The 113,143-nt window shown below is 41.3% G+C and overlaps 2 protein-coding genes and 1 long non-coding RNA gene across 4 annotated transcripts; 2 read left to right on the forward strand and 1 right to left on the reverse strand.

Annotated features, from left to right (window-relative positions):
- Positions 1-10,539: 10,539 nt before the first annotated feature.
- ZC3HC1 (zinc finger C3HC-type containing 1) lies at positions 10,540-28,666 on the reverse strand. The gene is made up of 10 exons (XM_026511077.4): positions 28,397-28,666; positions 26,397-26,508; positions 23,663-23,813; positions 23,033-23,116; positions 16,872-16,999; positions 15,496-15,650; positions 14,351-14,594; positions 13,784-13,996; positions 13,151-13,357; positions 10,540-10,981 (listed from the first exon to the last, which is right to left on the reverse strand). The coding sequence occupies exons 1-10, from the start codon at positions 28,540-28,542 to the stop codon at positions 10,913-10,915; spliced, it is 1,509 nt and encodes a 502-aa protein (XP_026366862.2). The 5' UTR covers positions 28,543-28,666; the 3' UTR covers positions 10,540-10,912.
- LOC113264160 (uncharacterized) lies at positions 28,604-42,366 on the forward strand. Its single transcript, XR_003319569.4, has 5 exons — positions 28,604-28,705; positions 31,986-32,258; positions 38,761-38,820; positions 41,350-41,427; positions 42,146-42,366. It is a non-coding gene; the product is annotated as an uncharacterized LOC113264160 (long non-coding RNA).
- Positions 42,367-43,607: 1,241 nt separating this feature from the next.
- KLHDC10 (kelch domain containing 10) lies at positions 43,608-103,608 on the forward strand. Of its 2 annotated transcripts, none has more exons than XM_026511091.4 (10): positions 43,608-43,898; positions 73,043-73,129; positions 87,915-88,136; positions 89,501-89,655; positions 92,148-92,296; positions 94,214-94,298; positions 95,165-95,231; positions 95,777-95,824; positions 97,616-97,755; positions 98,422-103,608. In XM_026511091.4, exons 1-10 carry the CDS (start codon positions 43,727-43,729, stop codon positions 98,629-98,631), a joined length of 1,335 nt encoding a protein of 444 aa, XP_026366876.1. In that variant the 5' UTR covers positions 43,608-43,726; the 3' UTR covers positions 98,632-103,608. The 2 variants fall into 2 exon arrangements, with proteins under 2 accessions (XP_026366876.1, XP_057160188.1); XM_057304205.1 differs by having other exon boundaries at positions 43,608-43,802.
- The last annotated feature ends 9,535 nt before the right edge of the window (positions 103,609-113,143 follow it).

Raw genomic sequence — 113,143 nt, forward strand, 5'->3', positions numbered from 1 at the left:
GCCTGACTTCTCAGGCTGTTTTCCTTGGTCCTTGGCTTTCCACTGTCATCTCTCACTTCTGCTCTTTCCCTGTTCTTGACTTAAGACACCAGCTGCTGCCTGCACCCCACCCCTGCCCTTGTGGTCGCACCTCTCTCCCCAAATCAAGTCTTTCTATAACTCTTCCCAGCTCATGTTGGGGGGTGAGGTGAGAGAGAGACAGACAGACAGACAGACACTTCCAAATTTTCCCAGAGGCTTCTTGTCATCTGCAGTAAGTTCTGAACCAGTTAGATACTTATTACTACGCTGCTGGACAGACAGACTGAAAGAGAGACTGACTTGCCCAAGGTCTCCGGGGTGACCCAGTGCTGGGGCCAGTGGGACGGCCAGGCTCCCCACCGCAGCCCTGTCGGCCCGGCACCACAGTGCTTCCTGCCTGCAGAGCGCTGGGCGTGCACAGACCGTGTGTCTCGGGTCTCCTAGGGCAGTTCTAAACTGCCGAATTTTCATCAACTCCATCCTCCTTGTTAGATCACACATCCCAAATTTTCCCTCAATATATATGGTGATGACGGAGAGTTTTCTGGAGTCCCAGGGTCCAGGCCCCGTCCTGAGGGAGTCTAGCCTGGAGGCTTTGTCCAGTGGACGAGGCACGCTGGGAGCTGGGGCCGGCCTGGCTGAGTTCCGTGAGGCGAAGCCCACGATGGCTCCCTGCCTACCAGGAGCCGCAATGTCCTTCGTGAGGTCAGGGCTGGGAGTCACTCTCGGTGGGCAGGTTAACCAGAAAGCCGGTGGTGATGACACTGAGGTCATGTTCTAGTGAGCAAGGCCAGAACTAGGTCTTCCTCCACCCTCCTGACTTGCCTCTCCCTTCCCTCTGGGGATCATCTGTCATCAGCCTCCCTTCCTGCCAAACTAGAAAGCTCGAGGGGCGATGGGTGGCACCAGGAATGCTGAGGCTTTAATGGGGAATAGATTGCACCGCAGGAGCTGCTCCTGCCAAGCCCCCAATTACTTGGGGAGCTGCAGGGAGAGAGGGAGACAGGCAATAGCCACAGCTGTGGGGAGGCAGGGCCTGAGGCAACCCCACCACTCAGGTCCACCCCCACCCCCCCACCCCCCTGCCGGGAGAAGCTGGCCTCTTGGCCTGTGCTTCGTTTTACGGGGCTCTTTTGCTCTTTTTCTTGGAGGAGAGAGCCACATGCCAAGGCCTCTGGGATTGCTGCCTTCAAACCCTGCTTCCTGTGTCTCTGGTCCCACCCACAGGTGTCCCCCTTTGGCCTTCTCGGGTTCCCTTCACTAGCTGCGCCACAGATGGTCCTTACCTTGGAAATCACCTCAAGGCTGTAAACTTCTTCCTTGGGTCCCAGGGAAGCCGTCCGCACCTCTTCTCTGTCCCATCCTTCTTGTTTCCCTTACTCTGTGAGTCAGAGAGGGAGTAGGGGGACTTTCTTATTTTTTGATACTTTTTGAAAAAGTATTTCCTAATTCTAGCTTTAAAATGTTTCTGTGAAAGAGAGCACCTATCTTCTTCCTCATTTTACTTTGAAACAAAGCCCAGGTTGAGCCGATGGGAGTTGAGCCTAGATGGCCGCTGGCCTGCAGGGCTGGCCTGGGGAGTGCCCGGGGGGACCCCCTGAGTGGGGCACAGGGAGCCCCTCAACAGTGAGGTGGCGAGGAAGCTGCTGCGCTGGCAGGTCTCCAACTCCTGGTTTCTTCTCTGATCCATGGAGGTGATTTTCCAAAGGCTGTGAGGCCTCCACTCTCGTTCTGCTCGCCCCAGAATGAGCCCTGGGCCGGGCTCCTCACGCAGTGTGGAGCTGTGTCTCCAGAGCCCAGTGGCCTCAACTTGCTTTCTGAGGGGAGAACAAGGAGGAGGTGCGGGCACTCGCCAGGTTCAGCGGGCTCAAGGTGGTTCCAGACTCCAGGCAGCCTGCTGGTCCAAGTCCAGGCCCAGGTGGCTCTAGGCTACAGGATGGATGACTCAGGTAAGCCGTGCTGGACAAACAAGCCAGTATTCTCAACCCGGCAGGGTGATGACAGTAATTAGCTTTCCTGTCGTCATTATACCCCCACCTTCTGAGGGTGGGCTTGCCAGGCCCGGAGCCAGGGCCCTGAGGAGATTGGCAGGAATGTGGTTATCTTGCTTGGTATCTTGTTGCCCAAGATTCTTCTTGATGCTTCCAGAGCTGGGCTTGGAGCCAGCAGCACCTGCATTGTCCGATGATGTCATGGAGGCTGCTGGGTGAAAAGAGCCTCCCCAGAGCAAGAATCATGTGAAGAAATTCTGGGGTGTCTCTTTCTCCCGAGCCCAACACCTGTTCTTTCAGTGCTCCCTTCCCTCAGCAGACCCAGAAGACCAGGCAAACCAGAGAAACGGCCAGAAGGATGATTGGGCTGAAAGCAGTAGGGTAGCTGAGAGGCCAGGTGTGCAGCTAAGGATTATGATACCTGCCTTATTTAAATAATATTAAAAAAATTGTTACTATTTACTGAGCACTTTACGTATCTACTTGGCTTCTCAAAACATCCCTACGCTAGCCTCATTTTATAGATGGAGAAACGGGCACGGCGTGGCTGGCTTGGAAGCACACAGCTGGTAACCAGTGAACCCAGAATTTGAACCCAGGCTACCGAGCTGAAGCCCATGCTTGTAACTCGCACAGTTCTGCCTCCCTTCTGCTGGCTTTGGGGCTGTACAAGGGGGCTGCACGCAGAACCTTGGTTCTAGGCCTGGCCCACTCACAACACCCATGGTGTGATCTTGGCTGTCACTCTGGCCTTCAGATTCCTCACTGTAGAAGCAGAGGGGGTGGAGGGGTGTTGGGCCAAGTTTCTAGTTTCTAGTTCTATGGCTCTAGCCCACATGGAAACAGCACGAGCAAAGGGCCCATGCTCCTCCTCTGGACAGCCCACTGGAAGTGTTTGCTTCTGATCGTCAAGGGCAGCTTCAAGGGCATTGGAGCCCGGCAGTGATAAACGCGTGGCCTAGTGCCACTGAGGGAGCAAAGCTGCTTCCCCACTCCACACTCAGTTTCCCCACCGGATTCAGTGGAGACAATGACCTCTTTGTGCTCAGTGTTACAATGAGTCAGGGTTAATTAGTATTAGTCACAGGCTTTGGAATCCTCACAAGAAAAGGGTCATCTGCTGGGTCCGGGCTGCACTGCGGCCGTGATGACACACCACTCTGGCCCGTGCCCCTATGAACATGTCCTCGAAGCTTCATTAGTGGCTCTGTGGGTTGACCCTGAGGTGACCCAGCTCCAAGTGCTGGTGCTCAGACTGGCGAGAGGATGACACCTCAGGAGGGCCGCACGTGTGCTGAGGTAGCCGCCAAGGGCTTCTCGCCCCCGGGTTTCCTCTTGCAGCTGAATTCCCACCCACATCTGCTTCTCATCCCTGCTGCTCTTGCCTCTAATCCTGGACACAAGGTCCTAAACCTACCTTACGCTTTTTCCTTCTCTGGCTCCTCAGTGAGCATCCATTCTTTCCATTTCTCTCTCTGTCCCTCCGACTATCGTGTGCTCTCAGTCCATTTCTTCTCCCCTCTCTGTACAAGCCCACGGGAGGGGCAAGGCAGCTTCAGCCTTTAGGGAACATCAGTTTGGTTAAGAGACAAGACCTGTTGCCAAATAAGGGCGATGGAAGAAGGATGCTGAAAATGAGAATAAGCCACGTGAAAAGGGCGAGCTGTAATGTCCACCACAGCCGATCTGTTAGTGATTAATAGAAAGCGGGGAGGCCGGGTTTGTCTCGTCTCTCTCGGCAATTCCTGCAAGAATTCAGAAAGCCCGCAAGGAAGTCAGGTGTGGAGCCGGGGGGCCATCTAGTGGCTTTGGGAGGTACTGCGGCACTGCCGCTCAGCACTAAGGCCCCACGCCTGACCTTGACCCTCAAAGGAGGCTACAGGGACTTCAGCTCTTCCAGCCAAGGCATGGTGGTTAAGGAAGGGAGATTTTCTAGTCACCTAATATCTGAGAAGTCGCCTTTCGCTCGACAGATAATTTCCTTCTATCTACAGAAGAAAGGTTTCACATCTATTTTCTTCCGCTATTAGAGAAGGAGTCTTCACGGAAGACCAAGACCATGGCCCAGCTGGAGGGTCTCAGAGCAAAGACGTACCCAGACATGTCACGGGAAGGAAAAGGGATGATGGACGATGCTGCCCACACCTAGATGGGAAGGATTAGAAGGACAGAATTCAAGTGGCGGTTTCGTTTTGCAGAAGTGACCATGTCTTTTCTTCTTAATGTGGTAAGAACACATCTACAACATAACCATCTTATCCATTTTTGAGAGTACAGTGTACCGTTAACTACAGCATGTTGTTGTGCATAGATCTCTAGAACTTTTCTGTCTTGCACAACTGAAACTCTATACCCACTGAACTCCCCATTTCCCCCTCCTCCCAGCACCTGGTAACCACGTTCTACTTTCTGTTTCCATGAGCCTGACTCCTTTCGAGAGAAGCGCAATCGTACAGTTTTCGTCTTTTTGTGAAGGGCTTGTTTCACTCGACAAAATGCCCTCAAGGTTCATCCATGTTCTAATGTCTGACAGGATTTCCTTTTTTTTTTTTTTTCTTAAATGGCTGAATAGTATTCCACTGTATGCAGGCCCCACATTTTCTTTATTCGTTCATCTGTCCATGGACATTTAGTTTGCTTCCACCTGTTGGCTACCGTGAATAATGCTGCAGTGAACATGGCTGTGCAGCCATTCCTTTTCTAACAGCCACGAAGAGACTCAGCTCAGAAAAGGATGAACTGGATTCCACAGTGGAATGAAGGTGGATTGAAGGTGAATGGAAGGAGGGGAGGGAAGGAGGGCAGAGTACTCTCTAGATCCCTTCCCGTAAGATTTAGAACGGGTAACCTTCCTGTCCAGTCTATAAACTCTGAAGAAGGACATGCGAGATGAGCTAGTAAGCTACCAAGATTGTTTTTCTGTGTATTTGTCTGCATATCAAATATGTACCAGAACTAGGTAATAACTTACTTGACAACTTTCAAGATCAAGCTTTATTATTATTCCATCCGAACACGGTCATTTATTATTCCTTCCACTGTTCTTACCCCCTTGATATCAAAGGCATACAAAACAGGAGAAATAATAAAGTATGAAAACTTAGATACCTGGAGGGGGGAGTGGAGAGAACACAAAGCTACCAGAAATCTTTGCTAGGCCACTGACAACTGGTTATAGAATTATAAAGATGAAGGAGACCATTTTTTTCATTCCTTGCACAAGCAGTAGTGTGATGATTTAAAAAAAAACCGCAAAGGACATCATGTGTGCCATTTGAATACGTGAACTTTCCATTCTCTCAAGGTCTCTTCTAGTCACGGCTATCTAAACCACAGCAGAGAGAGGTACGTGGCCTGGCACCGTTCCCCACGTATGTCACGAACGACTTTCCCCACTGCAACAGGGTTATTACAGCGATCGTTTTAATAGTTTGTTTTTTTTTTTAAGATTTTATTTATTTATTCGACAGAGATAGAGACAGCCAGCGAGAGAGGGAACGCAAGCAGGGGGAGTGGGAGAGGAAGAAGCAGGCTCATAGCAGAAGAGCCTGATGTGGGGCTCGATCCCATAACGCCGGGATCACGCCCTGAGCCGAAGGCAGACGCTTAACCGCTGTGCCACCCAGGCGCCCCCGTTTTAATAGTTTGAATCACACTCCACTGCTCTGGATTCTGTGGAGCTCATCACTCTTCAACAGTTAGACGTTTAGGTCACGTTCAGCTGCTTCTTGTAGGTACCCACGTTGTGAACGTCTTCCTGGAGAGCACTTTTCCTCTTTTGAACTATATCCTTGGTTAGGAGGCAGATAGAGTGTTAGGAGAGCAATGAACTTAGGCTTTAATTTCCTCGTTTCTAACACGGAGATAGTAATTGTATCTCCCCCACTTGCTATGAGGCTTGAGGTTAAAATCTGCAGTGTTCAGGATAGTACGTGCCCGTAGGGCTAACTTGGAACGAGAGCGATTTGTAGCGGTAGTAATTTCAACTTTCAGGGCTTCTGTTCAAGACTGTTCCCGTCCCCTGGTGCAGGTCGCACTAAACAGGCAGGCTCCGGCTGCAGGCTTTGTTTCACTGTCACCTCAGAATGGCTCGAAACCCACCCTGCCACGGAGTCACCCGCATGTGCGTTTCCTTCTTCTACTTTGATTCCAGGCTGGACAAGCCTCGCCAGGAAATGGACGTGGAAGGTAAAAATGATTGACTTGTCTCTGGGGACCTTGGTTTCCTCACGAGAACTGTAGGGTCCTGGAGGTGGACCTGGAATTCCTTCCTGGTCAGACGTTTTCTGTTCCTCCTTGCATTCTCTTGAGGGCTGTTTCTGACCTACTGTGGGAAACAGCCCACTTCGTTCCATATCTACCTTCTGCGACAGGGACAGGCAGCTGACAGAAGTGAGGACGGAAAGCTGAAGTGTATTCTTCAAATGGCCGGAATTGTTGGATAATCTGAATAAACCACCAAGTCTCCGTGGCCTACCCCTCCCCCCCAGAGACCTTCACGCAGACTTGGTTCCCTCCTTCCCCTCTCTTCCTAGTTGGCTTCTGCTACACGACAGTCCCCTGGCACAGAGCGGCACCGTAGAAAGAAAAACAGTCACCACCAGCAACACTTTGGCCAAGAAGCAATGACGGAAAAGAAAGCATGGGACAAAGATGGAATGAGTGGCCTGTAATGAAAGCTGCGGGACTCACTTCGGAGGGCGTGGGTCAGCTGACCCAGATAACAGCTACATTAAAGCCAAAGAAAACCCAGAGTAGGACTAAAACTATAAATAGCAAGGAAAACTGAGGAGGAAGTGTTTGTTCTTTTGCTGTTGGTCAAGCTGTACGTGCAGCTGTTTTTGTTGCTAAGACAGAACAGGGTGGAAGGGATTTAAAAGCTGGCTCTGAGGCAGCCACAACTGGTCTGAGCGTTTGAGGAGTAAAAGAGGAAAGCCCCCAAAGAGCATGTTGCACCTGCTGAGTCTGTTAAAGTTGGCTACAGTTTGAAAAGAGCCAGGTGAAGGACTCACTTCTGGATACCGGGATCCCATGAGCAGTTGCAAGACAGTCCTTTCAGCTGTGAGACGCGGATCTCAGCTTTGTGCCCGGAAAAGGAAGATCACAGAACCACAGATATTCCCGGCTGTATCATAATGGAAAGATCAGAAGGCTGGGAAGCAGGGGTCTGCAGCTCTGCCACATTCTAGCTGTATGATGGCGCTTGTTTTTAGAGGCCTTTGAACTTCAGTCTTTCCCTCTGTAAAAACAAAATCTCCTTGGATAGGAAGCGCAACCTTTGCTAAAACCATACGTAGGATCCTAGAGAACTTAGCGGAGAAAGACAGTAAAAGGAGAGTCCGAAGGCAGGGAGGACTGGCCAGACTCGGGAGGCTCCAGGATACTGCCGCTCACCCGGAAGCTGGGGCCAAGACTGCAAAGGAAGGTTCTCACCTGCGAAGTGGACAGGAAGGCGTTGGAAGTTTCATTTCCAGCAGATGATTAACACAGAGATTACACAGCATCCTCGTCAGCGACCTACTGGGGCTCATGAAAACAGGAAAATTCCTTACCATGATGATTTGTAGTGCCCACTCTGAGGACGGGAAAGTAGCAAAAAGTGAAATTTTAGGCAATTATCTTCTTTCGAGGGATCTGCCAAAAGAAAAACTGTATTTTCAAATAAAGAATCAAATCAGGAAAAGTGGGTTCCTAGAAAGGCCACAGCAAAACCTTTGACGGGAACAACTCACAGGAAGAACGAGTAGCCCGGGGTTGAAGTGATGTCCTAGCGTGTGGACGAAAACAGCAGCTTTGGGAAGTTCATGAGCTCAGTTCCATCTGTATCAGTCAGGGTTCTCCAGGGAAACAGAACCGGTGTGATACGTATAGATACAAACAAAGAGATTTTCTATAGGAATTGGCCCACACAATGATAGAGGCCAAGGAGCCCCGTAATCTGTCCCCTGCAAGCTGGAGGCCAAGGAAAGCCGATGGTGCTGTTCCGATCCAAGCCTGAAGGCCTGAGAACAGGAGCTCCGAGGTCCAAGAACAGGAGACAGATGTCACAGCTCAAGCAAAGAACACACTCACCCTTCCCGTCTTGTTCATTCAGGCCCTCACGGGGTTGGATGGTCCCCGCTGGCTTTGGTGAAGGTGATCTACTTTACTTCTTCACCGATTCGAAAGCTCATGTCTTCCTGAAACATCCTCACGGATATGTCCAGAAATCAGATTTTACCAGCTATCTGGGCATCCCTCAGCCCAGTGAAGCCCGACACATAAAATTGAGCATCACCCCATCTGAGAACACCCGCTACGGTCTGCAAGTGTACTCAGTCCGGCCTAGTGGTGTGTTCACCAGAAATTCGGACAGGCAGCCCCGAGCCTCGGGCACGTGGTTACACAGGCTGATGATAAGGCGGATGGCTTGACTTCTGTGCGAGCATTTGAAACGAACACCCTCGACCTCAACGCACTGGATCCTCCTCTCCTGACCCCTAGAACCTCATTCGTAGACAGATACTGAACTCGAAATGTTAAAAAAATACCACCATTGTGTTCCCTCCCCACCTGGGTTCGCGACCTAGAACGACTGGCCACAGACCTCGAGGTTGCCCTTGATTCCTCCCTCTTCCTCATGCCCAGACTGTTCGTGTTGAAGTTGTCACTGACACTTCTGTCAAGTCACCCATTGTCCCTGCCATCACAAATCCCTTAGAGCCTTCCTGTCTCCCCTCATGCGCTATCCATACACGCCACGATCATCTTCCTGAGTGCCCGTGTCATTTCCCTGCTCAAAAACTCTTCCAGTTTTTTTCCCAAAGAATCAAGACCACACTCCTCAGCAGAATACATGAGACTCCAATCTGGCCTGACTTCTGTCCTCTAACCCTCCCCCTTCTACTCCTCAGTGCACGGGCCTAGCCACAGAACACCTGCTCTTTCAGGGCTTGCTCACTGCTTCCCACGTGGAAGAGACTTTCTTGAATTACACCAAGTCTGTCGCAATCTGCTTCCATCTATGCTTTACACACACACACAAAACAAGCTTGTGGGGCTTTGCCTATTTTAAAGAAACGTAAATACTTTCCTTGGAGGGAGGCAGAGATTAAACACTGCAGTGGACTTTAAAAAATTTACCCACATTATTATAACCTGGAATTAGGGGTGTAGTCCTTTTGAATATGTTGTGTTAATGATTCTACGCCACTCCTAAAGCGGTGACCTAGAGGATATGAGCTTCTAGAGGGCAGACTCCAAACTCACTTCGTCACCAGTGCGCAAAAGGCTTCCACCCTGGAAGTCTCATTTCTGTGAACGTCAGAGAGCTGCCCACCAGTCAACCTCTAAGGGGTCCACGGAGACTGACAACGAACACTCAGGCCAAAGGCAAAAGAGCACCTCTACAAAAATAACCCGGAAACAGCTCTACTGGCCTCCTCTGCGGACAGAGGGTTGATTTAGGAGCGATACCGACACGATTTACCCTTTGAAAATTAGAACTGAAAAATGACAAATTTAAAAATCTGACATGCGTGAAGAAGAGGGACTGTCCCTCAGACTAAAGGGATTTAGGCAACCCATGATCTTGAATTGGACCTGGTTTGGACGAACCAAATGTGAAGAACATCTTGGAATACTTAGGGATTTTGCATATGGACCGGGTACTAGATGATGTTACGGGATCATTCATTTTTGTTGGGTGAAGAATACAGAAAAAATGTATTTTGTTAAGAGATGGAAACTGAAGTTTGGCATGGGTAGAATATTATGATGTCTATTATTTTCTTTAAAATATTTCAGTATAAAAGAAGTGAACCAGAAATCCAACTAAACACGGTTACTAAAAGAAAGTATGACATTTCAGACAACAAATTACTTTCTAGTCTTGCTGGCCCCGTTATCACTGGGCAGTCTTATTTGGATGGGGCAGGTCAGGGCCCATCTTCTCCACCACAGACACTGATGCTCCCCACCAGCAGTGAAGGAGCCTTGGGGAGCCCCACTCAGGGAGCTGTGTGCAGAAGGCACATGGAGAGGGCGTCTCTCCTCAAGGACCTTCCTCCCTTATTATAGCCTCTCATTCTGTTATTGCCAAAGCGAAGAGAACATTATCAGCCTGTCGTTCACTACAACACATCGGGAGATCTCCTGGTGACATAATGAACACCCTCTGGTTCACAAATACCTCTTTGCGGGGGCGCCTGGGTGGCTCAGTCAGTTAAGTGTTCGACTCTTGATTTCGGCTCAGGTCATGATCTCAGGGTTGTGAGATCGAGCCCTTGCATAGGGCTCCATGCTCAGCACTCAGCGTGTTGTCTGCTTGAGATTCTCTGTCTCCCCTTCCCCTCCCCCGCCTCCAAAAAAAGAAAAAAAAAGAAATACCTCTTTGACTAGAATCACAAGTAAATTAATAAATTTCAGGCTTTGCAGCCAATCTGCAAACTAACATTTAGATTTTGTTTAGTGCTCCACTGAAGTTTTCTCAGTGTCTGCCTTGTTTGTATCAGCCCAGGAGGCAAGAAGGAATGCAGTTCTCCAGCAGTAAGAATCTTAACAAATATTTTATTAATACATACTGTCATATTCCCGGGATGTAGGAGTCCTCAAAACACTGCCCCGTACTGAAAGAGAGTAAAAGTGCTCAAGTCCTTGGTCTTCCGTCTGGTTGAGTAACCCCAGACTCCTTTAACAGGAGCAGGCTTGCTGCACGTCACCTGCCCACACCCCCCCACGGAGACAGGCTTCCCCTCGGTCAGACGCAGACAGTGACACTCATTGCCTTTTGCAAGGACAGGGGCTCCTTATGATTAAACCAGAACGGAGAAAAACTTAGCATCAGCTGACCAAAAAGGAATTCAGACTTTACTTCTCCAAGTCACTCATTCCGCTTCTCTCCAGGAAGGGCCAGAGTATCTTCAGGATGAGCATAAAGATTCCCACTGCCGGAATATTCGGAATACCTTCCTGGATTTCTCAGACAGACTCTACAGGTAGAAAAGCTCATTATTAGAGATTAAATTCTTTTATAGAGACGAAGGATGGGGGTAACAGCTTTAAGGCTTGGCCTGTAAATTTCTTCCACAGTGATCTAGATAGGTCTAGGATTGAGAAAAACAAGTTAATTTTATATTATTTTATACTGTATGCAAACTATACACCTAAAACCAGACTAAAAATCAAGACGCCTGCATTCTGCAGTTAGACTACTGCCAACACGCGGAGCCTGTCAAACACGGCTCATGTCCTCCCTCCAGGTACCTGCATCTGTCCTGATCTTTGTGTGTGAGGCGGACACTTGGGACCCACCATTAGTGCGCCACACGTGCTGCACTGGCTTCCATCTGTCACGCTGAACTGGCCCTCGTGCATTATTTCTTGTGAACAAGGGTTCGCATTCGTGTGATGCCTCACTGGGGTTAGCAGTGTAATCCGAGACCGAGGGGTAAAACAAAGTTTAATGACTCTTTCAGGTTTAAACTATGACCCTGGCCTTCTCAGCTTCATTTATAGCCAGCAGAGCTAATAATAGGAAGACTCTCACTGCCACTTGATCATGCCTATGAAGTGATCTGAGATTCTGAGAAATGGTGTTACAGGGAGGCAAAGCAATTCACTAAAAGATAAAAGTTCTCAGAGAATCAGAACACTTGGTTCTCTCTGCCTGTGAGAGTCACGGTGAAGAGCCCAGAGTCTCAGTGAGAATGTAAATAATCACCCGGCAAGATAATCCATAAAATCACCCCCAGTTTCAGACACCAGAAGACATTTTCACTGTCTTCTTATCTTCTTTGTGGATGAGTGTTTCAATAAAATAAAAGTCAGGGCGCGCGGGTGGGGAGAATCTGAGCTCTTACTAACGATGGAGGGGAATTTAGTGAACAGAGTGAAAAAGTTAAAAGAAACTTTAGTTGAATAAACAACATAAACTTTTTTCTAACGTCAAGATCCTTTACCCAGCCTCATTCAGCTCTGAACTTCCCAGTCATAGCAGCTGTGGGAAGGTTAGAGACGAACCACCACCAAGGATCTCCAAAGCCCTGGAACCCAGGGCCAATTATGAGGCCAACTTCTCCCACTCTAAGAACAAAACAAAACAGAACAAAAAAACCACCACCACAAAAAACCCCACAAAAACCCTGTGGGATTTCTTCTTAGCAAGACAGTGACAGAGGGCAGTCAATAAGACTCTATTTCGGGAAGATCTGGGCAGAGAATACACAAGCCGACATTTGTCCTCAGATAGCTTTACCTATTTGCAAAAGTTTTTAAATGGGGAAAATGAGGGCTTGTTTTTTCCTGCGGAAAAACTTGGAAAGCCTTCATTTGTGTTGTTTGCCAAGGGTACGAATGTACGTTCGTGGGCTTTTAGCAGGGCTACGGTTCTCTCCAGCAGAATCCCACAAACCTGGGAGTGTTTCCTGTAAACATCTACGGCGAGTATTATTTTACTTTGTCCTTGGAGGGCTTGGGGGTCAGAAATTATTCTCTTCATACCACACTATAAGGCAAATTTGGGGAGGAGCCAGCAAAGGAGAGAGAACTGTTTTCCATGATTCCTTAATGCCCACCCTGCTATCACTTGCACCCTTTACACGGAGTGAACACTTGTTTTCTCAGCTGTCACGGTGGTTTTGCGTCTACCCACATTTTGCCAGCAGCAGCGATCATGACCGCAGCAGCTAGCCGAGGCTCGGGGCACAAGCCTGGGGCTGTGGAACAGAGCAAAGAAACGTGCCCACCGCGCGGAATGAAACCGTCATCTGGGGGTCAGAGTACAAGGCTCCAGACAGCTAAGTTAACTGGCCAGGCTCCAAAGGCAAGTGTCAGCCACAGACAGAAAGAGCAGCTGTTCGGCAACATGAGGCCAGAGCAGCTGCCTCCCCATCTATTTCTGTTTCGGTCCTCCTTCTCTATTTTGAGTCATTTTAGTTGAGAAGACAAAGCATTTACCAGAATTTGAGGGAATGCCAAATGCTAATCAACTGCAGGAAGACTGAGTCAGTTCCATGCCGATTCTCTAGGACGAAACCTGTCAAGTCTAACTTGACTTCCGAACGCTGAGGGCAGGCAGGGTGCTAATTATAGGACCGGCCTCTGTTCCTCGTCCCACAAACAGCAAGCGGCACACACGCACAGGCAGCGGCTTAGCTCACCATGGAGTCTGTTTCGGCCGGCTGGCTGGACTGCTTGTGGGCCAAGAGGATGTTCAGCACGGCCTTCCAGCCTGGCTCTGCAGGGGTACTGGCATCTACCTCCGTTCCACCATGCCCCCTGGTCTCCTTGCCAAGTGCGACATTTACCCAAGGGCACCAGTCTCTGTGCTGAGAGGCGGGGTCAAAGAAACTTCGGGAAGACATGTCCTGAGAGGGGGAAGAGAAAGAGTGCTGATGAAGGGCGGATGCCACATCATCTCAGGGAGGCACCGCCAGGAGTTGTCCAGTCTAGACTCTCACAAGTGCCCACATTTCGACGTTCTCCTTTAAACACTGCTTACACCATGCCCAGTCTCTATAAATACTTTCATTCCCTCTGTGTTAAACCGACAGTCCCTGATCAGGTCTGTCTCCCTGATCTCACTGCCATCCCCATGGGCCTGAAATACTTACCACCTCTCCAGAATCCACTCCAAAGATAGGGCACCCAACTGTCCCATCTTGAAACCTATTCCCGTTACCTACTAAGAGTCACAGGACCTGGGAAGGGCTCATGACTGCTTCCCTGTGCTACACGGTGAGGGCCTGGCGTGCCGCCTGTGCTCAGGGACTTCTGCACACAGGTGGACTCACCGAGCTGCTGGAAGAGCAGAGGCGAGCTCGTTTGGCTCTCCGGAGAGGACTAGACGGCACCTCCAGGCCAGTGCTGTCTCCTGTTCCCATACTGCGGGTGATGGGGCGGGTTCTGGTGGTGGGGCTAGCAGCCTCTGGCTCAGGACGGTCAACGGGACTGGAAGAGTCCCAGCTCCGAGTTCGGGAGACAATGGGACCTGGGCTCCTCTCAGCCTGAAGGAAAGAAGTAACAGAAGTACACCAATGACATGAAGGACAATGGTCAGAAGAAATATTTCTAGAAGCAGGTAAAAGCTGATGCTTTGCAGTTTTAAACTCTAAAGAATTTACTTTCTGAACTGTTGACATAACTAAACTCTTCAAAAAAAAAAATAACAGATTTTCATACAACATCACGAATTTAGCTTCTGTGTTGCAACTGGCAAATAAAAACATGCGGTACTCTGACCAACGTGGTCAGAAGGGAAGCTTACCCGCCTACGGTAATCTCCAACTTTTCCACCACAATGCTTTTGGCAAGACTGCTGCTTTTAAAAAGGCCACCCCAAGCAAGCCTTAAGTTCATACCTGCTCTGAGCCAGGGGAACACGTGGCATCCTGGCTGCGAGTCATCATCCTCCGAGGAGACTCAGGCACAAGAGGGAAGCGCTCTGGCTTTCCCTCAGGGCCTGCGACGGGGGAGCTGGTCAGGCCAAAGGACGCATCCAGGTCGCTCATGGATGACTCAATCTGCTGGAAGCCCCAGAGCCCCACCTTCCTCATACACTGCGAACAGGTTATCAGGGAGAGCTGCATGGGTTCCAAGGAAGAACTAGGCAGGAACAGAAAAGAGAGTTTTCTCAAAGGGCAACATTTCCAAGGGCTTAAGTGTAGTCATTCGTGAGAACGCTTTATCTCATCAAACAAATCTCTGGAACAGTCCAGTGGACTGGGAATCATGTCATCTCAGGCCCCCAACTCCATCGTCACTCACAAAGTTGTTCCTATAGAAAGATCTAAGGATCTTGGTGTAACCTCTAAGATAAGACTATCTTAAAGGTTATGTTTTATAAATTTCTCCTATTCCTTTTGAAACCTTTTCTTTTTAAATGAAAAATATTTCTTAATCTATCAAAGAAAGTATATTTAAAGTAAATCTAGATTGGTTCTAACAGTTTTCTTTCTTTTTTTTTTTTTTAAAGATTTTATTTTTAAGTAATCTCTACATCCAACGGGGGCTTGAACTCACAACCCTGAGATCAGAGTCAGTGCTCCACTGACTGAGCCAGCCGGGTGCCCCCATTCCAACAGTTTTCTAACTCAGAGGGAGTCTATGCCAAACTGAGCAGCTAGAATGGAAACACCAACATGGGGGCCTGAGGACTCCAGCTGGCATTTCCTTTGGTAGTTTTTATGAATTCAACTGATTTTTCTTCTTTCTATAAATAGAAAGGAGCTTCACTGTTTCCAGAAGCACAGATTCTCAGCTGGGAAGTGATAGTAAAAAAAAAACCAAAAAAACAAGAAACAACAAAGTTCAGGTGTGTCCAAGAATTCCTGAGTTCAAATTCTGGTTGTGTTAATGATTCTTATGGTCCCCTTGCCACTCCCTCAGGTTTTGTCTGTTTTTCTGACAGGAAACACCACGGGGTCTCCAATACTATTAGTGACTGACGTATACCAGTGTATGATGTTGTCAGAGTTCACGTCCCCCTAAAAATTCACTGACTCACCTACACGCCCAACCACACAGAGAGAGAACACAGGCAGTGACGTGGACTTGGATGTCTGAGCCTAATTTGCTTGCAGTTTTTCTCTCATCAGTTCGGTGATCAAGTTCATCTTCAAGCAGGTGCAGAAGAAGACTGACCTTGTCTTCTGTCAAACACTACAAAGGAACCAAGGTAACAAGCTGAAATTCCCAATCACAAAAATCACATATGAGGACGCATTTAGAGGGTTCAAGGCAAAAATTATGAAAGAAATCCCAAACATGAAGACAATTCTCTTCATTATGGAAGGCTCACTTATAGGAAAGGGCTAAGGTTTTAGACAGAAGCTTCCTGAATTGCCCTGCACCTGCTGATTGAGAAAGGTAGCAGTTTTCCTAGAACTACCAAATCTTTTCTTAGTTCTAATTTGTTTTCAATTTACCAATTGCAGATTTTCTCTGAAACCTGTAAACTTCAAAACCCAAATAATGAAAACAGATTACCATTTATCCTAACATGACACTGACTTTACTTCTTGACAGAACAAGAGAGCTTGCCAAGGTCTTTATTTTTGTTCTAAGAATAATAAAGAACTGACAAGGTGAACAAAAAAGCTGTCTTGGCTAGGGACAAGGGACATTTAAAATAGGCACGGAGTTGGGGTGCCTGGACGGCTTAGTTGGTTGAGTGTCCGACTCTTGGTTTTGGCTTGGGGTGTGATCTCAGGGTCTCGAGGTCGAGCCTGGTGTTGAACTCTGTGCTCAGCACGGAGTCTGCCTGGGACTCTCTCTCCTTCTTCCTCTGCCCCTCCCCACGTGCTCTCTCTCTAAAATAAATAAATAAATCTTAAATAAGTAAATAAAAAATAATATAGGCACAGAAATTAAACTTTGGTTAAAATCCAATCAGCCTCTCAACTTGAAGAAGCAAAATAATAGCTTCTATTTCCTATCATAAAGCTTGTCTTTGGCATGTCTACAGGGTGATGAAATGGGACACTAGATACTCAGTTTCAAAGTACAGATGGGCCAGAACATTTCTAATTTCTGCTCACAGGGGAGAAGGGAGTTTCTAACTTCTATAGTATTTTCTTTGGGAAATGATATGTGATAAACCATATGAAGTCACATTCCAGGATCTTCTGTTAAATAGTTTAAGTAACAAATCAAGATAAAACTGAATGTACGCCATTTAAAGAATCCTATCTAGACGTTTCAATGAAACCCGTTTACTTAAACTCCAAGTTGCCCTTCTGGTGGAGACTGGAAAAGGTCAGCTGAGGGACAAACAACGAGTTCTCTTCACAGCAATCTGAATCCTCTGTCACGTAAAGAAATGCTTCATGTACAAATGGTAGTGAACTGAAGGCCACTGTAGGCTAGCCAAGAAAAACTCACCATAGTTTTCAAGTCCTCTGGCCTCAGGGAAGGAAGCTGGAGGTCCAAGTGACAAAGGCTTTGAAAACGATCCAGGAACTCACTAACAAGGACGCCAGGTTCATCCAATGGCAACATCCCAAACCGATCTGCAGACAAAGTACACCGGAGGATCATTTGGTGCAAATTGTAAAAAAATAAAAGATGTGTATAAAACAAGAGGGGATAGGTACTGATAAAATTGATAAAATACCTGAAGGTATTAAGAATTACTGACTTTTTTTGATGGGGCTGTGATGATATTTTTGTGAGAATATTCAAAAAAGAAGATTCTCGAAAAGGGTTCCTCAGAAGCAGTCCGTCTAAGCTGAATTTGAAGACCAACAACAGTGTGTAAAAGCAAAGGCCCAAAGGAATGGCACAGCTGGGGAATTCTAAATGGTTTCACAGGACTGCAACACAGTGTGCCTATGGGGAAAGGAGTAGGAGATGAGGTTAAAGTGTAGAGAGTAGGGGCGCCTGGGTGGCTCAGTTGTTAAGCATCTGCCTTCGGCTCAGGGCCTGATCCCAAGGTCCTGGGATCGAGCCCCGCATCGGGCTCCCTGCTCCAATGGGAGCCTACTTTTTCCTCTCCCACTCCCCCTGCTTGTGTTCCCTTTCTTGTTGGCTGTCTCTCTCTCTCTGTCAAATAAATAAATAAAAAATCTTAAAAAAAAAAAAAAAGTGTAGAGAGTAACTAGATCAAGACTTTACTAACGTGTATGATGAGAAATTACTAAAAGATTTTTTTTTAATTTCACGTAATTTTTTTGGTTATGATTTTATTTATTTGTCGGAGAGAGAGAAAGGGAGGGCGAGCACAAGCAGGGGGAGCGGCAGGCAGAGGGAGAAGCAGGCTTCCCACTGAGCAAGGAGCCCGATGTGGGACTTGATCCCAGGACGCTGGAATCATGACCACTGAAAGAGTGATATTATAGATAATATGCATTAATTTAGAGTAGAGATTGTAAGGGGTCAGTTGGGATGCAAAAAAATAAGCTTAGCAGACATTAAAGTGATTTAAGGTAATAATCCCTGTGAGATACCAGTGGCCGAAGGATGGAGAGAAGGAACATCAATGTCATAAAACTCTTAATGACCAGGGGGTGGGGGTGGGGTGGAGTAACTGGGTGATGGGCATTAAGGGGGGCATATGATGTTATGAGCACTGGGTGTTACATGCAACCAATGAATCACTGAACTCTACATCTGAAACTAATAATGCACTATATGTTAATTAATTGAATTTAAATTAAAAAAAAAGTACCCAGTACGATAGATACTATTACTACATAAATTCTACAAATGAGGAATCTGAGGAATATAAAAGTAATATACCCAGGTTTCATGATCCGTGGATGACAAAAAGCTCCTGCTTTTACAGAGCTGCTATTACAGCACTGGCCAGTTCTTCGTACTCCTCAACAGTACTAGGGAATTCCTAGTTTCTTACAGCTCCTTTACTTCTGTTTTCTTGTTACCCTTTGTTTTGTTCTTACTCTTCTGTTACTAAATATCCCATGTATGTAGATTTTCCTTTCCCAATAACATCTGAGCTCCTAAGACAGGGATCAAGCTGTCTGGCCCTTTATGTCCAGCAAAAACCTAACATCGTCTTTTAGGCAATAGTTTTAAAACTACAGCTTTGACCCCTACTTAGGTTCTGAAATCAGTTTATCACTTACCTAATTGACGACCCAGTTATTTTAATGAAATAGAATGCAGTAATATCAAACCGTGGCATATCCACACAATGTAATATTATCCAGCAATGTAAAAAATAAACTCTAGAAGACAGTGAGGAACCTTAAACGTATAGTGCTATGTGAGAGAAGCCAGTCTGAAAAGCTGCATGCTGTGGAATGCCAACTCTGGGACATTCTGGAACCAGTGAAATGATCCGTGGCTGCCAGGCACTCGGGGAGGGAAGGAGTGAGTGACGAACAGGGACAGCACAGGGGATTTTCAGGGCAGTGAGGCGCTTCTATATGATAATGTCCTAGTGGATCCGGGTAATTACATATTTGTCGAAATCCACAGAATGTACAACGCAGAGTGAACCCTAATGTATACTATGTATTAAAGTTAATAAAGATATTTGTTCATTAATCAAAAAAAAGTTAAAATTTGCTTAAAAAAACCTCTTAATGATCAATGAAACCTCATGCTGTAAGAAAAACAGGGCACAGTAATACACCGTGTTAAATTGGGAAAATGAATATAAACTCATGATGTTAAATAGAAATCTAGCAGTGACAGTTTCATGAGCACACAAGTATGTCAGAACTTACCAAACTGTACACCTCAATGTGTGGCTTATGTCAATTATCCCTCAATCGTAAGGATGCTTAAAAAAAAAAAAAAGAAAGAAAAAATCTCTTTCCTAGTTTTGTTATTAAGAGGTAAAAAAGCAGTAAAAATAGCACTTTTGTTCACCATTTATTGTATCATTAGCAACCAGATTTTGGTCTCTAATGTTATTAAATATTCTCAAACTATTAAAAGTTGTTGCAAGTAACCAAGTATGTCAAGACACATGCCATCAACTTAAAAAGATGTCTCATTTTACTAGAAAAGTCCAATTATAAAAAACTAAAATCAACAAAAAAGGTATGGATTTTAAAAAATCAAGTGAAGGGGCACCAGGTTAGCTTAGTGGGTTGAATGTCCAGCTCTTGGTTTCGGCTCAGGTCATGATCTCAGGGTCATGAGATCAAGCCCCACATTGGGCTCAGCGCTCAGTGGGGAGTCTGCTTGGGATTCTTTCCCCTTTCTCCCTCCCCTTCTTATCCTCCCCTTGCTCTCTGTCCTCCTCTCTCTTTAAAAATAAATAAAATCTTGGGGCGCCTGGGTGGCTCAGTCGTTAAGCGTCTGCCTTGGGCTCAGGTCATGATCCCAGTGTTCTAGGATTGAGCCTCACATCGGGCTCCCTGCTCAGTGGGAAGCCTGCTTCTCCCTCTCCCACTCCCCCTGCTTGTGTTCCCTCTCTCACTGCCTCTCTGTCAAATAAATAAATAAAATCTTTAAAAATAAATAAATAATAAAATCTTTTAAAAAATAAATAAGAACTAAAAAAAATCAAGTGAGGATTAACAATAAAAAGGAAACTTTTTGTTTTTTTAAGATTTTATTTATTTATTTGACAGAGAGAGACACAGCGAGGGAGGGAACACAAGCAGGGGGAGTGGGAGGGGGAGAAGCAGGCTTCCCGCTGAGCAGGGAGGCTGATGTGGGGCCTGATCCCAGGACCCTGAGAACATGACCTGAGCCGAAGGCAGACGCTTAATGACTGAGCCACCCAGGCGCCCCAGGAAACATATTCTGATGACCAGTGGCTCAGGTTTGAAACTTAGGAGAAAAAAAACAGTTCCCAACACCTTTCTGGTCACCTTCCAATTTAGGGTTTGGTCTGATTCCTACAATCCTAAGAAAATACTAGTAAAAATTGATGAAGGCCAAAGAGCAAACAGAAGAAATTAAACTCACCATGAAAATGTTTTAACATAAGTTAAAATTTATGTTTTATAATTAACATATGTGGTAATTTGTCTACTGCAGTATTTGATATGTTCAAAATACTCGGTCTAGTAAATCAGTAATTATAAATTAAAATGTTTAAAGGGATTTAATTTAGTTGGTAAATGTTAGAAAAAATAACCTTCAAAATTGTATTTATTAGATATGCTTAATAAATGTAAGCATTAAAGCATAAATAGTTGTAGGTCTTCCTCTCTTCACACTAAAATCTCTGGAATGTGAAAGAAACAAGGGTGGCATACTTGAAAGGTCACATTTGAGATCTATTTAGGAGGTAGAATATTCAGGACCGGGTGGTAATGACAGGGAAGGACATCGGAGGTGACTTCCAGGTTTCTGGCTAGGACAAACGGCGGGGGGGAGGTCAGTACCACTTAAGATGGAGAAAATATAACAGAACTAAGGTTTAAGTATAAAAAAAATGAAGACTTCAGTTTTGCATATATTGAATTCCAGGTACCTACAATAAAACATTCCATGAAAATGTTTAGAAGGTAGCTGAAAATGAGTCAAGCTTAAAAGAAAAGTCGGGACAGCAGTTAGAGATCTGAAAGTAAGTGGACCAAGAAAGCAGAGTGTATAGTAATATGAGTCGGGAACCACCCACAGTGTCCTGGGCAGATCCTGAAAACCTGGACTGGGTACACTGGGAGGATTCACATCCTCGTGGGACTGAGTTCAGTTGTACTACACAGTGAAATAGCTAGGCCAACAGCAGAAACTCCTTATTACACATCATCTTCACTTTAAAAATGTTATTCCTTAATAGTCCCTTTCTAATCCCCTTCATTATCAGTAAATGGCACTCTATGGACACTTTTCATCTCTCTTTCTCTTTTTTGAGGATTTTATTTATTTGAGAGGGAATGAGTGAAAGAGCACAAGAGGGGGCAGAGGAAGAGGGAGAAGGAGACTCCCTGCTGAGCAGGGAGCCCAACGTGGGGCTTGATCCCAGGCCCCTGAGATCATGACCTAAGCTAAAGGCAGATGCCCAACCAACTGAGCCACCCAGGTACCCCCACTTTCAATCTCTTTTTTTCTGTTAGTGGTCACTCATGGAATATTCCCAGGCATCAGTGACCCTGGAATTGGCCTGAGCTGTCCTACTGAAATAAAAAGTAGACCTACATGGCACTAATGTCTGGCCAGGCATGAAGTTTTGCACCTGGTGTTGGTGAACCCTCTGGAGGGCCCTGCTGTGGAGGCTGGTTACTCAGCAGGAACATGCCTACACAACCAATAAAATATATATATTTATTTAAAGATTTATTTATTTATTTGAGAGAGAAGGAGAGAGATAGCAGGGTGGGGAGGGGCAGAGGGAGAGAGAATCTCAAGCAGACTGTGCTGAGTGCTGAGCCTGACGTGGGGCTCAATCTCACAACCCTGAGATCACAACCTAAGCCAAAACCAAGAGTCTGACGTTCAACCGACTGTGCCACCCAGGTGCCCCAACCAATAAAATATTTAAAAATCCCACTTGATGGGGTGCCTGGGTGGCTCAGTCAGTTAAGTGTTTGACTCTTGATTTCGGCTCAGGTCACGATCTCAGGGTACTGGGATCAAGCCCCACATCAGCCTCCGTACTCAGCAGGAGTCTTCTTGAAGATTCTCTCCCTCTGCCCCTCTCCCGACTCACACATACAAACACTTAAAGGCCAAGAGCCTTTAAGGGTACAGATATGATTAAAAATAACTAAAATAACTTTAAAAGATATAAAATATTAGCAACTGCATCATCTTAATATTTTTCATAGAACAAGTTCTAAATCAAGATCCTAAGACCAATAACAAAGGAGCTGTTATGTATCCTGTAAGGCAGGGCCTTCTAGACTGTGAGAATTCATAAAAGTCCTGTGTCTCTTAGCCTAAGTATAAATTTTGGAACCATAAAGAAAATATACCCTGCCGTTAGTTTCCTAGAATACATAGTTAGGTTCACTCTAAAGCAGCTTAGTTCAAAAAAAAAAAAAAAAAAAAAGGTAACGACTGAAGTTAATAATTAGCGTGAAGATAATCACAAATTCACCTGATCCAAGAGCGTGCGCCCTGCCAAGGCCCTTATACAGGCAGTCTTTGGCTTCAGTGCTGTTGTTATATTGTGTCATTTCACCGTGATAGACTATACGTTGGTAATCACTCTTATCTGGCTTCCTGTGAATCTGCTTTAGCAACCGAACCCCATTTAACTGCTGTTAAGTGCACCAAAGGAAGCCCGGGGACAACATGGCACTGCTTGCTCTGGTGGGAAAAGCAGAGAGTCTGAAATCAACACAAAACCATAGTTTTGCCTCCCCACCAGCTGGTTTTAAGATCTCTGCTTCTGTTTCCTCACCCCTAAAACTGGGTTGAGAATCTAGCTCCCAGGGCCCCTGTGAGAATTAATCGGGAAAATGTACACACGGCTAAGCTGTTGGCATGCTGAATGCCCATAATAAAGTTAAGTAATAACCTAACAAGTGGACGAATGTAAGTTCTTCTTGAAAAGCACGTGTAGAAAGGAAGAAAAGAAACTTCAAAGACTAGATTTTCACAAAGAAATAGACAATACTAGAAATGCAATAACCAAGAAGAGATGGTAAATGGGAGATCTTGGAAATGAGTACCTGGGGAGGGGCTGTCTGGCCAGAAACAGAACTTCTCGTGGGCGGTGCACAAAGCTTTCTTCAGCTCAGCACATCGGTCCTTATCTGAAACCCACATAGGGAGCATTGCCTTAGAAAACACTGTAGATTCAAAATCAAATGGCCAAGAATCTTTAAGAGTATAGACAATTAAAAATAAAAATGACTACGATAATTTTAAAAGATATGAAAATATTAGCAACTATATCATCTTAATATTTTTCACAAAACAAGTTCCAAATCCAGATCCTAAGAGCAATAACAAAAGAGATAGTATGTATCTTCTAAGGCAGGGCATTCCGAAGCACCAGGCTTCATCAAAGTGCCTTGTCTCTTTGTCTAAGCATACGTTTTGGAACCATCAAGTAAACATACCCTGCTGTTAGTTTCCCAGAATGCATAAAGTCAGGTTCACTCTAAAGTAGCTTAGTTTTTTTTTTAAAAAAAGTAGAAACTGAAGCTAATAATTAAATGAAGATGATCACAAATTCACCTTGCTCTATGTAATGGCACACATTCTTTGATCAAACACAGGTGGCTGGTCTTTTTGGGAAAACTGGTCTAATATATCTGTGAATACGGAGGAAAATGTAATTTGTACTTTATACTCACATCGGTCAAAATCGAAAGCTGGTTGTAAACTGGCACAGAGGAAAGCCTGGCAGCTGGAGCACTTGAGCATATCACATTCAACTGTGACCCAGCCATATTTTGCACAGACAAGTGGAGACAGCTCGGAGGGCTTACCTGCCCATTTCAGAGAGTATTCATGTCAAGAAAAACAATGCCGCAAGTATATTAAAATGAGTAAGTCAGAAATTAAAACTTTAACTCATTCTTTTATATATACAGGAATAAACAGATTAAGAGAAAAAGCAATACGAAAAGTTTGAAAAACTATTTTTAAAGCACACATACTTCACAGAATAATGGAAGTCATTTGAATAATAACCGGTGGGGGGGAAATTATGAACTTTCTCTCTACAAAGCCCTGTGTTTTTTATATGACTGAAATATGGGAATTTGGAAACATTCCAGTATCAGCAAGAGAGGGCCTAAAGGCTAGAAAACAGAATTTAGATATAAACGTTAAAAGGGCTCCAAGCTGGGCAGGGAGTCTACCTAAAAAAATAGTAAGTAAATAAATAAATACAATAAAAATAATAGAATCACTTAAATCGCTGTGTTAAATAAATGATTGTCATATCCAAAGTGGTGATCAATTCATATCCAATGAAAACAAAAAAGAACCAAAGAAAACGGTTCTAAATGCTGCAGCAAAATCAGGCATTAGTCCAAGGAGCAGCAGTAGAAAGATGGTTAAAATACCTTCCTCTTCCCGAGCAATTTATTCCTAAAGCCATCAGGTGGTGAGCAAGGAGGACAGCCAGGAGGGCGAGGGGAGGCAGCTCAGCGCCAGGTGTCAGACCCCAAGGTGGCTAGAAAGGGGCTGCTCACCTTGAGGCGCTGAAGCCAATTAGGGTGTAAAGAACATCTCCACGCGGCCCCCGCTCACCAAATCAGGGATAACTGGAGTATGAAAATATATCATGGTAGTAACGGATTATAACCCACTGAATAAAAAAAGCAGCCCAGGCTGCTATGAATAAATTACTACTTAATAACGTCTGTTGAGGAATGGGATATTGGCGTAGTTTCAAAGCGCCTCTGCACAGAACGCTGTTTTCATTACAAGGAAAGAAGAGAGTTACTTTACAATGGAAAAGATGGACAGACACTCCCTGAATCAAGTGATCAAAGGAATCATTGCCAGGCAAGGGACAGATCAAAATCGTTGTGCCACCTGGCAGGATGCGGTGAGGACACAGCGCCATCCCGGGAGGCTCCTACGCTCCCTGCTCATCTAACTATAAGGAAACACCAGACAGATGTGAATTGAGGTACACTCTGCAGGACAACTGGCCTCTCATCTTCAAAAGTATCGTGATCATGAAATTCAAGGAAAAACAGGAATCTCAACCTTTTGCCATAAAGAATATTATTAGGCCAACTGTTGAGATGATTAGGGTCTGAGGGTTCGATGGTAGTAATTTATTAGGTGAAATTTTCTAATTTTGATGGCTACACTGCAGTTATGTAGGAAAAGGCCCTTGTTTGTAGGAAATATTTGGGGGGTGGTGAGGTATCACTTTGGCAACTTACTTACAAGTAGCTCAGAAAGGAAGTTTTTTGTAACCTGTGCAACAAAGTCTGCAAGTCTACAGTTGTTTTGTATTTTTAAAAAATCACTCTAGTGCATAGAAAAGGGCAAAAGTGATGGGATGTCACGCCTGAGATTAGATCACAAACAGAGTCTAGCTTCTTTCTTGCTTTCTTTCACTTGCTCACTCTGATGGAAGCCAGCTGCCACGCTGTGAACTGTCCGTGTGGAGGGGCCCATGTTGCAAGGAACATACGGAGGTCTCTAGCCAATAGCCACTACAGATCTGAAGCCCTCAATCCAACAGCCACGTGAGCGACCTTGGAAGTGCATCTTTTCCTAGTGGAGCCTGGAGATGACTGCAGGTCAGCTGCCACCTCGATTGTAGCTTGTGAGAGACCCTAAGCTAGAGGACCCAACCAAGCTGTGCCCACATTCCTGACCCACAAAAATTGTGACATAAGTCGCTGGTTGTTTTAAGCCACTAAACTGTAGTGTAATTCGTTATGTAATAACAGATGATATACAGATAATATACAGAAGAAAATCTAGAAAGAGACAGGAAGTGCGGCAGGCAGTCTCAGAAAAACATTAGGTTTGGGTACCAAGAGCCTTATGCTGTAATCCTGACTCTGTCATTTGCTAGCAGGTTGACCAGAGGCAAGTCACATAACCTACCTGAAACTGTTCCCTCTTCTGTAAATGAGTAAAATAATAATACCTATTTTCATAGGTTTAGGGTGAAGATCAAATGTGATAATGTATGTGAAAACACGCTACCTACAGGTGTTAGTTATTATTTCTTCTCTTCTCAAGCTCTTAGTGTTTTCTTCTGTGAAAAGAAAAGGTCAGGTCATCTCAACACTTGATCTTAGCTAAAAGGCTAAGAAGTGATGTCAGGTCATCTCAAATATCCCTTTGAGGAATAACATTTTATGGTGCTAATTTTCCTATAAAATTTCTTACCAAATCTTCTTTTTTAAATAATTATAACTAGGCTCCATGCCCAACATGGGACTTGAACTCACAACCCTGAGATCAAGAGTCGCACGCTCTACCAACTGGGCCAGCCAGTGCCCCTTACCAAATCTCATTCTTAAATTTAAAACATCAGAGTAAGTGGAAGAGTAACAGTTCCAGGAGCAAGGAGAAGGTGCAGGTCACATGACCTAATAAAAAGGATATAGAAAATGTTTCCACTCTGCTAAAGAAGGCTTCTTTGCTTGTAGATTCCAATGGTGGCTGTTCTTGTTGGGGCGACCCATTAACTGACTGGAATGTGCCAGATGCGTCCTTCCTAAAATAAAGTGGCAGAACTCTTGGTAATTCTTTCACAGCATCACTTTGCCCAAACATTTTGCATTTTAATTCTCGGCACATCATAGCATCAATCACGCCACTCTGGATTTTAACCTTTCTAAAAATCATCTCACTTATGTCATTCCTCTACTTAAAATTATCAATGGTTTCATAATACTAAATAGAATCCAAATTCTTCAGTCTGGCATTCAAATCTCTTTACAGTTTGGCCATACCTGAATTTCCAGCAATTTCTACCTCCAGAGTGCTCCTCTAATCCTCTACTGGCAAACTGTTCTAGCTCACTCACTGCTCTGCAATAGTATTTCACACAACTTCAGTAAACACAAAATTAGACTCAAGGCTTCTATGCATTATACAATTTGAACCACATTAGAAATTTAACTCTTTTAACACAGGGAAAATAATTTTGATATTTCTACCTGGGTCCACTCTTGATACCCACTCTACCAAAAAAGAACTAATTTGAAAATTCAAATCAAAGTAAAGATCTTCAGGGGCACCTTGGGCAGCTCAGTTGATTAAGCGTCTGCCTTGGGCTAAGGTCATCATCCCAGGGTCATGGGATCCAGCCCCGGATAGGGCTCTTTGCTCCAAGGGGAGCCTGCTTCCCCCTCTCACTGCCACACCCCCTGCTTGTGCTCCCTCACATAAGTAAATAAAACCTTAAAAAAAAAAAAAAGTAAAGATCTTCAGGCAATTTCACGAAAAAAATTCAGGGAGGAAAAAACCAACAAAACAATTATCTTATTTTCAGTGAAAGGCATTTCAACAGCGTGTGGGAGGGCTAGAGGAAGGAACTGCTGAGGACAAAAGTCATTTTAATAAAAATAGGGTGACACCAACTATTGTTAACTTGAAACAAACTCAAAGACTTTCTCAGAGAGTCAGAGAGCCTCAGGGAGATGTGGTTCTTGAAAGAAATTGAGAGGATCCATAAACTTAGATGAGAAAAAAGTGACATTTATTTTACTAACCTCTACCTGAAATGTAGCATTTCCTTCAATTATGAATGAAGGTAATAACAAAACCCCACAAAATTATAGTCGCATCAGCAGTACCTGTGAATTTGTCACCAATGGAAATCAGATATTTTGTCACCACATTGTGGTTCTTGCAAGTTTTGAAATATCATTTATGTTTATGATTATTTCAAAATTATGGTAAACAGTAGACACTACTAGATGTAACATTTTTAAAATTTTACTATTTTTTTTTTAAGATTTTATTTTATTTATTTGACAGAGACAGCCAGCGAGAGAGGGAACACAAGCAGGGGGAGTGGGAGAGGAAGAAGCAGGCTCCCAGCGGAGGAGCCTGATGTGGGGTTCTATCCCAGAACGCTGGGATCACGCCCTGAGCTGAACGCAGAGGCTTAAGGACTGCGCCACCCAGGCCCCCCTAAAATTTTACTATTTTGATAACTGCATTCCAACATAATTGGTTTTTTTTAATCCTACGTAATTTACTTCACGCACTTAAAAATATTCTGAGAAGGGGTTCATAAGCTTTACCAGGCTGCCAAAGGTAGCCTAAAAAAAAATTTAGCTTAAAGCTAAAGCTTAAAAAAAAATTTAAGAAACCCAATTAAGAGATGTCAGGTGCATATCGAGTTAGCAGTCCCCTTTTTTCCCCCTTCCCTCCAAAACCTGTTTTGTGGCAAAATTCCGCCCGTGGTACAGAATGCAGTACATCCCGGGAAGATTAAAGCCGAGTAAACGTAGTAAACCCATTCTCTTTCCCAACCTGGGACGTAGGCAACCCCACCAACCGAGTTGCCGACCCTGGGGATCCCCCCAGGCCTGCGTTCCCCAAACCCTCTCCAATCTGCCGGCGCCGGACCCAGGGTGGACTCGCGAACTTACGCTTCCGCGCCTCCCTCCTCCGGGGCAATCCCCTCATCTATCAGCTGCCGGACTTTCTGGGGAGTCCCTTCTGGGGAGCGAACAACCGCACCCCAATTCTTTTCAACCCCCGCGGCAAACGCTTGCCCCTCACTGGGCGCCGCCATCTTGGTCCGTTGCCGAGTTGCTTCCCCGCGGGTTTGAAGGCTCAGGAACTTCCGTTCTGCGCGGCTCAGATCCTCCTCTGGAGGCGCGATCCCACGCGTTTGCCCACGCGGCTCGGAGAATCTGACCGCGGGGCCCACCCCTTCCTGGCCATCTTAGAACGAGGTAAACCCTCATTTTTAGAACGAGGTAAACCACCACGGGAGGCCCTCGTATTTAAACCTAGATTAATCGTTTTCTGTATGCACGAGCGTATTTGGACTGATAAGAGCGCTGTTTCTCCAAATTTGACAGGGATGAGGGGCCAAATTTAGTCTTAAAGTAATTAGCTAATTAGCTGATATTGCTCTCCCAAGTTATATCCTTTTACGAGTGAAGAAATGGCGACCGTCACTTGAGAGTAAATAATTTAGAAGCTTTCTTAGAAACCGTGTTGCAGGTGGGTTTAGAAGTCTGTGGCATTTGGCATTATTGAACACCCTCCCTCCTTTGTCCAACAAGTTATTTATGGAGTGTGCCCTACTGACTCTGTCCTAGGCGTTGGCAGTGACAGCATTGAACAAAGGAGATAGGTCTTAATGGAGTTAGACCTCAAACAAATACGTGTTCCTATAGTTTTGAGATTATGATTAGAAGTGCTCCGAAGAAGTAGCAAGTGTACACAAGGAGGACCTAATTTAGTCTGCAACTTCTCCCGAGACTATCAGGTGCTGGGACTAACATGGATGAGATTGTGGGAAAATCAGATTAGAAGGAGTTTGTCTCATCTAATCAACTGGAAAAGAAGACTGTTGTGACTGAGCCATAGACCCAGATGAAGGTGGGACCACCCTCGACCCCTCCAGCTCACTCCCTGTGGGCTTGTAACTCCAATAATGTGTCCACCCGCCAGGACCTTGCCTCCCTTATTCCGTCTCTGCCTAGCCAGCTTAAGTTCATTGCCAATCATAATCATCATTTCTTTGCAGAATTTGAATATGGACTGAGAATTAGTTGAGATTGAAGCATTATTGTTAATTTGTCATATGTGATAAAGGCATTGTGATTATGGTTGTTAAAAGTCCTTACTTTAAAAAAAAAAAAAGGACTTATGAGAGCTACATCTCGAAGTATTTATGGGTGAACTGGTATGATGTCTGGGATTTGCTTTAAAATTCTTGAAGAGAAGGGTGCCTGGCTGGCTCAGTGGTGGAGCATATGACTCTGGATCTCGAAGTTGTGAGTTTGAGACCCATGTTGGGTGTAGAAATTACTTAAAAATAAAATCTTTAAAAAAAAATCCTTGAAGAGAAAGTGTGTGGAGAAATAAAGAAGATTGCAAAATGTTTTTAATTGTTGGATTTGGGTGATGGACTCATGGCGGTTCATTATATTATTCTTTCTACTATTGAATATAGTTGACAGTGTCATAATAAAAAGCAAAATAAATAAGCTAAAAATAATACGTTTTCATGAATATCCTCTCAGTTTCCTTGAACCCCTCTTGCCTTATAGTACTCATCTGGCAAAACGTCAATCCCAGTTGAGTTCAACCTTCCACCACTCTGCTCCTGCACCCAGTCAGCTGAATGTGGTTAAAGAAAAATGGAGGACATGCTGATTTGTCTCTGTATTCTTGACCTCATGTGCTGTTAATTCTGTGGCAGACATTTTTTTCTGTAATTTCCCAATGCCTGGTACGTAATAGATGTTGAGAAGATGTCAGGGTTGTTTTGTTTTGTTTTTTTAAGATTCTATTATAAGTAATCTCTACACCCAATGTGGGGCTTGAACTACAACCCTGAGATCAAGAGCCGCCCACCTCACCCACTGAGCCAGCCAGGTACCTCAAGAAGATGTCGATTTTTTAAAAAGATTTTCTTTATTTGACACGCACACAGAGATAGCACAAGCAGGGGGAGCAGCAGGCAGAGGGAAAGGGAGAAGCAGGCTCCCCAAGGAGCAGGGAATCTGATGTGAGGCTCCATCCTAGAACCCTGGAATCGTAACCTGAGCCGAAGGCAGATGTTTAACTGACTGAGCCACCCAGGCGCCCCGAAGATGTCAATTTTAAGACATGGGTCAGTAATTATTTCTGAAATATCCAATTGTCAGAGTCCCTTGGCAGATGAGATATGGAGGAAAGAGATTTGGAGTCAGGTATGGCTCCTCCTTCCACTGACTTCATTAGGTATGTGGCCTTGAGATTGAGTAACCTCTGGTTACCAGATTAAATGGGATCATATCAATGAAAGTGGTTGGTACGTAGTTCTTGGTAAGTGCTAGTTTTCTTCCTAAGCATTTCAGCATAGGTTGTGGAGGCAGTGATGCACCATCCAGGGCCCTCTTTAGGAATGAACTAAATCCTATGGTCATTGGCAGTACCACCAGGAAGAAGCCCTCAGCTGGCAATTCCTTTGGGAGTTACTCAAATGAAAACAGCTATTTGCCTTCCCCAGGGCATCCTGCATCCAAGGACTAATCAAGATGGAGATATAAAAAGCCCAGCCTCCTTGCCCCAACTCAGGACGATGCTGAAGGGCCATCCAGCTTTAGAGTTTCCTGTGGAGTACCCTGGGGCCAACCTTGAGACTTCATCACAGTCCACCTTCTCCCCCTGCCCTATCCTGCTTCCTTCCCCTCCTTTCCGTGGTGTTGATCCCAAGTGCCCTTTCCCAAACCCTCTGGCATTCTAATCTCACTTTCAGGATCAGTTTATCCATTTTGTTTATCCCAGGGAAGCTGACAGCTCTGCTGATACCTCCAGCTATCAGACTGTATTTATGGTCTGTGTGGGTTTTTTAAAATTTGTTTTTTCTAGTGATCTCTACACCCAATGTAGGGCTCCAACTCACAACTCCTGAGATCAAGAGTTCCATGCTCTTCCGACTGAACCGGTCAGGTGCTCCACGTGTGTGTGGTTTTTTTAATGTCAGAATATATAAAAATTTCTGTAGATAAGCTTTTTATGCTATGTAGGACCTCTTAAGAATGAGTCAAACATACTATGTTTGCTAGTATAATTCTTTCATGAAGTACAAAAATGTGTCAAACAGCTAAATTACATTTTTAGTGAAAATTCAATTTCCATAAAACATGACATTTAATAGGTTTTTAAGTGGGTGCACATTTATCAAACATTTTGATATCTTATGGGCTTTTTATTGATATGTAACTTATGCAACATAAAAATCACCCTTTAATAAAGTGGTTTTTAGTATACTCAAAGGGTTAGGCAGCCATCACCACCCTCTAATTCCAGAACATTTCATCACTCCAAAAAGAAACCCCATACTTATTAGCAGTTATTCCCTATTCCTTCCTTCTCCCAGTCCCTGGTAACCACGAATCTATTTTTGGTCATGATGGATTTGCCTGTTCTGGACATTTCATATTAATGGAGTCATACAGTTTGTGGCTTTTTTTTTAAAGATTTTTAATTTATTTTTATTTTTATTTTTTTTAGATTTTATCTGTTTATTTGACAGAGACAGCCAGAGAGAGAGGGAACACAAGCAGGGGGAGTGGGAGAGGAAGAAGCAGGCTCCCAGCGGAGGAGCCTGATGTGGGGCTCGATCCCAGAACACCGGGATCACGCCCTAAGCCGAAGGCAGACGCTTAATGACTGCGCCATCCAGGCGCCCCTAAGATTTTATTTTTAAGTAATCTCTACACCCGACATGGGGCTTCAACCTACAACTGTGAGATCAAGAGTCACATGCTTCACTGACTGAACCAGGTAGGTGCCTCTAATATGTGGCTTTTTGTGTCTGGCTTCTTGCACTTTGCATAATGCTTTCAAGGTCCATTCATGATGTAGGATGTATTAGTACTTCATTTTTTAATGGCTGAATAATATTCCATTGTACTGATGGATATACCTTATTTTGGTTTTCCATTCACCCATTGATGGACATTTGTGTTGCTTGCATTTTTTGGCTATTTTGAATAGTGCTATTATGGATATTTGTGTACCAGTTTTTTTGTATGGACATACGTTTTCAGTTCTCTTAGGTATATATCAAGGAGTAAAATTTGAGTCATCTGGTAACTCTGTGTTTAACACTTTGAGAAACTCTCAAACTTTTCCAAGGTGGCTGTACCATTCTACAATCCTACTAGCAGCGTCCGAGGGTTCTAATCTCTCTACATTCTTGTCAACACTTATTATTGTCTACCTTTTTTAAAAGAGATTTTATTTATTTATTTATTTGAGAGAGAGGAGATCACGAGCCAGGGGTGGGGAGGGGCAGACGGAGAGGGAGAAGCAGACTTTAAATAGGTTTTTAAGTGGGTACACATTTATCAAGACTCGGGGCTTGATCCCAGGACCCTGAGATCATGACCTGAGCTGAAGGCAGATGCTTAACTGACTGAGCCACCCGTCTATATTTTTTTTCAAAAAAAAGATGTATTTATTTATTTGAGAGAGAGAGAGACTGCACAGGGGAGGGTGGAGGGGCAGAGGGAGAGGGAGAGAGAATCTCAAGCAGGCTCCCCACTGAGCACGGAGCTGATGTGGGGCTGGATCTCAGGACCCTGATGTCATGACCTGAACTTAACTGAATGAGCCACCCAGGTGCCCCTCTTGTCTAATTTTTTTATTTTAGCTATCCTAGGGAATGTGAAGTGGTACCTTATGTGGTTTTGATTTGCATTTCCCTAATCATAGTGTTGTCAAGCATCTTTTCATGTGTTTATTGTCTTTCTTCTTTAGAGAAGTGTCTGTTCAGATCCTTTGCCCATTTTTCAATTGGGTTGTATTTTTGTTGAGTTTAGGAGTTCTTTACATATTCATGATATTAAACCCTCCTCAGATACATGCTTTGCAAATATTTTCTCGTGTATGTTGTCTTTTTACTTTCTTTTTTTTTTAAAGAGTTTATTTATTTGAGAGAGAGAGAGAGCGCGCACAAGTCGGGGGAGGAGCAGAGGGAGAGGAAGAAGCAGACTCCCCACTGAGCAGGGAGCCCGATGCAGGGCTTGATCCCAGGACTCTGGGATCATGACCTGAGCTGAACGCAGCTGCCTAACCAACTGAGCCACCCAGGTTCCCCTTCTTTTTACTTTCTTGATAACATTCCTGGATGCATACATTTTAAATTTTGATGAGATCCAATTTATCTGTTGTTACTTATGCTTTTGATGTCACATCTAAGAATCTCTTGCCAAAGTCAAGATCATGAAGATTCATCTCTATGTTCTCTTGTAATAGTTTTATGGTTTTAGAACTTATATTTAGGCCAGTGATCCATTTTGGGTTTATTTTTATATATAGGTCTGAGGTTGAAGTCCAACTTGTGGAAATCCTGTTGTTGTCCAAGCACCATTTGTTAAGACTATTTCTGCATTGAATGTACTCGACACCCTTGTCAAAAATTCATTGGCCACAAATAAAGGGCTCCCTACCTCTTTTTAATGAGGTATCTTTACTAGTGTTTATAAATTTCATTGTTATATGGCATTTGTAGTTTGTATTTAACCAAGGGTCCCTTAAGTCTATAAGACACATGTTCTTTTTACACTAAAAGAATTAAACATGACGGTATGTTTTTCCTTGAGAGAGACTTTTCAGGTTAATCTGTAACTTAACAGATATATAAACCAGGAGCCTGACCCCTTTTACCTGCCCAAGTCCCTTTGCCTTTACACCGATAAAATTATCCAAGGCCAAATTCAAAGGCAATTTTATTACCTAAGAAGTTGTCAATGCTTAACATCAATAATATATCATTTCTTTATTTTTTATTCTAAAAGCAATAAAATCATATTCTAGAACATCCTGAAAATAGAGATAAGAAGAAAAAATCCATAATTTCACAAAAAACCATTAGCATTTTTCATCAGTTCTCTCTTTTATACTTAATACAGATTCCACTTAAACCAGGGAGTCTGGGGCGCCTGGGTGGCTCAGGTGGGCAAGCATCTGTCTTTGGCTCAGGTCATGATCCTAGGGTCCTGGGATGACTCCCACATCTGGCTCCCTGCTCAGTGGGGAGCCAGCTTCTCCCTCTCCCTCTGCCTGCCACTCCCCCTGCTTTTGCTCTCTCTCCGTCAAATAAATAAATAAAAATCTTTTTTAAAAAAGAAATAAACCAGGGAGTCTGTGAACTTAGATAGTATACTGGGTTGGATAGTGTCCCCCCCCCCAAATTTATGTCTACCTAGAACCTGTGAATTTGGAAATGAGGTCTTTGCAGATGTAATTAAGTTAAGGTGAGGTCATACTGGATCTGAGCGGGCCCTAAATCCAATATGACTGGGGTCCGTATAGATAGAGGGAAATTTGGGCACAGAGATGCTCAGGGAAAGCATCATGTGATGATAGTGGAGTGATGCAGCTGGATTGGCTGGGTTGGCAGCAACCACCAGAAACTAGGAAAGGGACATGGAACAGATTCTCACCCAGAACCTCCAGAAGGAACCAGTCCTGCTGACATCTTGATCTCAGACTTCTAGCCTCCAGAACTGTAAGAAAATAAATTTCTATTGTTTACGCTACCCAGTATGTGGTCTTTTGGCAACCCCAGCAAACGAATACACCAAGGAAACTAATATAAATAGGGAAAAAAAAATACCATTATTTTCACAATCCCCTAACTGAAATTTAGCCTCTCCATCAATATTTTTGTTTGTTTGTTGCCGTGTTTGTAAACTTACATCCTAAAAGACAAAGTGCTGCTTTGGGACTAAGAGATCTTCACTCTTACTGTTGCCACCAAAGGACAGAAAAATGGCTGCAAGTTAAAAAAAAAAAAAAAAAAAAAGAACAACAAAATCTCGTTTAAAAATAGTAACAGTGGGGCACCTGGGTGGCGGTTGGTTAAGCGTCTACCATCAGCTCAGGTCATGATCTCGGGGTCCTGAGATGGAGCCCCACATCAGGCTCCCTGTTCAGTAGGGAGCCTGCTTCTTCCTCTCCCTCCGCCCCACTCCCCTGCTTGTACACACACACACACACACACACACACTCTCTCTCTGTCTCTCACTCTCTTTCTCAAATGAGTAAATAAAATTTTAAGAAAATAGAATAGTGACAATGTGTCCAAGATATATTGTATAGAACAAAAGCTACTGGCAGAATACACTATATAATACCATCTATGTAACAAGCTAAAATAGAATACCCGCATGCACCTGTAAATACGTAGAAAAAGATCTGGAAGAATAGACGTCAAGCCATTAACAGTCTTTTGGGCTGGGGAGTAGGGTTGGGAGGTGAGTGAAGGGGAGAGTTTTGCTTTTTCTATATGTTCTTTTATTTACAGAAGATTATACAATAAGGATGTATTCATCGTTTTAAAAATTAGGATTTGATTTAGAGACTCAAAATCATTACTCATATGGCTATTGGGCCAATCTTGGGACTATTACAACATTATGTATTATTATCTTATTTTTGCGTCTCCGAGCTAATTAGAAAGCACTTCTTAAGCATCTACTCTGTGTAGGCAATATCTCACGTTTGCATTGAGACCATAACTGTATGGTTTGCATCTGTTTCTTACAACTCTAGAGGTAGAATACTGATTAGGATTTTACTGGCTTTGGGTGACAAACCCAATTTAATCTATTTTAAGCAAGAAGGAGCATTTGGTAGAACAGTATTTCTTAAAATGATTAATGTTCGTTCCACCTTTTGGTTTTGTTCATCCTGTTTTACACAGAAAAAAGCTTCCTCCTCAATGTTGACATGTTATTTTTTTCTTAAGATTTTATTTATTTACTCGACAGAGATAGAGACAGCCAGCGAGAGAGGGAACACAAGCAGGGGGAGTGGGAGAGGAAGAAGCAGGCTCATAGTGGAGGAGCCTGATGTGGGGCTCGATCCCATAACGCCGGGATCACGCCCTGAGCCGAAGGCAGACGCTTTAACCGCTGTGCCACCCAGGTGCCCCGACATGTTATTTTTATCAAAAGTTACTTCAATGCATAAATTATTTATAACCTTCTTATGCTTATGGTGCTTATAAGACAAAATCAGAATAAACTTGTGAATTAAATAACTATAAACTCAAAACAGTTCACATTAATGAATGATGTTTGCTGAGCTACAATCACCAATGTTGGAGAAAAGTAGAAAAGTATGGCCCAGTTTAGGTTCTTTAGTTAATCTCCTTGTGTAATTTATTTTCAATAGTATTAACACATGCAAAGAGTGCCTGTTCACAGAAGTTTACCACACCAAAAATACAAAATGTATTAATAGTTTCAAGGTTTGTTTACTTGTTTGGGATAATCAGACTTAATACTTCACAAATCTTTGCCAGAGAGTGTTCTCCTAAAGTCAATTTAATGAGATGTCACTTAATAATTTCATACTAATATTAATATATAATTAATATTTTCATAAAACTGTCATGTTCACTTACAGTTAACTTAGTGTCACTTTAATCTGAATCAAATGTATATATATGACAATTATTGCTAGAACTGGTAACAGGAAATCATATCTGGACTTTAAGTTCAATATCGCAGATGTTGGAAAAAAATGTCTAGTTTTAGCCCAGAACTTTCTATTAGATTATTAAAGGAAGTAAGTAAACGTTCAAATGACTCATTCACATGACTTTAAAAATGAATGGCCATAAAAAAGGTTGGGTGTGGCTCAATTGGTTAAGCGTCTGACTCTTGATTTCAGTTCAGGTCATGCATGATCTTAGGTCCTGAGATCGAGCCCTTGTGGAGCCTGCTTAAGAGTCTCTCTCTCCCTCTCCCTCTGCCCCTTCCCCTGCCAAAATAAATAAAATTTGACCATTATTCGGTTTTCTTTAGAAACTTCCATTTTTTTTATTGGACTTGGAACATCAGGACCACTGTGAAACTTGCTTTTGACTTGCCTGCTGTGATGTCACACAGCCTTCATTTGACACAAATGCATATTCACATGTCAGGGCAGCCCTTGAACTCTTCTCATAATGTAATATATCACTGCATCTCATTATGTCATTTTCCTGATGTCAAGTGTAAAACCAAGCTTATTAAATAACAATAAATTTTAATTCTGTTTCAGTCTTTCAGTTATAAAACACTGCTATAAGAGCATTGTCTTTTTTTTAAGGTTTATTTATTTATTTGTACTTTTTAATGTAAGCGCTATACCCAACGGGGGGCTTGAACTCACAACCCCAAGATCCAGAGTTGACTGAGCTAGCCAGGCGCCCCAAGAACACTGTCTTTATAATTGATGATCCTAAGACTACATGGTTTAGTGCTAGAACAATATTACATTTAAATCAGAGCCGAAACAAGAATTCCAATCTTTTGTGATACTGCTCTCAAATATGCATAATGTGACATGGTAGCTCTTTAGTGTGGCCCGTAGAAGATAGCTGGGAGCAGAGGTCTTTTATCTGAGGCTGCTGCGTATAGGCAGGTTCACCCACGGCAATGGATAGCCTCCCCTAGAAATCCTCAACCCGGGGCGCCTGGGGGACTCAGTCAGTTAAGCATCTGCCTTCAGCTCAGGTCATGATCCCAGGGTCCTGGGATCAGGCTTTCTGCTCATCGGGGAGTCAGCTTCTCCCTCTGCCTCTTCCTACCGCGTGTGTGTGTGTGTGTGCTCTCTCTCTCTCTCAAATAAATAAATGTAATCTTAAAAAAAGAAATCCTCAACCCAATTCACTGGAGTGATCTTTGAAAACATTAACCTGATCATGTCACTCTTTTCTTGAAGACTTCAATGGCTCCTCACTCCATTAGGATTCAGTCTAAGTTCCTTAATGAGGTTTGCCTTTCCAGTGTCATCTCAAGCAGAATTGTTTAACTCCTTCCCTATTCCAGAATGAAATCTTGGTTTTACATTTGTAAAGTCCAGGGTCTTTTTTCCAAATATCAAAGGCAAATTCAGACTTTTATATTTAGATCTACAAAGAAACATGGAAGCTTTGAAATTAGTGGTGTGTGTGTGTGTGTGTGTGTGTGTGTGTGTGTGTGTGTTTAAATGCGGGTGGGGTAGGGCAAAGAGTCGCCTTCAGAATTTCCATATTAGTTTCTTAGGGCTACAGTTACTGGGCTTCTCAGAACCTAAAACTTTGGTAAACACTTTGGTCACCTACCCGTATGTTGATCAAATGCCTGCCTAAACATTGTGAGAGGGGAGCTTAAGGTTTGTATAACCCTTCAGAGCAGACCCTTCCAACTTGAATACCTAGAGACAAGGTATTTCAAGACCTTCCTGGATCTTTTTGTCCCCTGACCCCTTTTTCTCTTGCACTCTGATACTTTTATTCTTCTTTCAGGAAATACTGGTCATGTCCCATTGAGCTGATTTCATGACTGAATGTTTCAAAAATACTATGGTAGGTTAATCTGCCTATTAATAAAGATGATATACATTAAAGTGCCTAGTTCACAAAAGATGATCAGTAAATGTGACCCTTCTTCCTTCTTTTCCTTGGGCAGCCAAACGTAACCTTAGCTACAATTTATGCTTTGTGTTTCTATGACAGCTATATGTGTAATGCTTATGTGTGTAATGCTTATATGTATAGATGCTTGTAATTTTTGTAATTAAACTAAAGACTCATTAGTTTGGGCTTTTCGATATCAATGCTGATTTGATCTGGGCTAATGACAAGCCGTTAGTCACCTTTGACTATTCACCAAGGAATTTATATGATTCTGGGTCATATTTAATCTGCAACAAACTAACGAACAGTCCAAGAGGTAAACATTTTTAAAGGATTATTATACATTGATTGCTACACATTGATACATCAATTGATTGCTAATGTGAGAATATGACTTTACATAAAACATTATACTTTTCCTTGTACTTTCTTTCTTTTTCTTTTTTTTAAGTAGGCCCCACACCCAACATTAGGCTCGAACTCAGGACCCCGAGATCAAGAGTCACGTGCTCCACTGACTGAGCCAGCCAGGCACCCTTCCATGTACTTTCACATATACTGTTTTATTGGTTTCTCACAGTAACTCACATGCTGTTAAAAAGGAAGATATTACTGTCATTTTGCATGTGATAAAACTGGGTGGTATACAGAGGACTACACTTGTTTTCTCCACCTTGGCTGTAAATTAGAATAACTCAGGGAACTTTAAAAATATGGCCAGTGCCTGTGCTCCAGAGATTCTGATCCAAATGGTCTATACGGAAACTGAACATCAGTGTTTCCCATAACGGCCTCAGGCGGGTCCAGTGTGCAGTTAGGGTTCAGAGGCACTGGGTTACACAGTGCTGAGTTTAAGATGTCAATATGATAAATACAACTAGATTTCCTAATGTAGTGTGTACTTGTTACCCCTCCCCAATCCTCTGGTCCCTAACTACATCAAATGTTGTAATTATAGAAGCTCTGCTGGAAAACAATCCTGGAAATGTGTTTGAATCATTGTTTATGTTCAACATTTATAAAACAGTTTCCTGGAAAATATTGTCAATGCAGACTTCTTGCTAAATCCAACTGACTTGTTTTCCAAGTTAGTGTGAACTGGAAGCTCTAACTGCTTTGAGGCTATTTTCACGAGTAAGCTTCAAGGAAGGTAGAGATGGTCCTGCCATCTCGAGGTGTTATGGAAGTCCATCCTTAAATATTTAATTATGCATAATTTAAAAAATAAAGAGATTTTAAAAATAACTTTGATATCATTATTGTCCCTAACAAATATAATGTTATTTTCCCACTATCCTCTAGTAACCTTTCCAAATTTCAGAATTTTCCCAATTATTCCCAAATTGTCTTTTAAGGTTGATTTGTTCAGGAGGCTCCCATACATTTTGCTATACATTCCCTTTAATTTGGCACTGTTCTTTTGGGAACCATTTTGAAAAACCTTGTTATGACGGAAAAATTAAAATTTACATAAAAGAAGAGAGAATAGTGCTGTGAACTCCAATTATCCATCATCCAGCTACATGAAGTATTAACTCCAGGCCATCCTTGCTCCATGTACATTCCCATCCTGTCTCCCATCCCTTCTGCCTGGATGATTTTGAAGCAAATCCTAGACATCATAGCCTTTTACCTGTAAACATTTCAGTATCTTTTCTCTAAAAGATGGCTTTAAAAATATATATATACATGTCCATGATACCTTAAAAATTTAATAATGATTCCCAAATATAATCCAATATCCAATCAAATTTTCCTATTAAAAAATAGTTGGCTTATTCTAACCAAATGCAAACAAGGCCCACACCCTGCTTTTGACTGATATATTTCTTAAAACTCTATTAATCTGGGGGTTCCTTTTCCCTCTTCTTGAAATATCAAGTTGAAGAAAATAGGCTGTTTGTTCTGTACAGTTACCCACATTCTATATTTTGCAGATTACATCCCCAAGATATTATTTAACATATTCTCTGTCCCTTTTATTTCCTGTAAACTGATAGTGCTACAGGTTTGACTTTATTCAGATTCATTTTTTTTTTTTTTTGGCAAGAATCCTTCCCTGAAGATTGTACTTGTCAGCACACGCTACTGTCTGCTTCTTCTTTTTTGTTCTACGAGCAGCCCTTAATTATCATAGCCTGCCTCTATTATTTCATTAGGGGTCAGCACCTGCCCGTTGTGTTTTTATGTTACTTCATTTTGTTTTTCATGACATTGACTTATTGACGAAACCAGGCTAGGTACGGCAAAGATTGTCTCCCTGGATTTGTTTGATTATTTTACATGTCATTTAACTGTTCCTTTGTGCCCTGAAAGTTCCTGTAAACTGGCTGTTGGAGCTTAAATCTCGATTAGATTCCAGTGAATGTTTTTGGTATGATGACTTGATAGGTGGTATCAGGTACTTAATATTATGTTATGTCAGCAGGTTCATATTGTCTGCACGCACTTATTTTGTTAATTTTTTTTTTTTTTAAGTAACCTCTACATCCAATATGGGGCTCCAGCTCACGGCCTCAAGATCAAGAGTCACATGCTGTATGACTGAGCAGCCAGGTGTGCCTGCACGCATTTATTTATTTATTTATTTATTTATTTATTTATTTATTTTAAAAGATTTATTTATTTGAGAGAAGGGGGGGGTTGTGTGGGAGGGGTAGAGAGACATGGAGAGATAGAATCTCAAGCGACTCCACACTCAGTGTGGAGCACAATGCAGGGCTGGATCTCATGACCTTGAGATCATGACCTGAGCTGAAATCAAGACCCAGAGGCTCAACCCATTGAGCCACCTCGGTGCCCCGGCATGCACTTATTTTGAAGATCCCTCTGCAAATCATGTGAATACCCATCAAAGTGTACTTAGAGTCCACATTAAAAAGTTTTGGCAGCAACCTATTTAGAAGGTGGTTGTTTTTTTTTTTAAAGATTTAAAAAAATTTATTCATTTGATGCAGAGAGACACAGAGAGAGAGCATGAGCAGGGGGAGAGGCAGAGGTAGAGGGAGAAGCAGACTCTCTGCTGAGCCAGATACAAGGCGCTCAGTCCCAGGACCCTGGGATCATGAACTGAGCTGAAGGCAGACGCTTAACCGACTAAGCCACCCAGGTGTCCCTTTGTCATTCTTTATTACTTGGAATACTCCTATAAAAAGAAAATTTCCTTCATCTACTTTTTGGTTTACTCAGTGGTACAGTTTCTTTAGAAAAATTAGCACTTATTGATTTTGACTTTCATATTTTAAAGCCATCAACTTTTTTTTTTTTCCCCCAGGTCTCAAACATTTTCATAAGCGGTGTGTTAACAGTGCTTACCGGGTAAAACCCCTGCCCGGATGGACTGAAAGTAGGAAAATAAGGAGGCGGGGCCAGTGGTGACACGAATTTGGCCAAAAGCATATGCATCCTCAGCTACAGCAGATTTTCTCTTTTTAACTTGATCACATAAGGTTCGCCTATATAAAGGTTTACATTAAAAAAAAAAGCCATCATATCTGAGAACCTTGACGTTTTGTTTTCCTTGAAGGGTACATACGCTTTTCCCTTATCATTGATAAACGTCAATAAACTATCTGTATTTTCCTGCTTAGCACTGCGCCCAGTAAATTCAAAGCCAAGTTTTCTTTCTTTCTTTCTTTTTTTTTTTTTAAAGACAGAGAGAGACAGCCAGCGAGAGAGGGAACACAAGCAGGGGGGAGCGGGAGAGGAAGAAGCAGGCTCACAGTAGAGGAGCCGATGTGGGGCTCGATCCCAGAATGCCGGGATCACGCCCTGAGCCGAAGGCAGACACTTAACGACTGTGCCACCCAGGCGCCCCCAAAGTCAAGTTTTCTGTTTAATTTTGGGACAATAGGAATTTCTGATCTGTACATCTGCATTTTTCCTCAGTCTCGCTCTTCCATACCTATTTCTGTGGTTCTATCTTTAAGGTGATTCAAATTTTCTACGAGCAAAAAAGGGTTTGATTGAACAAAAACATTTTCACATAGCCATCAGTCCTTTTTGAAAGTACCTTTTTCTTGGCACTCTTCTCACTGCTAGGAGTTATTTTAAAAATCTTTACTAACGTAATAAGCCAGAAATGGTTTCTCGTTGGGGTCTTCATTTGTCTATGATTACTGGTGAGCTTGAACATTTTTTCATGTTTATTAACCAGGTTTAAAATTGTTTGATTAGGAGGTGGCTTGTATTTAATCAGGGAAGAGCTCAGCCAGTCAACTCAAAGACAAGGTAAATGAAACCCAGGAATACCTCACTCTTAACATTTAAGCTTCGACTCCGCCTCTGGTTTTTTCCTCCTCCAACAGACCCTTTGTGTATGTCAACGGTCAGGGAAAGGGATCTCGGTCTGCAAAGACGGCGGAACACTGTATTGCCCCCAAATATGTGTATGATGTGCATATCCTATTTCTGATTTCGGTGTTTATGGAAAGAGTTCCTGAACCCTAACCGTGCCTGGAGGACCGGCTGTCGCCGGGACTCTGCAGGAGTGGCCTCTCTCACTCGGCCTTCGATTGGCCCTCCTGATCCCGCAGGAGTCGCCGCGACGCGGGCTTGCTTAGCGCGGTTGATGCGTGTGTTGAGTGGCTGCTTCTGCCTTTCTCTCCCCCCATTTTTTTTTTTTTAGCCATAGCTATGGTTACCACGTCTCTCCCCGCCTCCCTCCACCTGCCAAGAAGGCGACTGGCCATTGGCTGCCTGTCACCAAGTAAGCCAGTCATTGGTCACTAGTGAGAACAGGGCGCTCCCCCTTCCCCTGTCTCCCGGGTCTCTTGAGGAGCCCAGGAAGGAGGCTCCGCTAGTGCCGCCGGGCCAGGGGCTGCCGGGACCCGGCTGCGGCAATCGTTAGCGGGTCATGTCGGCCGCCCAGGGCTGGGACAGGAACCGCCGGCGGGGAGGAGGCGCCGCAGGCAGTGGTGGCGGTGGCGGAGGTAGCGGGGCCGGCGGGGGCAGTGGGGGCAGCGGGGGTCGGGGGACTGGCCAGCTGAACCGCTTCGTGCAACTCTCCGGGCGGCCGCACCTGCCAGGTGAGTCGTGGGACAGGGTCCTGACAGGTTGCGGGCGCGCTGGGAAGGCGACTGCTACCTTTTCTTTTCTCCCTGGTTTTCTTTTCCTTGGGAGGAGGAAAGGCAGGCCCCACGCATAGCTGAGGGACTGGGGCATGGAGAAAAGGAAAGGTGTCTTTGAGGTCAGGGAGGGAGCAGGAACACAGCGAAAAGAAGTATTTTTGCTTTGTTGAAAGCTCTGTGCTGGGAGTTGTGTTTTCTTTTCAAAGGAGAGGCCGCTGTTTCATTGACATTCCCAAATGTTTCGCCTATTCTGTTCCCAGTCTCGTCCTCTTCCGCAGTTCGATCTTGTAAAAGAAAGACATTGGCGCCTAGCTGTGAGAAATTATTTTTAAAAGGGTGCTAGATTGAGGAGAGAGGAGGGAAGAGCGTTCCAAAGAGTGATTTTGTAAAAACCACCGCGAGTGTGTAAGAGTTAGGCATTCTGAGACAAGAAAGGAGGAGGAAAGGCGCGGGGTGGGGTAGGGGGGACGCGAGGGGTTGTTGGGATGTGCTTGGGAAACAGAACCAAGAGAATTAGGAAAAACTAGTTAAATTATTAATATTTTGGAATGTCCAGAGCAGAATGGCGAGCGTGATCTGGATTTTAAGGGGAGAAAATGAAGATCAAGAATATACTTAGTGACAAAATTATGCTGCCTCTACTATATAAAAACAGACGATTGAGAATTGAGAAAATGGACCCAATGTGATTATTTACATTTTGGCCTACAGTTTCCTATCCTTGAGTTCAGATGCCTTAAAAAAGAAAGACAAATCAAATCGATGTGTGTGTGCAGACGATTTTAAAAAGATACATTTGTAAGTGAAGTGTAGTGGGGGGAAGATAGGGAAGTAAATACTGCACAGAATGTCAAATATTATATTGGGCAAGCTTTTTTCTACCTTGAAGAGAACTATCAGGAATGATGTGTTAATCATTCACCATATTGTTTGTGAATAATGTTGAAGTTGATTTTATCAGTGATGTATTTGTTTAACCGATGAGTTTTGAGAACATGATGGTTTTTGAATTCCTTTTACTACCATGCCTGTACTTCCAAGTAGTCAAAAATTATTTGGTTAATTTGAAGATAACAAAGGAACTTTGCACGTTGAATGAGACAGTCACTTGTTCGTAATGAGGTTATTGATGCATGTTAAAAATGCACATTAACAATTTCTTTGTGCTATTAAATTAACATTGAGGCAGTTTTAAATAGTCAAATATGTAATATACCAGGAGTTGGGTTTGAGGTGATAGTCTCAAACTGGGTATTCTGAAATTGCTAAATACGTGATCTTTAAAAAAAGAAAAAAAGGAGAAATCCTTTTTCTTATCCCAGATTAATAGTGAAAACTTATATTTTTGTGTATTGGCAGATTTGAAGATAAATCTCTTACCAAAGAGTATTACCAGTTTGCCCTCTACTACTACTTATATTTAGGTCTTTGATCTCAGATTAATTATACCATTGGCTGGATACAGGCATTCCCACGCTCCAAGAACCTGCTTGGTGCACTTCCTCACTGTCACCACGTGATGGCAGTGGAAGCCATGATTTCTGATAAGGGGCTTAGGTGTGGAGCTATTTCTGCATTTCCTTAGCACACAACGCCAAAAACAGCCATTTGTCCAGGGGTAAAGATAAACGTGTTTAAGCTGTAAAAATTCATGTAATGGGGCGATCGGCCTTTTCTTTCTGCTTTCTTTTCCCCTTCACTGGCGCTTCATTCTTCCTTCCCAAGTAGGTGGCCTCTGTCATTTATTCACTATCAGAATCGGGAACATGTGATATCTCAATACATTTGAAATTCTTTTACACCAATTTATTATTTTCCCCAGCATGACATTTTAAGTCTCCCCTCCCCACCCGGATTGAAAGGTTGTATATTGAGGTGTTTAAAAAGATTTTAGGTGCTGGTGAGGGATAGAAATGTCTAGACCCATTTTATGGCTGACCCTGGAGGTTAAATTTTTTTTTCTTTTTTAAGTTTTTGTAACTAACTTTCTATCTCTATGGAACTCTAATCCCATTTTCCTTTTTTCATCTTTCTCTACCAAGACTTCCAGATACCAAGCGTCCAGAACACTTTCTTACTTTTTGCACACCCATTATCCAGTCCCTGGTGAAACAAAACAAAACAACCTGGTCTTCCTGGAGTGTTCTCTCTCTCCTTCAGTGATAGCATCTTTTTCCTTGCAGTTAGGCAAACCTGAAACTTGGGTATCTTCCTTAGATTTTCTTCTCCCTTGCATTTCAGGTGTAATTAATTGCCCAGTTCTGTTTATTTTTCTACTATAACTCCAGTCCATGCTGCCATCATCCCTCACTTAGGTCTCTCGCAGTAGCTTGCTTGCTTGCTTTTTTTTTCCCCCCTGCAGTAGCTTTCTGGGTCTTTCTGCTTCACTCTTGCCCTCCAATGCATACAGCACACTCATCTTTTGAAAGCACAAATCTGTTCTGGTCTCTGCTTACAACCTTTTACTAGCTCTTCGTTGCTTTTAGGGTAAGGCAAAAATCTTAAACACCGCCTAAAGGCACTGCATTGTCTAATTCTCGAGTTATTTCTACATCACATGGTTTGCACTTTGATAGTTTTCTGTTTCCTTAGACATATCATGCTCCCTTCTGCCACAGGGCATTTCACATGCTATCTATCATACAAGAACTCTCTTACTCCTCATTCTGTTCCTTTTTTTTCTTTTCCCTTTTAGCTTCTCTTCCATTGGAACTTAGCTCAATCACACTGTGTTTTCAGGAAAGCCTTCTTTGACCTTCTCTGATTTATTCTCTTCTCCCTATACACACTCATAGTGCCTTGTGGTTTTCTTTGGACATACTTATCATTTATGTGTGATTCCTTGATATGCAGGATTTGACACTGGTTTTTTGTTTTTTTTTAAAGATTTTATTTATTTATTTGACAGAGATAGAGACAGCCAGCGAGAGAGGGAACACAAGCAGCAGGAGTGGGAGAGGAAGAAACAGGCTCATAGCGGAGGAGCCTGATGTGGGGCTCGATCCCAGAATGCCGGGATCACGCCCTGAGACGCTTAACCGCTGTGCCACCCAGGCGCCCCAGGATTTGACACTGTTGATATATATACACACACAGTAGCATATATACATGTGTACATATACACACATATACATATACTCAAATTCTATATATAAGCAATTAGTTTCTTGTGAATTTGATTGATTAGTGGGTTTTCAATCCTCTACAGCCCCATTGACTCTGGACAAATGGATAAAATAAAATTCTTATACATAAAAATAGATTAGACTCTGCATTCATGGTGAGAGCACAAGTGGTATTTTGTGAAACCTTGTTTGAGCAGCTTCTTGTCTTTTTGCTGTCTCCTAAAATGCTTCAGTGATTATGTATTTGCCCCATAGACCAATAAATTCATAGCTTGTTGGTCCTGGATTTCTAACTCATAATCTCTACACACTCAGTAAAGAACAGGGAACATTTTTATAGAGTAAGTATGCAGAAATAGAGCTCAGGGACAAGGTGATCATGGGGATAATAGAACCCAAGTTACTACTGTAATTTCACTGTGTGAGTTCGATTAAATACAATGTATTATTTGGGATAACAGTTAACATTGCTGCTAATGAAATCTGAAAAACTGACAAAGAGAAGGAAAAATATAACAACTGGTAAAGGTGGGCAAAAATAGCATGGAAATCTCAATATAAAAATGTGAAATGTGATATATGCTCATGACATGAAACCCAAATAGTACAAAAGAGCATATGATAAAAGGCAAGTTTTCTTTCTACCTTTGACCCCAGCTAATTGGCTTCTTTTCCTAAGAAGCAACCAATGATAAATTTAGTTTGTGTGTGTGTGTACGCGCGCGCGTGCGTGTATAGAGAAACAGTAGCCTTTCTTTGTTTGGATGGGCATTTAAAATATTTACGGTCTTCCTGATGTAAATGATGATACAATGAATATCCCTCTATACATTTTTGCATATGAGGGAGTCTGTCTAGGATAAATTCCTAGAAGTGCAATTGCTGGGTCAAAGGCTGTGTACTATTTAAATTTTGATAGATATTGTCAAATTGCTTTCATAGAGGTTGTACCAGTTTGTGTTTCACTGTTGGTGTTGGAGTGCTGGCCTCCTATACCCTTGGTAATAGAGTGGGTTATCAAACTTTTTTTAAATTGCCAATTTAACAGGTATTTTTTCATCATCTTTTCAATGGATATAAGAACTGTATTTGTTAACTTTATTTATAACATTTGCTTATATTTTTTTATTTACCTGGTTATATTTTTTGTTCATTATTCTGTTTTTTATAGGAACTCTGTTTTAAGGAAACTAGTTGTCTTTGATATGTGTTGCAGATATTTTTCAGTTTGTCATTTGGCTTTTGACTTTGTTTCTGGTGTATTTTTTCAGCAGAAATTAAAATTTTTTTGTAGTTGTAATTATCAGTTTTTTTATGGATTTTACTTTTTGCATAAAAAGAAAGTCCTCCCCTGTTTAACTATTATTTCTGATTAAAAGGAAATTTCTTATGTTTTTTCTTGGTACTTTTATAACTTTAAGTTAAATGCACTTATCTATACAAAATATAAATTATGTGAAGTATTAAGGTAGGAATCCAACATTTTTCCAGGTGGCTACCAAGTTTATCACAGTATTGAAATACTGTCTATAGGTGTACTAAGTTCTTACATATAATTTGGGGTTCTTACTGGGACTCTTATTCTGTTCCATTGATAAGTTCACCTATTTATACCTTAATGACCTCGTTCTTTGAGTATAGTCCTGTCTTACTGTAGTTCCCAGAGTTTTCCTGGTTATTCTTGCTTGTTTAGCTCCTCTCCCCCATTCTGTTAATATTCTTATTGGTAGAACATTATATTTACGGATTGATTTAAAGATATTTGATGTCTTTTTGAGGTTCAAACTTCTGTTCAGGAGCAGGGAATATATTCATTTCTTCTTGTTCAGGTCTTCTTTCACATCTCTCAGTAACATTTTAAAGCTTTTTCATAAAGACCTTTCACATTTCTTGTTATGTTTAGCCCTTGGTATTTTATCTTTTTTGTTGCTATTGTAAATGGAGTTTCTACTTTTATTGTATCATTTATCTTGTTGTGCCTAGCCACCTTTAGAATTCTAATACTATCTATGATAGTTGCCCAGTTGTTTTTCTAGGGCTTTGCAGTTTAATGATTACATTATTACAAAATAAAGATAATTTTATCTCCTCTTTTCCAATTTTAATACTTACTTCTTTCTTCTGTCAAATTAATTTGGCTAGTACTTTCCAAAAATATTAAACAGTAAGGCAGTAGTGGATCTTTCTCTTATTCCTGACTTCAGTGGCATGTTTTTTGTGCTTTCCTGTTCAGATTAGACCTGACTTTAGATTGAAGTGTACATATTTTATCATGTTAAAGTAGTCCACTATTGCCATTTTATTAAGATTTCTTAATACGGAAGTAAATTTTGGGATGCCTGGGTGGTGCAGTTGTTTGCGTGTCAGACTCTTGGTTTAGGTTGAGGTCCTAATCTCAGGGTCATTAGATTGAGTCCTGTATCCCGCTCCACGCTTAGCAGGGAGTCTGCTTGAGATTCTCTCTCTCTCTCTCCCCCTCCTGCCTATGCTATCTATGAGATAAAGAAATCTTTAAAAAAATGTGGGAATAAATTTTGTCAAAAGCCTTTTCAGCTTCTTTGGAAATTATGTAATTTTAATCCTTTAATCTACTATTGTGATGAATTGTACTAATAGATTTACTATTACTACACCATCCTTGCCTTCCTGAATTAGCTCGCTTTGTCACCGTTTATATTATTTTAAATGTGCTGCTGAGTTCTATTTGCTAAACTTTATTTAGAAATTTTGTATCACTCCTCATAAGCTAAATTGCGTTACAGTTTTCTGTGTTTTATCTTTGTTGGGTTATGCCACTTTCATAAAAATTACTTCAGAATTTTCTTTGTTTTTGTTTGTTTTCTTTCTGTCTCTGGCTAAATGGCATTGAAATTAAAGGTTTGGTTAAATTGCCTGTGAAATCTTTGGACCTTGAGTGTTTTGGGGAAAGAGGATCTCTTTGACAGTTATGTCTACTTTTATGATAATTTGCTTACAATGTATCTCTTTGGGGGGAAGCTTTGATAACTTATATCATTTTAGAAAATAATCCATTTCATCCAAGTTTTCAAAATTATTTTGTGTGCAGTTGAGCAAGATACTCTTTCATGATTAAAAACATTTCCTGGGTTTTTTTCTTGATTCTTGGATTTTAGAACCAGCTCTTGGATTTTTTTTTTTTTTTTGCTCTTGGATTTTTTTTTTTTTTTTTTTTAAAGATTTTATTTATTTATGTGACAGAGAGACAGCCAGCGAGAGAGGGAACACAGCAGGGGGAGTGGGAGAGGAAGAAGCAGGCTCATAGCAGAGGAGCCCGATGTGGGACTCGATCCCGGCACGCCGAGATCACGCCCTGAGCCGAAGGCAGACGCTTTAACGACTGCGCTACCCAGGCGCCCCTCTTGGATTTTTTTTTTTTTTTAAATTAGTTCTACCGTTTTCTTATTTATTACTTTCTCTTTCATTGTTTTAAATCCTTTGTTTAGCTTTTCTTAAGTTCATTTTTGTGGTTGTTTTTCTATCTTCTCATGTTGAATGCTTAATGTTCTTTTCATTCTTTCTAAGTGTTTAAATTATAAGATTTCTTCCAGGGGCACCTGGGTGGCTCAGTTGATTAAGCGTCTGCCTTTGGCTCAGGTCATGATCCCAGAGTTCCCCGTTTGTGCTCTCTCGCTCTCTCTCAAATAAATAAATAAATGAAAATATTTTTAAAGAATTATTTTAAAAAATTTTCTTCTGAATACTGCTTTAGTTGTGTTCTGTAGGTTACAGGCTTCCTGTTGCATTTATTTTCTTAATATCTTACAATTCCATTTTTTATTTTCTTTAGTACAAGAGTAGTTAATCCTTTTAAACTTTTTCTCAACATTTCCATTTATGTTTTTAATACTTTGAGATATAATTCAAATGTCATACAATTCACCATTTAAATTCACCATTTAAAAACCAGTGGTTTTTACTATAATCAGATATGTACAGTTATTACCACAGTCAATTTTAGATCATTTTCATCACCTCAGAAAGAAACCCCATATCTTTTAGCTATTATTCCCTTATCCTCTTGCTTCCATTCCCCACCCCACCCCCATCTCATCCCTAAGTAACCACTAATTTACCTTTTGCCTCTATAGATTTCCCTATTATGGCCTTTCTCATATGAATGGAATTATGTAGAATATGGTCTTTTGACACTGCCCTTTTTTTTACTTTGCGTAATGTTTTCAAAGTTCACCCATGTTAAAGTGGCAGATAGCAATACTTCATTCCTTTTTATCGCTAAATAATATTCCATTGTATGGATAAACCACATTTTGTTTATCCATTTATCCATTGATGAACAGTTAGACTGTTTCTACTTTTTGGCTTTTAAGAATAATGCTGCTATAAATTACATAGAGGTTTCTATGTGAACATAGGTTTCCATTTCTTTTGGGTATATACCTAGGAGTGAAATTGTTAGGTCATATGATAATTCTGTGCCCTATGTATATTCATTTGAGGAACTGTCAAACTTTTCCAAAGTGGCTGGAATTTTACATTCCTACCACCAGTGTGAGGGTTCCAATTTCATCATGTTCTCTTCAACACTTGTTATTATCTATCTGACTTTTTAATTCTAACCATCTTAGTGTGTATGAGGTGGCATCTCATTCTGGTTTTGATTTGCATTTCCCTGATGACTCATGATGTCAAGTGTTTTCTTGCTTGCTTGCTTGCTTGCTTTGTTTCTCTTCCAACTTTTTTGAGAGGTAATTGACATTGAGCATGTTTTCATGTGCTTGTTGACGAATTGTAGGTCTTCTTTGGAGAAATGTCTTTTAGCTACTTTGCCCCATTTTTATTTATTTATTTATTTATTTATTTATTTATTTATTTATATTTTTAAAAGTAAACTCTCCACCCAGTGTGGGGCTCAAACTCATGGACCCGAGATAAAAAATTGCATGCTGTGCTGATTGAGCTAGCCAGGTGCCCCTCCCGCATTTTTAATTGAGTTGTCTTTTTACTATTGAATTTAAGAGTTCTTTACATATCCTAGATACAAGTTCCTTATAAGATACATGATTTGCAAGTATTTTTCATGTTCTGTGCTGTCTTTTCCCTTTCTTAATTGTGTCGTTTGAAGCACAAAAGTTTTAAATTTTGAAGTCCAGTTTATCATATCTAAAATTTTTGTGAAATCCAAGGTCATAAAAACTTACCCCTGTGTTTTTTTTCCTAAGAGTTTTATAGTTTCACTTTTACGTTTATGTCTTTGATTCTTTTTGAGTAAGTTTTTATGTTTGGTGTGGGATAAGGGTTATCTCAGCTGGCTGCCCTATTTTCCCAGGTCCATTTGTTGGAAAGACTGTTCTTTCTCCGTGGAATAGTCTTGGCATTCTTGCCAAAAATCAGTTGACCATAAATATTCAGGTTCACTTCTGGACTCTCCAGTCTATTCTCTTGATCCGTATGTCTATTTGTGTGCCAGTACCACACTGCCTTCCATACTGTTACTTTGTAGCAAGTTTTGAAATCAGAGAGTGTGAGTCCTCCTACTTTATTCTTTTCCAGGATTGTTTGACTATTTTAGGTGCCTTGCAATTCCATATAAATTTGAGAATCTGTCAATTTGTATGAACTCAAGAGATTCTCATAGGGATTTGTGTTGAATCTGTACATCATTTTGGGGAGTATTACCATCTTAATAATGTTAAGTCTTACAATCCCTGAACATGGGATGTTTTTCATTTATTTAGATCTTTAATTTTTCATGTAAATTTTTAAAAAGTTTTTAAAATTTAAATTCAATTAATTAACATATAATGTATTATTTGCTTCAGGGGTACAGGTCTGTGATTCGTCTTATATAACACCCAGTGCTCATCATAACACATACCCTCCCCAATGTCCATCACCCAGTTACCCCTTCTCCTCATCCCTCCTTCCCCTCCAGCAACCCTCAGTTTGTTTCCTAAGATTAAGAGTCTTCTATGGTTTATCTCCCTCTCTGATTTCATCTTGTTTCATTTTTTTTTCTTTTCCCCTGTGATCCTCTGCCTTGTTTCTTAAATTCCACATATCAATGAGATCATATGATAATTGTCTTTCTCTGATTGAATTATTTCACTTAGCATAATACCCTCTGGTTCCATCCACGTCATTGCAAATGGCAAGATTTCATTTTTTGATGGCTGCATAATATTCCATTGTATATACACACCGCATCTTCTTTATTAATTTATCTGTCGATGGACATCTGCACTCTTTCCATAGTTTGGCTATTGTGGACATTGCTCCTATAAACACTGGGGTGCAGGTGCCCCTTCAGATCACTGCATTCGTATCTTTGGGGTAAATACCCTGTAGTGCAACTGCTGAGTCGTAGGGTAGCTCTATTTTGAACTTTCTGAGGAACCTCCATACTGTTTACCAGAGTGGCTGCACCAGCTTGCATTCCCACCAACAGTGTAGGAGGGTTCCCCTTTCTCTGCATCCTAGCCAGCATCTGTCGTTTACTGACTTGTTAATTTTTTCCATTCTGACTGGTATGAGGTGGTATCTTATTGTGGTTTTGATTTGTATTTCCCTGATGCCAAGTAATGTTGAGCACCTTTTCATGTGTCTGTTGGCCATTTAGATGTCTTCTTTGCAGGAATGTCTGTTCATGACTTCTGCCCATTTCTTGATTGGATTATTTGTCTTTGGATGTTGAGTTTGATAAGTTCTTTATAGATTTTAGATACTAGCCCTTCATCTGATATGTCATTTGCAAACATCTTCTCCCATTCTATTGGTTGTCTTTTGGTTTTGTTGACTGTTTCCTTTGCTGTACAGAAGCTTTTTATCTTGATGAAGTCCCAGTAGTTCATTTTTACTCCTGTTTCCCTTGCCTTTGGAGACGATCTTCTTTAATTCTTTTGACAATGTTTTATGGTTTTCAGAGTTCATTTATATCTTGCTTGCCTTTCTCAGTACTGTTGTCCATGTCCTTTACTATGTTTTCAGCAGTGTTTGTACTCCTTTATGCCATGTGCAGTTAAGATTTCATTTCTGTGTTGGTTTTATTTTTTCTTTCCATTTCTTTCCTGCTTCCAGTCTTCTTATATTTCACCTCTTCTGTGGCCTATCTTCTTTGAGTTAGAATCTCTTAAATCTTTTCTGCCTTTGAAATACCATTAATTTTGGTACAGTTTATTGTCTTCTACTTCCTACCACGACCACTATACAAGGAATACAAACTCATTATTAAAATTTGGAAAATATTGAGTGAGAACTTGAAACTAATTCTTGAACTAATTCTACTTAAAGACCACTATATCAACATTTTGATATTTTGCTTTCCTTTTAGTTCTTTATCAGTGAATTATGTTTTATTTAATACTATGTAAGTAATTACGTATGACTAGCAGCAACTTGGGATTCTGTTAAAACTGTTGTATATTTAAATGTTTTACTCATAAACACTCATTTATATTTTCTCTTATTTTGTCAGGAAGAATCTGTTTCTCCTAAAATTATTGTATTAATAACCTTTTAGTTTTCTTCTAGCTGATGTATCCTATTTTATTTCTCTCATTCACAGTCAAGCTTTCAGAAAGAATAGACTCTTATTTAATGTCTTTTTTTCCTTTTCAATCTGTTGCAGTCTAACTTCTGCCTCCTTCATTCCACTCAAGTGCACTTGTGAAGGTAACAACTTCCTAATTGCTAAATCCATTAGATATCTCTTAGTTTTCATCCTACCCAACTTCTCTAGATTTTTATTTTGACTACCTACTGTACTAGAGCCTAGGAATATGTAATAATTAGACAAAGTCTCTGTTCCTGAAGAGCTCTTAGTTATCCTTTTAGCTCTTGAACTTCTCATTAGTTTTCCTTTATCTGCCCCTTAATATTAGTATCTGAGAAGATATGCTTCTTTATTTATTTTCTCTTCCTACTCTTAGATTTTCCCTGGGTGATGTTATTAATCTCCCAACAATGCCTAAATCTGTCTCCAACCCAGACCTATTTTCCTGGTCTATTTGCCAGTGGCTACTAGACACTACCACCCAAGTTACTGAAGAGTATCTTAAATTCAGCATGTCCAAAAATAATTTCATCATCTTTCCTGTCAAACCTGTTCTTCCTTTTTGCTCCTTATCCTGACTAGTTTCATGGCTAATCATCAGTTTAGTGATTCAAGCTGGAAACCTGAGAATCACAATAGATTCCTTCCGTTTGCTCATTCCTTATCCAGTTAGTCTTAATTTTCTCCTCTTTACCCTAATTCTTCTGTTTGTCCCTTTTTACCTCTCCAACTTTACCATGGGTGTCTTTCATTTTATATTTCAGCTATATTGAAGTATTTGTGGTTAGTAACTTAAATTCTTAGAATAGGGTGGAGAGAGAGATTTAAAAGAAAAAACTTACAATTTACTGCAGTCCTACACTGTGTCATGATTCCGTACATACCATTTCTTCTTCCTAGAGTTCCGTTCCCCTAATTGTCTTCTAAGACCCACTCAAGTATACTTTATACAGCTTTTTAAAAATTCTCTTTTTTAATACAAATAGGTTACTTTTACGGAGTAGTTACAGTGTATCTGGCCTTGTTCAAGGTGTTTTAGAACCATTGTCTTACTTCTCATAACCTTGTGAGGTAAGTAACTTTTGCATCATCTCTGACGGGGAACTGAGGCTTAGTGAGAAAGTGCATAGCTTGTGCAAAGTTGTATAGCTAATAAATGTCAGAGTTCGGATTCAGACCAGTCTGTTGGACTTCAAAGCCTGTGCTCTCGTGCCTCTTTGTGCCACCACCTTCCTTTGTATATGTATACAAAGGATCACAGGACTTATGTGTGCCGAATTGCAGTTGTTTCTCAACTTAGCTGCTTACTAAGTGTGGGTTCCTTAAAGACAAAAATAATGTCTTGTTCTTTATCATATTCTACAGAGACTTAGAACACTGTCCAGCTTTTAGTAGGCTTTTAGTAAATGTTTATTGAATGAGTAATTATCAGTGTCTGTGGTTATTCATGCAAGAAAGTTATTTTACATTACATAGACTAAATGCTTTTTTTTTTTACACTGAGGAATTTAGCACATACAATTTTTTTAAAGATTTTATGTATTAGAGAGAGAGAGAGGGTGCGCATGCGCACAGGTTGGGGATGGGAGGGGCAGAGGGAGAGTGAGAAGCGGATTCTCCACTGAGCAGGGAGCCCAATGCGGGGCTTGATCCCACGACCCTGGGATCATGACCTGACCTGAAGGCAGATGCTTAACCGCCTGAGCCACCCAGGTGCCCCAGCTCATACAGTTTTTGTATGGCTTTTCTAAATATTCTTTTCTTCCAAGTACACTTTTATGTTGAATATTATCAGAAATAGTTGTAGCATTCTTCCACTTGTGCCTTTATTCTATCCCCTCCTGCCTATTCAGAAAATTTACATTATTATCACTTCTCTGTCCTGTGTCTTCAACCTTTTTCTTTCCATCATATCATTATTATAGCATTTTGAGCTTTAAGTTTTATCTCTTCTAATCTCTCCTTTTCCTTTTACAGCCAAGTTTGTGAAAGCATTGACTAGAGTTGCTGTCTTCATCACCATATCTCCCCATCATAGCTTTGAAGTTGGTTTTGCTAATGTCACAAATGACATGTGTGTTGTCAAATTGAATGGATGTTTTTCAATCTCCATCTTATTCTCGCTTCATTTTATTTTTTTAAGATTTATTTATTTATTTATTTATTTGAGAGAAGGCAAGCATGTGAGCAGGGGGAGGGGCAAAGGGAGAGAGGGAGGGAGAGAAGCAGACTCCCTGCTGAGCAGGGAGCCCTACACGGGGCTTGATCCTATGATCCTGAGATCATAACCTGAGCCAAAACCAAGAGTCAGCCGCTTAACTGGCTGAGCCACCCAGGTACCTGTCTCTTCATTTTAAAACATCCTTTTCCCTCAGCTTCCCAGGTATTAGGTCTGGTTTTCTTTTTATGAGTCTGGCCTCTCATACTTAGTCTTCTTTGTCAGCTCTTCCTTTTCTACCAGGCCTTAATGTGAGTTCTCAAGTCTTGATCCTATACCTCCAACCCTTCTTTATTTCCACTTAAATTTCAAGTATTCTCTTCCAAATCCTTGGTTTTCAATTTCTAACCATATGCCAGTAAGGAGGGCCACTTGTAACTTCTACCCAAATCTTTCTTGAGGGCCATATACTTGCTTTCTTCATGTCTCCACCTACATGCCTTATACCCCTCGTGTTCAGCATGTCTAAAACTGAATTTGTGACCTTTCTTTATTCTAAAGGTAAAGGGGATCTATTGGACACTTTTAAGCAGGGGAGTAATATGATGTAATTTACATTTTTTAAGATGTTTTTATTTAAATTCCAGTTAGTTAACATACAGTATAATATTAGTTTTAGGTGATTCAGCAATTCCATACATCACCCAGTGCTCATCACAAGTGCCTTCCTTAATCCCCAACCCCTATTTCACGCATCCCCCCACCCACCTCTCTGGTAACCATCCGTTTGTTCTCTATAGGTTAAGAGTCTTTTCTTGGTTTGCCTTTCTCTTTCTTTTTTTTCCCCCTTTGCTTATTTGTTTTGTTTCTTAAATTCCACATATGAGTGAAATCATATGGTATTTGTCTTTTTCTGACTGACTTAACAGCCCAGTGTCCATCAACTGAAGAACGGTTAGAGAAAATGTGTGTGAGCTCAGGTACACACAGACACTGGAATATTACTCAGCCATAAAAAAGAATGAAATCTTGGCATTTGCAACAACATGGATGGAGCTGGAGAGTATTAGGCTAAGCAAAATAAGTCAGTGATTTACATTTTTTAAAGATTTATTTATTTGAGAGCGCATGCATGCACACAAGTGGGGGGAGGGGCAAAGGGAAAGAATCTCAAGCAGACTCCCCACTGAGTCGTGGAGCCCAACATGGGGCTCATCTCATGACCCTGAGATCATGACCCAAGCTGAAATCAAGAGTGGGACACTAAACCAGCTGAGCCACCCAGGTGCACCAGTGACTTACAATTTTTAAAGCTCTCTGTAGCTGCTGGATGAAGAATGGAGTGTGGGAATTGGTAAAAAGTGAAGTATAAAAGCCCTTTAGAAGACTTGCAGTAGTCTCCTCAGGATGATGGCAGCTTGAACTAGGGTACAGTGGTCTAGGCGGGGAGAAGTGATTGAATATGAGATGTATTTTGAAGGTAGTATTAACAGGGTTTACTGTGAGGTATGAAGGAAAGAGAGGACTCAAGATGATTGATATGTTTTTGTCTTGAGCAACTGGATGGATGATGGTGTCATTAAATGAGATGGAATATACTGGAAGGAGCAAGATTGTGGGGGTTCTGTTTTGACTATGTTAAGCATGAGACGCCTATTTGACCTATAAGTGGAGGATATAGGGTACGCGGGTCTTCATATGTAAATCTAACTCAAGGGAGAGGTAGAGGCTCAGAATAGACATTTTGGAATTACTAGCATACAGATGGTATTTAAAAGCCTCTGGGCTGGATGAGATGACCAAGGAGGGTTAAAGAGAAATAAGGGCAAAAGACTATAACTTTGAAGGTGAGAAGGAAAGGAGAAGCAAGGAGAGAAGGTCAGTAAAATAAGAGGAAAACCAGGACTGCTTGATTTCACAGAAGCCAAGAGAAGAGAGTGTTTCAAGAAGGAAGGAGCAGTCACCTTGTCCAAGGCTCTAAAATCGTGGACTCTGTAATACTATTATTACAGTACTATAGTTATCGTTGTTGGTAAAGTAGGCTTTTGTGGGCTGGCTTAGGGACCTGTTAACTATTTATAACACAGGAAAAAATACTGTTTCATATCACAAATTGACATATAAATTTAGAATTTTGAAATGCAGCCTAATTTTTAATAGCCTGTATATTTTTTAAGGTTCACTTCATTTTTTTTCTCTCTGAACTATTTTTAAGGCCTTTTTAAAAGAAATCTTGAGTGGTTTTGAACCCTCAGATCATTAGATCGTTACTAGTTATCTATACTGGGCAAGCTTTTAGAACACATAAAAGTTAATGCTCAGCTAAATATGCAAATACAGTTTCCTGTTATTGAACTCATCCCATCCTAACCCCTCATATTTTTTCATGAATTTTTAAACTAAATAACACTACATAAATTTGGTAAAAACAAATAGTATACAAAGGAGACAAAAGTCTCCCTTCTGCCCCGGATTCCTACTTCTCTAGACTCTCCCCCGAGGTATCCTCTGTTAGTATTTCTAGGGTATCTTTCCAGAAATAGAGTTTGCATATGTATGCATATAGATACGTGTTATCTTTATTTTTAAGCAATTAGAGTACAACATAAAGTATTCTTTCTGCACCTATCCTTTTTTTTAACTAAAAATATATTTTGGGGATAGTTCTGTATTACCATATTTAGATTGATCAGATTCTTCTTCATGGCTGAAAGTATTGTGTTATAAGGATGTACAATAATTTACCATCCGTGCAATAGATATTTAGATTGTTCCTAGTCTTCTACTATTTGAAAACGCTGCTGCAATGCCTAGTGATAAATATTGCCAACTTGTCCATTTAATGTCTGTTTTTAAAGTTTTCTTCAAGTTACAGAACTGAAAACTCACACTTACATTTATCCCTTTATTTTACTCAACTTTCCCATCCAGCTTGTCTGTGAGTCTTTATCCCCATACTAATATTATTAGCTAGGAACTTTTATAAACATAACCCAGAGAGGAGTAAGTACTGTTATTGTTCCCTTTTCACAGAGAAGGAAGCTAAGGCCCAGAGTTGAAAGTCTTGTCTAAGGCCATTAGCTAGCAAGGGACAGAGCCAGGATTTGAAACAAGCAGTGTGGTTATAAAGTCCATGCTCGTAACCCTGTGCTGTGTTCTCTGCTGCCTGTCCTTCCCAGTTCTTTGTGTTACTAATGTAATTCAGGCCTTTACTGCCTTAACCTGGACGTTACTAATAATGTTTTTGTCATTTCTAGTCTTCTTCTCCTATTCTGTATACTGAAACAAGATTAATCTTCCTAAAGCACAACTGTGGTTTTTTAGGGTGTTCCTTCCAGATCAAAATCCTTCAGTGGCTTCCTGCTGCATTTAGAATTCAGCCTGATCTCATGCTCTTCCTTTTCATACTGGCTACACTGTCAGTGAATTTACTCCAAGCTTTATCTAAGATACTGTCACTGAGTTGTCTATAAGACTAGATAGTGAAATTAGAAGTATGATGACTAGTAAAAAATGAGACAAATATTCTTTGGAGTTGAATGGAGCTTGAAGCTTGGAGCTTTTTCTTTACTTCCCTTTTTACCCACAGTAGCTCCTGCCATATGGTTTCATCAACAAACTGTCAACTCAATTAATTTGAATCAGATGTGTGATTGTTCAAAAAAATGCCAACCACAAGCATCTTGGTGTCACATAAGACAAATTCCTTAAAACACACACAAACACACAAACCTCATGCACGAATATGGAATTTCTTTCTTTCTTTTTCTTTCTTTCTTTCTTTCTTTCTTTCTTTCTTTCTTTCTTTCTTTCTTTCTTTCTTTCAGATTTTATTTTCGAGAAAGAGAGCAGGGGGAGAGGCAGAGGGAGAAGGAGAGAGAACCTCAAACAGACTCCCCACTGAGTGCAGAACCCAATGTGGGGCTTGATCCCAGGACTCTGAAATCATGACCTGAGCCAAAACCAAGACTAAGCCGCCCAGGTGCCCCAGGAATATGGAAGTTGTAATGTGCATTCCAAACTGGGTACTTTAGAAAGACGTAACATATTTAGCTTTAAATACACCTGCATATACAAAACTAAACTTTGAGAAAACCCTTTGGCAAGAAAAATAACTTTTTTTTCCCCAAAGATTTTATTTATTTATTTGACATGACAGAGACAGCCAGTGAGAGAGGGAACAGAAGCAGGGGGAGTGGGAGAGGAAGAAGCAGGCTCCCAGCGGAAGAGCCTGACATGGGGCTCGATCCCCGAACGCTGGGATCACGCCCTGAGCCGAAGGCAGATGCTTAACGACTGCGCCACCCAGGCGCCCCAAGAAAAATAACTTTTTAAAGCTAATTTTTTATGCTTAATTTTGATTTTAAGTATGAAACTTCGCTGTGCATTTGTGGAAAAAATGCTACAATGCAAATGTTCTTGTGAAATGGTGTCTTTTGAAATTTTTATTTCTGAGTAAAGAATAGGATTTTGTTTTAGTTTTTGGAATGCTGTTATTTTTCCATATAATGCTTCATACATGTATCTTACTGGCAGTCATGTCTACTTTGGCAGTATTAATATCTGATATTTTTTACTTTTGCATTTAAGTTTTTCTTATTGGCTCTCTGCTTGTTACACAATAGGATTGTTACCAGTGTTTCAAAATAGCTTGATTTTAAATGTTGAAGTTATAAAAACAGGTTTAAAAAAATTTATTTGTTAGAGAGAGCGACAGAGAGACAGTGTGTGCGAGCAGGGAGGGGCACAGGGAGAAGGAAAGGGAGAATCCTAAGCAGGCTCCACGCTGAGCACGGAGCCCAACACAGAGCTTGATCTCAGAACCCTGAGGTCATGATTGGAGCTGAAATCAAGAGTCGGACACCCAACTGACTGAGCCTTCCAGGCGCCCCTAGAAGTAGTTTTAAATTAGATAGCAGACATTAAAAATTTGTTATTTGGTGAATATTTTGTTGCTTTTTGCTAGATTTGGTCCAACACAAGCTTTTACTGCCTTTGGTCAAGTCTAGGTATTTTGTTTGAACACACTGCATTTGCCAACAGAAAATGGTGACCCTAGAGAAAAAGTGAGTTCATAAAGAACAGTTGTGTCTTCACTTCAAAATTCATTACTTTTCTAATTTTAATCAGGGAACAGAATCAGTAGCAAAGTAATAAAAGATGTTTCTGAATAGAATTATTTAACTATAGAATTTGTGAATTTCCTTCTGGATGGTTCCTCAGTTGCACTTGCAGAAATTGGGAGGGTTATGTGTTTCTAAAGAGCTACCCATCTTTGGTGGTCCTTAAAGGAGGTAGGTTGCAAAATTTTAGTTCATCAGGCATTGTCACAATGTATTGATTAAACACAAATCTGTTTTTCATATTAGGCTCTTGTATCTACACTCACCAGATACATAGTCTTTCTCTCTCTTTCTCAAGGATGTTTTTGAGGGAGAGAGATCATTCTCTGGGTACTCATTAGAGAGCAGGAAATCCAGAAACAGGAAAGGCCAAGTCATGTACTCTGACTCCCAAGTGGGTTATTACTATACATTTTTATTTTAGTATATTAGGATTCAAATATTTAGTTGTTAGTAAAGAAACTGATTAAGTTATTTTCTAGGGTTGTAGGATGTATGTCATACCATTATTTTAATTTTTTAATTAATTATTTAATTTACATTCTAGTTGACATACATTTCAATATTGGTTTCAGCTCTTTTTTTTTTTTTTTTAAGATTTTTATTTATTTATTTGATAGAGACAGCCAGCGAGAGAGGGAACACAAGCAGGGGGAGTGGGAGAGGAAGAAGCGGGCCCCCAGCGGAGGAGCCTGATGCGGGGCTTGATCCTGGGACTCTGGGATCACACCCTGAGCCAAAGGCAGACGCTTAACGACTGAGCCACCCAGGTGCCCCTCAGCTCATTTTTTTTAAACGAAGTTTTGCTGGAGATAAAAAAAGGTGATATTAAATTAGGAAAAACAGACCCTGTGGCTATGGTTTACATTTTGAGGCAGGTGCATTGACACAGATACACAGAGTACCAGTGCAGGCAGTTGTTTGGTTTTTTAAATCTTAAACACAGAAAATGTCTTATAAGCAGTAAAAAATATATATATATATTTTTTAAATCAACTTTTAATTTTTTTCCTTTTTCCCCCCTTCTAAAACTTTTTAGAACCATAAAAAGTTAAAACTGAAAAAGACCTTAGAAGTTACACTATCTTCTATCCAATATGGGAATGCTTCCCACAATAGCTCTAATCTTTTAAAAAAATCTCTATTTTAATGTTTTGGGTTTTTTTTTTTTAAGTAAACTCTCTGTACAATGTGGAGCTTGAACTCACGACCCCAAGATTAAGAGTTGCATGCTCTATCAACTGAGCCAGCCAGGCGCCCGTTCATCTCTATTTTAAAGAGGTCTGCTTATTTTGACCTCTTAGATTAATGGACTGCCCACTATGTTGTGGAGAAAGCTGTCAGATTATTTGTTGACTCTAATTATTACAAAGACTTGCCTTATATTCAGTTGCACATTCTATGACTTTTTCCCAGTTCTGTCTTCTTCTGGAATATGGAATAAATCTATTCCTTCTTCCATTTAACCACCCTTTGGAAAACATTTATAACATTCTGTGTCTGAATTCTTTTTTGCTTTTTAACCTGGAGTTTACAATTTAACCTGGAGTCTGTGGCTGGTCCTTAGGGAATTATGTCATATGTAAAATTGTGAGTAAAAATGTGCATTTTTCTGGGAAGAGAGCCAGTAATTTTTATTAGTCTCAATAGAACCTCATTTCCCACCAAAATTAATATGCCAGACCTACCTGGATGGACCTGGTAATCTGCTTTTTGGTTTTGTTTTTACTCTTATTGTTTTTAATAAGTTTGCAATGAGCCAGCTAGTCCAGCACCTCAAGAACTATTGCTCTAGGTTATTTCCGAGATTCTCGGAGCATTTCTGATTCCTTTGAGAGTTGTAGAATTTTTAGAGCTTTAGAGACCATCTCGTATACATACAGTTTATGGTATATTTATAGTTAATTCTTTCTATCAAAAGATTAAGCTGATCCAAAAGGGTGAGGTTTTTATTTAAAAATGTATTTCAAAGTCTTGGCAGCCATTCATAAACATTAAGAATGTGGTGGTGCTATTTTAAATCAGAAGTGTTCCCAAGATTTTTTTTTTGTTAGAGTTAATATTTTGATCTAACACAGGTTTATGAATTGTGCTTTTTTATTAATTTTTAATCTGTAAAATTTTTAGCCTGTTCTGTTTTTACGAATCCTAAGGAAAGACGTATGGCTTAGCATTCAGTCATTTATGAACACTGGTTTCAATATCCCATCTAGCTTTTGGAACAGTTTGAGCCTAGTACAACCCCTGTACCTACTCCCCTTCCCCAAAGACAAAACTCCTCAACCAGCAAGGCTTTTTTTTTCTTCAGTAAAGTAATACTTGAATAACTAATAATGTAAACCAAATGACAAAGAGCCTCTTAAGATTTGAAGATGTCTCTCAATGTGCTATGATTACTTCACTTTTATAGAAGTCTATGTATATATGATAGACATACTTTTTGCTACAAATGTCAGAGGAGTAAAGTCAGGAGAGACAAGAGACTAATGTGAAAGAAAACAGAAAAATGAAGTGCGGCAGGGAAAATGAACGTGTTTTAATAAACAACAGAAATGGTGAGCAACAGAGATGGCAAGAACCAGCATTTTCACTTGCCATTTATTCCTCTCTTAGTGTTGGTTTATAAACAGAGATATATATGAAAACAATATTTTAAATAAAAAGGGGCGCCTGGCTGGCTCAATTGGTAGAACATGTGACTCTCGATCTTGGGGTCCAGAGTTCAGGCCCCATGTTGGGTGTAGAGATTACTTAAATAAATAAAACTTTTAAAAAATCTTATAAAAAAAGAATGTTTTGAATAAATAGATAAATAAGTAAATGGTGTAGTTAAAGACAGGCAGTACAACATATCTGATATCTGGGGGACATATAGCTGCTTTTGCCGCAATATTACAACTCCCCTGGGGCACCTGGGTGGCACAGTCCATTAAGGATCTGACTCTTGGTTTCAGCTCAGGTCATGATCTCACGGTCCAGGGATTGAGCCCCTCCTCGGCTCCATGCTTAGTGGGTTGTCTGCTTGAGATTCTCTCCCTCCCTCTGCTCTTCCCACTCGTGCTTGATCTCTCTCCCTCTCAAATAAATAAATAAATAAATAAATAAATAAATAAATCTTTAAAAAAATATATTTTAAGCCAGTAAGTAATAAATAGCTGTTCACACCCTTAAAAGAATCAGACTGCTTGTTTCATACAGTTTCATACATAACCATTTTGACTCCTAAAAACCTAAGGGATGGGAAATACTAGTTAGTTCAGTCATTAAAGTGACTTACTGTAGTTTTTACCTTAATAAGGTGGCAATATGATGGTATAATGGGAGAGAATACCTGAGTCTTGGGAGAGAATACCTGAGTCTTGGGAGAGGAGAGCAATTTCTTTGGGGGTTTGGGAGAATGTACCTTTAGTTGAGAATCATTGCCTTAATATTCATTCATTCATTCATTCATTCATTCAACAAGTATTTATCAAGTGCTCTATTAGACACATTTCTCAGGTATTGAATTGAATTATGACTGAAAGCATTAATATAGAATGGTTAAGAGTGATTTCGAACTAGGGGCACCTGGCTGGCTCAGTTGGAAGCTATTCGACACTCGATCTCAGGGTTGTGAGTTTGGGCCCCACATTGGGTGTAAAGATTACTTAAATAATAAAACTTAAAAAAATATTTAAAGAGTGATTTGGATCTAAACTGTATGGGTTTGAATCCCAGATTTTTCATTTGCTTAGCTAAGGGACCTTGATAAAATTACTTAATCTCTCCATGTCTTGGTTTCCTCATCTATAAAGTGGGAATCATAATATTATCTATCTCATGGAGTTGTGATGAGGATTAAATGAGTTCTTTGAACAGTATTGTAATTAAGGGAATGCAGTTGTTTTTATACACACACACACACGTATATATATAATGCTATGATTAACTAATTAAGCCATAACACAGTACAATATAGCACTCTAATTTATATTTTGGTTTGTACTGATTTATATAGCACTTTGTTTCAAAAAGGATTTGAGACAGAACCGAGGCCTCCTAAAGAATACTCTCTATTCAACCAACACAACAGAACTAAGATATGGGTTCAGATCTTCTTGCTTTGAAAGGCAAAAGGCAGAAACTTAAAGATGAGTGTATTTAAGTGCTAGAAATAGATACTCAATAATTCTAAGAAAGTGATTTAGTTGACAAGTGGGTCACCATTAACCCAAAGTGTGCCATTGTGCAAATTATTTAAAAATGCCTCTTCCAGGCATGCCTGGCTGGTTTAGTCAGTGGAGCATGTGATTCTTGATCTTGGGTTGTAAGTTCAAGTCTCACATTGGCTGTAGAGATTACTTTTAAAAAAAAATTCTTTTTAATCTTAAAAATGGGGCGTCTGGGTGGCTTAGTCGTTAAGCGTCTGCCTTCGGCTCAGGGCCTGATCCCAGCGTTCTAGGATCGAGCCCCACATCAGGCTCCCTCCTCTGCTAGGGGCCTGCTTCTTCCTCTCCCACTCCCCCTGCTTGTGTTCCCTCTCTCGCTGGCTGTCTCTGTCAAGTAAATAAATAAAATCTTTAAAAAAAAAATCTTTAAATAAATAAATAAAAATGTCTCTTCTGGGTAAACTAAGTCCTTTGGGTGCATTGGGGAGTAGAGTGCAGGCTGGATTTTAGCCCCACTTAGCCAATTGGCCTAAAGCTCTTGTGAAGTAAGCAATCTACACAACTGCATTGATTCTTTTTTTTTTTTTTTTTTTGGTAAAAGTTTATTTATTTATTTGAGAGGGAGAGAGCACAAGCAGGGAGAGCAGCAGAGGGAGAGGGAGAAGTAGGTTCCCTGTTGAGCAGGGAGCCCGAGGTGGGGCTCGATCCCAAGACCCTGGGATTATGACCCAAGCCGAAGGCAGACACCTAACTGACTGCGCCACCCAGTCACGCCTGTGCATTGATTCTGAATACAGTATTAATTTGCTTCTCTTTTGAAATGACACTGAATTATATAAAGCATTAAACCATACCATGTGGCATAGCCACCTAAATCAGAATTTTTAGATCATGTTAAATAATTCTATTTGTTAAAATATTTATAATTGTTTCAGGCATATAATTTTGCATGCAATCTGTCCCATATCAACACAGTTTTTTTCATATTTTAAAATTTTTTTATACTTTTTACTTCGAGATATTGTAGACTCACATGCAGTTGTAAGAAATAATACAGAATGCTCCATATACCTGTCATCTAGTTTCCCCAAATGATGACATCTTGTTACTATCGTATAATAACACAACCAGGAAGTTGACATTGATACCACCCACTGACCTTACTTTGATTTCATTAGTTTTACATGCATTCATTTGTATGTATGTTTGTATTGAGTTTTGTCACGTTTGTAGATTTGTGTGACCACCTAGTCAAGATACAGAACAGATCCATTGCAATGCCTCCTCGTGTTATCCTTTTATAGCCACAGCCACTTCCCCTGGTAAACCTCTGGCAACCACTAATCTGTTTTCCATTTCTATAATTTTGTCACTTCAAGAATGTTATATAAATGGAATCCTACAATATATAACCTTTTGGCATTGACTTTTTTCATTCAGCACAATTCCCTTGGGAGCCATCCAAGTTGTTACACAGATCAGTAGCTCATTGATATTGAACATTATGCCATGGTATGGGTATACCACAGTTAAACCACTCATTCATTGGAAGGTTGTTTCCAGATTTGGGCTATTATTGATGAAGCTACTGTGAACATTTGTGTACAGGTTTTTGTGTGAGCATAAGTTTCTTTTTTTCCAGTTTTCTGGGTGTTGAATTTTATCAAATGCTTTTTCTACATTGATTGAGATGATCATACAGTTTTTCTCCTTATTCTGTTAATGTGGTGAAGTATACTGATTTTTTAATGTTTAATCAGTCTTACATTCTTGGAATCAGTATCACTTGATCATGGTGTATTATTTTTATATAACTTTGATTTTATTTGTTAACATTTTGTTTGGAATTTTTGTGCCTGTTTATAAGGGATGTTGACCTGTTGTTATTTTTAATGTCTTTATCAGATTTTGATATCAAGGTTCTTTTAGTCTCATAAATGAGTTCCTCTATTCTCTGAAAGCATTTGTGTAAGAGAAGCATCATATCTTCCTTCAGCGTTTGGAGTGAAACCATCTAGTACTCTTAAATTTTTTGCACAGTGCCTAAATTTGTATATTTCTGTCAATATCTGTATTAATCACTTTCTATTTCTTTCTTCTGAACAGGGCAAAGACTTTATCATTCTTCTGCTTTCCCTTCTCTCAACCCCCTTCTTACCCTCACAATTATTCCTGCCAATATCATCTGAGATTGTAGTTTTGAATATTAGTAAACTTGTGTTTCGTTCTTTTACCAATCAGCACTTAACTTCAAGGCCTTCCTGGTTTCTCTCCTTACCCTTTTCTTGTACCTTGTTTATTGTTTCTGGATTAATTTTTTTTTTTTTTTTAGGTCCAAGTGTATTTCTTTGAGTAATTCTTTCACCAGAAGTCTGAGGGAAGCAAAGTTTTCATGTCCTTGTACATTAAAAAATGTCTTAATTTCACTCTCGCAATTGAGAGTTTGAGTAGATATAGAATCTGGACCATCTGTTGAAAAGACTGTTCTTCCCCATTGAGTAGTCTTGTCACCTTTGTCAATAGGCAATTGACCATAGATGTTTGGATTTACTTGTGGACTCTCAGTTCTATTCCACTGATCTATGTGTCCTTCCTTATGCCAGTACTAAACTGTTTTGAATACTGTATCTTTGTAGTAAGTTTTGAATTCGGAAAGTGTAAGTCTTCCAATTTAGTTATTTTTCAAGATTGCTTTGGTTTTCTGGGTTCCTTGAATTTCCATATGAAGTTTATGATTAGCTTGTCCATTTCTGGAAAAAAAGCAGTTGGAATTTTGGTTGAGATTGCTTAATTCTTTTATATCTTAACTCTGTGAAATACTTTCTACTTCTTTTTCCTTCTGTACTGTATTCTGGTGAATTTCTTGGCTCCATCTTTCATTGTACTAATTTAGTTTGTTCATCAGCTATATCTTTTCAGTTCTTCGGTTTTTTAGTTCAATGATCAAAATGTAATTTTCGAGGGCTCCAATTGATTTCTTTTTAAAATAAATGTATTATTATCTTGCATATCTCTGAGGATATTAATTATACTTGATCTAAGATCTTACCCTATTTAACCTGTCAACTCTCTTTTCTTTGGGTGTGAGTTCTTCTGTTTGTCACTCATGCCTCTTTTTCATGTTTGAGCCTTGGTTTTGTACTCATTTATCTTTATTTAAGAGTCCTTGTTAGCCTTCCTGTAAATGTTACATCGTTACTGCAGGAGGTCTCCACTGATTGTGGGTAGAGATGGAATGGGATGGAGTGTACCATTGCCAGTCTTCTTTGTACGAGTGTCCCCTCTTCTACCTGGGAGTTAATATCCATCCAGGGTTCTGTCTTATCTCTCTGATCCAGTGTTTATACTCATTATTCCTACTAGGGGAGTGACACCTGTGTTGTTTGATGCCACTATTCCCATCTGGGAATACCTCTGTTCCGTAATGCTTGACCCAAAGAAGTAAATGGGGGAGAGGCTGATTTGCTTTGTAACTTCTGTTCTACCCCCAACCTGGAAATTCTGTAAGTTGTTTCAGTTCTTCCTGCTGTTTTCCACCTCTGGGCTTATTTTACTGTAAGGGCTGCTCTGACCGCATGCTCTGGGTGTAGAAGACCATGTTTTTCACATGACTCCTCATAGTGTTAGTCCAGTAAAAACATTTCTTGCTTTCTTTTGATTATGGATTTTTAAAAAATGGCTTTTGTGTTATTTGCCAGGCTTTGGGGAAAGGGGAGTATGCTCAGCCTACCACCCTGTTTCGGTCAATGCCTGTGTCGTATTTATAATGAAATAAATTTAATTGAAAGAAAAAAAATAAAAGTTAGCAAAAAAATAGGGGTGCCTGGCTGGCTCAGTTGGTAGAGCATGTGACTCTTGATCTCCGGGTCCTGAGTTCGAGCTCCACGCCGGGCATAGAGATTTCTTTTAAAAAATTATAAACATTAGCAAAAAATAAAATATTGAAGAAATTATGTTTTTTGTTTTTGTTTTCAAGAGTAGAAGCAATCGCAAATGAAGATTGGCAGTTTGAATATATAAAAATCAAAGCTTCAATGAACAAAACTTCAGACCAGGAATATATCTATATGAAATTGGAAAGGCATATATTTGCTATGTTGCTGGTTTCTCTCTGTTTCTGATCTTTTGGTAAAGGAAGAAAACGTGGGTTATGAAGTCAGTGCCTACTTTGCATGAATAACCTCTGTAGAGTCAACGTTAGCTTGTGCCTATGACAGACTTATATTGGTGGCTGGGAGAGAAACAGGCCAAAGATGTTTGACAGAGCTCTGAGAAAACATCAAAAGGATTTTTTATTATAACTTTGGTTCAGTAATTTTCAACGTTATTCCCTGAGTGCTATTCTTCTATTCTCTATAAGCAAAAAAAAATTGTTTATATTTTTACATTATAAAATATCATGGAATTTTTGGATAATATAAAGGAGGCGATAATCCTCAACCGTAATCATAACCACTGTTAACACTTTGGTATGTTTCTTTACAGTATTTTTTTAACATAGTTTAAAAAAAATAAAGTAATATGATATTATTTTTCTTCCAGTCCAAAAGTAATGCCTACTCAATGGGAAAGCTTGGAAAGTAAAGACCAGCATTAAGGAGAAAAATCCAAAAATCACTCATAATAACCACCCAAAGATAACCACAATTAAAATTTGATGTATATCCTTCCTGTATTTTTCATGAATCTATACAAGCACTTTTTCTTCACTAATATGGTATCATACTCTGGTACTATTTTGTACTTGCATTTTTTGTTTGCAATATATTGTGAATGTTTTCTCATGTTGATAAATATTCTTGTATATACTTCTTGGTGTGTGGAATATGAACATATTTAAGTATGTTTATTTAGCATACTTACTTAACCATCTCCCTATCATTGGACATGGAAATTGTTTCTAATTTTTTACCATTATAAATAATATCATAGTGAGTATCTTTGTCCATACATCTTTCCATGCATCTGTGATTGTTTCTTTAGGAATAAATTCCTAGAAGTGGAATAGCTGGGTCAAAGGGTATGTACATTTTAACACTTTTGATACATAAAAATGTCAAATTTTAATCGAATCACTTGTTATATTCTGTCTTGTATTGCTATCTAATTGTTTTATGTGTCTGTCTTGTCTCCCTAATTAGAATATAAGCTTCTTGAGGTCAGGGGAAGTTTCTTATAAATCTTATGTATCCTTTGACAGTATGGTTTATAATGTTGGACTTAGGAGTTATCAACAAAAGTTGTATTGATTTAAAGCTGTGGTTCTCCAGACTTTTGGATGTCATTAACTTGTAATTTAAAAAATATATGTATTTGGGGGCTACACATAGGCTTGTAAATGTTCTGTTTTTCCAAGAAAGAATAATAAAACCAAGACCAACTACCCATTTCCTATCACCTTCATTTCATAAAATAAAGCATATTTAATAACAAAAAATTCCTAATCTCTGAAAAAAGGACAGGACTTTAAATGGAACATTTTACCTTTAAAAAAAAAATCACTGCCTTGTCCATTTTTTCCTCCTTTTGTTTTGGGCTGGTCAGTCTTCACCTTAGTCTGGCAGTGGTCTGTAGACCAACATTTGGGCATTGCTGATTTTAAAGACTTAGACCATTAAAAGATAACCCTTTTGCAAACATGAATATTTCTCCCCCTTGCTAAAGAGTCTGTCTTCTCCACACTAATAAGTACATATGCACCAGTAATGCCATTTCATTACACACTATTTGTGTATCTCTATGTACAGGTACTACAGTAAGCAAACCAGACCTTGCTGATTAACATCTAAATATATTTTCAATTGCCAAACCCCAAAACTGTACACTTTCCAAGGAATTTGAGACAGGGTAAGTGTGGTGTAGTATAGCAGAAAGAAGGCAGGTTTTAAAGTCAGACAGGCTGAGCTTGGATGCCCGGTCAGGCATTAAGTCACTTAATTTTCCTTTGGCTTCCTGATTTTTAAAATTAAGATGATAATATCTTTCTCAAAGTGTTTTTATGGCTGCTGTTATGGCAATTACTTCACTGTAATGTAATTATTTGTTTAGACATCTGCCTTCCTCACAAGACCAAGAGCTGTTGAGGGTAGGAGTCATCTCCTTGCACTACCCTAGGGCCTAGCCTAGGGTTCATGGCATAGCAGATGCTTAATGAAATGACTGTTGAATCCATACGGGATTGTTGTGAGGACCAAATGAGGTAATATGTGTGGAAGCTCTTTGTAAATGTTAAAAACTCTATACAAATGTTAATTGTATTGCCAGGAAAAGCTATCTTTGGGAGCTATCAAAACTTTGGGAAGAGACAAAATTTTCCCATTTACCAGTTCAATAATGCTTTGTATTTTTCTACTATATTATAAGAAAACAAGTTTTAATTGGGATTAATATGGAACTGATTTGCTTCCTGGGAAGGCAGATGAATTTCCTTTTTTCTTTCCCCCAGTGGAAGTGCTAAGATATTAAATGTTTGCTTTATTTGGTTGTCACCATAACATTTTAATTATCGCATTTTAATCAGCTTATTTCATATTCAAAGAATGGTGCCCATTGCTTTATCCTCTTAACCATTTAACAATAAAAGACTACCAAACCTGGAAGGAAACAGAAGCCTACATTATGCCAAATTAATTTTAGCCAGAACTCCTTTTTTGACATTCACTGATTTTTTAAAATGTCATAATTTCTAATCTGTTTGTAAAGCTCCTGGTGAATTTTTGCCACAAGATGGCATTGGTGGTTATTGAATGCATGTTCTGTTGAACCAGAATTCTGAAAAATGGTGTACATGTTGTTCGTATTCTTTGGGGATGAGTTGAATACCTTCATCACTGCTTATATATTAATTTAATTTTGTTTTGACTTCTAAAACAGGGTTAAATGCTACTTTACATCACTTCTTTCTGTATTCAAGTATTGTTTTGTTTCCTGTTTTTCTGTCTTTATAACTACAGTAACTATGTATTATTTGCCATGTGTTGTATGTGTCTGACTTATTGCTGATAATTGTGGTAACAGGTAAGAAGAAAATACGATGGGACCCAGTTAGGAGGCGCTTCATTCAGTCCTGTCCCATCATAAGGATCCCTAACAGGTTTTTGAGAGGTGGGTGATAACTAGCAAGAGATCTGGGCTTCATATGGATGGGTTAAAGGGAACTTTGCATTTTCTAAACTCAAATCTCTGGTTTTTAAAAATTGTCTAAACAGCTAAAATTGGAGTAAGAAAAGTCTAGAACTTAATTTTAAACCTTTGTTTCATATTGACCACTGTTGGAATTGTAATTATAAGTTTTAGGGAGTTAGAATCACTTAATGTGTATTAGATGGTGGATGGTAGAAATAAATCATCTAACTGGTATCAGTATTATTCTACTGTAACCATATGAGAAAGAACTTTGAGTGAATAATCTATAAAATATGAGTGTGGAAAAGAATTTTCTAAATATCCTGAGGAAGAGATAAAGATAAATTTATTTGATTATATAAAATTAAAAACCTCTTATGTCAAAACCCATAAATAACGGCAGACAGTTTCTCCTTTGCTGTCCTGCCTGCCGCTCCCTTGCAGTGTATTCGATAAACTTAAAAAAATAAAAATAAATAACAAGATAAATTAAAGGGGATAATATTTGTAACAAATGGTTACTATCATGAATATATAAAGACCTCTTTTAAATCAATAGTTTAAAAAGCAAATGCCCACTAAAAAAATAGGTAAAAGGGCATGAATAATCAATTCATAAAAAGGAAAGGTCAATAAATATGAACAAATATTTATTTTTACTATTATTAAACATGGTAATTAAAATAATAAGATATCATTTTCACCTATGAGGTTGGCTAAAGACTAAAAATAAGAATACCAGCACTGGCAAGGGTATAGGGACATGAAGCTCATACACTGAGGGAAGTGAAAATTTAACACGGTCTATCTGGACTCAGTTTGGCAATATGTAAAAAACCCTAAAAATGGTGACATTCTTTGACCTAGTAATTCTTACTTTTAGAAATGTTGCATTCCTTCTATTTCTTATTTTTTCCACCAAAACATACTCTATACTGAAGAACAATCTCAAAAGAGGGTTGAAAACTGGTTCACACTATTTTTCTAGATATAACAAATTGTCAGACAAGCATGCTGAATGTGGTGATTTAGACTTCATTAAATTATTTATAAGCCACCATATCTAATTTTGACTGAAGATTAGTTAAAAAAAAAAAAAAAGTCTTGCAGCTGCTATAGATGTTCTATATCTAGTACCTAATCTATTTTTAGCAGCCATGTTCCATAGCCTGGAAAGAATAAAATCTAGACTAAATGGGTCAAGATAAGATACTTAGGGCGGTATGCTATCTTTTAGAATAAATAATAATTTTATTGATACAAATTAAGAAGATAAAATTTTAATGTTATGTGACATGAATCATTGTGCATACATGGCCACGCAGGCACATCAAATTCTATAACTTTTTTTTTCTATTTATAAACTAGAATGCTAATTTATTGTTTTACAATGAGAAAGCTAATTTGGGCTAAATTTAAGTACAATTAAGAAATTGTTTAATTAGGATGTAGAATTTTAATATAATACCAATTTTGTACAACTATAAATGTAAAAAAAAACAAAGGAAGCAGTGAAATAACATCATATCTGGATGGTGAGATTTTATTTTCTTTTGAATATTCTGTTTTTTAATTTTTTAATCATAGAAAAAAAAGATTAGCAGAGGTAAGTTGCACACCTTTGATTATTTTGTAAGCCCTAACTTGCCTCCAGCAATGGCTGAGGAAGATGTCTCTGCCAGTGCTGAGGGAGGCGGGAGTAAACCCAGCATCACCATCATCAGTCACCAGTGACTGCCTCTAAGTCAGTGGTCTTGTCTTAGTTCTCGCCTTCTTTGACCTGTTTGTAGTGTTTGATGCTGTTGACCACCTGCACCCTCTTAAATTTCCCTCTTCTTTTGGGTTACTTTCCTGTACAATCCCAGATGTTTTCTTCTTCTCTTTGATTGTTCATTCTGTTTCCCTCACTAGCTTCTTTCTTCCTACCCACTAGAGGTGGGTATTGCTCCAACGTTCTGTCCTTCTCTCCATTATCTCCTTTGGTTCTCTCATCAGCTTTCACAGACTTAATTCTCTTTGTTCGTTCGTTCATTCTTTCATTCTTTTAGTATTTCTTGATTGCCTCCCGTGTAACAGGCAGTGTACTAGCTCAATATCTAGATAATAGGGAATCAGATAAAGAAACAATTACAGAAAATAATTTGAGTGTAATTCTTTGCGATAAGTGTCCTGATGAGGCAGTATGGTATGGGATTACACAGAAGAGCTACCTGACTCAGCTTGTGGTGAGCAAGGAGAGGAGTGGCCATCAGCATGACTTCTGAAGAGATGTATTAAAGGCTGAGTGGGTGTTAATGAGCAAGGGAGGGTTAGAATATCTCAGATCATGGGGACCACACAGTTTAAGTAAAGGCAGTTAGGCAAAACGGAACATAGACGCTCAGAGAACTGTAGGGAATTCAGCAAAGTGGGAAGGAGTATGGAGAGAAGAAGCTGGAGAAGGCCCAGATCAAGTGGGGGTACCACCCAAGGGCAGTTTTCAGACTCATTTGGTTTTTTAACCAGTGAAGAGATTTAACTGAAAGACCAGTTATCAAGGTGAGCAGTGATAGAGGCTGCAGCGAAGGGAGTTGTCATAGGAGCAGAGAGTAGGGAATTGATTGGAAATGTAAGGAAGAAGAATTTGATGAGACTTGATGGATTGATTTGACTAATAGTGAAGAGGAAGAGCTTTCTGTGTGGACGATTGTGCCCTTTATATGTGTTATATAGGTGAATAGTGGGGCAGATTTGAGGGAAATGATGATACGTTCAGTTTATAATCTCCCCAAACCAGTTATAGTGTATCTTTGAACCCTCAGCGTAAGAGTTTTTTCCGGGGAAGGCTCCTTGGAAGGCCTCTCTGTTCTGACGCCACCCTTGGTGTACCTGCCTGTGTCACAGCACTTACACACTGAGTTAGAGTCATTGGTGGCCTTGTCCGTGCCTGCTGTTAGACTGTAAGCTCTGTAAGGGCAGGGGTAGTGGGACAGTGCCTTTCATTTCTTCATCTCCAGTCTGTAGCACAGTGCGTGTGGTAGGTATATCATGGGTATTTCAGTCCAGTTGAATTATTAAAAAGGCCACTGTCAGGGAATAGGATGGGACTAAAATTTTCATACGTTCTCAACTTCTCTCTGGTGGTGTGACAGTAAACTAATGAGTTGTTGAGAACACAAAAATGCTGTTGTTTATTGTTTTCTTAGATGAAAAAATATGCTTTTGAAATTGCCACTTTCAAGCCTCTCATTTTGGGAATCCTATGCATTACCTCTGTTGATTCTGATTTAAACAATTTCAAAGGGCTCATTTTCTGTCACTAGATTCCTTCACTGGATCCTGCATTTTCTCATACAGATATCTCTACCAATTAAAAGTGTGGTGTGAAACAGTATTGGTGTAATAAAAACAATGGGTTACCATTACGAAATGATGGCCTAAACGTACCCATTTATGTTTCCATGCTTCTTAATATCATTGCGAAAGACAAAACAGACATAAGAAAAAGAACATATCATAATTGTAGAAAAGGAAGGCTTTGAAGCCAGATTGTCTATGTCTGAATCCAGGCTCTAGCAACTGTGTGACTTTGGGCAAGTTCCTTACTCTTTTTTTTTTTTTTGTCTCTAATTTCCTCATCTGTAAAATAAGGGTGATGATAGTAGTACCTACCTCCTAGGGTATTTGTGAGATCAAGAGAGAGATTCTGTGCAAAGCACTTTGAGTTTTTACTTTTAGCCAATGTTGAGTTAATCTTAGCTGCTTTCATTATTAATTTATAATACCAGAAAGTCTAAGGATTTTCAGGGTAATAGAAAGCAGTTGGAATTATATTGATTAAGAAACCAGAACAGAATAAAATGGAACCTAAACTAGGTGCTCCTGCTGCATGCTACAAATTAGAGAATTCTTAGTAGGGCCTCTTTCCTGAAACTCCAAGCCCAGCATCAGCAAGTATGGGAATAGGGAGCAGGTGTAGGAAAAATGGAAAATCAAGGCAAATAATTAAGGGACTTTTCCTCCAAAACAGTTATTTCCCTTACTTCTCTCTCTTCATATAAAGAGCTCTGGCAACAGCATTAGTTCCTAGGATAAAACTGTGAGAACAGCTCCTCAGGCAGAGTTAGGGGATTTGCTTTGGGGGAAGGTTGAGCAGGCTATGTTGTATGGCCTGGGATTGGAGAGAGAGTGGCGGCACAAAGCAGAGCGTTGGATGAGGGAGGTGGAACAGGGACAGGAGAAGGGAGGGAGCTCTGTGAAGGTGTGATGTACATTAAAGGACCATACCATTAAAGTACGGCCTTTCTCACTCTGCCGATACCAAGGCAAAGCTACTTACCTTTTCTCTACTTCTAAAGGGCAAACTGTCAGTGTACCACGTACCTGCAGAGGCCCACAGTGAGAGAGACCTCCCATTTGGAGGTTTGGAGACAAAGTACTACAACTGTTGCGGAAACCCATGTCTTTCACAATTACTAACCAATGTAGTCCTTCATTTATTAATAGAAATAGGTGATCAAGGCCCATGAGACATTTGAGGGAGATTAGACCTGAAAGAGGATGACTGAGATGAACAAATGAAGCACCTGGCTGTGGTGGAAACAGAGATAATGAGGAGGCAGAATGGAACTTTAGGAAGATCTGATCATAGGAGATCTCCTCAGAGTCAAGGGTGAATTGGGTCCATAAATAAAAAACTAACTGCCGTGGAGAAAAATAAATGATTAAAGAATTAGTTCTGTGTTGGAGTCTTGATTGCTGACATAAAAATGCAGTTGGAGTGTTAAAAGACAAGCTTAAGACCGATTTTTATGAAAATAAAAAAGAGGCAGTATAGAGACCATAAAGCAAGAAGACCCAAAGAGAAAATACATGAGAGAAATTCATACTATGAGGATAAATCTAAGTGATCCAGTATCCATTTCATAGAGTTAAAGAAGGAAAGATCAGACAGTGGAAGGGAGAAAACAAAGAAATACAGAATATTTCCCTATATTGAAGAAAGACTCTGACTTTTCAAGTATAAAGGGCCCACCAAGAACAGGCATGAAGAACACAAAAACAAAAGCATCTATCTATACATTGCTGAACTCCTTGTGATTCCAGAGACAGAAAATAGTTCCCATTTTCTTAGTCTTAGACCAAGACTAAGAATCAGACTGGTGTTGGATTTCTCACCAGCAACATGATTTGCTAGAAGTACCTTTAGTGTTCTGAGAGAAAATTATTTTGAACAGAGCTCTGTACCCAGCCTCACTAATGTTTAAAAGTGGGAGTAAAAATAAATGAGAACTCTGAAAGTTTACAACACATACCCTTTTTGAGAAAATTACTTTGAAGAGATACTCCCAGTAAAATGAAAACAAATACAAGAAAGAGGAAAATTGGGATATAGGAAGCCAACAGTGTGCAAAGAAACCAGTAAAACTTAAGAGTTGTGTCCAAATAGAGGGACCGTGAAGCCAAATTTAATTGTTAAGAAAAGATTTATAAAAATACAGAAGAATAAGATAAATGTGTGTATGTATGTATGTTTTATGTATGTAACATTCTGTAAAAATACAGAATAATATAAATACTTATGTGTGTATGTATGTGTGTGTATATTTATATGTGTGTAAATATAGATATAAGTAACATTCTAAAACATTTCAGATGATTTAAACAGATTGGGGGTAGGGAGAAAGTAAAACTGCTTAAGATCATCTAATTTTTTGTTTTAGAATTTACAGGTGTAATATGGGCTTATTAAAATTCAAATAATATGGAAATGTGTAGGGTAAAAAATGAATGTCCTTATCTCAAGCATATGTACATAACAAATTTGAGCAGATTAGTAAGAAAAAGACAGACATTTCAATAGAAGAATGTGTAAAAGGCTTGAGCAGACATTTCTCAAAAGAAAAAAATCCAGTTGGCCAAAAAACAGGAAAAGGTGCCCAATCTCATTAGTAATGAGACAAATGCCTATTAAAACCACAATGAAATAGGTCTACAAACTAATAGGAATTGCTAAATTAAAAAGATGACAATACCAAGTATTTTGTAAACAGTTTGACCTTATCTAGTAAAGGTAAAGATTTATGTATATTGTGGCTCAGAAATTACATTTCTAGATCTATAGCCAACAAATGGGGGTCCCTGTGTACCTGAAAACATGTACAGAAATGTTTATAGCAGCATTAAGAGTCACTAATTTGAAACAACCCAAATGTCTATTCACGCAACGTAGAGTGGATAAATCGTGGTATATATTCATACAAAGAAATACTATTTGACAGTGGAAATGAACAGACTACTTCATCCCGAACAACATGAATGAATCTTGTAATTAGGAAAGAAAGAGCCCAGAAAGAATACATACTATATCATTCTACTAAAATACACTTCAAAACTAGGCCAAAATAAACAATACTGTTTAGGGATGCATACTTAGGTATGACAAAGCTATTAAAAGAAAGGCAAGTTTTACGATTGCCATAAAAATAGGAAATACGTTTCATCTAGAAGTGAAGGAGGTGGGATGGAGGGAGTTGTGACCAAAAGGAGCAGGTAAGGCGGCATCTGGGTGCTGGCAATATTCAATATTTTGACCTGAATGACGATTACCTTTTTGACAATTTGTTAAGCTATGCATTTATAGTTATATGTGTTCCTATACATGTGTATATTTCACAATAATGTTAAATAAAAAAACAAAGGCCCTGCTTCTCATCTTTGCTCTTCACCTTATACCCCTCTCCAGAAGTAATCACTGTTAATAGCCAAGCTTCTTTCCGTGTGTGGTTTGTTTGCTTGCTTGTTTGTTTATTTTTTGAGAGAGAGAGAGAGAGAACACGCACTCAGGAGCCTGTGGGGAAGGTGGGGAGGGGTGGAGGGAGAGAGAGAATCTTAACCAGGCTCCACAGCCCAGCATGGAGCCCCACGCGGGGATGGATTTCACCACCGTGAGATCATGACCTAAGCGGCAATCACAAGCCAGTCGCTTAACTGACTGAGCCACCCAGTTGCCCGTATATGTGGTTTATTCTTAATATTGTTAGGAAAACAAAAGTTTATGGTTTTTTAAAAGATTTATTAGGGAGAGAGAGGGAAGGCGTGTATGTGAGCAGCAGAGGGGCAGAGGGAGAGAGAGAATCCTCAGGCGGACTCCATGCTGAGTGAGGAGCTGGGAAGCCAGGCTTGATCCCAGGGCCCTGAAATCATGACCTGAGCTGAAATGAAGAGTCGGCTGTTGAACCGACTGAGCCACCCAGGCACCCAAGTTTATGGGTTTAAAAAAATATTAGCAGTAATAGGATGTCGATCTTCCTAGGAGAAAAGGAAAGAAAAATAAGAAAGCTTAATTATTTCAATAAAATCAGAAAAGTAGAAAAACCAGTGAGATTTTCTTGATATCAAAAAAATGTTTAATAAAATTTGATACTCAGTGTGTTCATTTTGTTAAAATGCATCAAGCTGTACTCTTGTATGCAATTTTCTGTATGTTACACTTCAATAAAAAATTATTTCAAAAAAACCCATTCCCATTCCTGGTAATGGAAAAAATTTGCAGATATCCAAAAATAAAGGAAAATTTATGTTATGATAGGCTATCTATAAGAAACCAATTGCAAATATTATGTATAATGGTGAAACATTACCAATATCCTCATTAAAGTAAAAATAAGGCAAAAATGCTCACTATCATCTCCCCTCTTCAACCTTGTCCTGGATGTTTCAGCCAATACTGTAGAAGACAAGGAAAAAAAATAAAAGGTACATATATTGGAAAGAAAGAGCTGAAAGTTGTCATTAATGACATGTACGTGATTGTCTACTGTAAAATTCGAGATAATTAATGATAACTAATACCAGAATTCAGACAGTTGGCTGGATAAAGTTTGAACTTGCAAAGATAAATTACTTCTCTCTATATTAACAACAACCAATTAGAAAATAAAACAAAAGAGAGATCCATTCACCACTGTGTGGAAAATTATAAAGTACCTAGAAATAAAAAACAAGAAGAAAGCAATGAAACTATACTGATGGCTATCAAAGATGAGGATAAATGGCTAGAGAATTATGTTCCTTTGTGACATAATTTCAGACTCAACAGAGAAGCTACAAGAATGGTAAAAAAATTCTATACCATTCACCCAGATTCCCCAGATGTTAACATTTGATCACATTTGCTTGATCCTGGTCCCTCTCTTCTCTTTCCTCTCCCCTTTCACCTCCTCTTTCTCTCTCTATATAACACATGTATACATATGCACAAGCATATTGTTTTTGTTTGAGCTGTTTGAGGGTAAGCTACAGACGTGATGCCCCGTTACCCCTAAATACTTTAGTGTCTCTGTTCCTGAAAAACCTGTATTCTTTTTGACTGCAGGACTGGTATTCAAAATAGGAAATTAACACTATTAACACTATAAGTAATGGATAAAATTATCACTAGTATCTAATTTACAGACCTTTCTTTCAGATTTTGCCAATTATTCCAATGATGTCCTTTGTAGTAAAAGAAAATCCCAAATCATGTGTTGCATTCAGTTTTCATATATCTTTAGCTTTGACTTTGATATTTTTGAACATTATAGACTAGTTATATTGTGGAATGTCCCTTAGTTTGTGTTTGTCTCGTGTTTTTTCATGATTACATTCAGCTTATGCATTTTTGGTAGGAATACCCTGAAGTCATTTTGTTTTGTTTTTTTTAGATTGAGAGAGAGTGAGCAAGGAGGGGGAAGGGAGAAGGAAAGCGAGAATCTTAAGCAGGCTCCACACTCAGCGTGGAGCCCCATGCAAGGCTTGATGTCACGACCCTGAGATCCTGACCTGAGCCAAAATCAAAGAGTCGGACACTTAACTGACTGAGCCACCCCAGCATCCCCACCCTGAAGTAATACTATGTTCATCTCCATTGCAGATGGTGTTGATTTTTCCCGTTATGATGATGTTAATTTTGATCACCTGGATAAGATGGTGTCTTATATCAAGGGACTTTTCATAGGGTTTTGGGTTTTTTTTTTTACTGATTTCAAAATTCATTGCAAGAGTAAATGGAAAAAAACAGCCAAGAAGTTTTTGAAAAAGTAACACAAAGGGGAACTTGTTCTACCAGATGTTGACAGGTACTTCAAAGCTATCATAATTAAAACAGTGTGATAATGGTATAGGAGTTGATAAATAGTGGAACTGGTGGAACTGGATAGAGCCCTGAAGCCAGCGATGATATGTAACTAGGTACAGTGTAACAACTATCTCAAGTATGCTGTGCTCAGTTCCTGAAATGAACTCATGATAACACCAGAGTCTGTCAAAGCAATTTTATTTTATTGCTGCTATCTTAGACACTAAGATTATCTGCCCTGACAAGCCAGATCTTTACATATGCATCTCAAACAGGGCATGGAGTTCCTTTGGTAGGAAATGCTTAATAAACTATGTAATATTGCACGCTGATATGAATGGATTGCTTTTGCCTGAGCAGCTTGGACTCTGAGAGTAGTAAAAAGTCTGCTTGCTGGTCCGGGGCGGGAGCCAGCTGGCTCAGTCTTCCTTGGCTTTCCTGTCCAGTCTTCCAGGTGTATGACAGAAGACCTGTCTTCTCCAGTAGAGGTAATGGAAAGCTTTATATTTGGGGAAAAAATGACCAGTTAAGTGAAACTGAATTTACCCCTTAGGCTATTTGATATTTATAACTAGCTAATACTTTTAGCAGTAAAGGTTTTTAATGGCCTCCCCACAAATATTTAATAGGATATTTAGAGGTGGCTACATCTTGTAAGTAATAGACTTATTAGGCAATAAATGTTATATGCAATTTTATTTGCAAGCTTTTGCATTTAAGATTCTGTGATTTTGCTTTATATTGATTATGTGCATTCTTTTTTTTTTTAAGATTTATTTATTTATTAGAGAGAGATTCCCAAGCAGATTCTGTGCTGAGCATGGAGCTGGTCACGGGGCTGGATCTCACAACCCTAAGATCAGGGCCTGAGCCAAACCCAAGAGTTGGATGCTTAACTGACTGCACCACCCAGGCGCCCCAGTTGTGTGCATTCTTAAAGAGTAATAGGTTTTGTGTCCAATTTTGTGATTAGACCTGGATATTAGGATTTTCCTAATTCTGCTCTAGAACATGGCAATTTAGTGTCTGATAAAGGTGGCATTTCAACTCAGTATAGAAGAAATGGCTTTCCGCAAGTGGTTTAAGGGCAAAAGCCTATCCATTTTGGGGGGAAAATTAGAGCCCTACCTCATATAATACGCAAAAATAAGTTCTAGATGTATTCAGGTTCTGAGTATTAAAACTATAAAATTACTAGAACTAAATGAAAATATTTTTATAATTTTATGATTCAGAGATAAATGAGATATAGTCTTTTTTCTTTCTTTTTTTTTTTCAAAGATTGAGAGATTCAGTTACACAAAAACTTCCATACATTAAAAGATAAGAAAAATTAAGACAAGTAGCAGGCTGGATGAAAGAAATATAAATAAATTATTTCTACAAATTTGTGAGATAACAACCCAGTAGATAGAAAAGTAGGCAAAGGGATATGATCAGGTAGCTCCCCAAAGAAGAAATATAAATGGGCTGATAAACATGTGAACTGGTAAAAATCGGGGAAATACAAATACCAGACACCTAATTTGCACCCTTCCGATGGGCACAGATGAAAAAGTTAAAGAGAGTGTGAAGAAGTAAGCACTTCCAGAAATCACTGCTGGGAGTATAAGTTGTTCTGGTCTTTTTGAAGAACAATATGGCTCTGTCACATTGCAACTATGACAGTTTAAAGTGTATATTCCTTTGTGTATATTCCAGAAGTACTCAGTCATTTGCATATGAACATACGTAAAGGAAGCTTTGTTACAATATTGTAATGGTGAAAACATTGGCTAATCACCAAATCATCTGTCACCTTATGTTAGACAGCTAGTTTCTCTCTTCCTTTGGGCTAGAAACGAAAGCCCATTTCCGTGGTTAGCATGAGCTCTTGCTTCTGCCCTGAGGTAAAGAGCAAGTGTTTGTGACAAGGTGACCACACAGAAGAGAAGATGGCTCAGGCATCATAGGTACGTGCTCCCTTGGCTGGATGTTGCCTTCTGGGTATTGGGAGTTCACCTCTGCATACGAGTTCAGTTTTAATTTTTGATTTCTTTATGTTTGAAGTATTTACATTTTCTAGTGGAAGTTCCTGAATCAGGTATCCTAATTCAATGGGTGATCTTATTAGTAGCAAGTCATTTTTAGGAAAGTGGGATTTGCACATGGAGAATTTTGGGGGAGGATTCAGAGAACTATTTAACAATCTAAAACCCAATTTTATTTTGGTCAAGGCTGACGAGCCTGTGCTTTATCCCACGTAATGAAAACCAGTGCTTAGTCTCCATGGCATTTACCCTGACAAATTCCCATGATTTATTCAAAGTAAAATTTGACTTTCTGATACGTTAGTCACTCTTGGGCTATAAATATGTACAAAGAAACCTCCAGTTACTGACTAAAGAGAAAGTAGAGTTACCTCTTTACTCCCAGCTATCAGACTTCTTGACAGCATGTTTAATATTTATCAAACATTGATCAGATACTCTTTACCCAGCAGTTTAATTTGCATAGGTAATGAAATTACTTACGAAGCCAGCAATTGAGTGGGACCAGCCCTGTTCAATAGAAATGCTATGTGAGCCACAAATTTAAAAATTTCTATCAGTCACATTAAAAAAAGTAAAAGGAGGGGCGCCTGGGTAGCGCAGTCGTTAAAGCGTCTGCCTTCGGCTCAGGGCGTGATCCCGGCGTTATGGGATCGAGTCCCACATCAGGCTCCTCCGCTATGAGCCTGCTGCTTCCTCTCCCACTCCCCCTGCTGTGTTCCCTCTCTCGCTGGCTGTCTCTCTGTCACATAAATAAATAAAATCTTAAAAAAAAAAAAAAAGTAAAAGGTGGCATTAATTTTAAATACTTTATTTAACTCAGGACATCAGAAATATCATTTCAACATACACTCAATACAAAATTTCATAATTTTTACATTCATTTGTGAATACTAAGTCTTTGAAATCCAGTGGTATTTTTCATTGAAATCATATCTCAGTTTGGACCCTCCTCATTTCAAGTGGTCAGCATTAACGTGTGGCTAGTGGCTACTGCGTTGGACGGTGCAGGACTAGACTACCCGCTCTAGAGGACAGAAATGGTAGTGGTCCTTACCACATCCCCAGCACCTTACGCCATACCTGGTACATAGCAAGGATCCAGTAATATTTTTGTTTTAATGAATGAATGAATGAGTGGATAAATATAAAACCATCTTTTCACTAACTCCTCAACCTTTAATCCGTTTGAGTTCTATTTGTCACAAAAATAGTTGTCAGTTAACTCGTAATGGAATATCTGCTGTACAGCCATTGAGAGAAATCCTAGAGTATACTGTATGTCTTTTCATATTTGTCCAAAAGCAATTTTAAAAAATTATCTGTTGACTCCAGGGAGTAAAGCAAATGACATTATAGAGATCTTAGAGTTCCCATCTATTGACCACAGCAACTCTGTTATGTTTTTTCTTTAAATTTGTCTTACTAATTTTTAGAAGCAATTCTGTTTTGAGAAGACCATTGCATAATCCAACCCCGGCCCCTGAAATTGTGTATCTCTTAAGTATAATACTATCAAGGTCTGTTGAGAGCTGTACACTATTTTGATCATGCGTGTCACTGTTTACTTTGGCCTGAAGTTAAAAATCAATGAAACTCCTAGTGTCTTTTATAAAGCTCCAACTGTTTTAGGTGTTATGGGTAATACAGGGTAATTGTTATACACGATCTTTGCCCTTGAGGAGCTTATAACCTATTCGGAGAAGAAAACGTTAAAAAAATGAGTAGAGATAAATTAAATTTGTAAATTTTTGTTTAGTGTTTTTTGTGTGCCTTAGGCTTGGTGCTAGAAAGGTGAATGCAGGTACATTCCTCTTTCTTCAAATAGCTCACAGATACTTGGAAAGATTCATATATAAACCAATAAACATTTTAATAGAAGTATGAAAAGTCTGTGAGGTACAGGAATAATATCCCCTTATACAGACGAGGAAGCGGAGATACAGTGAGGGTCAGTGACTTGCTCAAGGTAGCAGTTAGAAAAAACCTGGATTCAAATCTAGATTTTATAGGAGCCTTTGCTTTTTTTTTCCACACCACACTCCCTGTGTTTCAAGATTCCTAGAAAGAGAAATTGAGTTCTTCTGTTGAGGTAAATCACAGCTCATGAGTAAGTTTTCTAACTGATTATAGTTTGCCTAATGTTCTATTCATGTATTTACATAGTTATGGTGTAATAACCTTATTGTGTGTGTATATTCTATTATTTGAATCACAGGGTACTGAACTTTAAGGGCCCTGGGGTTTTATTGACGAGAAAGCTGTAAGGGCTGGACTCGGAGGCATTTCCACAAGTAGGCATTGAAGGGTAGGCGACCAGACCAAGGGCTAAGGGAAGGACTTGGCTTGATAAGCAGAGAGACTAACTTAGGCAGCAGTGTGAGAGATCAGGCCAAAGTTATGTCGTGAAAGGCTCTAAATCGTGGGTTGAGGACTCAGTACTTGAACAGGAAGGAGCCAGCAAAGAGTCACAGACAGGACTGACAGGTCAGAGTTGAGGGATTCAGTGATTGATTCATGGTTTATTTGTTTTTTTAGTTTCTCTAGATAGGTGCAACTTCTTTTCTGTTCTTATTTGAAATTATACGCTAGGAAGTGGAATTTTGATTAAGAAAATACATAAGGTCTATGTTAGGTTGGTAATAAGTGTTTACTTATGTATCAGATGTTTGTTAGGTGTCCAGCATCATCCTAAATATTAATTAACATTATACTAATATCTATTCCTAATATAAGAAAGTAGATACGTCTTTAGGGTAACTATAGTAGCTTCTTATTCCATCCAGTCTGGATTTAAGCATCTTTGATACTGTAGCTATGTAAGGGTTTGCGTAGACTGGTATAAAAAATTGTAAGGATAATAGAAATAATCTAAAATTTTAGGGTTTTTTACTCTAAAATAATCTTGAAGTAATTTTTAGTGAATAGGTTGATGCAATTTAAACTTCAGAAAGCTTTCAAATATAAATTGTAGAAATAGCTTTTCTTAGTAAAGCTCTTAGTAGGATGAAAGATGCTCTTTGAGATAACTATAAAGATATTTTTTGTTAACTGCCATAATGTCTGGAATGGTATTTAATTCTAAATTTTGCTGTAACTCTTTGAAAGCCAGTTTTCTTCTTAAGTGTATAATTATATATTGTGGACAAATCATAGGTTTTATGTGTGTGTATTTTTATTTATACATGACTCATTCACATTTGTGATTATATTTATGTAGTTCTCTAATATTTTCAGTTTAATTTAGTCGGCCTGTGTTTTTGTTCTCCTTTAAGGAAATGAGAAAATTTGTCCTGTTAGTTTTTGGCTTATTAAACCCCTCCTCCTTCTTTTCCTGAAAATTTCAAGTTGTCAGCCATCTTTTTTGAGTTTATAATGCTATTTTACCTCCCTTGGAAAAAAATTTTACAGTTAACCCAAATCTGAAAGTAGTCATATGAAATAGAAATGGAGACTAGCTCCTTAAAATCTTAAGTAGTGTGTGTGAATGTAAAAAATAACCTAAGCAAATAAAAAGTAAATCCATGTTATAAATTTTCCCTGATTCCCTTTTAAAGCTAAAACGATTGTGACCGAGTTTTGTTTGTGCTTTTAATCTGCTTGGCCGTCTGTGGAAAACGGTCTTCTTCTCTCCTAGGCCACAGACCTCCACCAGCACGAAGTGGACATCGTTGTGTGGCAGATAATACCAACCTCTATGTGTTTGGAGGTTATAACCCAGATTATGATGAATCTGGAGGGCCAGATAATGAAGACTACCCTCTCTTCAGGGAGCTTTGGAGGTACCATTTTGCTACCGGAGTATGGCACCAGATGGGCACAGACGGCTACATGCCCCGGGAATTGGCATCTATGTCACGTGAGTGCCAGCGGCTCTGAACTTTTGACTTTATGACATGTCTGTGAGGACAGGTCACTGTCACGTGCTGCTTGTTAATAATTTGTAATAAATGTGTAATATGATTAAACCCTGTTAAGGGATAGACTTTCTACTGCGGTGATAATGTAGCATGGTGATTCCGAATCACTTGGGTGTTGGCTACTCCTGAGTTTGAATCTAGCTGTGTACCGTTTACTTGCTTGATGATTGTTAGGGTTCGGTGTAAAGTATCATATATATGCTAGGCAAAGTGTAGAGGATCAACAGAGGGGGTTTGTAATGACGATAATAGCTTTTGAACAAAGTGCTTCACACACAGTATCAGTTTACGTCACAGCATCTCTATGATGCACGTACTAGAATTATTGCCACTGTACAAATGAGAAGCTGAGGCTACTAGAGAGGCCCTAAGGGAATAGCTAAGAGTGCAGGCTCTGGAGCCAGACTGCCTGGGATTACATCCCAGCTTGGCAAGGTTCTTTTTGGGAAACCTTCCTCAAGTATTTAAGCCACTCTCCACTTCTGTGTCATCTGTAAAAACGGCGAAGATCGCGTTAGTTCTTACCTCATAGGGTTGTTGTGAAGATGAATTTGGAGAGATTGACTGACTTTACTGAGGTCACACGAGAATCAAAACCTAGCTCTCGCTGGCTCCAGAGCGCCTGCTGACTCTCACAGTAGAGCAACTGAAGAATCGATTTTAAAAAATGCCATTGAAATAATATAGTAGCACGATTTGGGAATATTTGTCATTAGAGAGAGAAAGGATGTGTGTGCCTGTGCGCGTGTGTGTGCGTGTGTGTATGTGGTGGCAGGAACAGAAGAAGTATAGAGAACACCAAAGTTACCAGCAGGCTATTGGGGTTTCTTTTTATCTGGTGAAGGATTAAGGTGACAGAAACATAATTTAAAATGTAGAGATCATTCATTCCCCTGGCAAAAACAGAATGATCCTTTTATCCCTTCATCCAGAGTCCTGCTGGGTCTTCACCGAGGCAAAGATGATACTTCATTTTCCTCTGATTTGCTGCGTACTTGAACTGTCTTCAGAGGCAGTTCATGTCATTTAGTATTGTTAGACACAGTATTTCATGAACTCCGCAAATATGTACTGAATACATGTCACATACCTAACAATGAGCTAGCTGTATGGTATAGTCCATAGAGTGTGAAGTAAACCTTTTTCTGCAGAACTTTGTCGTAGTTAGATGTCAGTGGTTTGAGTTATCTTCCGAGAGCACTAAAGCAGACATTTTTTTAGTTTCTCAGTTATTCTGGGTTTATGTGGGAACATACTGCAGGTAGCCAGTACATAAATGGAATTTGTGAATCTCCTTCCCCAGTTGTGCTGCATGGAAACAACCTGTTGGTATTTGGAGGTACAGGCATCCCGTTTGGTGAGAGCAACGGCAATGACGTCCACGTGTGTAATGTGAAGTATAAGAGATGGGCTTTACTCAGCTGTCGGGGGAAGAAACCCAGTCGTATATATGGACAGGTACCAATCTGTGGCCAATCGTGGTGGATGTATTAGTGCAGATTTTTCTAGTTCTGGGGACAATGTCAGAATATTTGCTACCACTTTTTTTTTTAACAGAATGAATTCACTGTTTAATATTTGATTTTTCCGTTCATTTTTTAAAAAAGATTTATTTGAGAGAAGAGAGAGAGCATGAGTCGGGGAGGGAAAGAGGCAGAGGGAGAAGCAGGCTCCCCACTGAGTGGGGAGCTTGACAGGGGGCTCAATCCCAAGATCCCATGACCTGAGCCAAAGGCAGATGCTTAACTGACTGAGCCACCCAGGCGCCCAGGATTCTTTTTTTTTTTTTTTTTTTTAATTTACTTGAGAGAGAGAGAGAGAGAGCGAGAGAGCACACGCACGAGTGAGAGAAGGGCAGAGGGAGAGAGAGAATCCTCCAGCAGACTCCCGCACTGAATGCAGAGCCCCACACAGGGCTTGATCTCAAGACCCTGAGATCATGACCTGAGTCGAAACTCAGAGTTAGGCATTCAACTGACTGAGCCACCTAGGCGCCCCCTGATTTTTCAGTTCTGATGTGAAGTCGTAATTTGCAAATCTGGTTGCTTACCTCTTTCCTTTTTTCCCTTACTCTTTATTTCTAATCCAATTTGGGATCATGACCTAGATCTATATATAAGTTGTTTTTTTTTTTAAGATTTTGTTTATTTATTTGAGACGGGGGGGGAGAGAAAGTATGGGGGGGGGCAAACTGAGGAGCAGACTCTCTGCTGAGCAGGGAGTCCGATGCGGGGCTTAATTCCAGGACCCTGAGATCATAACCTGAGCTGAAGGCAGACACTTAACTGACTGAGCCACCTGGGTGCCCCTATACAGAAGTATTTTTATTTTTTTTTTATTTTTATTTTTATTTTTTTTTAGAAGTATTTTTAAATGTCAGGACCCACTGCACCTCCACTCCCACCCCCAGTAGAGTTTGGGCTCTACATATGGTCAGGGTGCTGTTGTCTCTAAAATGGTATGATTCTTTGGAGAGCTTTCTGACCTAAGTAGTAGAGTAGATGATCTCTGCACTTGGACTTTATACAGACTAATCTGAGCTAAAACACAGATTATGTGGAGATTAGTTTCTAGTTAGGTTCCAATGCTTCACACCTTAGGTTTGAAAAATTATATCCACAAGATAGGGAGCAACTCACCAACATGAGAGACCCTTTGATAGTAATGGGCTAAGCTTAAAACGACTTTAGCTTCTTTCTCAACCGGCCAGCATTAGTACTGATAAATAGCTCCTGAGCTATGCATAGAGGTGCATACTGGGTAACTCTGTTCCACCAGAGGAGGCATTAAAACTCTGAGAAGTGACCATAACAAAAGCGGAACTTACGCTGAAGGGAGTCTGGTGGAAAATGTGAAGTTTTTAGGACTACCAACTTTAGAGATTTTACTTAAGGGGTTCTGGTGCCTTATTTTCATATCTGCTTCTTCCTGAGAGCATTTTTCTTCACACTGCTTAGAAAGAGAAGCAGCTTTGCATGGAAATGCTCGTGTCCATGATGTATACATTCTCTGGTTGGCGAGGACCCCTAAGCAATATCCAGTCCTCTTGCCTATCTAGGTAGCACTGCTTTCCAGTTGAGCAAAGCTTTACCTTTCTTTCTTTTCTTTTTTTTTTTTTAAGATTTATTTATTTATTTTTTAGATAGTGCACATGGTGGGCAAGAGGGAGAGGGATAGAGAGTCTTAAGCAGACTGCACACCGAGCAGCCCGATGCAGGGCCCAGTCTACCAACCCAGAGATCACGACCTCAGCCAAAACCAAGAGTGGGGCGCTTAGCCAACTGCACCACCCAGGCGCCCCAAAGCTTTTTCTTTTTTTTTTAAAGATTTTATTTATTTATTTGACAGAGAGAGAGACAGCCAGAGAGAGTGGGAACACAAGCAGGGGGAGTGGGAGAGGAAGAAGCAGGCTCCCAGCAGAGGAGCCTGATGTGGGGCTCGATCCCAGAACGCCGGGATCACGCCCTGAGCTGAAGGCAGACGCTTAACGACTGAGCCACCCAGGCTCCCCAAAGCTTTACCTTTCTAAAAATAATCTCTGGGTTCTCTAAAAATCTTTAATATTTTAGTTAGTTATTTTTAAGTATATTTTTAGAAGATTTTATTTTTTATTCATTTATTTGAGTTAGAGAGAAAGAGCATGAGTGGGAGAAGGGAGCAGAAGGAGAGGGATAAGCAGAGCACAGTGAGCACTGAGCGGGGAGCACAATGACCTGGAGCTTGATCCCACGACCATGACATGGCCTGAGCCGAAATCAAGGGTCAGATGCTCAACTGACTGAGCCACCCAGGTGCCCCTAAAATCTTTAATCTTTTAAAGGTCTGATATTTTAGAGGGTTAAAAAGTACAAGAGAATTTTATGAAGTCTGATTTTGGGGTATTTAACGAGGTCATATTCTTTAATCAGGTGTTAATGAGTCAATGGTATTCACCTCTCCTTGCTCTCCAGGCCATGGCGATCATCAATGGCTCCCTTTATGTTTTTGGAGGAACAACTGGCTATATTTACAGCACAGATCTGCACAAATTAGATCTCAATACCAGAGAGTGGACACAACTGAAACCAAACAACCTATCCTGTGATCTGCCAGAAGAGAGGTGAGATTCTAGAATCAAAGAATATTTATTCTTTCTTGCAAAGATTTGACTTTTTTCAGAATATTGGTAATGCGGTTTGAAGAAAACTTTTATAGCCTGGTTGAAACAGCCAGCTGGCTGGTAGATCCCAGGTTAGCATTAAAGGAAGGTCTTCTGGTTAAGGAATGATATTTCCCCCTTAACCGTAGATTGTTTTCTCATGTTATTTCCTTTTGTATGTCGTTTTTTCTGCATTAGGAAGATAGTAACACTTTGAAGAAGAAACCAATGGTAGCAAATGTAATTAAATATCATATTACAGACAAAACAATTACTTTCTAGTTACTTTTTGATTTCCCTTCTTAACTTGCATATTGGGATTCTTTGGCTCATTTGCTCACAGCTGTATACCCAGAGTGTCTGTGGCACTCAATTCCCCTAGTAGAACTCAGTGAATATTGATCAAACGGGTGGATGGATGGGTGACTGGGGGGGAGGGAGGACATTGTTTTAAGTGCCCTGTTAGGCATGCAAACATCACATGGTGCTTCTAGCTGCCTCCTGGGAGCAGTCCTAGGCCTTTCACTTTTTTTTCCTGCTAGGAGTTGCCTCTTAGAATTAAACTCTGTGAAATACTTACTTTTTCCCCCCTCCCGTTTAATAGCAAAAATAGTAAATACTTTTTTATTCACTTTGTTTAGATGAATCCAGTTATCTCTGTATTTCCTTTAAACAAAATGACGTAGAGGTGCTAAGGAAGACTTTATTGTAGATGTCGGTGGGCTGATGATTGCAGAGCTACCAAGTGAGGACTTGGGAGGTGGGCTGCTACTGGAATAATTTTGATGTAATTTACTTTATCAGCATCAGGGCCTTCAGGGAAAGGAGGAAATAGATTAAGTTTTCAAAGCATTTTCACATGGTTGCCTTCTTGAATCATTTTATGGACGTATTATAAATTGTTCCAGCTTCTAGCTAGACTGCTTGGATGAAAGTTCTGGTAGGTGTTTCACATTATATTCACAGTTCTGTGTAGCAGAATTTTTCTGATATCTTTGTATCTATTGAATAAGTATCTTAATTTGAAAGCCCATAGTCTAGGGTTTCTAATGAAATGTAGACAGATCACTTTTAAAAACTCTGTAATATAAAAACTCTGAAACATGAGAGACTATGGACTCTGAGAAACAAACTGAGGGCTTCAGAGGGGAGGGGGGTGGGGGAATGGGATAGGCTGGTGATGGGTAGTAAGGAGGGCACGTATTGCATGGTGCACTGGGTGTTATACGCAACTAATGAACCATCGAACTTTACATCAAAAACCAGGGATGTACTGTATGGTGACTAACATAATATAATAAAAAAAACATTAAAAAAATTAAAAAAATAAAAACGAAAATAAAAATAAAATGCGGACCACAAAAAAAACAAAAACAAAAAACAAAACAAAAGAAAAAAAAACCTCTGTAATAATTTCCCGCCCTTATACAAAGTTGTCACAAAAAGATTTTAGAAAATCTGGAAAATACAAATAAGCTAAATGAAGAAAATGAGAAAATAAAACCTAAATCTAGAGATAACCAGGGTTAACATTTTGGATGTATCTCTATAGTCATTTTCTGTGCATATTTGTGTTTCTATAAATTTTTCATGGGATTAGAGCCTATCTGCTCTTACATAACTTTTTTTTTTCAGTTAATGACATGAAAAGAAGTTCTCAACATATTAACTGTCCTCTCTGCCTACATTCTTACTGGTTGCACACTAATCCATTTTACGTCTATTCTGTAATTCGTTTAACCAATTCACTATTGTTAAACACTTAGATTATTTCCAATAATTTATTACTATGAATAATTATCCAGTAAAAGCCTTGTGGCTAAATCTGAGGTAGATCACTTTCACTTCATTATAACTGGATGTTATGTATGTTTTCAGATACAGACATGAAATTGCACATGACGGGCAGAGGATCTACATCTTGGGAGGCGGTACTTCCTGGACAGCTTATTCTTTAAACAAGGTATAGTTACAAATAATAATAAGGAGAGCGAGAAGGATAGAGAGAGGCATGTTCCATGCTAAGTAAGATAATTCTGTTACTATAGATATTTGAATTTTTACAGTTTCTTCATTAACACCTATTTTGTGTTACATGCTCTTTATAACATACGGCCCGACGCTGTGCCCCGATAGGCTTTCCGGTGGACCATTACCTTGATCACACACTGAAAATACATGAAAATTATCCCCGGCGTAAGCTGGATGAGGAAAGTGACTAAAAGGAAGACATAGCAGCCTGAATGGAGAAACTAATGAGAACAGGAGCCATGATGCTCAGAATGCCACATCTGTGTCATCGTCAGTGCCCTGTACCTAAAAACAACAGTCACGTTTAGGGCTCCGCATCTTTAGGAAGCTGCGCCCTGAAGGGTTTTTATTCATCCATTCCTTTGGCATTGCTAAATCCACGTCTCCCAGGAGAAATCTAGATTTAGGCTACAGAGTTTCCGGGCTGTTTTGGAACCTTATTGGTCTTTTTCAAGTTTTGTCAAAACCGTGTTCTCATATTTTCTTATCAACACTTACTTTTTTCTGGTATAAAAATGATAAGTGTTCATTATCAAAAATGTGGCAGTTGCAGAATTCCAACTTTTTTCTTTTTTTTCTGTGATTAAAAAAAACATTGGAATCTTATATCTGTTTAACTTTCAACTGCTTCATGTAATGTTTTGCCTTCTTTTAGAATTAGGGACAGATGGAGAAAGGCAAAAGAAACAAAGACTTTTCAATGTTTGTATAGGCTGTTGTTAAAAAATCCAGTTATCAGGTTAGCTAAAATCATTTACGTGTGTGTATCTTCTTTTGTTTTTTTTTTTTCTCCCCAAGATCCATGCATACAACCTTGAAACGAATGCATGGGAGGAAATTGCCACAAAGCCCCATGAAAAAATAGGTAAATTTAAAATATTGATTCATTTATGTTTAATAAATAGATTTTAATTTTTACTGGTTTTGGAGGGGAAAACACTTTTATTGAGTTATATGACAAGTAAAATATCTATTGTGCTGGTGTTAGAAATTATTTTCATTCCTTAGTCCAATTATTATTCTTCCTCTGTAATTGTGCAGAGACTTTTAATGGGGATTGTTGATCTGTGGAAGCAGGGAAGTGTGTGGGTGGGTTAGGAAGCAGACGCTTGAATCAAGATCCACCTGTCTTTTTGTGGGTAAAAGAGCTTGGGAAAGCCACTAGTAACCCCTGCCCCTACCACCCCACTTTGTTTCCCTGGCACTTGAACATTGGACAGTTATGGTGAGACTTGGGTGGCTTTATTTTAGTGGTAATAAGGAAGGATTGGAAGAACTAGTCAATGTTTGCTTAACGCAACAATGGGATTGTTTTAAGTGAGTTATTCATAGTACGTCTTTCACCATGGCACATCAGCGTTAGTCTTTCTGTGAATAATGGGATTTCTGTGTTTATTATGTGTTTGGCAGGTTTTCCTGCAGCCCGAAGATGTCACAGTTGTGTTCAAATAAAAAATGGTAAGGTTTCTAAAGAACATTCTAGTTCCATTTTTGTAATTGTGTATGCTGAGAATGTCTTTATGTATAAAGGGCATAATTTTGAGAAGAGTCTGTTTCTTATAGTTTAAACTTAAAGGGAAATCCGTTAAGTTATGCTTCTTTTAGTGGTTTTCTTCAAGTACACGAGAGGGGTGTTTGGGTTCCCTCAGTTACCAGGGAACTCAAAGATTGGCAATAAATAAGCTTTTATTATACTGCCTGACCTTTCAACACCCCACTCCAACAGATATTGCGGTTATGGTGGGTAATACTGATAATCTTGACATATAATCGAGACCTCAGTGAACACAGTATTAAAATTACAGTAACTCCTTCAGAGTGGTATTTCATAAAGTTTATTCTGTGCTCTGTCTGATGCCAAATAGTACTCTTAGCTCATTCTTTGGCCATATTAAAACAGAGGCATTGTATGGCTTCCGAAAGCAGCTGTGGCTGCTTCATCTGAGTGTGATAAATGACTCCTCTTTGGACACCCCTCCTGTCTTTTAATTTACAGCTTAGTTTATAGTTTGGTACACCACCTTCCATTTTTCCTGGGAGGAAGGTGTGTAGAAATGAGTTTGATAGCCCATATCCTTTCAGCAGTTTAGTTGGGATTTAACTAGGATTATGCTGCCATCTCCAGTACAGAGGTGCTTTTCATTACGCTTCTGCTTTCTGGATAAGATGTATAGATAGTGGGGTTGCTCAGCTTTGCCTCTCTAAGAAGCAAAGCTCTACTTTTCTTTGGAGCTGAACTTTTCTTGAATCTTAGCCAAAAAAATTTCCAGTGTATTTTGTAGTTTAATTAAGTATTGACTTAAGCTTGAGCTAGACCTGAATGAAGACATCTACTCATTTGATTCATTGAGGCCAGGCACCGTACCAGTGGAATTCAGCCTTAGTTTGGGGCATTTCGTTTGAATGTTACAAGCTGACCAGTTATAACTATCTAACTTTATGAAAACAAAACAACAACAATGATGAAAAACCTTTGATATTTGGGAAGGTTAAAGAACTTAACGAACTGTATAGATCAAATGGGGCTTCACACTGTCCTCCTTTGGCTGAAGAAAGCTTGGAAGAACCACTTTCGTGCCCCCCAAGCTGAACATTGCAGTGAATGTTTCTCCTCAGGTTAAATGTCTACACAGAGGATGTTTGTGTGGGCAGACAGATATCCATCCTTTCTAGAACATTATTTGAAAGAAGAATTTGCAAACTGGTGGCCTGCAGTTACGTTTTGTCTGGCTCATATATGTACTAAAACTTTTTGGATTAGCAGATAACACTTAAAAATCAAAATGTTTCCTTTAGAAAAAAAAAACATCCAGATTTACAGCTTCTCTGGAAAAATCAGAAGATCTGGCAGTTGTGGACCTTAAGTTCTGCATGGTATCGATCCGCCGGAGCTGCATCGCCGTCTCCTCCTTTAGAGCGTGCGCACTCCTGTTTGCTTATTTTCCCCGGACCTTCTTGTTCATTCACTTCCTGTGCCTGGCACCTGTAGGTGTTTGAATTTGAGGACCCAGACACGAAGCCTGCTTAGAGACTCGCATCCCTAGTCTTAGCAAAGATCCCAGCGTCGTGTCCGTACTTTATTAAGGGACAGGACAGCAGCAGAAGAGGACCGTCCAGCTGCAGTCGCCTGTGGTAGGGGGAGATCCACAGAACTGGTCCCGTGTCAGCTAGCTGGGCGATCTACTACAAAACACGCTGTAAGCCGTGGCTCTTTCTTTTGTGTGACCTGGGGTCTCTTCTTCTCGATAGATGTGTTCATTTGTGGGGGCTATAACGGAGAAGTGATCCTGGGGGATATCTGGAAGTTGAACCTGCAGACTTTTCAGTGGGTGAAGCTCCCAGCTACCATGCCCGAGCCAGTTTATTTTCACTGTGCAGCTGTTACACCGGTAAGTTTTCGTTTTCATTTCTTCCTTACGTAGTTGCAGGTGATAGGGAAAGCCTTTGAGCGACATTTGCAAGTAAAAAAGATTTTGAAATTACCAACCTTGGATTAAGAATGTGTTTCTAAAACTTTCTTCAAGACAAAGCTAGCCCTTCCTCTGAGAAAAGGGGAGAGAAACCATCATACACAGTTTAAAAGAGCAGCATAAATGTGAAAGGAAGGCTGCGTGTGGCATTCAGGCCCTGGCAGGGATAGAAAAGGTATCTTCTGGGAGGGCAGAATAGCTCTGTTGCCCCCCGCCCCCAAAAAATAGCTCTATCCCCATGATGCCTTGTTAAAGATCCCAGTAGTTTCTCAAAGGCAAGGGCCTTTATTTTCATCTTTGTATTCCCAGTATTTGGCACTGTGAATACTTGATATAATGTTAGTTTAATGTTTATTGAAGTAAAAAAAAAAAACAAAAAAAAAAGCTACAGTTTTCTCCTAGTAACTCATTCATTATTTAAACCCTTCTTGATCTCCGCACTGTATTGGGATCGGTGAGAAATTCTTTTTTGCTTCGCCTCATTTCAATTTGGCCTACTGTGCATTTTTTTGCTGACTCTTCAGCCTGAGTTTCTGTTTCTTTCCCATTTGAATTTATCCTCTTTTGACTGCCATTTGTTCATAGGCTGGTTGCATGTACATTCATGGAGGAGTGGTGAACATCCATGAAAACAAACGGACTGGGTCATTGTTTAAGATCTGGCTGGTGGTACCTAGCCTGCTGGAACTGGCATGGGAGAAGCTGCTTGCGGCCTTCCCTAACCTAGCAAACCTCTCCCGAACACAGCTTCTGCACCTTGGACTCACACAGGGACTCATCGAGCGCTTGAAATGAGGATTTCTGGACTGTTCATTGATACTGGAAATGTTAATTTAAAGAGACTCCTTTATTTATGGGCAGTGTAGAATGTGCTACAAAGAGGATTGGTTACCCTGATCAAGGCCTTATTCAGAAAATACATCAGATGCCTTTCTGTAAATTGGTTTTAAGTTTATGGAAATCTCACTTTCCCTTGTGCTTCTTTCTTTGCTTCTCTCCCTCCTGCCCCAACACACACACACATACTCACATACTCCCTCTTCCTTGATGGAGTTGAGGGAAAGTCTGAAGTTACCTTAATAATGTTGTGAATCAAGATAAGATAAAGAATTTTTTAAAGGAACTCTGAAACTATGACCATGTCAGCCAGTGCGCTACAAACTAAAGCAGCATCGTTGACAACAGAAATAAAATAAAATTTTTAAAATGTAAATCCCGCAACAACAATAAGAAGTTTCAGGATAGAGCAAGAAGGCTAACCCCGAGAATCATGTGGATTATATGCAAACCTAGATGTTTCACTTACTGTTTGCGAGATGCTTCTAATTGAGGAGCTGGGTCTGGGGGCAGCACTGACTGACGTCTTGCTGCACAGATTCCCCAAACCCGTCCTCTGACTTTGGAGGAAAGTCAAGCAGCTCAGCAACTCTTGATCAGTGATTTCGTTTCTCATCCTTATGGTGCCAGCAGTGGTTAGGTTTGGCTCGTCACAAGGCTTATGTGTGTGTTGTAGTCGTGCTGTTTATTGTTGCTCTTAGAAATTATGGCACCAAGAACGTTTCAAATCAAGGAATTTATGGTGGTCAGAATTCTTCGTTCTGGGCAGTTTCGAAATTCTCCTGTGCTTATTCTTGGTTTCAAGTATCTCTTTGACTTCTTCATGGGGGGACTTGTAGACCCTAAATATGTGGCATAAATGCCATGGGACATGAAGTAAGCTTGTGAGAGGCCAGAGAAGAGCAGGGCAGGGAGGGCCTCAGCGCCAGGCTGTGAGCCCCGACGGTCATAGTGGCCACTTCCTTTTCACAACTTGTTTCTTTTCTGACACCGGGCCACGCACCTGCCATTTTCTCAGGCAACGGATTTTATCTCTGGAAAGCCAACTGGCCCTTGATTTTTCCCTTAGCTTATTGTCTCCCTTTTTTGTCTGCTTTTAATGTGCATGATGCTGTGAGTAACCGTCTAGTTATTGGATAAAAGGTCTTGTGCGGGGGGGGGGAAGCCACAGGTCATCCTTCCCGATGAACTAAGTATCATTTTAAAAACTAGCATGAGGAAGGAATGGAACTGAGGATCATTAGTTTTTTGGTGTGAAGTTTTCTGGGTTTTTTTGTTTTGTTTTGTATTTTAACTCAAAGGAGTGATCCGAATTTTCACTTCTTTGCCGTCAGGCTGCTAGACAGTTGAGCAAGGCACTGAGATGTGAGCATTTGGAAGTCCTCAGGTGTATGCAAGGTGCTGCGGGCATACAGGAAGGCACAGTGCGGATCGTCCCGTTGGTCACCTCACAACAGGAGACTCAGATGGGAGATTTGGGACACATTTTTCCTTTAAGTGCCTCTTTTCCACTTAGCTCTTAAACTTACTCTTCTTTTTTCCTTCATCCCAGAAGGGATCTCTTTAGCTCCTGTGTGGATTTAAAATCACCTTTGAGTTGTGGCTAAAAAGTTACCATCCATTGTTGAGTTCTGGGGAAGAGGAAACTGTGGTCTCTAGAGTTGGACTCATAACTTCCATGCCTTATTAAAACATCCCATCCATGCTGGGTTGAGTTCATGGTGCCCATAGTCTGCAAGGTCTTAGAATACCACTCACCCGTGGTTTGGGTCCTTTTGGGGGACTGAGGGGCATGGGGCAGAGGTAGGAAAAGGAGCAACTCCTCTAGAGGTCCCACCCCCATCTTGCCATAACCAAGTCTGTTTGACATGCAGCCTCTTACCACCCACTGCTAAGCTTACTCCAGTGAGGAGTTCTCTCCAGAGCAAGTCAGGTTGAGCAGCCCCATGAGTTCAAGGCAGAGCTTTGCTGCATGACTCCAGCCTGGTCTCTGGATATTTGGTGGAATATAACCAGTTAAAGAAACTGTGCTATCTAGGGTGGGAAAAGGCCTTTTGTCGGTGGATTTATATAGGGACCAAAGCCTGAATGCTCAGCCTCTGTGCTTATCTTTCCATGCCCCACGGGAAAGAAGCAGGTCTCTAGCTTTGCTGCACTGGAGAGCTGGAAAGAGAGTCTAGTTCAAGCCTCACTTGCTAGCAGAAAAGGATTTAAGCCTTCTGAGGGCAGTCTTCTTTGGGGTAGACTTTGGAGGCCTGACATCCAAGCCCTTGTGTGTGATGTTTTTATAAAAGTACATATCCTTGGTCTAAAGTGTCCTCTTTTAATATAACACTAGTGAAAAGGATGTAGTGTGACCAGCTGTGAGTGCTGTCGAACCACATGTATGCACATGTGCTGGATGCCAAATGAGACTGTGTGTATGATGACTAAATGTAGGTGACTAGAATTTTATATGGGGGGGGTCCCCAGCCATTTAGTATACCTAAAACCAGCACCCTGAATTCCTGACACTGTTACTTGGTTTAGGAAAGTTTATGCCTGCTGCTTCTCTGCCTCTTTGAGGCACTCCCTGCCATCTTACTGCAGTCCTGTAAATTGAAGTGCAATATATAGAAACACATATGAATATATACAGATTATATATAGGGTGTAACTATAAAGCAGGTAGACTTTTTTTTTTTTTTTTTTTTTTAAATCTGCCTTGGGGAAGCCAGCTCATTCCTTTAGAGTCAACTTATACCAAGGATTTGAGATGTGACCAGCTAGCATAAACCAACTCTTGGTCAGTCTGGATCTTCAAGTCTGTGTTTTCTTACTCCAGTTCTTAAGGACTTTTTATTCCTTGGGTTTGTTAGAGTTGAGACTTTTCCCCAGTCATCTTTGTACTATCTCATGTGTGCATATCTTCCTACATTTCTTTGCCCACAAAAAAGGAAGTCTACCTGTAAGGAATTTCCTAAATGGAGAATTAAAACCTAATATTTAATACTGTCAGTTCTCCCATGTACATACTAATTTATCTGTGAACATAATACTTTATTAAATGAAGACAATGATGCTTTCTTCATTTAATAAAATATTTTCCACATTCTGGAAAATCTATAAACCAATATAGAATAGATGGAAATTTTAACTGTTCTTCAGGGGCCAAACTGAAATCCTTTCCACTGGCAGAATTTTTTTCAGGGCCCTAGTGACTTGGTGTAAAAATTTGCTCTAAATTATTCATTTCCATTACATAGCTAGATTTAAACATATAATAATAAACATTAACATTTCTAAGAAAGAGGTTTATTAACAGTGACCTTTGGTTACCCAGAGTAGCAAGGGTAAAGCACAGATAATTGAAATTCATAATTAATCAGTGTTTCAACTTTTCTATCAAACAATTGATTCATTTATATTCTTCCTCCCTAGCCCTTTCCCACAAGCACCTCCTTTTCAGTGGAGTGGGGCTAATAAGTAGTTAGAAATGAAAAAGAAGAATCACGGAGGGCTAGAAACCAGCAAGCATATAAGCAGCCCTATTAGCCGTAATTGTCAATTTGATGACAGCTGTTGAATGCTGAAATTAGGACCCACGGGTGGTAATCCTGAGTTGAGATGTTAACTCTTCACTCCTCTGCTTCGGCGTAGTGTTCCTGCCCTGAGTTCTAGGCTGTCTCTCCTCTAACCACCAAAGAGCTCACAGCGCCTACGGGAAGAAGCAGCTACTGTGTGTGAAGCAGAGGAAACCCCATCATTTGAACACATTTCTTTGGCTCTTGACAAATACTTGGTTTTCCTCTGTTCTTGCAGGAGCCTTATTTTTCCTTTGGAAAGACTTTTCCAGCCATATAGCTTGGCACGTAGGAAAGGTTGAATTCTCCTCTAAGTCTGTGTTGGTCTTCATTCTGTAAAAGCGGTTTGTTTTCATGTGGTCTTACAGATGTTTAGAAAGTGGCACCGTTACTAAGTTATCTAGCTGCCAGCGCTCTGATGTAGCACAAAAAGCCATTTCCCTTCTCTTCATTCTTCTGGCATTGAGCTCCAGGACGGATGAGGGCTTATGGTCCCGTGATCATGAGCTCCCCAGACTGGGCACTGGTAGCTTCAAGTGCTTTGGTTCCCCAAATTCCTCGGGACCCCCGGAGCGTTGGCAGGGCCTGAGGCAGGCTTCGCAGGGCCCCGTACCCTCCGTGTGTGTTGCGCAGATCGTGCCGGCGACAGCGTTTCCCTTCTGAGGTCACTGGATTTGCCGGAAAGCGACCTCTTCTCTTACCTGGTGTTACAAAAAGAAGTTCTGAGGTGGGCTTCAGAAGTGGTACCATCTTTTTAGTCTAATTTTCATGATTTTAGATTTTTTTTTTCACTTGATAGAAGTTTTTTAAAGGCCCTGCTTAGTCAGTGTACAGGGTGAGTCAGAGGCAGCGTCACCGAGGTGTAGTAATTGCTGTTTGACTAGTTGCACATTTAGAATACAAAGGAGGCATCAGAAACACACTGACTTTCTCCAAAGCCACTTCCTTGTACACAGAGTCTAAGCAGGGACAGCGCCAGGCATCTCCCTGTAAAGGCACCTGCCGATGAGGATTTGACTGGAAGAAACTAGGCAAGAAAGGGAAACCTCTCACGCAGTCTCTGAGGGCAGGCCTGGGCTTGGCTCTTCGTACAGGGTATGCTTAGGCCACACACGATGCTTGCCTTACTTTAAAGCTATTTGCCACAGTCCTGTTCAATAGTGTGGAAGTCCTTTTGCAGTCTGGTGTGCATGCCATATGATCAGGACAGCTTCTCCACCTTACCTGGTTTCCTACGGGCAAGTAGGAAAAATAGTGAATTTACCCTAAAATGTCCAATCTGTATTTATGTACCTTGTCAGTGTTTTGCTGTTGGTTTTCTAAAAACAATCTGATCAATAAATCTTATCCAAATCTATTTGGTTCAAAGCTACCTTGATTGTCTGATGGTAATTTGTGTGTATGTGAGCTCACCTCTGTGACGGAAGCATCGGTCCACCCACCTCCACCACCCCTTTCCCAGCCCACCAGGGTCCACTTTTCTCGATAGTAACTGTGAGTCTTCTGCCTCCCACCGCTGCCTGCTGTGGCTCCTTCCCTCTGCTCACCGTCTGGAACTCTTGGACACACAACAGTCCCCTCAACAGAATGCTGTTCCCCGCAGGACATCAGCAAAAGAGTGAGTGACCATGGGAACATGTCACACTCCCTTTTCCTGTCCCATCCCGCATATTCCCCAAACTACCACTGGCCAAGTTTGTGTGGATGTATCGAGACTCTTCTGAAGAGCTGGAGGAGCTACAAAGGAATTTGAAGGGGAAATGTGAATCTTTACGTACGGAGCCACAACTGTGTTTACAATTCAAGGGAACAGCCCCAGGAGGAGCTGAGCCCTTCGCAGGGGTCCCTTGGGGATGAAACCATGGTTCCTAGCTCTGGCCTTGGTCTTCCAGATGCTTCTCTCTCCAGAACCTCTGCTTTGTGTCACTTCACCGTCTACTAGGATCTCTCTCTCTCCCAGCAGTGCTTTTCTGTGAGCTCTGAAGTCCGGCATCGGTGTGGACACTCAAGTCTGGTCATTTTTAAGGTCTCCTATCCAGAATTGCACACATGCCTTTTAGTTTTCAGTGTTTCCACCAACAAACTATTGGATCAAATATACCCTCCTGGGGCTAATAATCTTAGGTATTACAATATAAACCAACCAGAGGAAAACATATAATTTCTACCCCTTAATGTAGAAGGCTCCCCAGCCCACCTTACAGTTAATACACTTATGCAGAGCAGTCATGTTTCCCTTGCTTGCTTTCTCCTACCTCTTCTGACGGATACTCCCCTGAGACCTACCAGGAATAAGAAATGGACTCTATGCCTTTTAGACTTCAGACCAGCTAGAGCTTTGAAATGAACTCTTTATTTGTATCTGATTCGGTTCTTAGTTAAGCCCCAGCTTGACTTGGGTGGGAAGAGGTTTCAGTGGCTTAGTTGGTTTGGGTGGTTTTGTTCTTCCAGTTACACGTATAAAATCCTAGTTTGTCAAAATGCTGTCACTAAGCTATTATCACCCAACAGTTCTCTTGCAGTTAATCTTCTGCAGTAATTGCTTGAGGCGAGAGGACATTGATAAAACCATGCAGTTTCCACACTACCTTCAAATGAAAGGCCCAGCTTCCAGACCAGCGCAAAACCAGGAGTTTTCTGTGATGATGGAAATGTTCAATATTTGCACCATCCAGTATGTGGTAGCCACTGGCTATTCAGCGCTTCAAATGTGGTTAGTGTGACTGAAGAACTCAGTTTTTAATTCTATTTAATTTTAACTTATTTAAATGTAAACAGTCACACATGGCTAGTGGCCACCATAGCACAGCTCTAGAAGGAGATGATCTGGAGAGTTGGGGGACCAAAGCTTAGCTCTTGGCTCTTGGCTCAGTCACTGTTGTTGTGTGGCTTAAATAATGTGTAAAGTGTTTGAAGAATGCCTGGCGCATAGTAAGCGTGATTAGGTATTTACTGCTACTGCTCTCTCTGGTTGCTGTTAAAGAAATGAAGTATTTACTAAAAGTTACAAAGTTAACCAGTAAAGAAACTAAGAGGATGGGACAGGGGAGGTTGGGTGGTGATGTAAGTGAGCTAAACCCTCATCTTCCATAGCAGGAAGGTAATATATAGAATGTCTCAAATTAAGCAATAACCAGAAAAGCATATTAACTAGAGGCATAAAGGAAGGTATCAAAAACAAAATAACACAAAAAACAGCCCAGAGAGCTAACAGTAGCAAGAATGACTGGGAGGTGTGAAGGGCAACAGATTTTTAAGTATGTTCATGGCTTTTTGTTCACTTTTTCCCTTCTTTCTCCTTTATAACGCCCAACCTTTCACAGCTCTTCCGGTTGAGCCATTCTTCAGGATACTGTGATTCTGGGTCCCTTCTGACTAAATCAGGCTGTAAAAAACTGGGTGATTCATAGGGTAGGGCTGGAGTATTAGTATTTCCTTCCTTCCTTCCTCCCTCCCTTCCATCCTTCCGAAGAAAGAGTGCTCTTGTGCAGGGCGGGGGGGGGGGGGGGGGGGGGCAGAGGGAGAGAGAGAATCTCAAGCAGGCTCCACGGGGCTTGATCTCACGACCCTGGGATCATGACCTGAGCCAAAATCAAGAGTCAGGCGCTTAATGGACTGAGCCACCCAGGTGCCTCAGGAGTACTGGTGTTTTTAAGCTCTTCATTAAGATGTAGTTTGACTGGTATGTGGAAGTCTTTGATTTAAAAGCCAATCTTGGGAGCAAGGAGGAAAAAATGCAGGGGAAGGAGAGAATTAAAAAAAAAATACACAATTTCTCAAAGTTTAGATGTGGTTTTATCCTGTTGCCCAAAGTCCATTCCTCACCATCCTTTCCATTCATAAAATCAAGCATGAACACTACTTTAGAGGCCTTTTCTTTCCTATATGCCACACCGAGGTAAAGGAGATGAGGGGCTTCTGAGTGATACACAAAGCAGACCCGGCAAGTTTGCCCAGCCTGCATAGGCCTCGAGTCTGGCCCCAGAGTCTCAAATGGAACAGTGTGACACTTTTCTCAGATTCCCAAAAACGTGTGTCTGAGCTCCTGTCCAGCAGCCAGCCGCGCAGGAGGGCCTCGGCAGCTCTGGTAGGAAGGAAGGTGCCAAGCACGGCTCAGGCTGGCAAGGCATTAACCAGGGCGACGGAGAAGACAAGGACGCGGGGTGGGGGGGGGGGTGTGGGCGCTCTGGCCACTTCCTGTTTCAGGAGCCCACCCCAGGCCGGGAGCTGTGGAGCAGTAGGGCAAGTGGCAACTGTGAAAAGAAGAGAAAGCAGCTGATATTCCGTCCTTGTCATCTCAGAGAAGACAGACTGGTCAGTTTATCCCTCTCGAACCTTCCACCGAAAGCTGTCGGCCAGCGATGTCTGCAACATCTCCCCGACCTTACGCGAGTAAACGTACTTGCTCCCGCGACTGCAAAGGAGTCCATGCAGCTCCGGGGTCTTCCTTCCTCCCTAAGCCTCGCGCCGGAGGACAAGGCAGAGTGTGCACCGGAACCGCCAAGATCCGGCCATGGTTCAGGATGCCGGCATCGGCCCCTGGCTCCCCCGCATTGCCCACTCCCGCAAAGGCCGACTTCCGTCCACATGGCTGGGCTCCATAAGCACGGTAACATAGCGGTCGCTCAGAGGGGCGTGCACCCGAGGGGCGCCCTGCTTTTCCCCCACCACAACCTCAGACCCGGGCGTCGGCCTCCCTGCAGGTCCACCAAGCCTTTCCACGGCCCTCTCCCCCCAGCACGTCTGAAGCGGAACGGAAGTCCGGAGGGCGGACCCCGGTTCACAGGTTGGAGGGCCTCCCCTCCGCGAGCCAGGCCCCCGCTTGGCTGGAGCGGGGACGGCCTCGTGCCCGAGACCCCGCGACCCCCGCGGCTCCGACAGCCCGACCGAGGGCCGTCTCCGTGGCTCCTCGGCCTTCCCCGGGCGGGCGGCGGCAGCCGGTGGAGCTCGGCCGGGAGGGGGCGCGCCCGGCCTGGCCCGAAGGCGGGAGCGCGCGGGGCGAAGGCCGGGGCGGGGAGCCCCCACGAACTGAGCACCTAGTAGGCGCCCACGGCCTGCCCGGAGGCGGCGCGGCTGCGGGGAGCTCGCCTGCCTTCAGGGAGCTTGCGAGGGAGGCGGGGAGCGCGGAGCCGGTCCCAGGGAGGGCCGCCGCAGAGGCTGCTGGGAATGACTACGAGCCGCCGGACGCAGGAAGGTGAGGGAGAGCCTCCCGGAGGCCGCAGGAGCTAGAAAGCGCGTGAGGGAGAGTGGCATTGCATCGGGGCAGGGCATTCCAGACAAAGCCAAACCCCGCTCTCGGTGTCTTCTGGAAGGGAAGAAGCCAGGTAGCGGGAGAACGGGAACCCAGGAGAAGAGGCATGGGAGGCAAGGAGGGAGAGGCAGGCGGGGCAGTTGATAAAGAGCTGAGCAGAGGTTTGGTTTTCATTCTGAGAACGACTGGAAGCTGGAAGCCAGAGAGAGGACCAAGCGATCCCTCGGGCTGCCGCAGGGACGGTCCAAGAGGACGCAGGGCCCTCTGTCAGGAGGGCCTGGCAGGGGTGCGGGCAGGGTGAGGGTGCTTTGGGCCGGGACACAGAGCAGGGCCGGGGCCCGGCTCCCGTCACTCCCCACCCCCGGCCGGCGCGCCTGTGTAGTGAGCAGAGGCCCCGCGAGCGCGGGCGGCAGGACAAAGGCTTTGCAGCAGCCGCGCGGGCAGGGAGGAGCGCAGGCTGAAGTGGAACCTGGGGTGGGGGGCAGTCGCACAGTAGCCTACAGGCCCTCCCCACTCCTCTGCGCGCCCAGAGCCTCCGGCGGCAGCGCACGCCGCCCACGCCTAGTGCGAGAGCCTCTGGGAGTGGAGCGGGGAGCCGCTCGGAACCGGAATGAGCTGGTTTAGAGCGGCCGCCTTTCCCTCCTCCCTCTCCCCCACCCGGGGCCTCCCTCTCCTTCAGCGACTGGCTGGTTTTTGCCGCAGTCCCTGACCAAGGTAAACAGAAGAGGAAAGAGGGAAGAATGCTCTGTTTCCATGGCAACCCAGAGGGCAGTGGATTCGGCTCTCTTGGATGTGCTTCAGGGGAAGAAAAGGCTCACTAGAAAACAACGGGGAGACAGGCCCCTTCACCATGCGCACGGTGGGGGATTGTTCTGGAACATGGTGAGGGCCTGGATGGAAGGGGGAGGGGACGAGAGGAGTCAGGCGCCATCAATGCCATGGCAGAGGAGGAGGAGGGCTGGGGGACAAACCAAAAAAGCAGCTATGCTCGCTATCGTGACAACTGTCCATCAGTGGCTCAATCCTCACACCCAGGGAGCAGAAAACAGAGATGGCAGAGATCTCAGAACCTCCCCAAATGCACACCTGGCTGTCCCTTTCCAGAAAATCCTTCCGTGGGGCAGCTCAGCCAAAGGGCAGCCACAGAGGTTGGATCCGGAGCCTCAAGGCCAAAGACAGGTTTTGTCTGAAACGGAGAAGCCCACTGTTCTCCAACTGCAGAGTGAGCTGGGGGGGGGGGGGGGGGTAGGGACAGTACTGCCCCTTCGGTGCTGCCCTCAAAGACCTCGCGGGCTCTCCCTGAACCTCCTTCAGACTCCTGGAAGGCTGGCACCTCAATATGGCATCGTGACTGTGGAAAAGTCATCCTTTTGGTGAAGAGGGGAGTGTGATGGAATAACAGAACAGCTTCTGCACAGGATTATGGGCATGGGGGGTCCCAGGGGGCTGTCCATTGTCACCATGTCACTGTCCTGCTGCTGACCCCAACTCTCCTGTGCACTGAGGACTTCTCTCAGGAGCAACCTGTGGGCATCAGAAACCTCTTCTGTTTTCCAGGCTTCGTATTAGATTCATTAGAAACTTGTTCCGCCTCAAGAATCGGCCTAGAGGCTTGTGGGGGCCTCTCACCTGTCTAGGCAGGGATGGCAGAAAATCCGGGACAGAGGGTGGTAGGAAGTGATAAGCTTCCTGCTCCCACAAAGCAGAAAAGACCTCGATGGCTCCAGCCCAGAGAAGCAGCAGCAGCAGCAATGATTTGCAGGAAACTGCAGGGAGGTGCCTCAGCCCCCCCCCCCCCCCCCCCGCAGGCATATAGAGAATCCTGGCAGTAGGGCTACAGGCCCAGTAAGTGCTCACCCACGCGTTGTACAGCCCACACCCTTCTAGCACAAGCCCTCAGGTGCTGTGGTCTAACTGGAGACCCCTCCAGATCAGGACCCAAGGTGGGGAGGGAACGCCAGCAGCAGACAGGATTGACAGACCTGCTTTTCCTTTGCAAAACACCCAGAAGTGCCAGGTTTACTCAACTCTTTCCACGACCTATGGATTCCAAACTTCTGTGACCTTAACTCCTGCCACTGACCCTTTATTCATTCCATTCCAGCTCCCCTTTGCTGTTCCTTGACCAGGCAGGCTCCCACATCAGGTCCATGGCACTGGCTGTGCCCTGGAAGACTCTTTCTCCAGTATCCACATGGCCAATCTCTCACCCCCAGTTCTTTATTCAAATGTAATCCTTTCAAGGCAGAGCCAGGGCTGGGGTGAGTGAGGTGTGTGAAGCAACATGGCCGTCCCTGACCCCTTGGTTTAAAATTGTGTATTGCCACCCCCACTCGTTCTCCCTTATCCTCCTCCCACAGAATGCAACACCCTCTCACTTGTCCTTTCTCTTGTGTATTGTCCGACCTCTCCTATTAGAACGGAAGTGCCAGGAGGGCGGGCATTGTCTCCGTCCTGCATGGCTGAGATACTCGGGAGGTGCACTGGGAGGAGATGTAGAGATGGTGGTGGGGACAAGGTGGGAACGGACCCACCTCTTAGAACCACACAGGCTCTTCTATCAAGGAGCCCTGACACCTGCAACCAGCAGCTCCTGTCCTGCCTCACGAGACTCCCACCGTTTAAAGTGTCCTATAGCGAACTGGCAACAGCAGGTCCTAACAATCCGTCAGACAAACCCCCCACTTGCGGCGTGTCACCTTCAGTTTCCTGCCTGCCTGCCTCTTTCCTGATTGACCTGATAAATTCAGGACAGCTTTTATTGCTTTTGGCAAAAAACTGCCATTAAGATTTACAGAGCCAAAAGCTGGTACAATGTAACCTTCAGAGTAATTTACACAGTGAGTTTCAAAAGATGAAAAGTTAGCATTTCAGAGGTAATTTCATAAAAAGGATTATCAGATTAATCACTGTGTCAATTTAATAGTGGTGTCTCAAATAATTAATTAGCTTTCTTGGAGTCAGCAATGCAAAGAGGGACTCTACGAGGAATAAAAATGGCTGTGTCGGACAGTAAGTGTGTTTTGGGCAATAGATCTTGAGAGAATTCTCTTCGGAATTACCCCATGCAACCCCATGTGTGGGTTCTGTGGCTCAGAGACATAACAAGAGGAGAAAAGCTCTGGGAGCGCCCGAGGCTCCCTGAGACCCTTTGGTTGTGACGGGTGCAGGCTTGTCTACACCTGCTGAGGGAAGCTGCCCCGCCACGTGTTGAATTGCGCTCTGACACCTGGAAGATGTGTCTAACCACACTGTGCGGTGACAGGCTGCTCTGAAGGGAGAGCAGGTGTGAGCTGCGGCGTGCCTGTGAGGTCCCCTGTGAGATCTCTGCTATGGAATACGGTCAGCTCGGCCCGGCCAGTTGTAAACCCAGCCTGAACGGTTCCGTGGCGACGGAGCACTCAGCCACCACAGGTCGGGGCAAGGTGGTGTCTTCAGTGGGTGTTACAGGTTGCATTAGTCCCCCCCCCCAAAAAAAAACCGTTGCAGTCCTAACCCCTCATACCTCAGAATGTGCTCTTATTCGGAGACAGGGTCTTTACAGAGGTCATCAAGTTAAAATGAGGTCATTGGGACAGGTCCCAATCCAGTATGACTGATACCCTTACAGAAAGAGCGTATCTGGAAACACGCCCATGCGGGAAGAATGGCACGTGAACATGAAGCAGAGAACGGGGTGACGCCATCTAGAACACCAAAGATCGCCAGCAGCCACCAGAGCTGGGGGGAGAAGCAGGGCACAGATTCGCCCTCACAGCCTCAGAAGGAACCGCTGACACCCTATCTCGGACTTCTGGCCTCCAGAACTGCATGATAAGTTCTGTTGTTTAAGCCACTTAGTGTGTGGTACTTTGTTATTAGGAAACAATTCAGTGGGGGCATCATGGAGACTTGGGTTCCTGTATTTTGTGTGTTTTTAAAAGACTTTGCTTTTTTAAGAGCAGTTTTAGGTTCACAGCAAAATTGAGAAGGTACAGAGATCTCCCCTGGGCCCTCCTCAGCCTTTTCCACCATCAACGTCCAGCACCAGTTGTACCTTTGTTACCACTGAGGAACCCACACGGAACCATGGTTACCACCCAGAGTCCACGGTCTGCCTTCGAGCTCACTCTCAGGGGCGTGCATTCTGTGGCTTTGGACAGACGTATAAAGACACGTGTGCACCATTGTGGTGTGATCTCCTACAGTCTCCTCTCAAAACTCTGCTCCATCTATTCATCCTCCCCTCCTTCCAACCCCTGCAACCCTGGGTCTTTTCACTGTCTCCATAGTCTTGCTTTTTCCAGAATGCCAGATCGTTGGAATTACTACAGTCGGTAGCCTTTTCAGACTGGCTTCTTTCACTTAATCAATATGTGTTCAGGTTTCTCCCACGTCCTTTCATGATTGGGTAGCCCGTTGTCTGGATGTACCACCATTTATCCATTTCCTTTTTCCTTAAAAAAACATTTTTTTAAAATATTTTATTTATTTATTTATTTAACAGAGACAGCCAGCGAGAGAGGGAACACAAGCAGGGGGAGTGGGAGAGGAAGAAGCAGGCTCCCAGCGGAGGAGCCTGATGTGGGGCTCGATCCCGTAACGCCGGGATCACACCCTGAGCTGAAAGCAGACGCCCAACCGCTGCGCCACCCAGGCGCCCCTAAAAAAACATTTTTTTAAACACCAGCTCAGGACAGAATATAAAGATATGACAAATCTGGTAGTAGGTACAAGAATATTCTCAATACTTTCTTTTAAAGAATTAAAAAGAGTCAGGCCCTTTCTCCTGGGGTTGCTGACCAGATTGGCTCCGAGCCTGGAGCTGTGGGGGCCAGTGGCCTCTGCTTGAGGAGAGCCTGCGCTGAAGAGAGCAAGCTGGTAGCCCCCGGGGGGGCTCTGATGCCACGTGTGCCCCTGGACCCAGCTGGCCAGGGCACCTTAGTGACATGAGCTTTAAACAATACATGGCTTTGGAGCTCAGTGATTCTACTTAGAATGGGATCTTTTGGGCCTTGCCTTCTGCCTCTCTAAAATGAGAAAATCCAAATTAAGTAATTAATCAAAATGAAATAAAATGAGAAAAATCCACCCCCACAAGTTGTGAAGATGAGACACAAGAAGAAACTTGGGGTGACCTGGAAAGAACATTCATAGCTGTATGGTTAGAAACTTCCAGGGCAATCAATCGCACATTTAACAGCCTGGAAGAAGTTCTGGTCCAAGACTCAGGAGCGGCACCACCCACCCAAGTGCCACTCGCTCTATTCCCCCCGCAAGCCCCTTACTGACCTTCTGAGGGTGTCTCTCTGGGGTCTGCCCCTCACACTTCAGAGAGGATGCTCCCCCTTACTACTGCTTCTTCCCACCACAGTCTGGCCCCCCTAACCCCTGTAGCCTGCGGTGCTCCTGGGAGGATGATGGCCAGGACTTTCAGAAAGGGCACTAATGGCCAAGATGCCAATGACCCCCTGAGTCTGCTTGAGGTGCCCAGCCATTAGAAGGAGACAGAGCTTTCATGGCTATGAAAGAAGATTCTACAGGCTTCCACAGGCTGTCGAAAAGGAGTCTGAGGAGGGGAGTGAGGTGGGAGGGGGAGCCAGCCAAGTGACTCAGGCTGCAACTGTATCCTTCAATGGGGAGATTTACCTCACACTGCCTCTTCCTCCATTCCCCT

This window comes from Ursus arctos, unplaced genomic scaffold (assembly GCF_023065955.2).
Source record: "Ursus arctos isolate Adak ecotype North America unplaced genomic scaffold, UrsArc2.0 scaffold_3, whole genome shotgun sequence".
Lineage (NCBI taxonomy): Eukaryota > Metazoa > Chordata > Mammalia > Carnivora > Ursidae > Ursus > Ursus arctos.

Bases quoted from the DNA above. Each gene is read 5' to 3' on its own strand.
- KLHDC10 (XM_026511091.4), top strand. From the start codon at position 43,727: ATGTCGGCCGCCCAGGGCTGGGACAGGAACCGCCGGCGGGGAGGAGGC. The intron at 89,656-92,147 runs GTACCAATCTGT...CTTGCTCTCCAG, and splicing joins CCAGTCGTATATATGGACAG to GCCATGGCGATCATCAATGG. The intron at 95,825-97,615 runs GTAAGGTTTCTA...TCTTCTCGATAG, and splicing joins TTGTGTTCAAATAAAAAATG to ATGTGTTCATTTGTGGGGGC.
- ZC3HC1 (XM_026511077.4), bottom strand. From the start codon at position 28,542: ATGGCGGCGCCCAGTGAGGGGCAAGCGTTTGCCGCGGGGGTTGAAAAG. The intron at 17,000-23,032 runs GTACTCATTTCC...CTTTGTCTGCAG, and splicing joins GCCAGACAGCCCCTCCCCAG to ATCGGTTTGGGATGTTGCCA. The intron at 15,651-16,871 runs GTGAGTTTTTCT...GTTCCTTTGTAG, and splicing joins CAGAGGACTTGAAAACTATG to TGTTTGACAGAAGACAAGGT.